We start from the raw sequence: 144179 nt of genomic DNA on the forward strand, positions 1-144179 counted from the left end.
GAGTCAATCTTTTCCTCTTGTATCTTCCAACGACAATTCTCCCCATTCTCCCTGATGAAACTTTAATAAACAGAAACCGGTCAGAGAGAACGATTTTTGATAGGTTTATAGTTACAAGTAGACTTCTCCCTATATAAGTTCAAACTCCGTTACTTAGAGGTTTCTGTTAGCCACAGATTATTTTGCCATAACAGTTATAGAATAGTGTATAAAGTGCCCAAAAATCAACCACCCAGTATCACTAGATAGTCAGAGCCAGACTCCTAAAGGAATTATAAAACAAGTGGATTAATTAATATATTTCATAAAACTGCAAACTGGCCTCAAATTCTGAAAACTAGGCAAAACAAACAAGACAACTTCTAAATGAACATTATAAAACGAACCAACAAAAATTGTATCATGAGGCTGAATTGATTGACCAATGTCAAGAAGCCATCATCAATGCGTTAAGTTGGATTTAGAAAAATCCTAAAGGCAAATTTAAAATAAAAACAATTGACAAAGTAAAAAGACAAATATTTTAACTGGTCTCACAGAGGTAAAAAGAACAAATGGTCAATTCATCAAGCAGGACTGCCTCATTTCACAAATCAGATGATTTCTAATGCGGCTACGCTTTGGACCTAAGCTTCATGCCCACATCCCAGGGATTTGAGCTAAGTGTGTCCTGGTTTTATGAAGGATACCAATCTGACAAACCCAATCCCAACAATACCAAGCTTCCCACCCCAGAACACCAACAAACCACTCCCCAGTCATTTTATAGCCTGAGATCATAGTGACACACCAGAACTTGCCACAGAGGCAAAGGATAAACCAAAGTAGGCCAACAAATGCAACCTCACCAACACCGTCCTTGGGCAGATCAACAAACCCTTCCCCAACAAATTTATACTCAGAGATCATAGTGATACTAACAGCTACCACAAAGGCAAAGGAGAAACCAGACCAGGCTGGGAAGTACAATATCGCATACTGAAAGGGAAAATGTACAAATGGTATCAGCGTATCACAGCACTAACCCAAAATAACATGACCTGCAAAATACAGCTTACCAGCACCTCTTTTAATCACAGGTAACTCTAACCTCGCCCAGATAAAGAGTTGCCCAAATCCAAACACACAGATTGTTAGCTGTCCAGGAGCCAAATTTACCCATGCCACTAGAACCCCAAACAAACTGCAACCTCGTCCAGAAATTTAAAAGTGGTTCTTCCAATTGGCACTAATCGCTGAACAATATCTAAGACTGCACCCACTGTTTAAAATGACCAAATATAAATTTCCAAATGTACAAATCTGGTTACCCAAAATCAATTTCAGTGAAGCACTCCCACAGTAGGGCACAATTCGTGAAATAAATCAATATAAACTACATACCAACAATAACTACCAGATCATTCAGATTGGACAGAAAATACAGCATGCGGTATAATTAATAACTGGTTAAAAACTTATGGTCACAATCATCCGGCCCTCCTTAGATATGGAGTGCTACCAGGCAACTAGCATTGCACAATTATTTACATTGGTGTCCCTCTGTACTCAGTTACACTTTTATCTTTCTCCCTCTCCTGGTGTCTCTTTTTTATCATTCACCATATTCACTCTGTCCATGTCTCTCTATACCACTCACTGCACTCAGTTCCACCTTTCTATCTCCCTCTGCAGGTGTACCTATGTAACACTTCTTAGCTACACCTGTTTTCCACTGGTGCTTTATTTGCATGGCACTTTCCAGCCAATTACACTTCTCTCTACAATAAATCATCTCTAAAGTACAGTTTATTTCCCGATAAGATAGTTATTACGACAGGCTTTACTCTGAAAATGGCTGACTCGGAGAAAAATGTTGACCTGTCGATGAAAGTGGCCGTCCTTCCCCCAAGTGTATTTTCAGACCACAATCAATTCCTGGTGCCATTCACGGAGGGAAATCTAGGAATAAATATTAGGTTAATGAAGCAGGAACCAGCTCTAGACTGAGCTCAGGTTTTTTTTATCATTATTCAACTAATTTAACAATTAACATACATTTCACCCTGCTTCTGAATGGCTTTCTGAACTTGGACTCAGTCGCCCCACAAATAAATAAATTTGCCGCAGGACCTAATTGCTGCAAATAACTCTGACATATGCAAAGGTATAAATAAAATTGTTGTAATCAGGGGGATTTGGCTCTGCAATGTTACAAGGGGAGAATTCTGGAACACTGTCAGCCACAGAATTATGAAGCAGGCAGAAACTGTGAAGAATAAAATTATAAGACTTCCTTTAGCTCTCCATCTCCGAGTCATTGCGATTTCCTTCCTTGCTCTGACCCCTCAGTGCTTACAGACCCAACTGACCAATAAAATGTGTCCGCCCATTGGCAGTTGAGCAACTAAATTAAAGCATAAGGGGGCAATAGTACCAGAATCATATCAAACCAGTCAAATCCCTTCGTCTGGCTCAGTAAAAGAACTTGGTTTCAAATCACAAAACCATTATCTCCCCAGGTCCAAATATAAAGTGATAAAGGTAGTAAGAAAACAAAATGCAGATTGTTACTGGAATCACAGTCGCAATCTTCTCGGGATAGCACTGAGTTTACATCCCCTGACAACGAGTGGTGATATATCAATGACAGGGAAAAGTGACTGTTAACTGAACTGATGTTGATGTGTGATTCAGTGCAGAAAGGACCTGAGGAAACAGGATATGGACTGGAATATGGGCAGCAGAGTTTTGGATAATCTTAAGTTTAAAAAGTGGAAGATGGGAGACTGGCCAGAAATGCATTGAAATAGTCAAGTCTAGAGGTAATAAAGACATAAGTGATGGTTTCAGCAGCGGATGCAATGAGGTAGGAATGGAGTCAGGTTACAGGGGTGCAAAAAGGTGATTTTATAGTGATGTTGTCAATATTACATCAATGATAATGACCTGTGAATGAAAATGAAAGTGGCCGCAGTCCCATAGGCTGCTCTCTCATCAGAGAGAGACGACTGGCGGTGAGGTTAACCTGAGGGTCACCACACCTCAGGTGTGGTTGCGAAGGTGGATGGCCTCCGTGATACAGCATCTTAAAGGAGGAAAGTGAGGTAGAGAGGCAGAAAGGTTTAGTGAGAGTATTCCAAACCTTAGGGCCTAGGCAGCTGAACATAAGGCTGTCAATCGTGACTAAAATCAACGATGCAGAAGAGATCAGATTGGGGAGTCACAGATATCTCAGAAGATTGTGAGTCTGGAGGAGGTTACAGGGATGGGATGGGGAAAGGCTATGGAGTGATTTAAAAAACAAGAATGAGGATTTCAAATTCGAGGCATTGCTTAACTGGGAGCTATGTAGGTCAGTGAGCACAGGGGTGATGATAAACAGGATTTGGTGTGAGTCACGATACGGGTAGCATAGCTTTGGATAATCTTAAATTTATAGAAAGTGGAAGTTGGGGGGCCGACAAGGAGTGTTTTGAAATAGTCTAGGGGTAACAAAGGGATGAATTCAGCAGAAGATGAGTTGACACAGTGGCAGAGTCCGGTAATGTCATGGCAGTGGAAATAGGCAGTCTTAGTGATGGACTAACGGGTTATAGAATCTTCAGACGAGACAGGGGAGGGGGTAAAAGAGGAGGAGACATTGCATTATTAGTTAAGGAGTCAGTTACTGCAGTAAGGAGAGATGATATCTTGGAGGGGGCATCGAATGAAGTTTTGTGGGTAGAGCTTAGGAATAAAAAAGGGGCAGCCACATTGTTAGGTGTTTATTATAGACCCCCAGATAGTCAGCGGGAAATTGAGGAGCAGATATGTGCACAATTTGCAGAGGTGTGTAAAAACATTAACAATAGGGTAATTATATTAGGTGATTTCAACTTTCCCAACATTAATTGGGATAGACATAGTGTTAAGGGCTTAAATGGAGTGGATTTCTTGAAATGTGTACAGGAGGATTTTTTAGGTCAATATGTACAGGGTCCAACAAGGGACGGCGCAGTGCTGGACCTAATTCTGGGGAATGAAGCCGGACAGGTGGCTGAGGTGGTGGTGGGGGAGCATTTTAGTGATAGCGACCACAACATGGTAAAATTTAAGCTTGTTATGGACAAAGAAATAGGTAAGTTGCATTAAAATGTTTTGAATTGGGGGAGAGTGGATTTTAATAAAATAAGGCAGGATCTGGCCAAGGTAGACTGGGAACAGCTACTTGTGGGGAAATCTACAGAGGAGCAGTGGGGGGTGTTCAAAAAGGAAATAGGAAGGGTACAGGCTCAACATGTTCCCTCTAGGGTGATAGGAAGGAGTAACAAGCCCAGAGAACCATGGATGACCAGAGATATTCAGGTTACGATGAGAAGGAAAAGAGAGGCTTTTAGCAGGTAGAAGGGAAGCAAATCAGCAGAGGCATTAGTGGAGTACAGAAAGTGCAGGGTGGAGCTTAAGAAAGCAATTAGGAGAGCAAAGAGGGGATATGAGAAAGCTCTGGCTGATAAAAGTAGGGAAAATCCCAAGATATTCTATAAGTATATCAATGGGAAGAGGATAACCAGGGAAAGAGTAGGGCCCATTATGGACCAAAGGGACAATCTATGGGTGGAGCCAGAGGACATCGCTAGAGTGTTGAATGAATACTTCACATCCATCTTCACCCAAGAGAATGAGGATGAAGGTATCGAACTTGGGAAGAGAGACTGTGAGGTTCTTGAGCAAATTGATGTAGGGAGTGACAAGGTGTTGGAGGTGTTGGCGGGCTTAAAAGTGGACAAATCTCCAGGTCCAAATGACTTGTGTCCCAGACTGCTGAGGGAGGCAAGGAAGGAGATAGCAGGGGCTCTGATCCAAATTGTTAATTCCTCTCTGGCCACAGGGGAGGTGCCAGAGGACTGGAGAACAGCTAATATGGTTCCGCTATTTAAGAAGGGTTGTAGAGATAAGCCAGAGAACTACAGGCCAGTGAGTCTCACGTCAGTGGCAGGGAAGCTATTGGAGAAAATTCTGAAGGAGAGAGTCTATCTCCACTTGGAGAGGCAAGGTTTGATCAGGGATAGTCAGCATGGCTTTGTCAGAGGGAGGTCATGTCCAACAAATTTGATTGAATTTTTTGAGGAGGTGATCAGGTGTGTAGATGAGGGTAGTGCAGTTGATGTAGTTTATATGGATTTCAGCAAGGCCTTTGACATGGTCCCACATGAGACTTATAAAGAAGGCAAATGCACATGGGATACAGGGTAATTTGATAAGGTGAATTCAAAATTGGCTTAGTTGTAGGAGACAGAGGGTGATGACAGAAGGATGCTTTAGTGACTGGAAGCCAGTGTCCAGTGGCATACCACAGGGATCTGTGCTGGGTCCCCTATTATTCGTCATTTAAATAAACAACATAGATGACTATGGGGGAAGTAGGATTAGTAAGTTTGCAGATGACACAAAGATTGGCCGGGTCATTAACAGTGAGGTTGAGTGTCTTGGGCTACAGGAAGATATAGACGGGATGGTCAAATGGGCAGATAAGTGGCAGATGGAATTTAACCCTGAAAGGTGTGAGGTGATACACTTTGGAAGGAGTAATTTGACAAGGAAGTATTCAATGAACGGCATGACACTAGGAAGTTCTGAGGAACAAAGGGACCTTGGCGTGTGTGTCCATAGATCTCTGAAGGCAGAGAGGCATGTTAGTGGGGTGGCGAAAAAGGCATATGGGACACTTGCCTTTATCAATCGAGGCATGGATTACAAAAGTAGGGAAGCCATGTTGGAGTTGTATAGAATCTTGGTGAGGCCACAGCTGGAGTACTGTGTGCAGTTCTGGTCGCCACATTATAGGAAGGATGTGATTGCACTGGAGGGGGTGCAGAGGAGATTCGCCAGGATGTTGCCTGGGACGAAACATTTAAGTTATGAAGAGAGGTTGGATAGACTTGTGTTGTTTTCGTTGGAGCAGAGAAGACTGAGGGGCGACCTGATCGAGGTGTACAAGATTATGAGGGGCATGGACAGGATGGATAGAGAGCAGCTGTTCCCCTTAGTTGAAGGGTCAGTCACGAGGGGACATAAGTTTAAGGTGAGAGGCAGGAGGTTTAGGGGGGATGTGAGGAAAAACTATTTTACCCAGAGGATGGTGATGGTCTGGAATGCGCTGCTTAGGAGGGTGGTGGAGGCGGGTTGCCTCACATCCTTTAAAAAGTACCTGGATGAGCACTTGGCATGTCATAACATTCAAGGCTATGGGCCAAGTGCTGGTAAATGGGATTAGGTAGGTAGGTCAGGGGTTTCTCACGTGTCGGTGCAGACTCGATGGGCTGAAGGGCCTCTTCTGCACTGTGTGATTCTGTGATTCTGTGACTTGTGGTTGGAAGCACATCTTGGGATCAACTACAACAAGGTTGCAAACCATTTGATTCAGCCTCAGACAGTGGTCAGGGAGAGGAATGGATTCTGCCAATACAGAAGAGTGCGGCAGGGATTGAAAACAATAGCCTGGATTTTCATCCACGAGTCGGGGACACGGGCTATATTGGAAGGCAAGATGGGCAACCCAGGAAGTAGTGAGGAGGTTGTTAGGCACAGAGGCAGGCTGCATGGAAGTCCTGCCTCAGGGCTCCAGCACTGTGTCCAAAATTCTAAAAAAAGAATAAAACATGAAACGTCTCTCCAGCCCTCACCTCTCTCATCCTCCCACACAATCCTCTTGCACCATCCATGCCAACCCATGCCCTTGTACCCACCCCCATGGGCCCTCATACCCTTCATGCCAATCTATCTCCCTGTACCCTTTATTGTTCCTATGCCACTTTAGTGCCAACTCAAAGCAATCCATGCTCCCCCATCCGCCAGCCATTGCCCTTACACCTACCATGCCAACTCACCCAATATTCACCATGGGCAGACCTCAGACCCTGTGCTGAGATGAGATAAAACAAAGATCTATAAAATAAAGTTCTAAGTGTCTATTGCAGAAAAAAAGTGTCTATATTGAAAAAAAAGTTCAATAATAAAGGAACATTTTCCACATTTACATTCCTTCAATTACACCACGCCTTATAATAGCAACCATTTCATTCGAGTACGCAATTCCTTATAACAGCAAATATTGAAATAGTTCCACTTCAAAGAGTCCATAACCACTTGTAGTTATCAATCAAACTGAAAATGTGAACATTGTGGGAATGAACACAGCATTGGAAAGTTTCTTTAGTAATGGGATTTGTGAAAGAAATCGTGCAGTAATTGAAGTGATGTTTCACAAAATCTTAACTGGCCAACCGAGCTGTAAACTGACATCTGCCCCAACACGGGCAGTCCATGCGAAGGATTCACTTCAAATGCTTAGGGGCTACAGGCCCAATCAATTAGTTCATGGAAGAAATCCAAAAATGCCTTGGATGATGTGGGATCATTTCCCCTGGCCTGGGAAGGAAGTACGATTAGTTCAATTTTTTCTGAGCACTTGAATGCCCTGCATGCAAGAAGAAAAGTGTTTATCAAGGCTGAGGTTTCAGAGAAAGTTCAGTGAGCCTGACAGCACTGAATAAGGCAATCAGAAGTACATTTTGATCCAGAGGACGTGGTAGTTTACAGAAGAGAAGGGCAGAAAGAACAAACAAGCCCGGCTAAGGCTTTAGGCAGTGACGGAAAAACAATAATTTTCCAGTATGGCAATCAAGCTGTTTGGGTACATTCCTCGAGGCTTATTGGCATTGATTATACTTTTTACAGAATTTGAACAAGCAGTGAAGAGGCACCATGCACTTCACATACTAAAGCACAGGATAAAGCTATTTATCCCAAAGGACAACTACCCAAAGTTGGCACTAGACTAACATATGTGCCAGTAGGGGCCAGTGTATGGAGAGATGCCACCATTATAGGGAAAGCAGGAAAAGTCACCAGCAAATACAAACATTGGCTGAATGCGCAAGATGAGGGACAGAAGGTAAGGCCCATGGATTGGCAAAATGAGGTAAAGGTGTGGAAGACCAGAAACGTCAGTGTGAGTACTGAAAGTGGACTGGGAGGTGATCATGGTCAGAGGGAAATATCACAGACTTGCAAAACAGACTCTGATCATAGGAGGGAGAGATCGTGTAGCAGTAGTTCAGAGAGAGGGAGGATTGTTTAATAGGTGGATATCCATTTACTAAATCAGGCCACAGAAGACATTCTGTGATCACAACTGTTTTATTGCTAAACTATAGTTCAGTACAAATACCAGTTTCCACTCTTCCTTTCTGGATCCTTTCCCTATCCAGAAGCAAAAAACTACCTTACTAGGGAAAAAACCAGCTCTTAAGTACGAGCTTCAATGAACATCACCTGCTCACAATTCACTCTGAAGCTTGTCCTAGGGTTTACCCTTAAAGGGACCTGCACTTCGAACATTGTCAGGAGGGCCAGTAAGGGTCGCAGTTTGACAAGAACAAGGACCACACAACACGTTAGGAATGCCACTAGAAGTAGAAGCCCTCATAATCGAGAAGTTTTAGTGGCTATGAACTAATTAGATGATAAGTGATAAAGGAAGCCAAACAAAAAGAGTTGGAAAGTTGGGAAGAATTTGGTGTATACTCTGAAGTACCAGACAGGGGACAACCAGCTTTATCACACAGAAATGGTGTTTCCTGATGGCACGTATAAGGCTAAAGCTTGACTAGTGGCTCAGGGTTTCCAAGAAAGGCTTGGTGATCAAAATTTCAGAGTGGACTCTCCTACTGTAGGAAAAGTGAGCTTGAAGATTTTCTTAGCTCTTTTGGCCATATATTCCTGGGAATGTAAATCGATTAATATAAAAGCTGCATTTTTGCAGGGTGAGAAATTTCAAAGGGAAGTATTTTTGAAACCGCTTAAAGAGGTTGGTGATAAAGAAGGGAAACTGTGGAAATTAAACAAGCATGTTTACGGGTCGAATGATGCATCAAGGGTACGGTATTTCTCAATTAGGTCTGTCCTGCCAAAAACTGGTTGTATTAAACTAAAAGCAGATGCAGCAATGTTCTAATGGTGTCACAAGGAGTAACAAGTAGGCATCTTTATGATACGCATTGATGACTTTCTATGGGGAGGTTCAGCAGAATTTGAGCAAGGAATGATAGACAAAATAAAGAAGGAATTTAAGACCGAAGTCCAGCTTTGAGGGCCTTTAAATACATAGGATTAGACATTAAGCAGAATAAATCGAGAGTAACCATGAATCAACAATCTTACTTAGAAAATGTCAATCGCAGTCCAATAAATTGGACGAAGTCCACACAAAAAGTTAATCTTGCATTGAAGGAAGAAACAGACCAATTAAGAAGTTTGATTAGACAGCTGAACTGGCTGTACACTCGGACTAGATCTGATGTGAATGATGACATATTGGAACCGAGTACTATGATGAAAGTATGATATACAGTTTAGGAAGTTCTGACAGCAAATAAAACATTAAAGAAATTAAATTCAAAGAAATGCACAGTCAAGTTTCCGGCCTTGGGTGATCTAAAAGATATGAGGTTAGTCATTTTTAGCGATGCTTCACATGCCAATATTCCAGATGGATATTCTAGCACAGCACGGCTTATCATATTCTTGGTGGGAAAGAATAATAGATGTTGTCCATTGGCCTGTGAAGCGAAGAAAATAAAAAGGGTAGCGATAAGCACCTTAGTTGCTGAAACACTGGCATTAATAGAAGCAATAGATATGGGGGTGCACTTATCGAATATACTGAAGGAAATTCTATACAGGGGGCAACCTAAGAAAAGTGTGCCCATAAAATGCTATGTAGATAACGATTCTCTTTGGGACAATGTTCATTCAACAAAGGGTGTCAGTGAAAAAAAGGTTGAGGAACTAGCATAAAGGAAACATTGGAAAGAAGAAAGATTTCCAAAATAAAATGGGTGGATGCAAGTCACCAATTGTCAAACTGTTTTATGGAGCAAGGTGCTTGCTCTAAGAAATTATTAGATGTACTGGAAGAAGGAAGCCTTGCGTTCTATGGAAAAATTATATTTTCTTTGATTGTTTTGTAATTATTTATACACGGTAAAAAAGAAAAAAAAAATTTGTTTAAAGAAGGGGGAATATGAGGTCTATTAATGGTTGGTTGTACAATAACATAAGAAAAAGATGAAAAAATATAATTTTGTTTCTTTTCAATTAGTTTGAAAGATTGTCCTTTTGTTTTCAAATGTCTTAATTCAAAGAAAAGAGGGGAATCTGTCAATATCTTATAAATTACATTGTTAAGGTTTGTTAATGTCAATTACATTTTTAAGGGAAACAGGTGATAGGTTTTTGAACATATATAAATAGGGGATAGCTGGAACACAGGGTGAGGGTGAGAAGTGTTGACACTGGACAAAGTCAATAAACTCTCTCAGCAAGGTAAGCCTCTGTGTCTTAGTTTTGACTTCAAAAACTAGCTTGAATCCTATTAAACAGGCCATTCAGCCCTTCGGGCCTGTTCTACCATTCAACTAGATCATGGCTGATCTTCTACCTCAATGATATTTTGCCACACTATCCCCATATCCCTTGATATCTTTAATATATAGAAATCTATTGATCTCTGTCTTGAACATACTCAATGACTGAGCCTCCACAGCCCTCTGAGGTACAGAATTCCAAAGATTCACCACCCTGTCTGTGAAGAAATTCCTCCTCAGCTAAGTCCTAGATGACCTACCTTTTATTCTGAGACTGTGTTACTTGGTTTGAGGTCCCCCAGCCAGGGGAAATATCCTTCCTGCATCTACCCTGTCAAGTCCTGTGAGAATTTTATATGCTTCAACGAGATCGACACCCATTCTTCTAAATTCTAGGGAATACAGGCCCAGGCTCCTCAATTTCTCCTCAAGAGACAATCCTGCCAACTCAGGGGTCAGTCTGGTGAACCTTCTTTGCACACCCTCCATGGCAACTATATCCTTCCTTAGTTAAGGAGACAAAAACTGTACACAATACTCCAAGTGAGGCCTCGCCATAGCTCTTGCAGCAAGACCACCTTCCTCCTGCACTCAAATCTTCTTGCAATAAAGGCCAACATATCATTTCCCTTCCTAATTGCTTGCTGAACCTGCATGTTAGCTTTTGGTGACTTATTAACAAGGACACCCAAGTCCCTTTGGATGTCAACACTTCCAAATCTTTCCCCATTAAGAAATACTCTGCATTTCTGTTTTTCCTACAGAAGTGGATAACAACATTTTTCCACAATGTATTCCATCCGCCATGTTCTTGCCCACTCACTTAGCCTGTCTAAATCCCCTTGAAGCGTTCTCCTCACAACTCATGTTCCCACCTGGTTTTGTGTCATCTTGGAGATATTACACTTGGTCCCCACATCCAAATCATTGACATAGATTGTGTTGTGAATAACTGTGGCCCAAGCACTGATCCTTCAGGTACCCCATAGTCACAGCCTGCCAAGCTGACAATGACCAGTTTATTCCTACTTTGTTTTCTGTCCATTAACCAATTCTCAATCCACATCAGCATGTTATCCCCAATCCCACGTGCATTAATTTTGCCTACTAATCTCCTATGTGAGACCTTATCAAAAGCCTTCTGAAAATCTGAATATGTCACATTCACTGTTCCACCCCCACACGCCAACCTCATCTACTCTGCTAGTTACATCCTCAAAAAACTCTAACAGGTTTGTAAAACATGATTTCCTCTTTCATAAATCCATGTTGACTCTGCCCACTCCTACCATTACTGTCTAAGTGTCCAGTTATCTCACCTTTTATAATAGATTCTAAGATTTTCCCGATTACCGATGTAAGGCCTGTAGGTCCCTGTTTTCTCTCTCCCTCCTTTCTTAAATAGTGGGGTGACATTTGTTACCTTCCAATCTGCAGAAACCATTCCAGAATTTATAGAATTTTGGAAGATGACCACCAATGCCTCCACTATCTCTACAGTCACCTCTTTCAACACTCTAAGATGAAGATCATCAGATCCAGAGGCTTTACCAACTTTCAGTAACATTAATTTCTCCAGTACTACTTTTTTTATTAACACTAATTTATTTCCGTTCCCATTCTCACTAGCCCCTTGGTCTCTAGTATTCCTGGAAGGTTTTTTATATCTTCCTCCATGAAGACAGATACAAAGTACTTGTTTAGTTTCTCTATCATTTCCTTGTTCCCCATTATAAATTCTCCTGTCTCTGTCTTATGGGCCCATATTTGTCTTTGCTAATCTTTTCTTTTTTACATGCCTCTGGAAGATTTTACAGCCTGTTTTAATTTTCTCACTAGTTTACTTTCAGATTCTATTTTTGCTTTCTTTGTCAGTTTCTTGGTCCTCCTTTGCTGAATTCTAAAATGTTCCCAGTCTGCAGGTTTACTACTTTTCTGGCAACTTTATAAGCCTCTTCCTTTGATCTACTACAATCTTTAACATCTCTTGTTAGCCATGGTTGGATCACCTTTCCTGCTGGGCTTTTGTGCCTCGAAGGAATGTAAATTTTTTGTAAACCATGCATAATTCTTTAAATGCTAGCCATTGTCTGTCTACCGTCATACCTTTTAATGTAGTTTTCCAATCTACTGTAGCTAATTTGCCCCTGATACCTTCGTTGTTTCATTTGTTAACTACATCACTTTCGAACTTAATGTAAAATTCTATCATATTATGATCACTCTTCCCTAGAGGCTCCTTTGCAATGAGATTATTAATTAACCCTCTCTTAGTGCACAATACCAGATCTAAATTACCAATTCTCTAGCTGGTTCCTCAACATTCTGTTCTCAAAAACCATCTTGTATACATTCCAGGAATTTGTCCTCCACAGCATTAGTGCTAATTAGATTTACCCAGCCTATATGTAAATGAAATTCCCCATGATTAATGTATTACCTTTGCTACATGCACCTCTAATTTCATAATTTATACCATGTTCTACATCACCACTACTACTTGATGCCTATAAACAACTCCTACCAAAGTTTGCTGCCCCTTACTGCTTCTTAGCTCAAACTGATTCTATAACTTGATCTTCCGATCTAAGATCCTCTCTCAGTAATTTACTAATCTCATCCTTTATGAACAGCGCTACCCACCTCCTTTCTCTTTTGCTATCCTTCCAAAAAGTTGAATACCCACGAACATTCAGTTCCCAACTTGATCACCCTGTAGCCACGTCTCAGTAATGACAATTAGATCATTCCTGTTTACTTCCATTTGCATCATCAATTCAACTACCTCGCTGTGAATGCTGTGCGCATTCAGATAGAGTGCATTTAATTGTGCATTTTTATTACTTTTGCAAACTCCAGCCTTATCTGCTTGCACACTCTTAAATTTGTCCACTCTGTCCCATCCTGCCTTACTCAGATTATAAATTCCCTTATTGCTAGCTTGCTCTCTTGCCTTGACAGGTCCTCTTGACAGTTGCTTTTGACAGTTTTGAGAGTTGATTTTGACAGGTCTGTTGACAGTTGCAATGAGCTTGACAGTTAATGAGTTTATGCAATTTTAAAATACATTTATGCCTATTTTTAACAATTCCAAAGGGCCCTGACCTCCTCCAAAGGTGTCCTGAGGCCATATCCAAAGGGGGACCTTACCTCTCCAAAGGGGTGCCCTGGCTATCCAAAGGGATCCACAAAGTTCAAACCTGCTTTTACAAGGTCTACTTTGGGCAGAATTTTCCCTTCGTCGGAGGGGGGATGTTTAGGAGCGGGTGCACGATGGCGCGCCTCCGATCGGCGCCCCCAATTTGGGGTGCGCCACCATTTTGCGTGGGCGAGCCAATTAAGGCCCGCCCAGCGTGATGTCCGCAAGGAAGTGCTATGCGCTCCCTGTGCAGGTGGGGTGGGGGGGTGGTTCCCTGGCCAGGATTCCCCGGTCGGCGAGCGGGGGACGGGGCCCGCTCACCGACGCGAAAAATGATGCGGGGTAACGTCGGGAAGAACTCCTGACATCACCGCGCTCCATTTAAATTTTCAGGTAGGTGGTGGCTCAGCAGAATCAGCTGTGCACCCACCGACCTGTCAATGGCCAATTGAGGCCATTGACAAAGTCATTAAAGTAATTAGTGGGCCTGCCCGTCCAACCTTAAGGTTGGCGGGCAGGCCAGAAGCCCTAGCGGGCATTATAAAAAGCATGAAACCTCATCCATGGGCGGGATGAGCTATCATGTAGGTTTTTAAAAAATTAACAAAAATGTATTTGAAAGTGATGGACATGTCCCAACTCATGTGACAGTCTCACATGAGGGGACATGTCAGGGAGTTTGTTTTTTCTATTTTTAAGATTTTTTGTTGTGGAGCCGATCTCCCTGAGGCAGCAGTTAGCCTCAGGGAGATGAATGTGCTCTTTCCTGCGCATGCGCGAAAGAGCGCACTTTCGGCTCGGGGGCAGAATTTTCCCCCCATTGGGGGGGATGTTTTGGAGCGGGCACGCGGAGGCGCACCTCCGATTGGCGCCCCCGATTGGATCTGCCCAACATGAAACTCGTCTCCTCAATGGTCGGGAAGGGCTGGGCGGGGCCAGGAGACTGTCGGGCGCCGGGTCCAATGGCGACCCAGCGGGCACTTCAAAACCGGCAGAGGCAGCTCCCTGAAGGCTGCCAGTGGAGAATCTCTGGGAGTCTGTCCAGGAAACCATTTCACTTGTTCAATGGCCTCACCAGTGACTGAAGACGTCAGGCGGGAGGGCAAGTCAGGTGGGCACTTGGCCACCCATTTCTCAGACGAGTGCCTCGCGGTCCTTGTGAAGGAGGTCGGTGTCAGGCGGGACACTCTAGTATCCAGGGATGGTAGGGAGCGGCCACTGCACCTGACCAATAAAGCCTGGGAGGAGGTGGCAGCCGAAGTCAGCAGCCACGACGTTGTGTGGCGCACATGGGTGCAGTGCCGCAAAAGGTTCAACGACCTGCTGCAAGGGTGGGTACCGAGTTGGCATGGATCAGCGTGAAGCGTTAAGGTCTGGCTGTCCCCCATGGAGCTCAGGGCTGGTAGAGTCTGAGTGCCAACTGTCACTGGCATCAGCACTGGCCAAGAGGGGTGAGCCCTGGCTGCTTGGCCTGATTGCCTTGCGGGTCAAGGGCCACGACTCAGATGTGCCCTGCAAGATGTCCTAGAGAGGAAGGTTTGCCAGGTTGCAATGGCGCTGCAGGTAGAGAGTGGACAAATTAATTCTCTTCTGCCATTTCAGAAGACGAGAACCCACAACACCAATAAAAGAACTAAGGCAGGTGGTGGCCCCCCCCCAAATCTCCTCATTCTGATGAGGTACGAGATGGATGCCATGGAGCGGGAGAGCCGCCATCCACCTCGGTCAGCTGGGCGTGGAGACGCAGGGGTTTCTGACAAAGCTAAGAGTGCAGTGCACAAAGGTGAGAATGTCAGATTGTGCAAACGTTCTTGTGTAGTCTCATCATTAATGGGAGCCTCAAACCTGGAGACCCCATTGATCATTGAAAGACGATGGCACCATGATGCAGATCTCCAGTGTCCCACCAGGGCACCTGACATGCACAGTAATAGTGTGATGACTTAAACTAATGTGATGTCATTGTTCTCCCCTTGAATCACCAGCTCACCCATGGACACAGGACCCTGAAGAGCCACCGTTGACACCAGAGGACCACTGGGCTTTAGATGCACCAGTGGCACCCCCACTGTCTGCATCAAGCAGCAGCACGGATACCGGCGCCTCAGTGGGCATTAGATCATCAGCTAGAATGCCAGTTCACACTCTCTTGAGGAGCAGGTAGAGACAGAGAGTGCCCAAGGCACTAGCAGTTGGAGGACAGGCAGATGATGAGCCTCTGGAGTCATCCATTAGGCAGCAGTTGCTGGATGTCCAGTGGAATGTGCGGGAGGATCTGGCGGAGATCCATGAGGGTCTCTATTGTGCAGGAGTCCATGCGGAGCATGAGCACTGCGCTGACCCTCATCACCGAGGCATACTGCCTCCTCCATTGAGAGAGTGGTGACTCTCATGGAGCTGCAACTCCAGGGACAGAATCAGGGGTGCCTGGGGTTGCGCTTGGACCTGCAGGCCCTCACATGGGCACTGACCTCAGTGTGGGAGATGGATGAGGCACCCAGTATCCCAGCCAGGTGCCCATCCATCAATGGTGAGCAGGGAGGTCCAGAGCAACCTCACATTGGTGCAGGGGCTGCTTGTCGTCTCTGTGGGCTCCTCTCAGGGCATTCTGGATGACAGCAACAGCTCCTCCACCCCTTCACCAATGACCATGCATCTGATGAGGCTGTGATGACTGGGGAGAGGCCTGCCGAGGCATTGGCCACTCCCTCCCAGGCGGGGCCAGCACAAGCTCCACTGGCCAGAGGACGACCACCAAGGTCATCAAGGCCAACAAGACAGCAGAGTCAGCGGCTGTCTCCACTGCTGATGCCGGCCAGGGTTGGGGTGGGGGCCACTAAGATGCAGCACTCGTAAATGTAAGTTTAAGGCACCATGAACACAAGAGGGACTGTTCACAGGTGATCTTCTGTTCTGCCATGTTTTGTTAATAAGTTCACTGGTGTAGCCATTAACACCAGATATGGTAATGTTCATTTGATGTGAGTGTCAACATGATATAAATTTTGCTTTTGTCTTAAATGGCCTGAGTGTGCTTCACTTGTTTTGTAGGTGCAGGACACACCAGTATCTCATGCTGGACATGAGTGGCTCTAAATTTTATTGCACAGGCACTGAGTGGACTTTGGGTTCAAAGGTAACGGTCATTTCAAACATCCGGGATGGAGGTGGCATGAGGTGGAAGCAGATCTTTGATAGCCTAGCTGAAAGAGCATTGGATCAAGGTGTCCCTGGTGTCTCTGCCTCCCTGGAGATTACCGAGGTCTGGATCCATGTCCTCAGCATGCTCCTCACCGTGCTCCTCTTCTGACTCACCACTGGATTCATCCTCTGTGGCCTGTGGAGCTGCGTCACGATCCTCTTCCTCCAGTGGGTCCCCCCTTGCCAGATTATGGAGAGCGCAGCCTGCAACCACTATCAGTGACACCCGCTCTGGGGGGTATTGTAGTGCTCCCCCTGAATGGTCCAGGCATCGGAAGCACATCTTCAGAAGGTCTATGGTCCTCTCTTTCACTGCCCTTGTGGAGGCATAACTCCTATTATAACGCTGCTCTGCCTCTGTTCTTGAGTGGCGGAGAGGCATCATGAGCCACCTTTTCATCGGACAGCCCTTGTCCCCCAGCAGCCATCCATCCAGTCAGCCTGGAGCACCGAATAGCCTTGGAACCTGTGAGTGTCAGAGGATGTAAGCGTCATGGGAGCTTTGCACAGACTTGTAGAATCTGCATTTTGTGATCACAAATTATCTGAACGCTCATTGAGTGGAATCCCTTCCTGTTGACAAAGGCACCCGGCTAACCCACTGGCGCCTTGATGGCTACTGTGCAGTCGAATGCACCCTGGGTGCAGGGGAACCCAGCAATCGCTGCAAAGCCTCTGGCTCGCTCAGCCTGGCTGGCCCCATCCATACGGAAATGAATAAATGTCATTACCCGCCTGAACAGAGCTTCTGTCACCAGCCTGATGGAACTGTGGACAGCTGATTGGGAGACTCCACATAGATCCCCCCCTGACCCCTGGAAGGAGCCAGAGGCCAGAAGTTGAGGGCCACTATGATCTTCAGAGCCACTGGCATGGGGTATCCGCCCACACAGTTGGAGGTGATCTCAGGCCGAATCATATGACAAATGGAGGTCACTGTCTCCATGGAGAGGCAGAGCCTCCTTCGGCATTGTACCTCGGACATATTGAGATAGCTGCATCGCTGCCTGTAAACCCTGGCAGCAGGATAGTGGCATCTTCTGTGGCCCCTTCCACCTTGGCCTACCTACTGAACCTGCACTCCTTGCGCCTGCAACTCTCCTCCCATAGGTCGCTCCCCTGATAGCTGCATTGGGACACCTGGCCTCCTCTCCCTTCTGCCCCTCTCTTCCTCCTCAGAGGAGGAGCCACCAGCAGAGACCACAACCCCCATTACCAGTGTAACAGAAGGCTGTCTGGGTGCCTGGAAGCGTCTGCATGCTCAAAAACCTCTTGGTGCCTTGGAGACACCTGTGAGTCCTGAAATGAAGCCTAGAAATGCTAAGACCAAAGCTCAGAACAGAGATGAAGCTGTCGAGTTCAAATAAGCAACCAGCAGCAAACTATCTCCTAAACTCCTCAATGGCTATGCTGCTGATCCTTTTATCCCACCCTTGGATGAGGTTTTGTTAAAAGTGGGTTGCCCGCCTGGCCATTTTGCCCGTGTGACGAGCATGAAATCACACGGGGCAACATAAAATCGGGATCAATTGCCTTTTTAATGGCCTTAAGTGGCCCTTTAATTGTTGGCGGGCACAGCTCCGACACCCGCACACGCCCACCGACCTGAAGATTTCTCACGTGCAGGGTGACGTCGGGACGCTCATCTGACGTCACCTTATGCTATTTAACGTCCGTTTGAGTTGGGTGCGCACCCACCCAAGAGATGTAAAATTCTGGCCCAGAATTTCACTGTGTCCACAATAGGAGCTGAGTTTTACAGCCCCTTTCACCGACGGGATTTTCCAGACCCACCGAAATCAATGGACTGTTGAATGGCTCGCCACATTTTATGGCCCGACTGTGGTGGGGGGGTGGGGGGGGTAAAATCCCACCCTGGGTGTCTGTTTCTCACAGTTTAATACATTAGTTAACTTCAATAATCCCAGTTTGATTCAGATCAATATTTATTACTAAACACAATATACAACAGATAAAATAAAATGCTTATAACAAACGTTAAATTACAGAACCTTCCTTTTTTGTTCTTTCTTCAAGCACCTTTCCAAATGAGTGTAACATAACTGAATACAAATTTATTTTTCAGAGTTAAACAAAACCATTGTAATATTCTTACACAAAAGGGAAGAAAAGATAGAGCCACCCTCAGCCACTCAGCCATACCAAAATATTTGTGCAGACATTTTAGAGACACGATTGAAATCTTGCAGACCTTAAGAGTAGAAAAGGGTAGATTCTCTCGCTTTCTCCTTAATTATATCACAGATTGATTTAGTACTTTCTCTTTAAGAAATGTTCAATTTTTGATGGCTGTTATTTAACCTTACTTGGATAACAGTGTATTATATCCTGAAAGTACTGCTTACCTTTCTGAGTCTTATAACAGAGGCCAATGTAATCAATCCAAAAATTTCTCCACACGCCACGGCCACTGGGACATGGCCAGAAGTCATTTTAACTCTTGGCCCAGGATCATACATGCACATGTGAGACAGTCACTCAAAGCAATAGCGTTTTTTTAATATTTATTCTTGGGATGTGAGCTTTGCTGGCAAGGTAAGCATCTATTGCCCATCACTAATTGCCCTTGAGGAGGTGGAGGTGAGCTGCCTTCTTGGACTGCTGCAGTCTATCTGGTGTAGGTACACTTACAGTGCTGTTAGGAGGGAGTTCCAGGATTTTGACCCAGTGACAGTGACAGTGAAGAAACAACGATATATTCCCAAGTGACGATGGTATGTGACTTGGAGGGGAACTTGCAGATGGTGGTATTCCCATGCCCCTGCTGCCCTTCTAGGTAGTAGAGGTCATGAATTTGGATGGTGCTATTGAAGGAGGCTCGGCAAGTTGCTGAAGTGCATATTAGAGATGGTACATGCTACTGCCTCTGTGTGCCAGTGGTGGAGGTATTGAATGTTCAAGCTGGTGGATGGGGTGTCTATCACACAGGCTGCTTTTTCATGGATGGTGTTGCGTTTCTTGAGCGTTGTTCAAGCTGCACTCATCCATACTACTGGGGAGTATTCCATCACACTTCTGACTCTAACATTTATAAGACTTTGGGGAGTCAGGAGGTGAATTATTCACCACAGGATTATCAGCCTGGTGGCGTACCTTAGTCACCACAGTCTTTATATGGCCAGTCCAGTTAAGTTTCCGGTCAATGGTAATCCCCAGGATGTTTATGGCGGGGGATTCATTGATGGTCATTTCATTGCATATCAAAGGGAGATGGTTAGATTCTCTGTTGTTGGAAATGGTCATTCGTGCCACACAAGTGCTAGGCAATGTTTCTTGCCACTTAGTAGCCCAAGCCTGAATGTTGTCCAAGTCTTGCTGCATGCAGGCACAGACTGCTTCATTATTTGAGGAGATACGACTGGTGCTGAACACTGTGCAATCATCAGCGAACATCGCCACTGTCAGTGGAATTCCCAAGCCTGGTTGTGAGGAAGAAACTGAGACTAGATTGCTTTGGTGACAATGTTTACTGCTTATTAAAGAGCTTACTTCTCCACTCTAACACCAGCCACCCAACGCTGGCTGACTCTTCTTTATATACACATTGCAGTATAATTAACCAGTCAATACCCAACACCTGTTCACTTTATTACCTTAAACTACTGGGTATTTAACATCCATCAACAGAAGCTATTAGATGCCAACACCCACTTCTGACCTCATGAACAAGGGAAGGTTATTGTTAAAGCAGCTGAATGTGGTTGGGCCTAAGACACCACCCTGAGGAGTTCCTGCAGCAATATCCTAGAGCTGAAATGATTGGCTGTCAAAAGCCACAATCATCTTCCTTTGTGCTAGGTGTGACTCCAATTGGTGGAGAGTTTTCTAGTGATTCCCATTGGCTTTAATTTTATCAAGGCTCCTTGATGCAACACTTGGTCAAACGCTGCCTTGATGTCGAGGGCAGTTACTCTCGCCTTTAGCTGTATTCCAATTAAATAAAAGTGCTTTGAAAAGTTCTGACTGGTCTAATGGACTGGCTTTCACAGTTGCACAAGCGAGCTTTAGTCAAAATAAATCCATACCAGCCTTTTTAACTTAAAACGTAATTCCAAGTTTTTGCATCCCATGCCTGGCTGCACAATCTTAAATTGAAACAAACGTAATTGATCAACCATATTCACACTTTCATGCAAGTTAGAACTATTGATCCCTGTAATGGGTTATGAATGCAAGATTCCAAAATTTATGTGATACTTTCTGATCATAAGCTCAAGAAATATTAGATGAATTAAATCAGTTCAAAACCAAAAACATGACTAAAGGATCTCAAAAGTAATACACATATACACGAATAAAGAAAAAAGTTGACAAATTTGAAACAGCACATGCCTGTAGGCTTCTAACATTGAAGGTTAGACAACAGAGGGTTAAATACATATTAGCTCTGTGCACAGAACAGTGGGCGGTGCTGACAATCAAAACAATTGCATGGACACTTACAAAGAGAGACTTTCAGAAAATATTATAACTCCTTTAATCAATCATAGTCAGGAAAACTGCCACACATGTGCACACATATTCACACAATCTGAAGTTCCAGCATCCTTTAAATGTTCTTTCAGTCAGTAACTCTTGTGTTTGAATTTTCTCATCACAGAACGTGGTAGAATTTACAACTTCAATGCCCATTTCAAATTTAAGGTCCGTTTTTCCACCTTTTGAACTGTTGTCCTCATAGTTTGTTTTGGTTCTCTAACTCCCTGTTCTTTTCTTTCATTTCCTGAGTTCCCAGAGCTTCTGCCTCTGTTACAGCAGCCCTTGCCTGGTGTTGGGGGTAGCAAACAGCTTAGATCACCAATCCTTGTTACAGTTTCTGGTGTTCTGTTTCCCTATTTCATCTCTCCGATAGTCATTAAACCTTATGTCACCGTGTTGTGTGCAAACGTGGACTGCATAGTGTAACAACTGCCTGCCTTTATGGTCTTTTGCCCACACCATCCACGAGTCTACTCCATTATTATCCTATTCGGTTTTATTAAGTACCATTTGCATTATTTTAATCCAATTTATTACAGCTGTACCACGTTTGGTCCAGTCGGCCCTTATTGGAGGTGAACTGTATCCATTATACTTTAGAACAATCGCCCTTTTCCATGAAGCTTACAAAGATTGAGGTCTGTATATGTATACAATGGCCCTCTCCACTGTAACATTAAAATACCATACAACTTCATATCTATTCTACTCCCCTAATAAATTGGGCACTACTCACACACACTGCGACCTGCAGCATTGTTGTCAGCATAAGTTGGTGACAGTCAAGTGATTTACCTCTTGTCCCAGAGCTCCTTTGTGTTTGAGTTTTTGATGCATAAGGTTTCTTCGATCAGATTCGACAACCCAACCCCCATATTTCAAAAATAACAAACTGCAAGTTCTCTCTGCATGAATACTATTAAGCTTCAGGGTGACCACATATAGAAATGTGCTTTCCACATAGCTCTCAGCCTTGCAGATGCACCGGAGTAATGCCAGCTGCAGCTTGAGCTCCGAAAGTAAGGGCTCAAGCTGCTGCAGTTGACAACACTTGCTGTGCATGTAGTTGTCCAGGACATGAGAAACATCCTGAAATTCCCACATGAAACAGAACGGGCACTCCATGTAACTAAAATGCCTTGCCACGCCTCTATTGTTTTGATCATTAACTGATTTAACAGAAATAAACTTAAGGCTTAAATTAATATGCTCAACAGCTACTCACCAATCAGCTTCTTCCTTTGTACTGATGCCACTTTAATTTATAAGAAGTGAACTTAAATATTTTACTTCACTCTTATTATCAGCATACCTCAGATTTTAATTTACTGAAAAATTCAGAACTATTTAATGTTCCTTTACCTTATTATTTAATTTTAAGTTTATCTCATAGATGTGATAAATTAATTGAATGCTGATTGTAATGATATGACAAATTATCAATTTGGTTTTAGTTTGTATACTAATTAATTGATCCAGTCTTATTTTATAGTTAATTTAAATCAAATTAAAAGCTTACCAGTGTACTCACTCCATGTGACTCCTTGTCCTGTAATGTCACTTTGCGATTTTCTTTTCCTCCCATTCGGTTCAGACTCATAGTCCAATCACAGTGCTACTCCACTCTGCTCCCAGCCTCTTCTTTTATGTTGCGCCACTCCCAGTTATGATTAATGATAGATAGAGAAGACATACTTAAAAGTTCAGCCTGATTGAAAATTCACAGAACCACAGAATCATAGAGTGTTACGGCGCAGATGGAAGCCATTCAGTCCATCACGTCTGCACTGGCTGTCCGAATGAGCATTATGACTTAGTGCCATTCTCCTGCCTTTTCCCCATACTCTTGCACATTGTTCCTATTCAAATAATCATCTAATACCCTCTTGAATGCTTCGATTGAACCTGCCTGCACCACGTTTCCAGGCAGTGCATTCCAGACTCGAACCACTCGAAAGCTTTTTCTCACATCGCATTTGCTTCTTTTGCAAATCACTTTAAATCTGTGCCCTCTCTTTCTCGATCCTTTTACGAGCTGGAACAGTTTCTCCCTATCTACTCTATTCAGCCCCCTCATGATTTTGAACACCTCTATCAAATCTCATCTTAGCCTTCTACTCTCCAAGGAGAGCAGTCCCCACCTCTCCAATCTATCTTCATAACTGAAGTTTCTCATCCCTGAAACCACTCTTGTAAACCTCTTCTGCACTCTCTCCAATGCGTTCACATCCTTCCTACAGTGTGGCACCCAGAACTGGACACAACACTCCAGCTGAGGTCTAACTAGTGTCTAATATAAGCTCAGCATAATCTCCCTGCTCTTGTACGCTATTCCCCGATTAATAAAGCCCGGGATACTGTATGCTTTATTAACTGCTCTCTCCATCTGTCCTGCCATCTTCAATGATCTATGCACATATACACCCAAGTCCCTCTGCTCCTGCACCCCCTTAAGAATTGTACCCCTTATTTTATATTGTCTCTCCATGTTCTTCTTACCAAAATGCATCACCTCACACTTCTCTGCATTGAATTTCATCTGCCACCTATCTGCCCACTCCACCAATTTGACTATGTCCTTTTGAAATCCTATACTGTCCTCCTCCCACAGTTTACAATGCTTCCAAGTTTCATATCATCTGCAAACTTTGAAACTGTCTCTTGCACAGCTAGATCTAGATCATTAGTACATATTAGGAAAAGCAAGGGTCCAGACACTGATCCCTGGGGAGCTCCACTACAAATGTTTCTCCAGCTCAAAAAATATCCATTGACCATTACCCTCTGTTTCCTATTATTCAGCCAATTTAGTATCTACATTGCTACTGTCCCTTTTATTCCAAGAGCTATAACGTTTCTCACAAATGTGTTGTGTGGCACTGTATCAAATTACTTTTGAAAGTCCATGTACACCACATCAACAGCATTACCTCGTCAACGCTCTCTGTTACCACTTCAAAAAATTCCAACAAGTCAGTTAAATACGATTTCCCCTTTAGAAATCCATGCTGGCTCTTCCTAATCAAACCATATTTTTCCATGTGACTATTAATTCTATTTCAAATAATTGTTTCAAGAAGCTTCCCCACCACTGAAGTTAAACTGACTGGTTTGTAATTGCTGGGCTTATCCTTACAACCTTTTTTTGAACAAAGGCGTAAGGTTTGCAATTTTCCAGTCCTCTGGCACTTCCGCTGAGTCTAGGGAAGACTGAAAGATTATAGTTAGTGCCCCTGCAATTTCATCTCTTACTTCCTTCAATATCCTTGGATGGATCTCACCTGGTCCCGGTGCCTTGTCAACTTTAAGTGCTGACAGTTTATCCAACACTTCCTCCTTATCAATTTTGAACCCTTCTAATGACAGAGTTTCCTCCTCTGTCACTGTGGTCTCGGTAGCATCTGCTTCCTTGGTAAAGACGGAGGCAAAGTATTTTAACACCTCAGCCATGCCCCCTGACTCCATGTGTAAATCCCCTTTTTTGGTCCCTAATCATCTCTACTCCTCCTTTTACCACCCTCTTATTATTTGTGTGCTGATAGAAGACTTTGGGATTCCCCTTTATGTTGGCTGCCAGTCTTTTCTTATAACCCCTCTTTGCTTCTCTTATTTGCTTTTTCACCTCCTCTCTGAACCTTCTGTAGTCAGCTTGGTTCTCAATTGTATTTTCTACCTGACACCTGTCATAAGCACACTTTTCCTCTTTATCTTAATTTCTATCTCCTTTTTCATCCAGGGAGCTCTGGATTTGTTTGCCCTACCTTTCCCCTTTCAGGGAATATACCTTGACTGTGCCCAAACCAATTCTTCTTTGAAGGTAGCCCATTGTTCAGTGACAGTTTTACCTGCCAACCTTTGCTTGCAGTCTATCTGGCCCAGCTCCATTCTTGCCCCATTGAAATCGGCTCTCCCCCAGTTAACTATTCTTATTCTGGATTGCACATTGTCCTTTTCTACCTTCATCCTAAACCTTACGATACAATGGTCACTGTTTCCTAAATGTTCCCTCACTGATATTTGATGTACTTGGCACACCTCATTTCCAAGAACCAGATCCAACAGTGCATCCTTTCTTGTTGACTGAACACATACTGCTGTAGAAAATTCTCCTGAACACAATCTAAGAGCACTTGCCCTTCTCCACCCTTTACACTACCACTGTCCAGGTCTACATTCAGGTAATTAAAGTCCCCCAGTATAACTACTTTATAATGTTTGCATATCTCTGTAATTTCCTTGCAGATTTGTTCCTCTAAATCCTTCCCACTAGCTGGCAGTCTATAGGCTACACTGAGCAATGTAATTGCACCCTTTCTGTTCCTTAGCTCTAGCCAAATTAATACTGTCCTTGAACCATCTGGGACATCCTCTTTCCCCAGCACTGCAATGCTTTCCATAACCAATACTGCCACCCCTCCTCTTTTTCTTCCTTTCCTATCTTTTCTGAACACCTCTTCCATATGGAATGTGTCCTTGGTTGCTGAAAAATGCAAAGGTGGAAATAGCAAAGGCATTGGTTGCAATCTTTCATCTTCATTGGCTCAACCGTTGATGGTCATGCCTTCAGTTGCCTAAGCCCCAAGCTCTGGAAAACCATCACCTCTCCACCTCTCACTTTCCTCCTTTAGACAGTGCTTAAAGCCGACCACTTTGACAAAGCTTTTGGTCAGCTGACCTAATATCGCTTCTTTGGCCAGTGACATTCTTTGTTTTATAATGCTCCTGTGAAGCCCCTTAGGACGTTAAAGGTGCCATATAAGTATAAGCTGTTCCTGTTGTAGTAGTAGTAGTAGTTGCAAGAGCAGTGCCTGAGGACTGGAGGGTTACTAATGTTATACCACAATTAAAGAGGAGAGGGATAAACCGGGAAATACAGGCCATTCAGCCTAAAATCAGGAGCACAAAAGTGATTGGAAACTATTATTAGGGAAAAAATAAATTTTAATTTGAAAATGTATGAATTAATCAAGGAGACCCTGCATGGATTTGTTGAAGGTAAATCATGTCTGACTAACTTGATTGATTTCTTTGTTGAGGGAATAGAAAAGGTTAATCAAGGTGGTGCAGTATATGTATATATGGACTTTCAAAAGGTATTTGACTAAGTCCTACATAGGAGTTTCATTAATAGGATGGAAACCCATGGAATTAAGAGGAGAGTGACTTTGGGTATAGAATTGGCTCAGTGACAGGAAGCAGACTGTGATGATGGATGAATGTTTTTCAGACTGGAGGGTGGTTTGCAGTGGAATTAAATTAACTGGGCTCTGTTTAAATAGATCTCGTTCTCTCCCTTTTAAATAGTGGAGATACATTGACTATCATCCAATTTGCATATCTTAATTGGTCTGAGGTCAGAGTCTCTGCTATATCTTCTCTGACTTCCTTCAACAGCCTAGAGTTTATGAAATCAGTGGCTGATCCAGCTTGAGTTCTATTAATTTTTCAGAACCAATTCCATTTTTAGAGTTATTTCTAACAATTCTTTCTCTGTAGTACAACTATCATTTAGTAAATCTCAAGTTGACTTGGAGAATTCTTTGCAGGTTACCACGCACGATCTGGATATTTAGTGATTGGTAGTCCTTTCTGTTGAATACATCCACAATTGCAAAGTAATGCAGGTGCTATCTAGTGCATCTTAGATCTTGGGAAAATTTGTAAAACAAGATAGTCCTGTCTAGCTGCTGCCTTGCCATGATGCCAAAATGGACAAATTCCCTAGCTCTGCCAAAAGGTGTTTCAGTTACCAGACAATTGCATGCTTGGTAACAACTAATATTATACCGATTTTTCATGGCTGGCTGAACTGACCTGGTGCCATAAAAGTTGTAGCAGTGATTTTGACCTTCTTTGCACATAGAGAGCTGTAGAAACAGGTGAGCATGGCTGCAGGTCTACATACACTAGTTGGCAGAGGTTCCCTATTTCACATCCTGGAAAAAGTCCAGAAATTTTGGGAATATTCTGTGTAAAGTTACATTAAAATATCTGAAGAATTTCAACAATGAAAGTATGGTTTGTATATGGATGTTAAGGTTAGGATCAGGGTAATAGAGTAAGACTGTTAGGGTATGGTGGTTAGGGTCATGAGGTTAGGGTGGTGATGTCAGGATCAAGATGTTAGAGTCAGAGGCTGTTAGGGTTAGGGCGTATGGATAGGGCCTTAGGATGTGAGGGTCAGGGTGTTAGGATGAGGCTGCCAGGGTTAAGGAGTTATAGCTAGGGGGTTAAGGTGTTAGGATTAGGGTGTTAGTGTCTGTGTGTTAGAGTCAAGGAGTTAGGGTCAAGAGGTTGTGCTGAGGCTGTTATGGTTAGGCTGTTAGGGTAAGAAGTTAAGGGAAAAGGTCAGGATCAGGATGTTACATTTATGATGTTAGGGTGGAGGTGTTAGGATAAGGAAGTTAGAGTTATAGTTTCGATGTTGAGGTTATTATGTTATGGTTAGGGTATTAAGGTTAGAGGGTGCATTAGAATTAGGGTTAAGGGTTATCTTTAGGAGGTTAGGGTTAGGGTTAGGGCTTTTTTATTCATTCAAGGGATGTGAGCATTGCCGACAAGACCAGCATTTGTTGCCCATCCCTAATTGCCCTTGAGAAGGCAATGGTGAGCTGACTTCTTAATCTGCTGCTGTTCGTATCATGTAGGTAACCTACAGTGTTGTTAGGAAGGGCTCCAGACCCTTCCAGGGTTTTGACCCAGCGACAGTGAAGAAATGGTGATATAATTCCAAATCAGGATAGAGTGTGGCTTGGAGGGAACATGTAAATGATGGTGTTCCCATGCATCTAAAGCCGTTGTCCTTCTCAGTGGTAGCAGTTGTGGGTTTGGAAGCTACAAGGAGGCTTGGCGAGTTGCTCAACCTGATTGGCCGGCAGCTCTCCAGGGCGGGACTTATTCCCGAGTGAAGGGCCGAAGTCCCGCCTGCAGTCACTTAATGCTGATTCAAGCGTGAAATGGCTGCAGGGCACTCGAAGTCAGCGGGGACTCTTCCAATGGCAGGAAGCGAGACCCCACAATCTGGAAAATTCAGGTCAAAAGTGAGGGGAGTGTGTCTGCCCTTGGCAGCAAGGCAGCAGTTGATGAGTGTGACATTAAGGAGTGCTAGCAAAATTGAAGTCAATGGGAGTTGGGTGAAAATTCTCCATTGGTTAAAGAGGAGGAGGTGCTTGCTGCCTTACAGCGAATAAAGGTAGATAAATCCCCCGGGCCTGACATGATATTCCCTCGGACCTTGAGGGAGACTAATGTAGAAATTGCAGGGGCCCTGGCAGAAATATTTAAAATGTCCTTAGCCACGGATGAGGTGCCGGAGGATTGGAGGGTAGCTCATGTTGTTCAGTTGTTTAAAAAAGGCTCCAAAAGTAAACCAGGTAATTACAGGCCAGTGAGCCTGACGTCAGTAGTGGGTAAATTATTGGAAGGTGTTCTGAGAGATCGAATATATAATTAATTGGACAGCCAAGGGCTGATTAAGGATAGTCAGCATGGCTTTGTGCGTGGTAGGTCGTGTTTAATGAACCTTGTAGAGTTTTTCGAGGAGGTTACCAAGAAAATAGATGAAGGAAAGGCTGTGGATGTTGTCTACATGGACTTTAGTAAGGCCTTTGACAAGGTCCCACATGGGAGGTTAGTTCAGAAGGTTCAGACACTTGGTATCCATGGAGAGTGTAAACTGGATTTGAAATTGGCTGTGTGGAGAAGACAGAGAGTGGTAGTGGATGATTGCTTCTCAGACTGGAGGTCTGTGACTAGTGGTGTGCCTCAGGGATCTGTACTGGGACCATTGTTGTTTGTTGTCTATATCAATGATTTGGATGATAATGTGGTGAATTGGATCAGCAAGTTTGCTGATAACACTAAGATTGGAGGCGTTGTGGACAGCGAGGAAGACTTTCAAAGCTTGCAGAGAGATCTGGACCAACTGGAAAAATGGGCCAGAAAATGGCAGATGGAATTTAATGCGGAAAAGTGTGAGGTGTTACATTTTGGAAGGTCAAACCAAGGTAGGACATACACAGCAAATGGTAGGGCACTGAGGAGTGTGGAGGAACAAAGGGATCTGGGAGTTCAGATACATAATTCCCTGAAAGTGGCGTCACAGGTAGACAAGGTTGTAAAGAAAGCTTTTGGCATACTGGCCTTCATAAATCAAAGTATTGAGTATAGGAGTTGGGATGTTATGGTAAGGTTGTATAAGACATTGGTGAGGCCAACTTTGGAGTATTGTGTGCAGTTTTGGTCACCTAACTACAGGAAGGATATCAGTAAGATTGAGAGAGTGCAGAGAAGATTTGCTAGGATGTTGCCAGGTCTTAAGGAGTTGAGTTACAGGGAAAGATTAAACAGGTTAGGACTTTATTCCTTGGAGCGTAGAAGAATGAGGGGAGATTTGATAGAAGTTTACAAAATTGTGAGGGGTATAGACAGAGTTAATGCAAGTAGGCTCTTTCCACTTAGATTAGGAGAAATAAACACGAGAGGACATGGCTTTAGGGTGAAAGGGGAAAGGTTTAGGGGGAACATTAGGGGGAACAATGGGACTAGCGGAATAATATTTCGGCACAGACTAGAAGGGCTGAATGGCCTGTTTTCTGTGCTGTAGTGTTCTATGGTTCTATGGTTGAAGTCATACCTTTGCACAAAAGAAGATGATTGTGGTTCTCAGAGACCAATCATCCTAGCCCCAGGACATCACTGCAGGAGTTCCTTAGGGTAATATTATTGGCACATCCATTTTCAGCTGCTTCGTCAATGACCTTCACTACATCATAAGGTCAGAATTGGGGATATTTGCTGATGATTGCACAATGTTCAGTACCACTCACGATTCCTCAGATACTAAAGTGGTCTGTACCCGCATGTAGCAATACCATGGACAGTATTTAAGCTTGGAATGATGAGTGACAAATAACATTCATGCCACACAAGTGCTAGGCAATGGCTATCTCCAACAAGAGAGAATCTAACCATCTGCCTTTGACACTCAATGACATTACCAATGCTGAATCCCTCACTATCGACATCCTGGGTGTTACCATTGACCAGAAACTCAGAACTGGGCCAGCCATATAAATACTGTGGCTACAAGAGCAAGTCAGAGGCTAAGAATTCTATGGTGAGTATCTCACCTCCTGACTCCCCAAAGCCTCTCCACTATCTACAAGGTACAGGTCAGGGGTGTGATGGAATACTCTCCATTTGCCTGGATGACCTCCAACAACACTCAAGAAGCTTGACACCAGCCCACTTTATCAGCATCCCATTCACCATCTTCAACACCCACCAATGAAGCATGTAGAGGCAGCAGTGTGTACCATCTACATCCTACAACATACACTTCAGCAACTCGCCAAGCCTTCTTCGACAGCAGCTTACAAACCCACAACCACTACCAACGAGAAGGACAGGGGCAGCAGACGCATGGGAACACCATCACTTACATGTTCCCCTCCAAGCCACACTCTATCCTGACTTGGAATTACATCGCCATTTCTTCACTGTCATTGGGTCAAAAACCTGGAACTCTTCCTAACAGCACTGTGGGTTACCTACACAATACAAACAGCAGCAGATTAAGAAGCAGCTCACCATCACCTTCTCAAGGGCAAATAGGGATGGGCAACAAATGCTGGTCTTGTCAGCGACGTTCACATCCCCTGAATGAATTAAAAAAACCTTAACCCTAATCTCCTAAAGATAGCCCTTAACCCTAATTCTAATGCACCCTCTAACCTTAATACCCTAACCATAACATAATAACCCCAACATCTAAACTAAACCCCAACAACTAATTTCCTGATCCTAACATCCCAAGCCTAACATCATAATTGTAATATCCTGACCCTAACCTCTTCCCTTATCTTCTTACCCTAAAAGCCTAGCCATAACAGCCTGAGTACAACCTCTTGATCCTAACTCATGGACTCCTGAGGCCACTTAAGGGCCTTAGTTGGGGCAAGGGCAGGCTTCCCATCTGAAAATGTGCCCGCCCCAGCGTAAAATCGCTGTGTGGTTGGGGCGGGCAGGAACCCAGAGGGAATCCCATTCCTTCAATTTCATGATCCCCACCTTGCCTAAAAACCCACTGGTGAGGGAGCGTAAAATCCTGGCCCTTGGGTTCAGCTTTTTTTTCCATGTTAAGGCTAAGGCTGTAATGAGGTTAGGAGCCAAATGGATCTGAGCGGTGGATCCAAAACTGAGCATTGGTGATTAGGTTATTGCTGTGTAAATGCTGCTTGTTAACACTATCGACGACACATTCCATTTCTTTGTTGCTAATTAAGTGTAGACTGATGGGTTGGGAATTGGCTAGATTGCATTTGTCCTGCTTTTTGTGGACAGGATATATCTGTACAGTTTTCACATTGTCAGGTAGATGCCAGTGTTGTAGTTGTACTGGAACAGCTTGGCTGGGGTGTGTGGCTAGTTATGGAGTACAAGTCTTCAGTCCCACTGCTGGAATGTTGTCAGGGCCCATTGCCTGTGCTGTATCCAGTGCCTTTAGCCCTTTTCATATCACACTGACTGAATTGAATTGCTTGAAGATTGGCATCCGAGGTGCCGGGGGCCTCAGGAGGTGTCTGAGATAGATCATCCACTTGGCACTTCTGGCTCAAGATGGTTACAAATGCTTCAGCCTTGTCTTCACTGATGTGCTGGGCTCCCCCATTATTGAGAATAGGGATATTTGTGGTGCCTCGCCTTCCAAATAGTTGTTTAGTTGTCTACCACCACTCACAAATGGATGTGAGAGGACTGCAGTGATTTGAACTTATCTGTTAGTTGTGGGATTGCTTGGCTCTGTCCGTTGCATGCAGTTAGTGCTGTGTTGTAGCTTCACCAGGTTAGCACCTCATTTTTAAGTATGCCTGGTTCTTCTGGCATACTGTCCCACACTCCTTATTGAACCTCCATTGGTTACAGGTTAAGTAGGGCTTCAATTTAAAAACCTTATCCCTGTTTTCAAATCTGTCCTTGGTGTGGTCCCTCTCTATTTCTGTATCTCCTCTAGCCCCGCAACCCTCTGATATATTGGTGCTCCTCTAATTCTGGTCCCTTACGCGTCCCTGATTTCAATCACGCTATCATTATTGGCCATATCTTCAGCTGCCAAGGTCTAAGGTCTAAGATTTCCTCTGTAAACCTACTCTTTATCTCTTTCTTCATTTCTGCTTCTGTTTTAATTGTGTCAGCATCACAAACTAATATCTGTACTGTACAAGAAGCACCAAGATGCACTTGGATTCACCAAGGCTCCTTAGACAGCACCTTCCTAACCCACGACCACTGCCATCTGGAGGGACAAGGGCAGCAGATGCATGGGAACACCACCACCTGGAAGTTCCCCTCCAAGTCACTCACCATCCTGACTTGGAAATATATCACCGTTCCTTAACTGTCGCTGGGTCAAATTCCTGGAATTCCCACAGGATCACAGAATGACAGAATTGTTACAGTGCAGAAGGAGGCCATTCAGCCTATCGTGTCTGCACCGGCTCTCTGAGCATTTTAATTTAGTGCTAATCTCCTGCCCTTTCCCCTTAACCCTACACATCATTTCTATTTAAACTGTGCCCACAAGAGCAGGTCAGAGGCTAGGAATCCTGCAATGAGTAACTCACCTCCTGACAACCAAAGCCTGTCCACCATCTACAAGGCAGAAGTCAGAAGTGTGATAGAATACTCCCCACTTGCCTGGATGAGTGCAGCTCCCACAACACTCAAGAAGCTTGACACCATCCAGGACAAAGCAGCCTGCTTGAATGGCACCACATCCACAAACATTCACTCCCTCCACCACTGACAAACAGTAGCAGCAGTGTGAGCCATCTACAAAATTCACTGCAGGAATTCACCAAATCTCCTTAGACAACACCTTCCAAACCCACAACCACTACCATCTAGAAGGACAAGGGCAGCAGATAGTTGGGAACACCACCACCTGGAAGTTCCCCTCCAAGTCACTCACCAGCCTGACTGGGAATATATTGCCGTTCCTTCACTGCCGCTGAGTCAAAATCCTGCAACTCCCTTCCTAACAGCGCTGTGGGTGTACCTGTACCATATGGAATGCAGTGGTTCAAGAAGGCAGCTCACCAGCATCTTCTCAAGGGCAACTAGGGATGGGCAATAAAAGCTGGCCCAGGCAGCGAAGCTCCTATCACATGAATGAATAAAAAAAAGATCTTGCGCCACATAAGGGCAACTTGCATGTTCCAGGATTGGCATGGCTCAAAGACTGGTGTGGAAGAAGTTTGTGGGGCACTAGCAACAGTATTGGGGAAAGTGTTGGGGGGTGGGTGGGTGGGGCTGTACCGTTGGGATCTGAACCGTGCTGGGGCGAGTGTCCTCACAAGTCGCATAACTAGGGAAGTAGAGGAGGCTTTAAACTAAACAAGAGGGGTGAAGGATCAAAATAGAGATAAAAGCAAAGAACTGCGAATGCTGGAAATCCAAAACAAAAGTAGAAACAGAAATACCTGGAAAAACTCAGCAGGTCTGGCAGCATCGGCGGAGAAGAGCACAGTTGACGTTTCGAGTCTGCATGACCCTTCAACAGAACTAAGTAAAAATAGGAAAGGGGTGAAATATAAGCTGGCTTAAGGTGGGGGGGGGGGGGGGCAGTTGTTGGGACAAGAAGCCACTAATAGGTGGAGATAACCAAAATATGTCACAGACAAAAGGTCAAAGAGGTGTTGAAGGTGGTGATATTATCTAAAGGAATATGCTAATTAAGAGTAGAGAGCAGGACAAACAAGGTACAGATAGCTCTAGTGGGGGTGGGGTGAAGGAATACTAAAAAGGCTAAAAGGTAGAGATAAACAATGGGTGGAAATACATTTAAAAATAATGGAAATGGGTGGGAAAAGAAAAATCTATATAATTATTGGAAAAAACGAAAAGGAGGGGGAAGAAACAGAAAGGAGATGGGGATGGAGGAGAGAGTTCATGATCTAAAATTGTTGAACTCAATATTCAGTCCGGAAGGCTGTAAAGTGCCTAGTTGGAAGATGAGGTGCTGTTCCTCCAGTTTGCGTTGAGCTTCACTGGAACAATGCAGCAAGCCAAGGACAGACATATGGGCGTGAGAGCAGGGTGGAGTGTTGAAATGGCAAGCGACAGGGATGTCTGGGTAATGCTTGCGGACAGACCGAAGGTGTTCTGCAAAGCGGTCACCCAGTCTGCGGAGGATGATCCTTTGAATGCGGAGGCTGGTGGGGTGATAAGTGAGGACAAGGGGGACCCTATCATGTTTCTGGGAGGGAGAAGGAGGCGTGAGGGCGGATGCGCAGGAGATGGGCCGGACACGATTGAGAGCCCTGTCAACCACAGTGGTTGGAAAACCTCGGTTAAGGAAGAAGGAGGACATGTCAGAGGAACTGTTTTTGAAAGTGGCATCATCAGAACAGATGCAAAGGGGGCGAAGGAACTGAGAGAATGGGATGGAGTCTTTACAGGAAGCGGGGTGTGAGGAGCTGTAGTCGAGGTAGCTGTGGGAGTCGGTAGGCTTGTAATGGATATTGGTGGACAGTCTATCATCAGAAATTGAGACAGAGAGGTCAAGGAAGTGAAGGGAAGTGTCAGAGATGGATCATGTGAAAATGATGGAGGGGTGGAGATTGGAAGCAAAATTAATAAATTTTTCCAGGTTGGAAGCTGTGGAAGGAAGATCTCCAGAGGAGATGAGGTCAGTGACAGTCCTGGAAACAATGACTTGATGTTCAGTGGTGGGGTCATGGTCCAGGGAGAGGTAGGAAGAAGTGTCTGTGAGTTGATGAGTTTCTCCTTTAACTCCTCTCACTTCCTCCAAATAAAAGGTGTGGCTATGGGTACCCACATGGGCCCCAGCTATGCCTGTTTCTTTATGGGGTATGTGGAACATTCCTTGTCCCAGTTCTACTCCGGCCCCCTCCCACAACTCTTTCTCCGGTATATCAATGATTACTTCGGTGCTGCTTCATGCTCTAGTCAGGACCTGGAAAAATTTATTAATTTTGCTTCCAATCTCCACCCCTCCATCATTTTCACATGGTCCATCTTTGACACTTCCCTTCCCTTCCCTGACCTATCTGTCTCAATTTCTGGTGATAGACTGTCCACCAATATCCATTACAAGCCTACCGACTCCCACAGCTACCTCGACTACAGCTCCTCACACCCCGCTTCCTGTAATGACTCCATCCCATTCTCTCAGTTCCTTCGCCTCCGTTGCATCTGTTCTGATGATGCCACTTTCAAAAACAGTTCCTCTGACATGACCTCCTTCTTCCTTAACCGAGGTTTTCCACCCATGGTGGTTGACAGGGCCCTCAACCGTGTCCGGCCCATCTCCCGCGCATCCACCCTCACGCCTTCTCCTCCCTCCCAGATACATGATAGAGCCCCCTTGTCCTCACTTATCACCCCACCAGCCTCTGCATTCAAAGGATCATCCTCCGCCATTTCCGCCAACTCCAGCATGATGCCACCACCAAACACATCTTCCCTTCATCCCCCGGCGGCATTCCGTATGGATCGTTCCCTCCGTGACACCCTGGTCCACTCCTCCATCACCCCCTACTCCTCAACCCCCTCCCACAGCACCTTCCAAGCAACCACAGAAGATGCAACACCTGCCCCTTCACTTTGTCTCTCCTCACCGACCAAGGGCCCAAACACTCCTTTCAGGTGAAGCAGCATTTCACATGCACTTCCCTCAACTTAGCCTACTGCATTCGTTGCTCCCAATGCTGTCTCCTCTACATTGGAGAGACCAAACGTAGACTGGGTGACCGCTTTGCAGAACACCTTCGGTCTGTCCGCAAGCATTACCCAGACATCCCTGTCGCTTGCCATTTCAACACTCCACCCTGCTTTCACGCCCATATGTCTGTCCTTGGCTTGCTGCATTGTTCCAGTGAAGCTCAACGCAAACTGGAGGAACAGCACCTCATCTTCCAACTAGGCACTTTACAGCCTTCCGGACTGAATATTGAGTTCAACAATTTTAGATCATGAACTCTCTCCTCCATCCCCATCTCCTTTCCGTTTCTTCCCCCTCCTTTTTGTTTTTTCCAATAATTATATAGATTTTTCTTTTCCCACCTATTTCCATTATTTTTAAATGTATTTCCACCCATTGTTTATCTCTACCTTTTAGCCTTTTTAGTATTCCTTCACCCCACCCCCACTAGAGCTATCTGTACCTTGTTTGTCCTGCTCTCTACTCTTAATTAGCATATTCCTTTAGATAATATCACCACCTTCAACACCTCTTTGACCTTTTGTCTGTGACATCTTTTGGTTATTTCCACCTATTAGTGGCTTCTTGTCCCAACAACTGCCCCCCACCCCCCCACCTTAAGCCAGCTTATATTTCACCCCTTTCCTATTTTTACTTAGTTCTGTTGAAGGGTCATGCGGACTCGAAACGTCAACTGTGCTCTTCTCCGCCGATGCTGCCAGACCTGCTGAGTTTTTCCAGGTATTTCTGTTTCTGTTTTTGTTGTGGGTGAAGGATCAAGCTTGGGTAGAGGTAGCAATTCAAGGTGTAGAGCCAAGACAGGAGAGCAAAATAGTAATATGAGAAATGAGGGTCAGAGAATGGCAGGAAGGGACAGAGAGAAAAAAAACCTAAGAATACATCAGCAGTCAAAACTAGATTTTACGAAGGCAACAAAGAGACAAAACTGAAGGCTTCCTGTCTGATTGCGCGCAGCATTCATAGCAATGTAAATGAATTGATGGCCCACATTGAAGTAAAAAAATGATCTGATAGCAATTATGGAGATGTGGCTGTAGGATGACAAAGACTGGGTCCTTAATACTGAAGGGTAAATGACATTCAAGAAGAATAGGAAGCTAGGTAAAGGTGGAGGGGTAGCACTGTTAATTAAAGAGGGCATTGGTACAATAGTTAGAGATGACCTTGTTTCAGGAGATCAGGATGTAGAATCGGTTTGGGTGGAGATGAGGAATAGTGGGGGAAATAAGTCATTAGTGGGAGTGGTCTAAAGGCCCCCTAACAGTAGCCACAGTGTAGGACAAAGTATTGAAGGGAAAATATTGTGTGCTTGTGATAAAGGGACGGCAATAATCATGGGTGATTTTTAATCCACACATAAACTGTAAAAATCAGATTGGCAGTAGTAGCCTGGGTAAAGAGTTCTTAGAATGCTTTCAAGATAGTTTTTTTCGAGCAGCATGTTCTGGAACCAACCAGAGAGCAGGTTATATTAGACTTGGTATTGTGTAATGTGACAGGATTAATTAATGACCTCAGAGTAAAAGCCCCCCTAGGTAGCAGCACCACAATATGATTGAATTTTACATCCAGTTTGAAAAGGAGAAGAGCGGGTCTAGGACTAGTTTCTTAAACTTAAATAAGGGCAACTATGTGAGGATGAAAGCTGAGCTAGCTGAAGTGAACTGGGAAACTAGGCTAGAGGATAGAACAATAGAGAAGCAGTGGCAGACATTTAAGGGGATATTTCAGAGTATTCGGAAGAAGTACATTCCTACGATAAAGAGAAATTCTAAGTGGAGGACCCACCATCCGTGGTTAACTAAAGATGTTAAGGAAAGCATCAAACTTAAGGAAAAAGCATACAACTCCGCAAAGATGAGTGGCAGGACAGATGACTGGACAGAATGTAAAGAATGCAGAGAATGACTAAAAGGTTAATCAGAAGAAAGAAATTAGAGTATGAGAGGAAGCTAGCTAGACATTTAAAAACAGATAGCAAGAGCTTCTACAAGTATTTAAAAAGGAAAATAGTAAGTAAAGTGAGTGTTGGTCCTCTAGATAGTGACAGTGTGGGGTTAATAGTAAATTATAAGGAAATGGCGGAAGAAATGAACAAATATTTTTATTTCTGCATTCACTATAGAGGATACAAAAAAAATTCCAGTAGTAGCTGCAAATCAGGAGGCGAACAGCAGAAAGAAACTTGGTGAAATTGTTATCACTAGAGAAATGGTACTGAGCAAATTAATGGAGCTGCAGGCTGGCAAGTCTCTGGGTCTCGACGGACTACATCCTAGGGTCATAAAAGAGGTGGCTAATGAGGTAGTCAATGCGCTGGTGTTAATTTTCCAAGATTCGCTAGATTATGGAAATGTTCCATCAGATTGGAAAATAGCAAATATAAACCCCTCTATTCAAGAAGGGAGGGAGTGGGGGGCGGTCGGGGTGGGGGCGGGGGGAGGCAGAAAACAGGAAACTATAGGCCAGTTAGCTTGAGGTCTGTCATGGGGAAGCTATTAGAATTGATCATTAAGGAGGCTATAGTTGGGCACTTAGAAGAGCTCAAGGCAACAGGGAACAGGCAGCATGGTTTTGTGAAAGGAAAATCATGTTTAACCAATTTACTGGAGATCTTTGAAGGAGTAACATGTGCTGTGGATAAAAGGGAGACTGTAGACATACTGTACTTGGATTTCCAGAAGGCATTTGAAAAGGTGCCACATGAAAGATTATTAAAGGAAAATAAAAGCATGTGATGTAGGGGGTAACATATTAGCATGGATAGAAGATTGGTTGGCTGGCAGAAAGCAGAGAGTATGCATAAATAGGTCTTTTCTGATTGGCAGGATGTGACGAGTGGAGTGCCACAGGGACCTGTGCTGGAATGAAGACATGGTAGCTAAATTTGCAGATAACACAAAGATAGATAGGAAAGTATGCTGTGAAAAGGACATGAGGAGGTTGCAGCTGGGTATAGATAGGTTGAGTGAGTGGGCAAAGATCTGACAAATGGAGTTTAATGTGGGAAAATGTGAATTTGTTCACTTTGGCAGGAAGAACAAAAAAGCAGAGTATTACTTAAATGGAGAATGGCTGCATAATTCTGAGGTGCAGAGGGATTTCGGTATTCTAGTACATGAGTCACAAGAAGTTAGTATGCAGGTACAGCAAGTAATTAAGAAGGCTAATGGGATGTTATCCTTTATTATGAGAGGGATTGAACATAACAGTAGGGATGTTATGCTTCAGTTACACATGGCATTGGTGAGACCACATCTCAAATAGTGTGTGCAGTTTTGGTCTCCTTATTTAAGGAAGGATGTAAATGCATTGGAGGCAGTTCAAAGGAGGTTTACTCGATTGATAACTGGAATGAGTGGCTTGTCTTATGAGGAAAGGTTGGACAGACTGGGCTTGTTTTCACCGGAGTTTAGAAGAGTGAGGGGTGATTTGATTGAAGTATACAAGATCCTGAACGGCCTTGACAAGGTGGACGTCGAAAGGATGTTTCCTCTTATGGGTGAGTCCAGAACTAGAGGGCACTGTTTTAAAATTAGGGGATGCCCTTTTAGGACAGAGGGTTGTGTGACTTTGAAATTCTCTGCCTCAGAAGGTGGTGGAGGCGGGGTCATTGAATATTTTCAAGGCAGAGGTAGATAGATTCTTGTTAGGCAGGGGAATCAAAATTGTGGTTAGATGGAAACGTAGAAATCGAAACACAAGAAGATCAGCCATGATCCTATTGAATGGCAGAGAAGGGTGGAGGGGCCGAATGGTCTACTCCTGTTCCTATTTCTTATGTTCTTATGCTTGGACAAACAAGGGTGAGCTATAACTTCAATATTTCCTTCGATCCTCCTCTTGACCAAGCTTTTGGTCATCTGTCCTAATATCACCTTTCTTGATGTCAATTTTTTGCTTTATAATGCTCCTGTGAAGCACCTTGGAATCGTTTACTGTATTACAGGCAGGAGATAAATGAAAGTTGTTGTTACGAAAGAGTTGTAGATGTGGTGTATGTAGATGTTAAGAAGATGTTTAGTTAGAAATCGTCTCATGGAGAGGACTGTTATCCAAAAAATATGCACAGCAACGAAATTTTGCAGAGGTGTTCCGCTCCAACTAACATATAAGCCGCCAATTCTGCCATTGTTCAATGGGGGAGCTGATGGGGCCGCACCAGGCAAAGGACTACAGCTCCCAGAATGCTTGGGGGCCTGCATGTGCGCACAAATCTTGCTTTTACTGTCGTCGAACAGTGACCTTGTTCCTCGTTCTTACGCCAATGGAAAAGCGCAATGCTACTAGGTCTGCAGTGACGGCGGACAGTGACCAATGAGAAGAGGCGACGTTGCTCTCTTTCGTCGGCAGTGGGAGGATTGCGGCCATCTCGCGTTGTCAGGGCTTGTGAAGGAGAAGCGGTGGCGACGCTGTTTGTGGTGGTTGGATATACTGCGATTATATAGCTGATTTTTCCCCTCCCTTTCTCCCCTTTCCCCCCCCCCCTTCCCTCTTTCCCTTTCTCCCCGCTCTCAGAGGCTGGGCCGGGGTGACATCGCGCGATGCCGGTCCGCACCGAGTCGGCCTCGCTCATCCCGCCGCCCCCCATCAACACTCAACAGCCTGGGGTCGCCACCACGCTCCTGTACAGCGGCTCCAAGTTCAGGGGGCACCAGAAGAGTAAAGGCAACTCTTATGACGTGGAAGTGGTGCTTCAGGTAAAGTTATAATTGCACTTCACTCTCTAACCCTCTGTTCACTCAGGGTGATGATCAGTGTCACTCCGAAACTCAGTGTTGACATTGGGTTTACAATCTGGTTTCACTCCTCTTTCCTATAAATACTACCTCTGCCATGTTCGTGTTGATAATTCTCCGTTTGTCAGAAAGATCAAAGCAGGGAAGGACCATTTCGATCATCAAATCGACTCCTATTCCGAACCCATCAATTAGAGTCCCTGTCTGCTAATGATAACTTTCGGCTCTGTTAATGTCACTCGTCATTTTAAAAGTTACCATGTGAATGCATTTCTTACTAGAATGTCGTTAGGAAGAAAACAGCAAATGTTGGAAACATTCACAAGGTCTGACAGCATCTGTGGAGCAGACATATCAATGTTTCCAGTGCTAACCTCTCAACTCTATAATATCGGGAGATTTGTAGTTTGGTTCTCTCATTCTTTTTGATTTTCTTGCTGCAGATTGATCCTAATACACAGCTTGTAGGTATGTGTCTTTGTAAGTTTGTATCTTCCTTTGCCTGTCAGACCTAATTGGCACACACTGAATGACAGTTTAATAGTTTATTACTTTTTAGAAATTGATTTTTAATTAAATTTAAACTGAATTTATTTTCTGTTACTGCCTGTTGTTACCTCTTATGCCTAACGTGTTTCTTCAGTGGCTGCTCTAAATTTGCCTCTTGGTCCATAGCAATTTTAGTAGGGCATTCAGCCCCTAGAACCTGTTCCATCATTTAATCTGATCATGATTGATCTGTACCTCAACCCCAATTGCTTGCTGATGATCCATATTCTTTGATACTTTTACCCAATAAATATCTATATTCTATTAACCTAATATCTACATCAGTTTTTGTGGAAAAAATGCTTTCTGATTTCACTCATGAATGGCCTAGTTCTAATTTTAAAATTGTGCCCTCTTGTTTTGGATTCTACCAGGAGAGCAATGCTCTTTCTACCCTATTGAATCATTTTAATTATCTCAGTTAGATCCCCTGCAACCAACTAAAATTGTTTATGCAAACCATCCTCTTAATTTAACTCTTTGAGCCCTGGTATCTGTCTGGCGAATCTGTGCTGTACCTCCACGAAGACTAATATAACCTTCCTGCAATGTGGTGCCCAGAATTGGGAGCACTGTCCTAGATGGTGATTTGACCAAGCCTCTGTACAAACCACTGTTTGTATTTCAGCCCCCTTGAGGTAAAGGTCAGTATTCCATTACCTTTTTTTGACAACTTTCTGCTCCTGTTCCTTAGCTTTTAGTACGTGGATACCTAAATCTCTTTGTTCTTCCACAGACCCTAGTCTGTCACTACTAAGAAAATATTTTGAATTGTCTTACTTAGATCCAAACTCTCACTTCTCCGCATTAAACTCCCATTTGCCACAGTTTGGTCCATGTACTTAATCTGTCCAACTCTTAGTAACTTTCTGCTCTCATTTAGTTTACTGTGCCTCCTTCTTTAGTGTCAAACATGGCTATATGACTCTCCCTTTCCTTAGCTCATTGATATAGATAATAAGCTGAGGTCCCAGTACAGATTATAATCATAGAGGTCTACAGCACAGAAAAGGCCCTTCGGCCCATCGAGTCTGCACCGGTCAAACAAGTACCTAACTATTCTAATCCCATTTTTCAGCACTAGGCGCATAGCCTTGTATGCCATGGCATCGCAAGTGCTCATCCAAATACTTCTTAAATGTTATGAGGGTTTCTGCCTCTACCACCCTTTCAGGCAGTGAGTTCCAGATTCCCACCACCCTCTGGGTGAAAAAATTCTTCCTCACATCCCTCTAAACCTCCTGCCCCTTACCTTAAATCTATGCCACCTGGTTATTGATCCCTCCACCAAGGGGAAAAGTTCCTCCCTGTCTACCCTATCTATGCCCCTCATAATTTTATACACCTCAATCATGACCCCTCTCAATCTCCTCTGCTCCAAGGAAAATAACCTCAGTCTATCCAAACTCTCCTCATAACTAAAACTCTCCAGCCCAGGCAACATCCTGGTAAATCTCCTCTGCACTCTCTCTGGTGCAATCACATCCTTCCTATAATGCGGATTCCAGAACTGCATGCAATACTCTAGCTGTGGCCTAACCAGCGTTTTATACAGTTCCAGCATAACCTTCCTGTTCTTATATTCTGTACCTTGGCTAATAAAGGCAAGTATCCCATATGCCTTCTTAACCATCTTATCTACCTGTCCCACTACCTTAAGGGACCGGTGGACATGCACACCAAAATCCCTCTGATCCTCGGTACTTCCCAGGGTACTACCATTCATCGTGTATTCCCATGTCTTGTTTTGTCCTGCCCAAGTGCATCACCTCACACTTATCCGGATTAAATCCCATTTGTCACTGATCAGCCCATCTGACCAGCCTGTCTATATCCTCCTGTAAACTAAGGCTATCCTCCTCACTATTTACCACCCCACCAATTTTCGTGTCATCCGCGAACTTACTGATCAACCCTTCTACATTTAAGTCTAAATCGTTTATATATACCACAAACAGCAAGAGACCCAACACCGATCCCTGTGGAACCCCATTGGACACAGGTATCCAGTCACAAAAACACCCCTCGACCGTCACCCTCTGCCTCCTGCAACTCAGCCAATTCTGGAATCAATTTGTCAAATTGCCTTGGATCCCATGGGCTCTTACCTTCGTTATCAGTCTCCCATGCGGGACCTTATCAAAAGCCTTGCTGAAGTCCAAGTAGACTACGGCAAATGCATTGTCCTCATCTACACACCTGGTCACCTCTTTGAAAAATTCAATCAAATTGGTCAGACATGACCTCCCCTTAACAAAACCATGCTGACTATCCTTGATTAATCCCTGCCTCTCCAAGTGTGCTTACAGTAGAGCAAGATTTTTTTTTAAATCAGTGGAACAAGGGAAACTAGAAATAAGTCAAGGCAAGAACTTATTGGATGCAATACAAATGAAGATACCTGGGAAACACCACTTGTCACATCCCTGCAATCAGAATAGTCTTTGTGTTTCCTACCTTCCAATCCATGTCTTAAGACTGCCTACAATTCTGCACACTTTCATTTTTGCTGATAATTCCTTGTGCTGAGCTTCATCCAATGCCACCTGAAAGTCCCTACAGATAACATTTGTAGACACTCCCTTATCCACCAAGTTATTGACCCCTCAAATTGTAACTAGATTAGTCAGACATGACTTACCTGTTATAAATCCATACTGTCTGACTCTGACCTACCCTTGCTTGTCTGAGTGCTCAGTCTGTCCTGATGGCAGATTTGGACTGTAGTTTCCTGATTTCTTTTTCTCTCCTTTCTTCATTAATGGAGTGACATTTGCCGTTTTTCAATTCCGTGGCACAATTCACACATCAGGAGAGCTTTGGAAAATTATGACCCAATTCACCTCCAATTTCAGCACTTCTTTCTTTTGTTTCCTGTGGTGGAAACCATCAAGGCCTAGAGATGTGTCTGTCATACGTTCTGTTATTTTCTCCATTAGCTTTTTTTATTTGTATTGCATCCAATAAGTTCTTCCCTTTACTTATTTCTAGTTTCCCTTGTTCCGCTGATTTTTAAAAAAAAATAATATCTTGCCCTACTGTAAGCATGAATGCACAGGACTTGTTTAACAAATCTGTCATTTCCTTATCAATTAGTGTGCCTTGCCATAAGGAGCTCACATACCTATTTACCAGTCTTAATATATTTATAAAAACTTTTACTGTTAACTTTGATATTACATGCAAGTTTTTTCCATACTTCCTTGTATCTCTCAATACTTTCTTTGTGTCAGTTGCTTTTATAGCTCTCCCAACCACTGGATTTCCACTTACTTGTATTCCTACAAGGCTTGCCATTGGTTCTGTCAGAAACTTGCACATCAACCTTGACCAGACATTACTGTTTACCTCAATCTATCTTACTGATCCTTAAACTAACAACTGCAGAAAGATGCAACTCAGATTTCCTCTGGTATTGCTGTCCCAATGCTTTTGTGTCTGTCTCCACTATCCCACATATGGAGTATGCATCCTGCCATGGCTTTCAAATATCTACTGACCATTGCCAGTTTGTAAGGGTGGATGTATCAATATCACTTTAATATTTGCATGTCTGTATTAAAAAGCCTTTCGCTGTCAAACCCCTGTTGCAAATATTACATCCCTGTTGAAAAAGGAATAAGCATGGCAATATGCACTAGCTGATATACACCAAATGCTAAATATGCACTAGCTGATTCAGTTCCTGCACCACCTTTTAAAATTGAGAGACCTAGGTTGTATGTATACAAGTCATTGAAGGTGGCAGAATAAGTGGAGAAGACTAGTTTTTTTTAAAAGTGTATGGGATCCTTGGTTTTATTAATAGTGAAAAACAAGGAAGTCATGCTGAACCTTTATAAAAACCCTGCTTAGGACTCAGCTGAAAGCCTTGCATTCAATTCTGAGCACTACATTTTAGGAAGGATGTCAAGGTCTTGGATAGGATACAGAAGAAATTTACTGGCATGGTACCAGGGATGGGGCCTACAGTTATGTAGACAAGCTGGTTTTCTCCTTAGAAGAAGGTTTGATAGATGTGTTAAATCATGAACGGTTTTGACAGAGTAAATAGGACAAAACTGTTTCCACCAGCAAGAGGGTAGGTAACCAGAGGACACCGATTTGCCAAAAGAACTAGAGGCTACTGAGGAAACTTTTTTTTTCTCTGCAGTGAGTTGTAGTGTGCTGCCTGAAAGGGTGATGGCAGTTGATTCAGTAGTAACATTCAAGGAAACTTGGATAAATACTTGGAGAAAAATATTGCAGGGCTTTGGGGAAAGAGCAGGGGAGTAGCTAGATAGCGCTACCAAAGAATAGGCCAGATGGGTTCAATGACCTCCTGTGCTTTATCCTTTTATGGTTCTAAGACCCGTGTGGTTCTGTCCATAGGAATTTTGGCAGAAAACCATCTTGACATTCCCATTATCTATCTTGTCCTATCTTTTAATCCATGTGTAAAATTTATAAACATTCCCCACCCTTCCACGGATTCTCTTCTATTGTTCTACCAACCATGTCCCTTTGCTTTTCCCTTTTTTTTGGCATTGGCAAAAATATATATAGTTGCAGATTTTGGGATCTTTCATCAGGATGGCCAGTGCTGATCAGAGCAGCTGTGCTCTTATCATAAAACAAAATACTGGAAACATCAGGGCAGGCAGTATCTATGGTGAGAGGATGTTAGGGTTAATGTTCGAGGTCTGTGACTCTTTGTCAGAACCCATAGAAATGATCTGGGGGCCAGGGCAGCAGTTAAATAAAGTAAGTCTGTCCTGATGAAGAGGAAGTTTGAGAACATGAATGTATTGGCATCTAGTGGAGAGGGTGGATTTTATGAAACGGTAAGAGTCGTTAGAGTTACACTGAATGTCACAAAGGTGTTGACGAGCATGAGTAAATATAAAACAAAGTATGGCATTTAAGCTAGAACCCCTGTTGAGTAAGTTGGAACAAGAAACAGTCTCTGAGAACAGAGAAGTGGCAGTGAACGTATTTTTTAAGGCACACAAGATGGGATATGGATAGCAACAAAGGTGACCAGGGTGGAAGAGAGAAAGAAAAATCACATCAAAGAGCAGAACTTCAAAATAGCGATTCCTGGAAGATTAAGTGATAGTGAATTAAACAATAAAACAAAAGGCGAAATACTGTTGAAAATCTGGGAAAAAAAGAAAGTGCTGGAAATATGCAGCTAGTCAGGTAGCATCTGTGGAGAGAGGAACGGGGAGGTTTATATTGAAGGACTATGACATTTTGTCAGGACTCATGTTGTTATCTGTACAGCCTTACTGCTGGTGATTACGGTGCATTTGAGTATTTTTCAGTTAGGCTTATCCTGCTGCTTGAGGTGTACATTGAACCTCAGGTGTTGCCAGTATATCTTGCCAAGCTACTGAATATAATGTGGAAACTCATTAAAGTCAAACATGCATATAAGATGTTTGTTTTGCTGATTTTTAGATTGCTTCACGTGACTTCACTAAATAGAACCTGGTGAGTCAAACCTAAATCAGCAAAAAGATGTTTGAATTTAATTTTTAACTTGGCCAGTGGAAAGGTGTTTTACTTATAGTCTGTATGTATTAGGGAGTCAAATCAGAAAGTGGTTTTCTAAACTTCACATGGTATAACCCACTTATGGTTAGTGTTTGTGAATTTTATGGTTGGAATCTTACTAGACCTGCATTTGTGACTGAAGTTATTTCAGTGTCCTTCAAATTTTCTGTCCTTTTAACTCCAATACAAGGTGCATTTCCTTTACAATGCAGGGATTTGTAAACAGGACAAGGCAACTTTGACAGCATTTCAGTCAGTTAAACGAGGCAGCGTTGCTGCCTACACAATGTCCATTACAGACCAACTAAAATTGTTTTTGGATACCGCTGGTGGAGGCATCACCTCCAAAAGCAGTAGAAGGCGCTCATGCCTTTCATGACTGTTGCCAGGCTAACCTGGTCAGTGCCTGGTGAAGCAGTTTTGGGCATAGAGTTCACCTTCAACCATTGAGGGCATTGGTAGGCTGATACTGTGGGACCTGCCCTATAAACTAACTGAGTGGTTTTCTTTTAGCAGCTAAGACCTGGTGACAACGATCAGAAATAACAACATGTACATTTATAAATAGTAGGACATCCTAAAATAGTAAGACATCCCAAGGTACTTCACACAAATGAAAAGGAATGTGGAGGAATACTAAGAAGAAAAATTGGGAGATGAGCAAATGCCAAGAGGGAGGTTTTAAAGAAGCATTTGAATGAGGGAGAATGCCAACAAGCTGGAGGACTTTCAGGGTCGGCCTCCAGATGGCTGAAGGCTGTGTCACTAAGGTTGGAGTGGAGAAAGGGGGAATGCAAAGAAAAAACTGGAGTTGGAAGAACATATATTAGCCTGGGGGGTCAGTTAGCTCAGTTGTCTAGATGGCTGGTTTGTGGTGCAGAGTGACACCAACAGCACAGGTTCAATTCCTATACCAGCTGAGGTCATCCATGAAGGTCCCGCCTCCTCAACCTCACCCATCACCTGAGGTGTGGTGACCCTCAGGTTAAACTCACCACCAGTCATCTCTCTCTGATGAGAGAGCAGCCTGTGGTCCTCTGGGCCTGCGGCCGCTTTCGCTTTTGCTTTCATTAGCCTGGAATGTGGGACTGGTGGAGATTGTGGATGTAGACAATTATCATTGGTGGACGAGTAAAGTTTTGCAAGGACAAACATAATAGAGAAATTACTGGTGGTGTGATAGGATGCAAGTGGGAGTTTTTGATGAGTTTATTTAGAGTGGATCTTGGGAGTTTGGCCCAAGAGCAGCACCCTCTATATAATTGGGGTGAATACACATCAAAATACTCCAATATGAGTAATGCATTGTATAATTTCTTCACTGTGAATGTAGAGTTCTTCAGCAAACACCTGCAGGCTGCTATGATTGAAGCAAAAAAAAAGTACTTGAAGGTTAGCCAGGAAGGTACATGAGTGAATAATCTGCATCATGTAAATCACTTTATTGTTGGTCTGGTGCCAGTAGAGATTTAAAACTAGCCATCTGCTGCACTTTGGCAAAATACCCTTAATTGAAAACTAGGATCTCCAATTTAAATCCTTGTTCAGTATTTTTTTTTGAGTATCTGAAGTTGCTGATATTAACAGATCTCAGTGTTGTGATTTAGAGTTTATCTACCAATGAGGCAACAGCACTACAAATAACTCTTGCCAAGGCTCTCAAAATTCAAATAAGATAAGTCAGCAAGTAAGAAATATAAATCCAAATAGAACTAAATGATTTGTTTTGGCTGCTGCATGTGATCAAGTTGGACATCCTGTGCAGAGTTTTGACATGACTGTATTTAGAACTTCAATCTGCAATGAATGCAATGTATTTTTGCCTCAAATTCACCTTGTGATGAGTTAACAATCTGGATTCTGCTATTGTAGAGAGGTTCCAAGTGGAGCCTGAATGAGGCCCACAGGGAAAGAAAATCTGTTCAGTCACTGTTAGACTGCACTGGCACACCTCATGACCGTCAGTAACAGAATGTTATTCAAGAAAGCTATGTGTCCTCCTTTGTCTGAAATCTGCTTCACTGTTTCTCCAAGGAGAAATGCTCTTCATGAAAACTTGATCAATTCTTGTTTTCCTTCTATCTATTTTATCAATCCTACTATTGTCACTGTCACCTTTACTTCACCCTTGTTCCAAGTTATTGTATATTCTCATCCTTCTCTCTGCAGCCTCACAATTAATGCTTAATCATTGCCTAACCACCTCCTCTAACTCATTCTTTCTCACAGTCTGAAAACTCTGGAAGTCCTGATCTCCCTTTGGTTTCCCTTTATCTTATAGTGCAAACATTTTTTTAATATCGCAAGTGATCAAGTTTTATTTAATCATGTAATTCCATTCACAGTTGTCCACAATTAATGATGCTAACAGTATCTTCCATGTCACTTTTTTTTATTCATTCACGGGATGTGGGCTTCGCTGGTTGGGCCAGCATTTATTGCCCATCCCTAGTTGCCCTTGAGAAGGTGGTGGTGAGCTGCCTTCTTTAATTGCTGCAGTCCATGTGGTGTAGGTACACCCACAGTGCTGTTAGGAAGGGAGCTCCAGGATTTTGACCCAGCAACAGTGAAGGAACGGTGGTATATTTCCAAGTCAGGATGGTGAGTGACTTGGAGGGGAACTTCCAGGTGGTGGTGTTCCCATCTATCTGCTGCCCTTATCCTTCTAGGTGGTATATATTGCTGTTCCTTCATTGTCACTAGGCCAAAATCATGGAACTCCCTTCCTTACAGCACTGTGGGTGTACCTACACCACATGGACTGCAGCAGTTAAAGAAAGCAGCTTTCCATAACTTCCTCAAGGGCATTAAATGCTGGCCCAGCCAGCGAAGCCCATATCCCGTGAATGAATTTTTAAAAAGGTGACATGGAACGTACTGTTAGCATCTTTAGTTGTGGACAACTGTGAACGTAATATACCTATTATTACCTGATGGTGCTGATTCCTGTCTGATAAAGTATGATTTTGCAGCTACAGCAATTAAGTAGCCATTTTTAACATGTGACTGTTGACAGTGATTGTTGATAGGCTGTTGAATCATGAAGGGCATCACACCTGATCATATTTGATATTTACACACACGTGCTTCTGGAACTGGTCATTGGAAGATGAAATGGAAACCATGGAAGAGATTTTTTTTCTTCCCCTCTTTCCCTTGGCCAAACTGCAGAACTCAATTGAAGGGCCTGTGATACTGCTCTGGCTGAGCTTTGTTGACTCAACTTGGATGAAAGTTTTAAACTAACTGCAGTAATTATTGTCAACAATGTGATGCAATGAAACCCTGCCTTGGACGACAAGTATTTTTTCAGCCCACCACCCTGTACACACACTTGTTTCTATGCAAGTTGACGCTGGTATTTTGGCATGTTGTCCCGTGTCAACCATTTTTGGAACAACAGTAAAAAGCTGGGAATTTGAGCAGTGTCTCCATTCTGACCTGTTTGTGAACTACATTTGGCAAAGAACAAATCTTCATGATGTGTGGAGGATGTGACAGCAATTTTCATTTCTAAATCAATATAGAAATATATTTTCTTAACTTGACAGTGTCGCTCAACAAGGCTGAAGGCTGGCTTGTATGGGAATTGGAGTTGTTACATGCATGAAGGGGAGCACTCGTATGAGCTTTAGGACAGCAGGAGGCGACTTGCAATAGATCTAACTGTTGCTCTAACTTTTGGGTGCCAAAAGTGGAAAACTGTCCATTCTTCTTACATTTTTTTAAAATAATTTAATTTTACATAAATTTCTCTTGCATTGGACTGAAACCCAAAAAGAACAACACTAATTTCAAAACTTTGTTTTTCCTTTTTCCTACAGACTACAACCTTTTAAAACCCAAAATTAGTGTCACTTAACCGCTATTTTATTTGTCTCCTATTTTCAGTTTTGGTTTTGAAACTTTGGCTTTTCTCCAAGTTTTCTCAATTTAAAAGAAAGTTGCCTCATAGACATTTACTGACGTTGTTCTTCCTTTTATATCTACTGCCATTTGAGCCAACTTTTATCCAATTTCCTCTGCAAGGAAATTACTTTAACCAACAAAAACTGAGTGCAATTATAACGATTAACCCTGGCTGGCTAGCACAGATTAAACAGTATTGACAACATTACAAATTACAGAAGATTTGCTGTAGTAGTTTGCAGACTACCTTGACTCATTGACTATATTGTTACTCCTTGCCAGAAACTCTGTTTTTGGAGATTTTTATTTAGCTACAGTACATAGTTTATTGAAATTACTTAAAAGAGCTTGTAAATCCATAGCACCACCACTGCTGCTGTTATGTACCTTCAGATCCTGAGTCCTCTTTTGGCTCTTGTTACACTGTACCACTGGCATCATTTTATTCTCTGGATGTGGGGGATGCAGGGCTACATTTATTTTCCATCCCTAATTACCCTGAATAAATACACCTATTTGAAGCAATTATTTGTACAACTGAGTGATTTGGGTGACCACTTCTAATGGCGTTAAGAGTCAACCACATTGCCTGCATGTTGGTCAGACCATGTAAGAATGGTAGGTTCGCTTGCCTGTTGGACATTGGATGGATTTTTGCAACAACCTGGTTTGCTTCCATACCCATAAATTCAGTTTCAGAAGTTAAAGTGGAGTATTTGACTTAGTAATCTCTGGTCGTTGATCTTGTGCCATAACGATTTTATACCATACCCAATTGTGTCCATTGGTAAGCATCAGATCAAATTTTTCTTCTTCAAAAAAAAACAATTTCAAAGCCATTGTTAATAAATATACCCATTTAATTCTAGTGAGATCTTAGGATGAACAGCTATACCAACATGTATTATCTACAAGTATGTTTTGATGGATTCTACATGTCTAAAATGCTAATGAACTTAACCACTTCATGTAAAGTTTTGAAATGCACTGGATTAAATAAATGAACAAATAGATCCTGCTAATGTTTGTAAACCATTCTACCCTTTGCTTTGCATTTTTCCAGTTTTGAATATCATACAAATTGCTCAGCTTTATATTTTACTGCTAGCCAACTGCTTTTGGAACTTCTCACATTTTCCACCCGTCAATGTTCAGTGACATATTGCACGTAACAACACTTGTATCCCAATGGAGATGATTCTGTAATTTAACTCACTGTGTCACTAATGCTGTGTGCTGGTTTGAGGAAAAATTGGGCTTGAGAAAAATTAGTTACGGCAAAGGTATATATTCATGATATTCTGACAAAGCAGCTTCTCTGATCATGGTGGTGAGTTTGGGGTCTGGCACACTGGTTCTTGTAGGCTAGTAATCTGTGTTACTACCTTGCAATTCATTCCAGTTTATGTTGTTGTATAGGTAGTGCTATATTCTGTTTCTGCCAATGACATTATAGACTGTGACTCTCTGTAAGCTTTTGAAATTATATCAAATTACCTAACCAGCAGGATGGCATATATGTTTATACTGCATTTACTTAAGATGGGAAGAAACACCTAAAAGTAAAATTGGCAGCTTTGTCCATTTGAAATGTGGAGGTTGTGTATTTAACTTTATAGCAAGGGTAAGGAATGGTTTCAAACTCAATAGTTGCAAAATGAACTTTTAAGCTTCGACCAGAAGACTTAAATACTCTGGAGGTTTCCCTTGTGGATGTCTTCTAACCAAAACCAAGGATAATGAGGCTTCAGAGAGGTTGCAATGCAGATTTGTCATGATGTTGCCTGGTATGAAGCAATAAAAATATACAAAATATCAAAATTGAGTCTTTTTGAGTTGAACACACATTACTGGACAGTATCATAGTATTTAAAATAGTGAAGGGATGGGACAGGTTAGACATTACATGATTAAATGTAGAGGAGATGGCAGGAGAAACTTCTACACAAACAGTTGTGAGACTTTGAAATTTACTTTCAGGGCTAGTGTTTGAGGCAGAAACTATCGGTATTCAAGATTAAATTGAATAGATGGGATAAGGAAGAAGGGATGCAAATATAGTGGGACCAGGGTGTGTAAATCTAATCATAACTATTTGCTTACAAGGAACATGAACACTGACATGGACTGGTTGAGCTGAATGGCCTGTTTTCATCTTGTAACTTTATTTATTTCTTTGTGCTCATGGTGCAAATAATCGAAGGTGATAAATGTGGAATTCTCCTTGGTATAGTTCAGCATCTGCAAGAGAGGGGAGAAAATATTGCACTACTTCTTTCCTTGATCAGCATTGAGGATCACTAACATGTAGGAGGTTATTCTGTCCATCATGTCTGTGCAGACTCTTTGCTAGATTAATCCAAGACTAAACCCAATGCATGTTCCCCATAGCTCTGCATTTTTCTCAATTTCATATATTTATCCTATCGTATTTTCTCTTGAAGGATGCAATGGTCTCTGCAACCACATCCCATGGCAAAATGTTCAAGCTCTTAATAACTCTGCATAAAAAATTCCCCTAATCCCCATACCATCTAAATAACTTTCAATGGCTCTGATTGTTTGCACTTACCAAAACAAAGCAAATTCTGAATAACCGTTTGTTTATTTCTGTAGCACGTTGACATGGAAAACTCCTTTCTCTGTGGATACCTAAAGATCAAGGGGCTCACTGAGGTAAGTCATTCAGAGCAGAGATTCTGAGTTAAATATATTAATCTGCCAAAAATATATTTTTAAAAATCAATGAACAAAATTATTTTAATGTGCAATTAGCTTCACTTTTCAGTTAAATTTCGGCATATTTACTTCTGACTTACATTATGTAGTATGTTAGTTGGGAAAGATAAGCGCTTTCCAGTGTGTTCTACCAGTATTGCAGAACAAAGCTCCCTGTAGAATTCTATGTACCCTCAATCACTGGAAGTTTTTGTCCCAGTTTTTCTCTCCCTCTTAATGGGGCTGAATTGCTGGTTTACAGTTCCAGAGTGCCAGTTTCTCTCAGTTGCAATTCTTCATGTATTAGTCTAGATAGTGAGTAATTGGTAAACAGTTTAATAATGGAAAGCACATAGTGAAGCCCACCCTGTGCTTCCCCATATGTGTTGTTTACAGCAGAAATTTATGGATAGTAATCAGGATTGGTACTTCAATTTTTTTTTCTCCGACTTAGCCAAGAGAGATGGAGGGAATTGTAGTGCCCCAACGAATAGCTTTGCCAATTTGGCACAGATCAGAAATCAAACTGGTCCTTCTGATTTGGATGGATCAGCATTGGGCATAGTGGTATGTTCAGCCACTGGACCTTTGAAAAACTTGGGCTAATAAAACTGATTCAACATTGTTGTTAAGTTCTCATAAGATGATTGAAGACATGAGCAAAAGAACTCCTGGGCAGTGTAGTTGGCACTGCCCTTGCAGAGCTTGGTAGTCTTAGTGTACAATACCTAGAACTAAAAAACTTAAAAGAATGGGAAAGACTATAATATGCAATGATATCGACTTTTCCCAGAACTCCTCTCAACAGAAAGGCATCTAGTCACCTTTTACACCAGTTTTTTTACATCTTACTTCTGTGGTCTTCTATAGTAAAGTGCTATACAAATTTAATGCCTTTTTGTTTTCTATAAAGAGCCAACCTGATTTTTCTCTACCCTAATTTACTGATTTTTAAATGCATCTCCTCTAATTCTGGGGCTATTCACATTGGGAATAAATTGCTGAATGAGTTTGGTTAAGCCCTTCAAAATTTCAGAAATTCCAATTCTATTACTTTGTTTTGGAAAAAGAGAAGCTTCAAATTTGAAATTTTAACCTTGTGAAACATTTGGAATTATCTTCCACAGAGGACTTGGATGTTCCTTTGTTGAATATATTTAAGGCTGAGATGGACTGATTCTTGGTCTCTTGGGGAATCAAGGGAAATGAGACTGGAGCAGAAAATGGGATCAGGGCAGGAAAGTGGAGTTGAACCAGAAGATCGGCCAAGATCATATTGAATGGAGGAGCAGGCTTGAGGGGCATATGATCTACTTCTCCAATTCTTATGTTCTTTATTATCATTTAATCAGCGTGCTGTAGCTTATGCTTCAGTCTAATTTAGAAAATAGTCAAATACATGAAGGTGTCATTAAATGAGTTAACCAAATTCAGTTATCCTTGCCTTAATTTATTAATAAACTTAATTTGTTGATAAATGAAATATTAGATGTCTTGAATTTAGCACTGTACTTGCTTATCTATTTCATTCCAGGCTGCCGCCTCTAATGAGTGCTACAGCTATCTGTTAAGATTGATGAACGGATGATAACAATGTTTTGTTGGGTCACTAACTTGGAGAGAGGCCAAAAAGTGCATATAGCACTTCAGTACATGTCCTAAACATCCCCAACCACTTCACGTACAATGAATTACTTTGAAGTGCAGTGACTCTTATGTAGGGAAATGCAGTAGCATTTTTAACACTGCCAGGTTATCTAAAGAGCAGTGAGGTGAAAGACCAGTTAATCTGTTTTGGTGGTGCTGGCAAGGAAACTAGGGAATTGTCTTGCCCTTCTTTGAGTAGTGACACAGAATCTTTAGCATCTACCTCAGCCATCAAAGCAGGCAGCTGGGACTTTGGTTTAATGTTTTTTGCAAGGGTGACAGCTAAAGTAGTGTAGCACTCCACTGATTTTATCAGCTGAACTTGTCTATTAAGAAATTACAGGCTTACAATAAGCCAGGCTCATGGAAATATGAGCAGGCATTTGGAGCAGGATACACTTGTATTATTGTAAAACACTGTACGTATTAAACAAGTAAAATTTGATAGCACTAATTTTTGAAGTACATGAACAAATATTCAAAGCCACACAGGTACATTTTCATAAGCATTCTTTCATTTTGATATAAGATTTAAGATATTGGAAGAAAAACATTAATGTCAGCTCTGACTTGTAGAACTTTCCAGGAAATTGTATCTTGTACCTCGGGTTCCAGATGTTGAACAGTGATCATTCTCCTCGGCTCTTGTAGTTGAATGGACAAGGTTATGAATGGTTCTGAACAAACTAAATATAAAACCATGGAAATGGCATTTTGATAAAATTGATCCAGACTGAAGTATGTTTTATTAGAGAAAGCAAGTTGAAGGGTCAAAGTTGACAGTGTAGGAGAACACTAATTTTGATAACAGTATGAATATAAACACACACAAGTTAGAAAAGTGTGCCAATCACAACAGAGCTACCTTTGGAGTGATCCATATTAATACTGTTATTGGAACCATAGGTCTCAACAATTTCTATTGTATTAAAATTATGCTAGAAATGGATTTCTGCCAAAGAGAGGAAAATCCTAAAACATGGGTGCCTATGTTTTCATGTGTTGGGGTGGTTGGGTTGGGTTGCGTTGCAGGTGTTAAATTCAGTCTTAAATATGGAAGGACATAGCATTGTCTGGAATTTTGGATGCCAACCTAGATTTTTTTTAAAGAAGGTCATAAGTTCATCTTGGAACTGTCAACAATCAGGCCTCTTCCTAGAAATCACCTGACCTGCATGGTACTTGAGGAAGATCTGTTTGTTTATTTTGAATTGCAATCACTTCAATGGACGGGAAAAAAACTGAAGAAGGGCAAAGGCTGGTAACTTGCTGGAAATCACATGGCAGAGAGGAAAAAAAACCATTAGTTTGAACCTGCTGGTTTTGAAGTCAGCCTTGTTGGGGAATTAACTGAGAAAGGAAGGCTACCCTAACTGGCACGCACTCGCTCGCTCGCTCTCTGCCTGGCCTGAAATTGTGTGTGGCTATCAACCTGTAGCCAGTGAATCCTCATCTGAGTGTAGCTTGTTTGCACTTTGGAACTGCAAAGCTGAGACAGGAAGAATTGATCCAGCCATTTTTATAGAGATATATATGCCAAAGTTCCATTGGTGAGAACTTCCAGACATCCACCGGGACCAGCAGCCCATCTTACACGAGGGAACTGCAGATCGACAGCGTTGAGACCCTGCGAACTTTATCCTTTATTTTATAATACCGAACCTCTAAAGCCTATCTCTGCAGACAGACTCTCTGTTTGTGCCCGTGTGTGGTGGGGGATTTTTTTTTTTAAAGAAGCGTTATGATGCGGCAGATGATATGTGCCAGGCGGATCAAATCCACAAGGGAGACCTGATCGCACTATCACAATAGTTTTGCAATTTGTATTTATTTCAAGATGCGTGCACTAAATTCAAAAGTTTATAAGTCCACCAAGATTTCCAGAGATCTTTTAAAAACTAAATTAAGATATTTATTAACAAAAGACAAGATTTCGAGTGCATACATAGGACTACAAATTACTACTATAATAACTCATAAAATTCCTAATTAACCTGACTCCCAGTTATACCCCCTTTAAGGCAACGGTCCAAAAATAGATTTTAGATTTTAAACAGATCCAGTAAATTAACACAATACCCTGGACAGTGGAATTCAAAATGGCTTTCTCCAGCTTCGTTTCTGTAGACAGCAGGCTTATGCACAAATGCTGGAGGCTTCATTAAGGCTACTTCACATACACCTGTTAGACCCCACAATGCCTTCTCCTGACACACTGAATTCAGGAATAAGACCACTGAGCCTCGATTTTTTTATATATAAAACTAAATGATCTCTTTTATAAACATTTCTCTCTTCTTAATATGTCTCTCTGCCCTTCACTCTTAACTTCACAACAGGGCTTTTCTAGGTTCCTGTCCTTCCTTTGACTGGAAGGTTGTCTTTGGACTTTCCACTCTCCTGGATTTTTGGAGTTTCTTTAGCTTGAGATTGGCTATCTGTCCCCTTCTCCAGTCTCTCCTGGCAGCAACTTTCAAAAAAACAACTGAACTCCCCAGCTTCCAAGTCAAAACTGTTGTTTCTCTTCTCCTCCTGTCTGTGGGAGGGACCTGCCTCTCTGGCCCCCTATTGCTAGGCAACAGTCCAATTCTTCTACCCTTGTTTTTTTACCTTCTCTTTAGGAGTCTTAAACCTCCTCATTAAAAATACAAGCACCTTTTTAAAGTGAAACTAAAACTCCATTTGACCTTCCTTAACACCCACAAATACCAATACAACTTAATTAAACTATCTCTATGCCCTAACACCTTTCCCTTTGGAGAAGGAAAGCTTCACAACAATGAAAGTCTCTTTACAATGGCCTTACATCTGTCTCACACAAACTTAACGTCATAAAGCTCTAACAATAGCTTATTACATACCATACAAATAAATTTTTCATTTAGTTTCACCATTAGACATTACAAATTTTTAAGCAAAACAGAGTCAATCAACATGACAAGATTAGCAGAATTTGCACAGCATAGTATCATCATAACTCAACCTTTGTTTCTTTTTCCTCCTATTCCCAGTCTTTAACTCCGCAGACAATGTTTCATTTAAGTCTACAGCTGAATTGTCCTTTTCGTTCGCTATAAGCGTAATTCCGTCCTCGAGCTCGTTTTCCGAACTCAAGTGTGTTAAATTCTCATTTTGATTTAGCAAAGTCAAAATGGCATCTTTGTTGCATTAACATCTAATTTCTTCTCTGATCAAAATCTTTTTTTGCCATTTCAAGGATGTTATTGAGATGCTTCTTATGTTCATACACAAGCATTTCGTATTCATCCTTGGTTTGATCTTTAAACTTTTATGATATCGTTGTTTCTCCAGATCCCATTTTGAACAGGCCTTTTCCACTTCTTGTTGAGCAGTGTCAATTATATTCTCCCTGTGGAGTTTCATAGTTCGTCCAGCCCTTCAATTCTTTTGCATAATCCACAAACTATATCATTCCACTTCTTTCCAGGTTTTGAATGGGCGTTTGCAACCTGTCCACTTGCCTGGATTCCAACAACTGTATTTTGTATTGTCATGACACAGCAGTTGGTAAAGGCTGAGTTTTTTAAACCCCAGAGAGAAACTTGAAATAACTGTCATAGCCTTTATTTTCAATTGGTATGTTTGAGATGCAGCGCTGAATTCTGGAATAAGACCACCGAGCCTCAAGGTTCTTTTATATAAAACTAAGTTAAAAATGTATTAATTTAACAACAAATTAAACACGTACACATGTCTACAAATTGCTACCATAATAACTTTTAATCAAATACCCAAATTAATCACTCCCAGGTAAATCTTCTCAAAGGCAACAATAACCCATAGACTTTGAACAGACACCAGGCAAAGCACATTTGACCTTACGAATTCAAAATAAGGTTCCTTGCAATTTGGTTCCTTTGCAGATGCAGTTGTAGGCTTACAGGCTGGTTAGATCTTAAATGCCTCTGACTTACACATAAACTCTTTTCTGTTTATACCTTGCTTTTCCTTTGAATGTAAATTTTCCACGATATCCTAGGCTTTTAACGTCATGTCTTCTAACAATAACATTTTCATCCCACTAATTTTATTAGTAATATAAACACATGGCTCAGCGTCTCCCAGCTAGGTGCAAGATTTTACTTCCACTCTTGAATGCTTATGCAACAAATTACAAATTTATACCTTATCTTCTATCCTCCTTACTGTTTATCAAATTAACATCTCAAAACTACTATACGTCAAAGCACCCAGACTAGCTGGCTTTAATCCAATTAAGCCACACACACACACACACACACACACACACACACTCAACTACAATTTCAATTTAAAAATAATTTCCAATAACATTACAGACATTAATATCTCTTCATGACAGTATATTAGCACTGGCAATCACTTGTAAATCTGTCTCTTTGATCATTGACTTTTCGAGGCCATTTTGCGCTTTCAGTCCTTTTTGTTGGCAATTCTTGATTTCCGATTCTGCAGGCACTTTTTGTTTTTTTCATATTGTCCATTACTGAGGTTGATACATCAGTAATTTTACTTGGATCAGTTCTTTGCTCAACTGGACCACAATTCAGTAAAGAGTTTTTATTCACAGGAACAACTTTGGAACTGTGACACTCCATACCACACATCTTCCTTCTTCATTTTCTCCAGTTTGCATTGAAGTTCATGAATCTCATTATATTTTCCCAATGAAGTTCTAACAGTTCGTTAGTTTTGGTTTTTAATTCTGCATGCAACCAGTTATTCTGATTTACCAATAATTCCTTTTCCTGATCAAGGTATTTTCCATGATATTTCATAGCAATTACTGATGTTTGAAGTTCATCAAGTTTTAACCGAAGGTTGACCTTTGAAATTTGCTTCCACAAACTTATCATTTAGACATTTCAGGTCCTCAGTCAAGTATTCTACTTTCTGGAATTGATTCCAAATTGTTCTCATCAATGCTCTTCTTTCATACATGAAAGTTGTTTTTCTACGTTAATCAGATTTTCCTTCAATTTCTTGTTATCTGTAATAAGCATCTCATTTTTGGCCACAGTAGTTTTCTGAAGTTGGTCAAGATCAGCATGATCAACTGTCTGCTGCAATCCAGTCATTCCACATTGCTGTCTCCACTAGCCAAATCATTACCCAGAATAAAATCCACCCTTTCAATAGGTGATTTTAGGAATAACTGCCACCGTAAGAATTCCATTTACAAGGAGACTTTGTAAGTTAACAGGTTCATAAATTCCATTAATACCTCTTAATCAAAACTTTTTCTTTCATAAAACTACCTGGAACACAAATTGAATCATCAGCCACCATCAATGATTGATCTGCCCCAGTATCTCTCAAAATTTTAATCTGTTTACTTATTTTGTTGGAGGAGTAAGGGAACACTTCTCCCTTCGACACAAAAAACATCCAGAACCTCTGTTAGCCTGACTTGCTTCACCGCTAATCAAAGAAGAATTCTCTGGATTATCCTGAACCATATTCCCCTTTCCTGTATGTTCTGTAGGAACATGTTTCACCTGTACCACTGCTACTGTTTTAACAGCCATTTCCTTTTCTGATGCTACCTTTCCTGAGGATTCCCTCGGAGTTCCTACTTCTGCAATAGGTCTACCATTTAATCTCTACTAATCTGCCCTACCTTGTTACAATGAAAGCACTTAGGCTTTCGAATCTCACTTCCACCCTCCGCTTTCAAATCTCACATCCACCCTCAGTACCTTCCCTTCTGGTCTGAGGAGAAATTTCCTGAGAATCCCCAACAGTCGCTTCTCTCCCCTGGCTACTTGCCTTCCTTTCACCTCCCCATCTTCTATCCTTCTCGGATTTGTGGGGATGACGGAAAAAGGGTTTAAATTTATGGACCAGTTCATAATCATTAGCCATCTCTGCTGCTTGTCTAGCTGTTTTAACTTTCTGGTCTTCAACATGGGTTCTAACCACAGGAGGAAGTGAATCTTTAAATTATTCCAAGAGAATTATTTCCCTAAGAGCTTCATATGTCATCTCTATCTTTAATGCCCTTATCCAACAGTCAAAATTACTTTGCTTTACCCTTTCAAACTCAATACAGGTCTGCCCAGGCTGTTTCCGTATATTCCAAAATTTCTGCCTGTATGCCTCTGAGACTAAGCATTATGCATTAAGAATAGCTTTTTTTTTACTGCATCATACTCCACCAATACCTCTTCTGAAAGTGAAGCATGAGCCTCATGAGCTCTACCTACCAACCTATTCTGTAAAAGTAATGTCCATTGCTCAGCCACCTTCTCAAACAAGATAAAGAATGCCTCTACATCCCTTTCCTCAAACTTTGGGAGAGCTTGCACAGAACTTGGATGGGAGTGAGAGTTTGGTGATTGTTATGGTAACAAGTGGCAATTGGGAGGGAGGGAGAGATTGGGGCTAGGTGGGTAGGGTAGAAAGGGAAGGTACAAAAGATAAGGGATTAATGAGTGGGGGAACATGGAGAACAGCAATCAGGAAGAAGCAAGTGATTGGGGCTTGTGCTGGGATTATGAATCAGGAGAGGCTGCAATCGGCAGAGGTGAGGCAAAAGGCTCTTTGAGTGGCTGAGAAAGAGCACTCCTGGAGCCAGCAGTTCCCACCTCCATTTCACTGCAGAGTTCACTAAGCCCTGGGATACTCAGCTGGCAACTGTTAAATTTAAATCGGGCTCCAACATCTCACTGTGGGAGCCTGATTTAAAAATTAAATGTTATGTCCCACTCAAAGGAAAGGGAATTGGATTTCACACAGTTGGTTGGGATAAGTTCTATGTTGTAAAATTTTAATGCTGTCCACTAACCCTCTCCTGCCTATTGTACGGGGAGTCAATGTTGAGGCCATTATGTCAATGCTGATTAAAAATGCTGCCAATTATAGAATTGGTGACTGTCGTGGATTGGGGCTGGTTTCGTTAAATGTTCATCCTCACATTGGCAAATACACTGCGCGTTTGTTCTAACCACCGATAATAGTGTACTTGTAAGGTGCCTTTAGAGTTTATTTCTATGTTAAGGGTGCTTAATCACAGAATGGTTACAGCACACAAGGAGGGCGTTTGGCTTTCTGTAACAGCTACTCAGCTAGTCCCAATTTCCTGTTGGTTTTCCCTGTAGCCCTTCAATTTTTTTCTTTAGATAATTAGCCAAATCCTGTTAGAAAGCAGTGATTGAATCTGCCTCCGTAACATTCTCAGGCAGTGCATTTGAGACCTAAGCTTCATTTAAAAATGAAGTTTCTCCTCGTCACCCTTAGTTCTTTTGCCAGTCACCTTAAATCAATGCCCTCTGGTTCTTGGTCCTTCTGCCAGTAGGAACAGTTTCTCCCTATCTACACAGTCCAAACCCCTCATGATTTTGAACATCTCTAGCAAATCTCCCCTCAACCTTCTCGAAAAAAGAACAGGTCTAGCTTCACCAACCTATCCTCGTAACTGCAGTTTCTCATGCCAGATATCATTCTCATAAATTCTCCATGCTCCCTAAAGGTTTCACATCCTTCCTAAAAGTGTGGTGCCTAGAAGTGCACACAATATTCCAGTTAAGGCTGATTCAGTGTTTTATAAAGGTTCACCATAACTTCCTTGCTTTTGTATCCTATGCCTCTATTTAGAAAGCCCAGAATCCCATTTGCCTTATTAACCACTTTCTAACTTGCCCTCACACCTTCAGCCATTTGTGTACATATACTCCTAGGTCCCTCAGCTCCTGCACCCCCTCTAGAATTGTAACCTTTATTTTATATTGCTGCTCCTCATTCTTTCTATTAAAATGAATCACTTCACACTTCTTCACATTAAATTTCATATACCATGCCCCCCCCCCACTCAACTGTTACACCAGCCTGTCCGTTTTCTTGAAGTCTATCACTATCCTCCTCACAGTTTATCATACTTCCAAGTTTTGTGTCATCTGCAAATTTTGAAATTGTGCCCTGCACATCCAAATCTAAGTCACTAATATAGATTAAGAAAAGCAATGGTCCTGACACTGACCCCCTGGGGAACATCACTTTCTGCCTTCCTCCAGTCTGGAAACAGCCATTCACCACTATTCTGTTCCCTGTCACTTAGCCAATTTTGCGTCCATGCTGCCATTGTCCCTTTTATTATTTCATGGGCTTCAACTTTGCTGACAAGTCTGCTATGTAGCACTTTATTAAATGCCTTTTGGAAGTCCATGTACACCACATTGCCTTCATCAAAAAAAGCTCAACCAAATTAGTTAATCAGAATTTGGCCTTGACAAATCAGTGCTGACTTTCCATAAATAATTCACTGTTAATTTTGTCCTGGATTATTGTTCTCTGAAAGCTTTCTCACCACCAAGATTAAAATAACAGGCCTGTGGTTGCTGGGTTTATCCTTACAGCCTTCTTTGAACAAGGGTGTAACGTTTGCAATTCTCCAGTCCTGACACCTTCCCGGTATCTAAGGAAGATGGAAGATGGCCAGTGTCTCCGCAGTATATGTAATTTAATGATAGACCAAAAGGAAACCTGTGTGCAAGATCAAACCAATACTGAAAAGGAGCTGATAGGGAATGTGGCTGGATATTAGGAGAGTGGTTGTTGAAATGTTTGTTGGATATACTTGGATAGATCTTGTGAGTTTTATGTTGCAATGTGAGAAATAATGCATTCGCACCTGAAAACTTCATTTGTTCCTCCCTTTCCTGAAACTGTTGACCTCTTGTAGAGGTATGATTCCACAGGCATCAACAATTCTCTGGTATCTCGACTCTTTTTGGTAATTTGTGAGAGAGTCTGGACTGTGACTGTTAACAGGCACTTCAACTGTGGCTTGGTTTTGGGGGCATATTCGCAGCAGAGTCCAATGTTGGCATTACTTGATGTTCAATTATGAGCACTTTCCAACAGGGATTAATTGATAGCAGTTAGATATAGAAATTGCGGCTGTTTTTCTCTTCACTGTTACAGGCTACTGAGTCTAACTGCAGCAGACTACTTGTAGGGAGGTTGAGATCAATTGACTATAGACTGAGAGTCCACCCAAGGATATACTGAACTGTGTGGCTTATTTGCGAGCCAACAGTCTTTAACATTGCTATATATAAGTGTATCTACCTAAAGTAGAAGTCGAATTTAATCAATTTATCTGCAGATGTGAACAAACTGCTGATGTTATATTGTGTAGGTTAGTTTTTAATTCATTCATGGGATGTGGGCATCACTGGCAAGGCCAGCATTTTTCCCCTTGAGAAAGTGATGGTGAACTGCCTTCTTAACCTGTTGCTGACAGTGTGGTGTAAGTACTCACACGGTGCAGTTGGGAGGGGAGTTCGAGGGTTTTGACGCAGCACACTGAAGGAACGGTGATTTATTTCCAAAGTCAAGATGTTGGTGAGACTTGGAGGAAAACTTTCAGGTGTCAGTGGCATTCCCATTCACCTGCTTCCCTTGTCCTTCTGGATGGTAGAAGTTGTAGATTTGGGAGGTGCTGTTAAACTCTTGGCACATTGCTGCAGTGCATCATGTAGATGGTACACACTGCAGTAGTCACAGTGAATCAGTGGTGGAGGGAGTGAATGTTTAAGGTTGTGGTGGAGGAGATACCAATTAAATGACTGCTTTGTCCTAGATGGTCCTCAAGAAGCTCAACACCATCCAGGACAAAGCAGCCCGCTTGAATGGCACCCTATCCACCACCTTCAGCATTCACTCTCTCTACCACGACGCATTTTTAAAAAATGGTGTTGAATATTGTTGGAGTGACACTCATCTGCAAGTGGAGAGTATTCCATCACACTTCTGAATTGTGCTTTGTAGATGGTGGAAAGGCTTTGGGAAGTCAGGAGGTGAGTCACCCAGCTTCTAAACTGATCAGACTCTGCTTACCCATATCATGCCAGTGTTGCTGGATGATGGTTGAGATTGGAAATATGATAGCCACACCAAAGAGCTGAATTATTCCCTTTTGAGAAGAACTGAGCAAAGGCTCGAACTCTGTTTGAGACTGCTTTTAAAAAAAACTTGCATTTATATAGCGCTTTTCACAACCTCAGGATGTCCCAAAGTGTTTTACAACCAATGAAATACTTTTGAAGTGTAGCCATTGTTGCAACATAGAAAATGTGGCAGCCATCTTGGCATAGCAAGCCCCACAAACACCAAGGTGATAATGACCAGATAACCTGTTGTAGTGATTTCTTTTATTCTTTCATGGGACATGGGTGTCACTGGCTAGGCCAGTATTTTTATTGCCCATCCCTAATTGCCCTTGAGAATGTGGTGTTGATTTGAGGGATAAATATTGACCAGGACACCAGGGATAACTTGCCTGTTCTTCGAAGTATTGCTATGGAATGTTTTACATCCACCTTAGGTAGTAATCGAGACTTCAGTTTAACGTCTCATCCAAGATACACCACATCCGGCAGTTCGGCATTATATCAGTACTGCAATGGATTGTTAGCCTGGATTTTTCTAGTTAAGTCTCTGGAGTGGAACTTGAACCCACAGCCTTTTGACTCCTGCGGCAATAGTGCTACCCCCTGAACCACCCCTGCCAAGTCAAACTGCAACTAACATAAAGTTAGCACAAGCGACAACTGACATTGAAGTGGTCTAATATGCACAAAGTGTAATCCTGGGGGATATGGTCAATGAGATCTCCTGGCACTCATTCTATTAATAAGTATAAGGGTTCTTATTAATAATTTACTTATCAATAAGGTTCACAAACATTGAATATTTTGGGTGTCACGGGTTTACTAAGTGCCCAGTATATGTTGTAGTACTTGAACATAAAATTAAAAGACTACTAAAAACTGAAACTTGCTGGTTTAGTTGAAGGACTTAGTAGTTACAGTTCTGAGTTCAGTATGTTGGGCCTTTACAAGTCAAATACTCATAATGAACAAACTCTTTTTTCTAGATTTCTTGTGCCTCTATGTGACAAGCCACTCCCTTCGATTACATAATTATTTAACTTGCTTCCCATCGATAACTTTAGTTTTCCTTAGCTAACAAGCTCATTTTTCTGTAACTTAAACTGATTAAACTCCCTTACTTTGTATTCTTACTGAGTTTTATTCTTGTCACATATAATTGCTATTCCACCAGTGAAGAACATTTAATTACAAACACTTACTTTGATTCAGTACAATCTCTTTTCTGTTAATCTCCTGCTTCTACAGAACCCCCATTTTAAAAGAATGATTGATTTATACCCAGATGTTTTCCTTTTGCAGAGCTGTTTTTCCTGCACTTGTTATCAGCTTATTAAATACATACATCAGTATTCAATGGCTTTTTTTAAATTTAGGTTTGTTAAGTGGTTGAATTGACCATTGCTGCAAGGTCTGCACTGGACCAATAACCTAGTAAAACTTTAAATTAACTTAAAAACAGTGCTGGGAATACTCAGCAGATCTGGCAGCATCTATGAGAGAGAAACGGAGTTCACGCTTTGTGTCAAATATGACTCTTCTTCAGAACTGAAGGAAGGTAGAGATGTTATGCTGTTGAGGGGAGTGGGAGGGTGGAGGAAGCACTGAAGGGAAGGTCAAGGATAGGGTGGAGGGCAGGTGAGATTAAATGACAAAGGGAGTGGTAACGGTAGTAAAGAAATAGTCCCACAGCTACCTCGACTACACCTCCTCACACCCTACATCCTGTAAGGGCTCCATTCCATTCTCCCAGTTTCTCCATCTCTGTTGCAACTGTTCTGATAGACAACCTTCCACAACAGCAGTTTTGATGTGTCTTTTTCCTCAACCAAGGATTCCCCTGGCCCCACTGTGGTTAACAGGGTCCTCAACCATGTCCAACTGGTTTCCTGCATTTCCCTCACCGCTTCCCACTTCCCTCTCTCCCAGAACCGTGATAGGGTTCCCTTCTTCTCGCTTTCCACCCAATAGTTTCCACATTTAAAGGATCATCCTCCACCATTTCCATCACCACCACCATTAAATGTCCTTGCCTAATAAAGGTTACCTTTACTACAATGTAACATTAATAAATTTCAGGTCAGTCTGATTACCCCTATTATTACAGGAGGATGTTTTGATGTTGTGATACTGAGTAGCTACTGGCCTGTTGAGCACCCTTAGGACCAAAGTAGCAGGCTATCTTCTCCATTAAGGAACCTATGGTGTAGAATTTAAGGATCATATGATATTCTACTGCGTTTGGAGCAGGACCAAGTTGACAATTGTTGAAGAGTCTGGTGATCAACATTTACAGAACTAGACAGTCAAATTGCCCATATAGCCTGTTGTAAAAACAGTACTTAACACACAGATTTCTCACTAAGGGAGAAAACATATGAGGATCAGAAATCTAAGTGATTCATTGATGGGAGCTATTCACAGTTCCTTGAAAGCTGATTCTTAAGTAAGCCTAGCAAGACAATATTGGCTGCTAATCCCAGGTGACAATACAGCTAGTACCTGTGGGAGTAGTGATGATAATCAGTGCTGAGGCTGATTTTTACAGAGTTTCAATGCAATTTGACAATGGTGGCAGGTATTCTTTGTTCGGCTATTGAGGCATGACAAGGGAACTAAGTTACTTCAGGATAGCAATTAACGTGTGCTATTAACATTGGTACAAATGGGGGGGTCTTGATTTCATATTGTGGAGATGTACATTCAATTCATTATCCACCCTAAGCAATGAAGACTGATAGACCAACACTACCTCCCTTGGTGGTCCATTCCATACACTCTCCAATCACTAGATAAAAAGTAATTAAGTCTAAACTTCTAAGTTGAATCTCATATCTATTAACAGAATCCAAGCTGGTTGGTGAAGCCAAAACCAAAACACAGAGCTTTTCTTTACCAAGAGTGTTTATTGACTTTGTTCAGTCTTATACCTCTCCTAGTGTCCCAGCTGTCCCCTTTTTGTACGTGATCAAAGTACTTAATTAAAAATGCCCTTCATCCTGTATATCTTAATATAATTAACATACTATTAACAATATCCTCTTGCTGTAGAATATATTAACATCTATCTTGAATTAGAGGAGCATAATGTTTTAGAGGGCTTTTATTCCGTTTTTTTTCCTGACATGTGCCAACAGTTTATAATGTCTATGCTATTGATTTAACAGTTATGAAATAGTCTTTGCTAGCTAAAATAATGAGGGCTGGATTTTGTATGAAAGTTCCTAATAAAATGGTTCCACTTTACATTCTTTGTTCAATTTTAAACCTTACAGGAATACCCAACTCTTACTACCTTCTTTGAAGGAGAAATCATCAGTAAAAAGCATCCATTTTTAACAAGGAAATGGGATGCAGATGAAGATGTGGATAGAAAACATTGGGTACGTGAGAAATGGTTTACGCTTTAACTTTTTTTTTAACGCTTTAACCCTGTTTCAGACATTGGCCTGGATATTAGCAAGCATGTGTTACATAGGGGTGGGAAGTTTTGGTCAAGAAACCTTGAAGTCCAGGTATCCCCTTGTGCTGTGGAGTTTTAACTCCAGCATGCCTGTTCTGTATTTTAAAGCTTCCTTGTCTGGATGTCGGCCTGACAGGCTTTGCTTTCAATCAGGCAGAGAGGACTCCAGAATAGGTCACAGGAGCAGGTACATCCAATTCCTAACCCCAGAGCAGGGGTAAGGTCTGATCCTGGGAATCTCTGTATGGGGGCTGGAGAGTGGTCAAGGATGGAGCGCTTCTCCTGGCCCAGAAGCAGTGCTGTAGAGGCACTTGCCTTCTCCATGCTGCCTTCAGCTGCCAGATTTCCTAAGGTCAGAGAAACCTGGTCAAGTACTGTAAACTCTTCAAAGCTTGTTAAAATACTTAAATTACCAACCTGCCTCCTGGGAGCAGGTGTGCATTAAATGCAAAGTTGGATAGGTTAGGGTAGATTTTTCAAATGTTAACACCTGACCTGTTAAAATTTAGCCCATTGTGTTTTGGGTTGTTTTGCATGAACATTGTCTTCATCAAAGTGAAAGATACTGATACTGGGAAGTGGAATATTGATCACTCCTAGGTGAGTTATAGGACTGGATGTACAAGAAATTCAAGAAAGTTCCCATTTTTCCTGCAACAATTGTGTATGTGTCAGCCTCAACCATAGAAGAGTTTCTGTCATTTTCCATTTTGTTTACCAGGCATTCCTTGCAAATATAACTGTCAATTTGTACTAAATTTTTGGTACATACTTGTTAACAATGACATTAGACATGTTATATGTGCCATGAGGTGTAGAAGGTGGGGCTTTCCCTGCAATTTTACTATGTGGTGAATTTCCAGTCTCAATGTAGTACTGACATGGGGTGCTCAGAATTTCTGAGGTGGGTCAGTCATTTCTCAGGAAAAAGCAATGCTTGAGAGAGAGTCATTCCAGTTCACCTGTGCACCTTCTTTATTATTAATTCATGGGATGTGGGTATCGCTGGCTAGGCCAGCACTTATTGCTCATCACAAATTGCCCTTGAGAAGGTGGTGGTGAGCTGCTGCCTTGAACCGCTGCAATCCATGTGGCGTAGGTACACTCACAGTAATGTTAGGGAAGGAGTTCCAGGATTTTGACCCAGCAGCATGAAGTAATGGCGATATAGTTCCAAGTCAGGATGGTGAGTGCCTGGAGGGGAACTTGCAGTTGGTGGTGTTCCCATGTGTCTGCTGCCCTTGTCCTTCTACATGGTAGCAGTCGTGGGTTTGGAAGATGCTGTCTAAGGAGCCTTGGTGAATTCCTGCAGTGCATCTTGTAGATGGTACAAACTGCTGCCACTGCATCGGTGATGGAGGGAGTGAATGTTTGTGGATGGGGTACCAATCAAGTGGGCTGCTTTCTCCTAGATGGTGTCAAGCTTCTTGAGTGTTGTTGGAGCTGCACCCACACAGGCAAGTGGAGAGTGTTCCATTGCATTCCTGACCTATGCCTTGTAGATGGTGGACAGGCTTTGGGGAGTCAGGAGTTGAGTTAACTTGCCACAGGATTCCAAGCCTCTGGCCTGCTGCTGTAGCCATAGCATTTATATCGCTAGCCCAGTTCAGTTCCAATCAATGGTAACCCCCCGCCCCCCCATGCCAGGATGTTGATAGTGGGGGGATTCTTGCAAAGGTAATACCATTGAATGTCAATGGGCAATGGTTAGATTCTCTCTTGTTTGAGATGGTCATTGCCTGGCACTTGTGTGGTGTGAATGTTACTTGCCACTTGTCAGCCTGAGCCTGGATATTGTCCATGTCTTGCTGCATCTGGGCATGGACTGCTTCAGTATCTGAGGAGTTATGAATGGTGCTGAACATTATGCAATCATCAGCGAACACTTCCACTTCTGATCTTTTGACGGAAGGAAGGTCATGATGAAGTAGCTGAAGATGGTTTGGTCTAGGACACTACCATGAGGAATTCCTGCAGTGATGTCCTGGAACTGAGATGATTGGCCTCCCAACAACCACAACCATCTTCCTTTGTGCTAGGTATGACGGTTTTCCCCCTGATTCCCGTTGATTTCAGTTTTGCGTAGATTGAATCTTATTAGCTGAAGTCTGGCATCTGTGATGCTGGGGACCTTGGGAGGAGGCCAGGATGGATCATCCACTCAGCACTTCTGGCTGAAGATTATTGCAAATGCTTCAGCCTATTCTTTTGTACTGATGAACTGGGCTCCGCCATCACTGAGGATGGGGATATTTGTGGAGTCTTCCCCACCTTTGAGTTGTTTAATGGTCCACCGCCATTCACGACTGGATGTGGCAGGAGTGCAGCACTTAGATCTGATCCGTTGGTTGTGGAATCTCTTGGCTCTGTCTGTTGTTTGCTGCTTATGTTGTTTGGCATGCAAGTAGTCCTCTGTTGTAGCTTTACCCACGTTGACACCTCATTTTTAGATATGCCTGGTGCTGCTCCTGGCAAGCCCTCCTGCACTCTTCATTGGATCAGGGTTGACCCCCTAGCTTGGTGGTAATGGTGGAGTGGGGGACATGTCGTGCCATGTGATTGAGTACAATTCTGCTGCTGATGTCCCACAGTGCCTCGTGGTTGTCCAATCTGGAGTTGCTAGATCTGTTGGAAATCTATCCTATTTAACATGTTGGTAGCGCCATACAACGCGATAGAGAGTATCCTCTATGTGAAGACGGGGCTTCGTCCCCCCAAAGACAATGCAGTGTCACTCCTACCGATAACATCATGGACAAATGAATATGCGGCAGGCAGGTTGGTGAGGATGAGATTAAGTATGTTTTTCCCTCTTGGTTCCCTCACCCCCTTCCACAGACCCAGTCTAGCATCTATGTCCTTTAGGACTCAGCCAGCTCGGTCTGTAGTGGTGCTACTGAGCCACTTTTGGTGATGGACATTGAAGTCCCACCCCAGAGTACATTCTGTGCCCTTGCCACACTCTGCTTCCTCCAAGTGGTGTTCAACATAGAGGAGTACTGATTCATCAGCTGAGGGGAGGATAGTACATGATAATCATCAGGAGATTTCCTTGTCCATATTTGACCTGATGCCATGAGACTTCATGTGGTCTGGGGTCGATGTTGAGGACTCTCAGGGCAACTCCTTCCTGACTGTATATCACTGTGCCGCCACTGCTGGATCTGTAGTGGGGCTACTGGCCAGTGGGACAGGACATAGCCAGGAATGGTGATGGTGTTGTCTGGGACATAGTCATACTCATGGAAACATACCTTACAGACAATGTCAGGCTGCTGCATGACTAGTCTGTGAGACGGCTCTCTCAATTTTGGCACAAACCCCCCCCAGATGTTAATAAGCAGGACATTGCAGGGTCGGCAGGCCTGAGTTTGCCGTCGTCATTTCCGGTTCCTAGGTCAATGCCGGTTGTTCTGTCCGGTTTCATTCCTTATTGACTTGTTTTTAGTGGTTGGTACAACTGAGTGGCTTACTAGGCCATTTCAGAGGGCATTTAAGAGTCAACCACATTGCTGTGGATCTGGAGTCATATTTAGGCCAGACCAGGTAAGGATGGCAGATTTCCTTCCTTTAGTGAATTCCATAAGGACATTAATGAACCAGATGGGTTTTTATGACAGTCGACATGGTTTCATGGTCATCATTAGACTTTTAATTCCAGATTTTTTTCTATCGAATTCAAATTCCACCATCTGCCGGGATAAGATTTGAACCCAGGTCCCCAGACCATTACCCTGGGTCAGAAAATGCTGGAAAAACTCAGCAGGTCTAGCAGCATCTGTGGGGAGAGAAACCGAGCTAGTGTTTTGAGTCCATATGACCCTTCTTCAGAAATTACCCTGGGTCTCTGGATTACTACCTAACTAAAGAATTACATTTGGCAAACCTGGAGAAAATTGCTGGTCTTTCATAATACTTTGTCTAGCAACTAAGCTTATTTTTGAAAAGCACAAGATGTTTATCCCAATAAGTGCTCAAAATTACAAGCTAGTGCTCTCTAACCCATGGATATTGAGCTGTGATGTAACCACTGCCTCCACCCCTCAATTGCTGCCTTGTCTGAGATCACCTAACTGGACAAACCTGGAAGCAAACCTGGAACCTTCCAGAGTGGGTGACTCAATGTTGCTCCAGGCTGTATCTTTACCTACTTGCTTTCAGAGGTGCTTTTAAAAAAAAAAAGCAGTGTCCCATGAGGTTTCTGTGATCTTCATGAAAAAGCCTATCTTTGCTATATAACTGATTTTGGTATATGGGAGCGTGATGTTTGTTGGAAAGTTGCTGGTTCTTGAAGTTCTGAGGAAAAGCATTGCATTTCCACGATCAAAACCTTACAATAGTAACAGAAACGTATCAGGAGGTGCGTTAAGCTTAAATTTTGGAGCTATATTGGGACGTTTTTAAAAAGATTGTAAGCGAGCCCATTAAAGATTTTTATTGTGAAATTTATTTTAAAACCAGCACCTCTGGAAAGTGAAATTTATCAAATAAATCAGCCACGCTATAGGATTACTTGAGAACCACCTTGCATTATGGTTGGACTGCCAGGACCACAAATAGGATAACTTGTTCTATCATAGCACTTCCTGTTTTCAAAGCACACCAAAAGTTGAAGTGGTCATGTCTGTGATGTGACTGTCAATCTTTACCGTTTAGGACATTATTTGGTTGAGAAACTAGGAATCTTGGAAGCAAGTTTTCAATTAGAGGTTGAATTCTTTTTCATAAATAGGCAAAACTGATACTTAAGAAAATCACACACACCTTATCACTTAACCATGTTATTTTCTTATTGGATCCTTATTCAACCATTTTAGTCCCTCTCTTCTGATTTTTAACCTTCCTGCACAGTAACTAGGATTATGCATCCTCAAATTCTTGTTTCTCCTACACTGTAGGATTTTCGTGTTGTGTATGCAATGTTTTGGCTTTTTGATGTGCTTATCTTCTTTATTTTTTTTTCAGGGGAAATTCTTGGCATTTTACCAGTATGCAAAAACATTCAACTCAGATGAGTTTGATTATGAAGAGTTAAAGAACAGCGATTTTGTCTTCATGAGGTGGAAGGTAACAAAGATTATTGAGTATGTGTGTTGAAACCTATGTGTCATCCTAACAGGCAAATAAAGAGGATCTGTGACCCAATTCTAACACTAATTTTATTTTGGTGTATAACTGAGTGAAGCCAGGATAAAGATTTCGGAATACTTTTTCAAATCACTATGACTGCTACGGTGAGCAAGGAAAATGGCCTGGTAAATTTGTGCTGATTTTCTAAGGGACAAATTCAAAGCCTTTCATTGGTCTATTGCACAATCCAACAACCTGGCTTAATTGTTTTTTTTTCTTTGTGATTACTTTTTCCCTCTCTTGCATCCTGTCCTGAAGTTGCTGACATGTTATGATGCCTTGGGCACAGTGTGTGTCAGGCTCTTTGACAATTCAAATGCATCAAGGTCTTTTCCACAAAGATGCACATTCTCACTGCAATCACCGGATAGTGATCAGGAGCAGGAACTTTGATTAATTTTCCCAATTGTAATGCCCTTACCAGCTGACTCAGCATAGTGAGGGATTGAAGCTGGGACCTTCATGCTTCATGTGTCTTAGTACGTTTGGTAATGCAATTGTCAAAAGAATGATTGCTAGTATAATTGCTGTCTTCATGGGGCATCTTTTCATAATGATACTGGTATGAAAGAGTTCCACAAGGAGGAAAAGTGCTGTTTAAACTTCATTGCAGATGTGTGCAGATTGTTTGGGTTGATTTATGTTCAAGCTGGAGATCCTGTGGTAGAAGAAGCAATTGTTCTATCATATCTGCAATGTGCAGAGATTGAGCACTAGCCTCATGTATGGCTGTGTCACTGCGGACTATTACTATCTTTGTTTTAAAGAACAACAGATTTTTTTTCTTTATTCTGCTGAACTGGATTACTGTAATTTGCACTAAATATATGTCTTAAAAATACTAAATGTAGAATAGTGTTGGGTTGACTTTCCACAGCACTTCTGCTCCACCATTGTGACCTTGGTGAAAATCCTACATTCATGCATAAGTGGGACATTCGCTGAAGTTATGGCAGTGATGCCCAAGAAGCTCTGAGAAATTTCACCCCCTCGAATGAATTTCACATAGAAATGTTCTCCCAAAGAAGGGAGATAATGGCCCAGGAAGGATATCTTACCCTGAAGAGCACTTGCATAGATGTGTATAGTGAGGATAAATGTTTTCAGGAGAATTGTTATGTTTAATTCAATTCTCTGATGTACAAAGCATGGAGATTATCTGTTATATAAATTTGTATATGAAATAGAAAGTAACTTCAATTGAGAGAAAAGCAGGAAGTGACATTCATTTCCTTGATCCTTTTACAGCACAAGACCCCCCCCCTCCTTGATTTCAAAGGGGGCTACGTGACCTATGATCTGCTTTTGCTGCTCTGAAATGAATCCTAGTAGTGGTCGATTTTCCCTGAACCTCAACTTTAATTTACCCTCTCATCCTTTCAGTTTCATCTTTTTTTTCCCCCTTGCTTTCCAATCTACCCAAAAAATAAGCCCAGCTGAGATGGGGACCACTTTGTGAGACAAAAGCCAGGTTATGTCAGTGTCTGTATGTATTAATGCTAAAATAGGTAAACATTGATTTTTGTCTTTGAAAAAGCAAAAACTACATGTTGGTAACAAAAGCAAATTAGCAATCCACAATACATCTTATCTATACATCTCTTCCATTCCCCTTCTACACTTCCTGATATTACACCAAAAAAAAAATCATGTCAGCTGTCATTTACCACAAGCAAATGTCCCTGTCCCTATATAATGTTGGCCTTTTTCTTGTTAATTCAGGATTCTTCTAGAGGTGAAAGTTGTAATTTCCAGAGTATAATTGATTATCAAACTATTAGCTAGGAAATCCTGTTTGCTCTGGGTTTTTGATGCCTTTATTTTGTGTTCCCTTGCACAGAGGGAGAATAATTCTTCAGTCAAAACAAGCAACTAAGGGTACCCTTCTCCCCTCTTACCTTTCTAGTCAGCCAGTGATTCTTATTAGGTCAATATACGACAATTTGGGCCCCTTGGATAATTGTGTCCTGGATGCCATTTGAGCTACCGAGTTGGCCTTTATATTGCCAGGTGGTCACAGTACCATGCACCTGTTGGATGTAAGTTATCAAGGTAAAACTTGTCTTGCATGTTAGTAGACTTGCATTCATACTTCTTTCAGAGGTCATTGAAAAAAATTATCCAATTCCTGAATCCCATGCTGTTGTGCCTTGTCATTTTTAGCTAAAAGCCTTATAACTTAATTCCAATAGTTCTATATTATGGGGCATTCCCAATGCAAATAGAAACAAGTTCCCATTTCAACTGACATCTCCCAGCATTAGAGGTGTGTATACCCATAGTAACCAGTGTGACTGGTTGTGAATATGATCTAATAATTTTTCGCACAGAAGATGGAGACAGTCCTTGGAGAAGCTTGTGTGTATAAACGCACTATTTAAGTTTTTTCCCATAGACCAATGTTACTCCAGTATAGACTGAACAGCATTCTTCGTCTTCACCTATCAAAGTACTTGTGCTTCTGGCCTTCATTCATAGGATGACTGATCAACGTATGATTGATTCTCTTTCACTTGGTCTCCAGCAAAGGCAAAGGAATACAAGTGAAAGTAACCTAGAAAGATTATGCTATTTATTACAACAACCGATCCTGTGGTTTATTTCTCTTCCTATAGGGAAGTCTTTGGCCTCTACTTGGCATCTACCTGCAGTGCTATGACTGAATTAAGGACGAAAACAAAAATACCTGGAAAAACTCAGCAGGTCTGGCAGCATCTGTGGAGAGGAGCACAGTTAACATTTCGGGTCTGAATGACCCTTCAACAGAACTAAGTAAAAATAGAAAAGAGGTGAAATATAAGCAACTTATATTTCACCTCTTTTCTATTTTTACTTAGTTCTGTTGAAGGGTCATTCGGACTTGAAACGTTAACTGTGCTCCTCTCCACAGATGCTGCTAGACCTGCTGAGTTTTTTCAGGTATTTTTGTTTTTGACTGAATTAAGGTGCTCACTTTGCAATGGACCACAGGCACAGGCCGACATCCTGTCATACTGTAGTCCAGGCTCAAGAGTGCCTCTTGAGCAAGACACTGATTGTGATTATGGCAACTTCAGCAAAAAGTAATACTGCCACAGATTGACTGACTGGAGTATCTTAAATAATCGTTTTGAATGAAAGTAAATATTTTACACAAATAATGGTTTTATTGAGAATTCATAAACCACAATCTCAAATGTGATTCACTTTTGAAGATAAACATACTGTGGCAGGGAGAAGAAACTTTCAGTTTAAAAGATTCTTGCCGGCCCCTCATTTTAAGAAAAAATCTTTAATTTAAAAACTCCTTGCCATATGGGAATATTGGAGGTCTTTATCTTTAGAATTTGGAGGTCCTTATCTTTTAGCAAAGAGATTCTATCCAATATCTGTTAGATGATTAATCAGTGATTGCATTTGAACTAAAGGGTTGCATCCTTTCTGGTGCTGGAGCCACTGAGCATATGGCAGTGTTTGGTTCATACTGGAGCTTTGTCACTCAGAAGAGAATGGTGATTCATGTTCTTTATGGATTGCTTATTAACATGTCTGGTTTCTTGCTGAATTTGGAAACCAAAAATAGATTATTTCTGCAGAGAAGCATAAGTTATATAGAATTTGCCTACCAAGAATGGATTTACCAAGTTAAGACATCAGTAATTGAAAATACACTCCACCTTTTATCTTTAATTATAGATTTGATTGGGACGCTGAGAAACTAAGAATGGATAATTTCCATAACAAATTCCTTTCAAAACCTGTAATCTTTAAATTGTGTTACATTTTCTGCTTCCCATATTCTTAAAAATAATTGTTTTACTCTCTAATCTTTACATTTCTGTTGCTCCCTGATAACCTGTCAAGTAAATGCTTCTTTCCCTCAACCCAGTATTTTTTAAGTGGCCTTTGTATTAAATTTGAAGTACATTTGTCATCTCCGCCGTCAAACCTTTCTAGGTACTCGATAAATCTCCAGTTCCAGCAGGGAAAATTTTCAAGATCCACATTATGATCTGTAATTTTCCAATACTGAAGTTTCTGAGTTTCATCAGCCTGAAGATCTCATTACTGTCATTTATTTAGTAGATATATGCTATGTTCACTCTTATTGGCACAATTTTTCTAGTAAGGTTGAGCATTTTGAGGATATGGATTTCAATTCTTCTGTGTAGGAATGGCTGTTCCCAGCCTTTCACCCAAGGCTGTAGTGGCTTTTATTGATCTGTGTTTGTCTATTAGGTGTCAGATTGCAAACTGCCTAGGCACCATCTTTATTTTTAGTTACTAATTATTTTAGATTTATTTGGTTAGTTTTGCATGAAGTTAGACATCCGCAGCTGCTTACAGGGATCAGTAAGAGAACAGTCAATTCTGGAACTCTTGTCAGCCTCGGAAAATGTTTAAACATTTTTTTAAAATGTAACATGGATTGTTTAAGGAATCAGTGAAAAGTTATTTCCCTGTGTATGTTTATGGCATTAGGTGGAAAATGAAAACTTGTTCTTAACATGTGTCATTGGAAAGTTTTGGCAGTTTTCGGTGTATCAAAACAGACATTTTCAAACTGGAGCCTATCACTGGATCCCAGGGGATCCTCCAGGCAATCAGATTTCTGGCTGTCTGATCAGATTTCTGTATCTGTTGACTTAGTAGTATATTATTTATTTTGCTTTATATATTAATGTGTTCTGCACTATGCTTTGGAAGTTAGGGCACATTTCAAGTTAGTGTCATTTCTGATTTCTGTCAAAGGACAAAAGAGTTGTATATAAACACACAAGAATTAGGAGTAAGAGTTAAGTAAGACCTTTTACATCTGCAGGGCACCCCAAAGCACTTCACGCAAGCTAATTATTACATTTTAAGTGTAGTGACCTGTTGTTTTATAGTTGAACACAGGAGCCAATTTGTGCACAGCAGCGAAATGGATGACATAAGAACTAGGAGCAGGAGTAGGCAATTCAGCCCCTCGAGCCTGCCCTGCCATTCAATACGATCATGGCTGATCTCATTTCGGCCTCGACTCCAATTTCCCGCCCTCTCTCCATAACCTTTCAACCTGTTACTAATTAAAACTCTGTCTATCTCTCTCTTTAAATTTATTCGGTGTCCCGGCATCCACTGCACTCTGAGGTAGTGAATTCCACAGATTCACGACCCTTTGAGAAAAGTAATTCCTCCTCATCTCTGATTTAAATCTACCACCCTTTAGCCTAAAACTATGGCCTCTCGTTCTAGAATGCTCCACAAGGGGAAACATCCGCTCCATGTCTACTTTGTCTATCCCCTTTAGCATCTTATATACCTCAATTAGATCTCCTCTCATCCTTCTAAACTCTAGAGAGTATAGCCTTATAAGACAAGCCCCACATCTCTGGAATCAATCTAGTGAACCTCCTCTGAACCGCCTCCAATGCAACTACATCCTTCCTCAAGTAAGGGGACCAAAACTATTCACAGTACTCCAGGTGCGGTCTCACCAATGCCTTGTACAGTTGCAACAACACTTCCCTATTTTTATACTTTATTCCTTTAGCAATAAATGCCAAAATTCCATTTGCCTTCCTTATTACCTGCTGTACCTGCATACTAGCTTTCAGCGATTCATGCACAAGATCCCTCTGCACTGAAGCGTTCTGAAGTTTCTCTCCATTTAAATAATAAGTCGCCTTTTTGTTCTTCCGACCAAAATGGATAACCTCACACTTATCCACATTAAACTCCATCTGCCAGATTTTGGCCCATTCACCTAACCTGTCCACATCCATTTGTAAATTTCTTATTTCTTCATTGCAGCTTACTTTCCCAAATATTTTAGTGTCATCTGCAAATTTAGCTATAGTACCTTCTATCCCTGAATCCAAGCCATTAATATAGATTGTAAATAGTTGGGGCCCAAGGACTAAACCGTGTGGCACCCCACTAGTTACAGGTTGCCATCCAGAAAAAGACCCATTTATTCCGACTCTCTGCTTTCTGTTGGTTAGCTAATCCTCTATCCAAGCTAATATATTACCCCTAACTTCATGTGATCTTATCTTGTGTATTAATCTTTTGTGCGGCACCTTATCAAAGGCCTTCTGGAAGTCCTGTTATACAACATCTACAGAATCCCCATTATCCACTTTGCTTGTCACATCTTCAAAGAACTCTTGCAAATTAGTCAAACATGATATACTCTTTATAAAACCATGCTGACTGATGGGTTGCATTTTGACTTTCCAGATGCCCCATTACTACTTTTTTAATAATGGATTCCAATAATTTCCCAACGACAGACATTAAACTAACTGGTCTATAGTTTCCTCCCTTCTGCACCAACCCCCCACCCCCACACACACTTTTTGAATAAGGGCGTTATACTAGCAATTTTCCAATCCACTGGAACCTTTCCAGAATCCAGGGAATTTTGGAATATTATAGCAAATGCATCCACTATCTCTTTAAGACCCTGGATGTAGGCCGTAAGGTCCTGGGGACTTGTCACCCTTTAATCCCAATAGTTTGCTCAGTACTTTTTCTCTAGTGATGGTGATTGTTCTAAGCTCCTCCTTCCCTATACCCTCTGCACTGCCTGTTACTATTGGGGTGGTACTAGTGTCCTCCACCATGAAAACTGTGACAAAATATTGATTAAGCGTCTTTGCCCTTTCTGCATTCCCCACTATTAACTCCCCAGTCTCATCCTCCAAGAGACCAACTTTCATTTTAGCTACTCTCTTTCCTTTTATATAATCGTAGAAGCTTTTGCTATCAGTTTTTACATTTTGCACTAGTTTCCTTTCATAATTTACCTTTGTTCTTACCTATGTTGATTGAGAAGGATATATTGGCTTGAACATCAGAAGAGTTCTCTGCTAATCTTTAAAAGAAATATCATTCAGTCTTTTACATCCACCTAAGCAGGCAGTCAGCGTCTCAGTGTAAATTTTTCATCCAAAAGATAGCACCCCAAAATACCTAGCACTCCTTCAGTATTGCACTGCAGTGTCATCCTAGATTCTGTGCTCAAATCTTTGAACCCACATGGAGGAAAGATTATAGGCTGGTTAGCCTGGCATCAATATTAGGGAAAATTTATTAGGAACATGATAACACGGCATTTAGAAAATAATAATTGGGCACAGTTAATGCATATTTACGAAAGGGACATTGTGTTTGACAAATCTTTTAGTTTTTGAGGATATAAGTAGTAGGGTGGCTAAGGGGAACTAGTAAATGTAATGTTATTGGATTTTTAAAAATCATTTGATACGGTGCTGCATATGAAGTTATTACACAAATTTAGGGCTCATTGAATTGGAGGTGATATGTTAGTATGGACTGAGGATTTGATAACAGACAAAAAACAAGAGTGGAAATTAACAAGTAACTTTCGAATTGGCAGCTTGTAACTAATGGTGCAAAATGCCCATTGCTTGGGCCTCAGCTATTTACGAGCTTTATCAATGACTGAAATGAGGAGGTCCTACGTAATGTATCCAAGTTTACTGACAATACAAAACTCAGCAAGAAAGATCCATCCATAACTTGCTTAAGGATAGTATTAGATTAAAAGAAGAGGCTTATAAGGTTGCAAAGCGTAGTAGCAAGTCTGAGGATTGGGAGTGTTTTAGAAACCAGCGAAGGGCCACCAAAAAGTTGATAAATAGGGAAAAAATAGAATGTAGGAGCAAACTCGCCAGGAATATAAAAACAGAGTTTAAGAGCTTTTACAAGTATATGAAAAGGAAGAGAGTAGCTAACATAAACACTGGTCCCTTAGAAGTGGAGACAGGGGACATTATTATGGGGAATGAAGAAATGGTAGAGATATTGAACAAATATATTTTGTCCTTTTTCACTGCAGAAGATGCAAGTTGTACCAATAATAGAGGATAACCTAGCTGCTAAGAAGAATGAGGGAATTAATGTCAGCAGAGAAAGAGTACTGGAGAAACTTAAGGGACTAAAATGCAACAAATCCCCAGGACCTGATGGCCTACATCCTAGAGTTCTAAAATAGAGAGCCAGCACATGCATTATATCTGCAGCAACGATTTTCCAGAATCCCTAGATTCTGGAATGGCCCCAGCAGATTGAAAATTTAACACCGTTATTCAAGAAAGTGAGAGAGAAAACTGGGAAGGCCAGTTAGCCTGACAACAAACGTTGGGAAAGTGGTGGGATCAATTATTAAGCCTTAACATTGTACTTAGAAAATTATTGATCAGTTATGATCAGCTAAAATCAACCTGGTTTTATGAAAGGAAAATCGTGTTTGACAAATTTACTAGAGTGTTTTGAGAATGTAACTAGTACAATAATTAAAGGGGAACCAGTAGATGTAGCATTTGACAGGGTGCCACACAAAAGGTTAATGGACAAGAGAAGGGCTTATGGAGTTGGAGGTAATATATTAGCTAGGATAGAGGATTAGTTAATGGACAGTTGGCAAACAGTAGCACAAATGGGCCATATTTCACGTTAGCAGACTGTGTCTAGTGAAGTGCTGCAAGGATCAGTGCTAGGGTCTCAGCTATTTAGAGCCTATATTAATGATTTAGACAGAGAGTCAAAGAATAATTTTCTAATGATACAAAACTAGGTGGAAATGTAAGATGTCAGGAGGATACAGAGGCTGCAAAGAGATAGAGACAGGTTACGTGAGTGGGTAACAAGATAGAAGATGGACTATAATGTGGGTAAGTGTGAGGTTATTTACTTTGTAAGAATAGAAAAACAATATTTTTTAAAAGGCATGAAACTTGTAAATGTTGACGTTCAGAGAGACTTCGGTGTGTTCGTACAAGGAACCCAGAGTTAGCTTACAGGGACAGCAAGCAACTAGGAAGGCAAATGGCATGTTGGCCTTTATTCCAAGAGGATTGGAGTTCATGAATAAAGAAATAAATAACTTTATTTATTCAATTAAGTCTTACTGCACTTGGAGACCAAAACTGTACAGTATTCCATGTTTAAGGAAGGATTTGCTTGCATTGGAGGCGGTACAGCAAAGGTTCACTAGATTGGTCCCTGGGATGAGAAGGTTGTCCTGTAGTGAGGCTGATTGGGCCTATATCCTCTGGAGTTTAGAAGAATGATCTTGAAACATACAATTTCAGAAGGGGCTTGCCAGGCTAGACACTGATTTATTCCGCTGGCTGGGGAATCTAGGTCAAGGGGTCATGGGCTTAGGATAAGGGGTCGAAGATTTAGGACTGAGATGCGAAATTTCTTCACTCAAAGGGTTGTGAATATTAGAAACTCTCTATCCCAGTAGGTTGTGGATGTTCCATCATTGACTATACAGGTCGAGTATCCTTTATCCGAAACCCTTGGGGCCGATTGCATTTTGGATTTCGGATAATTTCGGTTTTCAGATAGCGCATATAGGTCTAGGCCTACTTACATTACGATGGCTGAAACCTAGGCTAGTTATAGTCTAAAGTAAATAAAATGGCTAGAAAAGTAAGATGTACCACCGAATAATAAACACAGTGTGGTCGGCAAGGTTCATGTTGGCTCAGGTTGTGTCGGCTCCGGTCACAAACTTCCGTGCTAAAGGTCCATGAGGTTTTTAAAAAGAAGTGCGGTTTTCGGATATGTTCAGGTCTCAGGTTTATGGATAAAGGATACTCAACCTGCATTTAAGGTTGGGGATAAACAGATATTTTGTCCGTCAGAGAGTCGAGGATATGGGGGGGGGGGAGTGGACAGGATGTGGAGTTGAAGCCCAAGATCAGTCATGATTGCATTGAATGGAGGAGTAAGCTTGATAGGCTGTATCGTCTAGTCCTGCTCCTATCTCTTATGTCCTTGTATGAAAAGCAGCTATCAGGAGTATGCAAAGGGGCTGCATTAGGATTTAAGTGAGTTAAGTGAATTGGAAGGAATATGGTAGATGGACTATACTGTAGAGAAATGTGAAATTATCCATTTTGGGAGGAAAAATAGAAAAGCAGATTATTTTTCAATTGGCAAGAGACTAGAAAATGTTGGTATTCAGAGGGCCCTAAGTGTCCTTGTACATGAATCGCAGAGAGTTGATATGCAGGTATAACAAGCAGTAGAAAAGCAATTGATATGCTAGCCATTACTACGAAGGGATTGAAGTATAAGAGTAAAGGATTCTTAGTGCAATTCTGTAGGGCCTTGATAAGACCACAGCTAGGTACTTTGTACAGTTTTGATCTCCTTTCCTGGGAAAGGATATCCTAGCCATGGAGGGAGTGCAATTAAGTTTCATAGGACTGATTCCTGGAATAAGGGGATTGTCATGTGAGGAGAGGTTGAGTAGACTTGGTCTATATTCCCTAGAGTTTAGAAGAATGAGAGGTGATCTTACTGAAATATACAACATTTTTAAGGGGCTTGATAGGGTAGATGCTGGAAAGATGTTTCCACTGGCTGGGGAGTCTCGAACTAGGAGTCTCAGGATAAGGGATTGACCATTTAGGAATGAGATGAGAAATTTCTCCATTAAAAAGGGTTGTAAATCTTTGGAATTCTCTACACCAGAGAGATATGTGTACTCCGTTGTTGAATGTATTCAAGTCTGAGACTGACTCATTTTTGGATACTAAGGGAATCAAGGCATATAAGGATAGTGTGGGAAAGTGTAACTGAGGCAGCAGATCAGCCATGATCTTACAGAATGATAGAGCAGGCTCAAGGGGCCAAATGGCTTACTTCTGCTCCTTTTATATTCTGTTATAAATGAGAAGGGTATGTTTGACTTTGAGAGCATTTATTTTAACAGCACAGCAACTTCTTCTATTGGTCAGAAAGTTTAACATTTTAACAAGTATTTAAATTTTTGTCAGAACTTCCAATGTTTGCTGTCAGTCATTACTGATTTGCTTTCAAGATGTGATGCTGCATTATGATGAGGCAAACTGATTATGTTTGAATCATCAATAAATTGCATCCGTTCTCATTTTCTATGAAACTCAATTTCCATTTGACCCACAATTAATATTTGCTTTGCGGGGAGGGGAAAGAGGAGGAGGGAAGTGGAAAGAAAGCAAGAAACAGGCTGGCATCCAGAGGCAAGGCACTTCTCCATTAGGAGGGAGGGAGAGTCATCCAGAGTCACTCTTTTGGGGCACTATTATCCCATGACTACCACGTGTGCACTATAAACAAAAAGGAATACTGGTGCAGAGGAACCGTGGTTTTTTTTTTTTAATCACAACATAAACTAAATTTTCTACAAAATCTGCCTCCAATTGCAAAGGATTTCCAGGATGTTGAACTCATTAATGTTTTGACTTCATCCTTCTGCAACTGCTCCGTAAAAATCCTCCAACTCAAATAAATCTCAACACCTCTTTTTAGTCCCGTCTACAACCGCTCCACGACGTGGATGCCATGCCTGCCTCTACCAGCCGATGCACAGCAGCTTCCCTCCATGATTGCGACCCCGAAACACAGGACCTCAAAGTATCCTTCGTGCGCAAAGGCTGCCAGCACAGTAAGTGTATAAATTAAAAGTCTGTACTTATTGCCTTAAAAACACAAGCCACACAGAGGGAAAGGAGTCTAGGCGAGTATGTTTTATTCTTGTACTTTTCCCCAGTTGTCCAAAAAATAAGTTGTAAAAATGCCATACCAAGGGACTGGACATGTGGAACAGACTGCCAGAGAAGGGAATTGTTTCAGGATAAGTTAACAACCTTTTAAAAGTAGCTAGATTAGTACGTGAGAAGGGGATTGAGGCTATAGATTGTAACAGGACTACTTTATTTCTTTTTAGGGAAAGTAAGGGAAGGAATTTAGCACCCCTTTTAAAATAGGTGATAGTAGGAGCAAGTCCATTACAAAATGGGCTTATTAAGCTGAATGACATTTTCTTCGTCCAGATTTTGTCCTTATTTACCACATTCTTTTTGACTGCTTCATGGAGATCATCCATTTCAGGTCCCTTTCCCTGCAGAGCTGTTCAGGTAATGCTGACTAGGAGGGCTGCTCTACTGCTTAGAGCTGCTATGTAATGATTGTCCAGTTCAGATAGTTCCAGATCCGTTCTGAAATGAACTGAACTATTTTGTGATATAGGTGACTCTTGTCCAAAACTTCAATTAACTGATAATCAATGTGATCACGTTGTTCCTTGTAAATTAGGCAGGCAAAATAATTAATACAATAATGTGTATTACAAATCTATCAGTAGACTTTCATTGGTAAAATTTTTCACAAATTGCAATGGTTCCTATCTCTAAACTCAAAAAAAGGAGATATGAGGTGTAATATTTTACAGAAGAGCACCAGAGCTACAGATTCAAGACAAATTTTTGTAGTGTAAAATACTAATGCCTAGATATCTCATCAACACTTGTCACCATTATCAGAGAGGTTCCAAGGAAAAAGAGGCCTGAAATGCCAGATTTCCTAATAGGACTTTTAAAAAGTAGTATATTTTATAGATTGCAATAACTGTTTTCTGTACTCCATTTCTATATTCCTGATAATTTGATGTTGTTTTTGTTCTTTAAGAAAAGAAATTCTCCAATAATTTTAATTAAGCAAGGTAAATAACACAGGAAAGTGGGAATTTGATGCTAAAATGATTTGTACTTATCCAATTTAAATTAATCAATTTTGAATTAAGAGGGTTAGACTGTAGAGAAAAACATCAAGTGCTTCACAGTTGGGGCCAGACCTGAGCAGAAACACAAAGGAAATTAGTTGAAAGAATGGTCAAAAAAGTAGCCTTACCAGGATTTTGAAGATAATGTCACAAGGTGAGGGGTAAGGGCAGAAGAGTACAAGATTAGGAGAAGGGGGCTCCACTATCAATATTACAGCAGAGCGGGAGTTCAGTCAAGCAGAGGTAAACACAAATCAAATACTTAAAAGAAAAACAATCTGCTAAAAATCTGAAAAAAAACAGACTGCTGCAAGCATGTAACTGGTATAACAGCAGCCAAAAGGAGAGAATAGGAACAGACGGAATTGCATTTGTACAGTGTCGTTCCTAACTTTAGGACATCCCAAAGTGCTTCACAGCCAGGAAAGTACTTTTGAAATGTAGTTACTGTTGTAATGTTGTAAATAAGCCAATTTATGCACACTAAGGTCTCACAAACAGGAATGATGTTGGATGGGGATAAATGTTGGCCATACGCCTCTGAACAGTGGAGCATTGCTTCAGTTTGAAAGTAATGTGGCTGCGTAAATGTTTAGGTCTCTGGATTGGGAGTTGAGCCAAGAACATTCCAACTAAGCAGCAAGAGTGCTATGACTTGAGCCCAGCCTGACACCTAATATGTTCATGTTTCACTATAGACCTTTCATTTAAACTGGAAATCTGATGAAGAATCTACACATGAAATGTTAACCTATGCATACAAAACTGAGACTGGATTTAAAATGTATTCCATTGGTTGTAAAGTGTTCTGGGATATCCTGAGGACATGTTGAGGTGCTACGTAAATACGAGTTATTCCTCCTTTTGTTGTTTTTGTATATACAGAGCATTTGGCTCGTCCTTTCCACTCAAATTTTATAAATGGTAGCCAAGCTTTACAACGCTTTTTCAGTGAGTTATTGGAAGAAGCCTTCAAGCAAAATATACTCTCTCGCATTTCAATTTTAAAATGCTGTAATTTAGATGGGAATTAAATCATCATGCAGAGTGGATTGATATATAATAGTGCTGCTATGCCTATGCTTCTATTTATTGGACAGGTTTATTTCCCTGTTATGTAGAATGTGACCTGTGTGCTTTTGCAACCATAAGCAAGCATTTTGTCCCCTTGTAGTTATTTGTGTCTAAACAGTTTATCATCGTTTTATCAAAAAATGTATTTTTCTTAGGGACTTCATCTCTCATTTTCTTTTTTTTGTAATTTAGCTTCTTATAAGGGAAAGTCAATGTAATGTTTCCCCATCATTAAAACTTGTTGATTTGCATGTGGGTACTCTACGCTGGTTGCTTTCCCTCACAGCATACCTATGTAAGAAGCAGATTGCTTTTCAGGGTATTTTAATTACACTAATCTATGCAAGTGTCTCCTCATTTGTTTGGCACTAAATGTGCAAAGTGTACCATGTCTCCTTTATAGACATCAGCCTTTTGGCCAATGCAATTGTCTTTGATTCGTTCATTCTTGGTATCAGTGCAATATTTCAGAAACTCGCAACAGGTATGATATATTGGGAAATAAATTTAGAGTCTAGTTGATAATGTGGTTTGTTATATTCTGTAAATTGATTTAATTGTACCGAGTTTTTCTTTCTTCTCCACCAACAGGAACAATTTCTGGTCCCTGATCACACAATCAAAGACATCAGCGGTGCTTCCTTTGCAGGCTTTTATTATATTTGCTTCCAAAAGTCCACAGCTTCAATAGAAGGCTATTACTACCACAGGAGTTCAGAATGGTGAGAGGAACTAGTAAACATTTTGATTTAAATGAAACTTGGTACTTTCATCCAGGATTGCAGAAATCATTGATATATTACAATTAGTCTATCCTGACACATTCCATTGATTGTATAAACATAGGAACAGGAGGAGGCCATTCAGTACTTGAGCCTGTTCCACTACTGAATTTTTTCATGGCTGATTTGTACCTCGGCTGCATTTTGCCCAGCTTTTCTCTATATACTCAAATATCCCTACCTAACAAAAGTCTATTGGTCTCAGTGTAGAAAATTCCAATTAACCCCCAGAATCCACAGCTTTTTGGGAAGCAAATTCCAGAGTTCCTTTATCCCTTGTATGCAAAAAGTGCTTCATGGTTTCACTCCTACTGGTCCTCGCTATAATTTTCACAACAGAGTGGATGCAGGGAAATTATTTCCTCTATCAAAACCCTTTGTCATTTTAAACAGCACAATTAGATCACTCCTTAACTTTCTGCTCAAGGGAACATAACCCAAGTTTATGCATTTTTGTCTCACCCTTCCTGAGAATGATAGTCAATATACCACTAACCTTTTTTTGATTTCTTTCCATGCCTACCTGCTAGCTTTTATATAATTGTATACATGGACCCCTAAACCTATTTGCTCCTCCGCAACACCTAGTATCACCTTTAAGAAAGTACTCTGATTTGACTTTTAGATCCAAAATGGATGACCTCCCTCTTCCCCACATTGAACTCCATCCAGTATAGAATGATACAGTACAGAAGGAGATCATTCAGCCTATCATGTCTGTGCCAGCTTTGGAAGAGTTTTACCCAGTGTACTTATTGCAACTATCTGTGTCTCCTGTATCTTCCTGCTCCCGTACTATGATACCTTCTTAGCTGAGTGTAATCTGCAAACTCTGATATAGAGCCCTCTATTCTTTCATCCATTAATTAATATATGTGGTAAAAAGCTAAGGCCACAGACCTGATCCCTACATAATACCACTTGTCACATTCCTCCAATCAGAGAATACTTTCTACAGTATATCCTAACTGTTTGCCAACCCATGTCTTAAGGTTACCTCCAGTTCCATGCGCTTTTAGTTAAAATTAAAGTCCTGCTGTTCTTTTCTGGTGATCTCATTTTTAGTAGGATTTTTCAATTAATATGACAATCCGTGATAGTAGCAGTGATCCCAGCATCACTGGTATATTTCCTCCTGGTATTAGGGTCAAGGATGTCACTGAGCAACTGCAGAACATTGTGAGAAGAGTGGGTGAACAGCCAGATATTGTGGTCCATGTCAGTACTAATTACATGGATGGGTTGAGGTCCTGCAGGCAAGGAGGTAGGAAAGAAATTCATAAGCCGTTTGTAACCTCTGGCTACTCAGGGTTCCAGGTGCTAGAGAGTACAGAAATGGGAGGATTGTGCAAATGGATGTGTGGCTGGAGAGATGGTGCAGAAGGAAGGGCTCTAGATTCTTGGGCTGTTGGTTTGGTCCTGTTAAGGTGGGACCTGTGCAAGCCAGATAGACTAGGAAATCAGCATATAGAGCTTAGATTATTTTGGGGAGCTTGCTAATGCTATTGGGGAAGGTTTATACTAGCTTGGCATGGGGATAGGAACCTGATTGTAGATTAAGAAAGGAGAGAAGCAAAGCTAGAAATGGAAGGCAAAAAATTAGTGAGTGTGAAAGGCAGAGGAAACAAGGACTAGAAAATGGATGACAAAAGGAGTTAAATAAACAGTGCTTAATGGCATATACTTAAATGCAAGAAGTCTAGTGAATAAGGTAGATGAACTGAGGGCACAGATAGTCTTGGATAATATCATGGTTATAACTGAAATGTCACGTAAAAAAGGCAGGAACGGTAACTAAGCATTCCTGATTCTAGGGTTTTCAGATTGGGTGGAAAGGGGCATTAAAAAGCAGAGGGCTGCAGTGTTGGGTAACAAACCCATTACCGCTGTGAGGAGGGATGATATACAAGAAGGATCGTCAAATGAGGCCATATAGATTGAACTGAAGAACAAGAAAAGAGACTATCGCACTACTGGGAGTGTACTATAGACCCCCCAAACAGTCAGAGGGAGATAGAAGACCAAATACGGAGGCAAATTTCTAAGAAGTACAAAAACAATACGACTGTGATGGGGGATTTCAACTACCCTAATATTAACTGGATAGAATCAGTGTAAAATGTATAGAGAGTTCAGAATTCTTAAAATGAATTCAAGAGGATTTTTTGCAATCAGTCGTAGCAAGTCCAGCAAGAGACGTTCTGGATTTAGCTTAAGGGAATGAAGCTGGCAAATGGAAGGGGTATCATTGGGAGAGCATTTTGTTGATAGTGAAAAGAACAAAGGTCGATCAGGAGTAATTGGGGAAAGGCAAATTTTACTACGCTGAGATGTGATTTGGCAAAAGTGGACTGGAAACAAGTACTTGAAGATAAATCAGTGTCAGAATAATGGGAGGGTTCAAGGAAGAAATAAGTGAAGATTCAGAACAAATATGTTCCCACAAAGGAAAAGGGTGGAACTCCCCAAATCTACGGCCCCCTGGAAGTCAAGGAGCATTCAGGATAGGATAGGGCGAAAAAGGGAAGCATATGTCTGATGTTGAGAGCTTAAAACTGCAGAAAGCTTAGAGTACATAAAGTGCAAGGGTGACATTAGAAAGGAAATTAGGAAAGTAAAAAGGACAAGAAAAAAATATTGGCAAGTAACAAAGGTGTTTTTTAAATACATAAAAAGCAAGAGGATACCCAAGGAAAGAGTAGCATATAATAGATATCATAAAGGAAACCATTGTGTGGAGGCAGAGGACATGTTTCTCAATGAATACGTGGTCTTCAGAAAAGGTGCAGATGTAGTTGAGGAGGAGTGTGAAATATTGGATAGAATAAACATTCCAAGAGAGGAAATATTAAAAAAATGTTAGTACCTTTAAGTAGATAAATCACCAGGCCCCAGGCCTGGATGAAATGTATCCCAGGTGCTAAAAGAAGAAATACCAGTGGCCCTGACCATCATTCCACCATCCTCTGTGTAGTACTGGAGGACTGCTAACTTTGCACTATTGATTAAAAAGGGAGAAACGAATAGACTGAATAATTACAGGCCAGTCAGTCTGTCCTTGATCATAGGCAAATTGTAAGAAAAAATTCTGAAGGATAGTATTAATCATCATTTAGAAAGGCAGGGATTAATCATAGACTGTCCAGTGTGGATTTGTTGCGGGAAGGTCATGTCTGACTCACTTCATTTGAATTTTTGAGGAGGTAACAAGAAGGATCACTGAGGTTGGCATGTTTGATGTTGTCTACATCGGTTTTAGCAAGACCTTTGACAAGGTCCCACATGGCAGACAGGTCAGAAAAGGAAAAACCTGTGAAAAGTGGCAAGTTGAATCCAACTTGGAAGCAAAGGGTAATGGTTGTTGGGTGTTTTTGTGACTGGAAAGCTGTTTCCAGTGGGGTTCTGTCTTGCTTTTTGTCCAAAACAAAAGTGGAGCTTATGATCTGAAATTGTTGAACTCAGTGTTGAGTCTAGAAAGTTGTAAGGTTCTGAGTTGAAAGATGTGGTGCTGTCCCTCAAGCTTGGGTTAAGTATCATTAGGAAGCCAAGGGCAGAAAAGTCAGAGTGGGAGCGGTGCAGAGAATTAAAACAACAGGCAACTGGAAGCTCAGGGGTCTCACAGGTTGAACGGAGGTGCTCTGCTTAGCAACTTGTTTTCTCTCCACATGTGCTGACAAACTTACTGAGTATTTCCAGTATTTTCTCTTTGTATTTCAGATTTCTGGCATCCACAATACTTTGCTTTCAAGTTTTAGATACAACTTCCTTTTTACAGATCTGTGTTGACTCCTTAATTAGCTCATATTTATCCAAATGCTCATTCACAATAGTAACTTCTCCACAACTGAGGTTAGTCTGATAGTTTATCCCTTCCTGCCTCTTAATGAAGTGACATTAGCTTTCTTGTGAACAAAACCTGAATTATGATCTGTCTGAACTGGAACTGATGCATTCAATTCCAGAATGCAGAACAGTTATATTATGTAATCTTAAAGGATAGGTCCTTTCACTTTAGCAGCAGATTAATGTGTTGTTTTACATTATTTATTGTTACCGTATTCTGAAAATACTGAGTTCTCTGACTTACCACTAGCAGTGACACTGTAGATTTACTAGTAAAAGTAAAATGTTAAACATGAGAGATAACACATAATGCTAATTGAAGCATTTGACCAATAGTGCTGAAAAGTTTGGGAAACTGAACTTTAAACTGGATAATAAAACAGTTACAGGAGTCACTAATTTTTCAAACTATTCTTCCTGCCAGCTTTTTCTCTTTTCACTTGTGAAGTTTGCATTTCAAATGGACATTGACAATTCTTGGAAACTTCACTCAGTTGCAAGCACCTAGATCGTATATTTAGGCTACTTAACTGTGTGTGGGGCACACCACAAATGAGCTTAATCTTATCCTAGCCCAATCTCTCTCATGCCAATTTTTAATCAGGTCACAGAATAATAAACAAGAACCATGGCTGATATCTTCTGATCTCTTTAATGACACACACCAAGTTCAATTGTTTATTTAATTCTAAAAGTATGGGTTTGAATCTTTTAAGTTTTGATTGAAGTACTTTGTTCTGTTTAACAGGTACCAATCTTTAAATCTGACACACGTCCCTGAACACAGCACTCCCATCTATGAGTTTCGGTGACATTCATCAATACAACCCTCCTCGGACAGTTGGGGAGAGGGAGTAGGCAGATGGTGGAACTGTTCAGGAGGAAGAGAGTGATGGACACAAAAGTGTTCTGTAACAATGAGAACAATTACTGTTTTCTCTGCTGCTGACAGACCAACCACAACACGATGAGGAGCTCGAGCATCAATAATCCAATCCAAGTGCATGACTGTTGGAGCTTGTTTTCACCGAGCAAAAGAGAACTCATTTTAATCTCATTTTTAATGCTAATTTAAACTGCACTTACTGATTTTTAATTTTGGTCTCTGATTTGTTAAGTTCTTTTTGTAGTTCTAACTTTGTTGTACAAGAACTAATGAGCCAGTAGCACAATGCAGTGTGCTATTGTCTTTTGTTTTCCCCTTTTTTGCTGTTGCTGTTTTTATACATTGCTAATCAAGCTTGGATTCTTCAGATGGTCTTTTTAATCTACTCTACAGGTGCTGTTGCACATGTTCTGTGCTAGGTTTTTATGGGAGAACAGAAGTGGCCTTATCCTAAGAGAGCAGCAGATGTCTTAGATATCACAAAGCAGTATTGGGGGAGAGGAGAAATTAAAATAAAATACTCTAACTAAATAACTGACTTCTGTAAGACTCAAGTTGTATAGAGAATTTCTAAAATCATATATATATTGGATACCTGGCAGTGTTTTAGTAAGGCCTATGACCTAATTGAAAAGTTGAGGATTAAACCAAACCCTTTGGAAGCAGTTGCCAGGCTGCAGCTTTGTAATTTCCTGCTAATACATACTACGTGTGGGGTTTGAGTTGTATTTTTTTTTGTGTATGTGGCAGGAGAGGATGTTCCATTGTTGGTGCTAACCCAGATGTTCACAGATGATACTGTGTGCCTTTTGTAATGTAATTCCTTCGGACTTACAGAAACATTCAACTTAACCTTGCAACAGTGGGAAATTCCATGCACAGTATATTTCTCATTTGAAGGTTGAAGCCCATCTTGCCCCTTCCCAGAAAAGCTTTTGTGCAGAGCATGTGCAAAGCATTGGGTTTTCATCTTAAGTATACACAAAATATTAATAGAAAAAAATCATCTTAGATCTAGCCATGGTTCTGACTATTCAGTTGATGGTGGATGTTGCACTTAAATATTGGGTGGGGGAGAGGAAAAGAGGTTTCCAAATTGGACAACCTATTTAATATAATTTTAAAATATAGATGTTTAAATGAAATTGGTGCAAAAACAATTTTTCTTCAGTTATGGCTAGATATGCAGGATGTTAAAACGCCCAGAGTGACTAATGAAAATGTCATGTACCTACCATTACACTTCAGTGAAATTCTAGTTGTGACACTGCAAGTATTCTAATTAAATCTAACATGCTTTGGGATTTAATGTTGCATGAAATGGCAAAGCTTGCAATATTACAGCTAGGATTTCAATAAAACAGTGAAATTATCATGCAACTCAAAATATGGACATTTTAACATCCAATGGAGGGGTTATCTCTTCCTCTTTTTGTGTAAAGTCAAAGAAGAATTCTTTTATTACAACCGTTGTAAACCAATGACGTACAAAGGAATGTAATATCACCACTTGTACTAAACGTATTGCACCAGGTTTTTTGTCCATTGTGACTTCTATAAAGATAGTTAAATCCTGATAAATGCTTTATTGATTTGCCAAGAAAGATGTTATGCCTGAATCAGGATGTATGTCTGCTTTTGTGTGTCTGATTGTCTGGGGGTGTGTGTATGTGTGTGTCCTGTGTGAAATGGGAGTGAATGGGATGGAATTTCACCCTTGGATCAAGATTATGCATAGATTGATGTGTTCTTTTAATTGAAGCCCCTCCTAAAAACATCTGAATGGACTCTAACTTTGGAATCCTACATCTAAAAGTGAGGGCAGTGTTTTGCTTTATCCTATTGCAGTCTTTTTGAAAAATAGGAACTTCTAATCTCACACAGGTCAAGAATTCCTTTTCTTCTGATTTTACATATTTTTGGAATTCCAATAAATAAGCTGAAAGTCCATTTTTATTTAAAACGTATGAAGAGTTGTGTAAGTGAGAGGAAGGACTGCTAACTAGGGTGAAACAGCCCATGTACATTGAGTTTGACCTATTGACACTTCAAAGAGAGCAACTAACTGGTTTGAAAGTGAGTCGGTTTTATTGTATAAATCAGAGCATGGAAATGAATGTTTTATTACATTGCATTGTTCATGAGACATCAGGAGCTTTAAGTTTCCGATCTGTGGTGAAATAAATGAGGGTACCACATCCAATAAAGTTCCTTGTGAAAGACTTTATGGAGTTTGGATGATTCTTCTCTCTGATAAATGGAATTGGATGTTACTTCATTCCTTATCTGTATCCGAGTGAATGGAATGGGAATATCTACAGTATTAACATAGTAACTTTAGTTGAATATTATGGTGAGCCCATCAACATTTCACAAACTGACAGTTATCCAACAGGACAATTATAGTTTTACCTTCAGAAACATTTGGAGTTTTATAAAAGTCATGTGAAATACTAATGGGTATAGATCAGTCAGTGGTGAAAAGGAGAGTTCAGTGAATCGAGATGACAAAATTGTATAGCGCCATTAAAACTCATTTTGGGTAAAGCATAATAGTACCAATTTGCTAAATAAGCCCAATAATATTACTGATTCAGTAGTAAACATCTGTAGATGGGTTTTACAGTATATGCTTTGCACTGAAAGGGGTATAGTGCTAGAATGGATCATCCCTACCAACAACACTCAGTGCTTGATAAACAGCAAGGACATCTCCGTGCATAAGCAACACTATTTTGATTAACTTCAATATAGATAAGTGTGAAGTAGTACATTTTGGTATGAAGAATAAGCATATTTTGCTTGAATAATCAGTTTATAGCAGGATTTGGGGGTTCAGATACACAAATTACTAAAAGTGGGAACACAGGTTAATTAGGCCATAAAAATGCAATCAAAGCACTCATTTCTTCACAACTGAAGGTTACATAAAACTTACTGTTTATCTTATATTTGGAGTATTGTGCAAAGTTCTGGTCTCTATTATAAAACTAGGCACTGGAGAAGGTACAAAAAAAAGTTAAGTTGATCAGTTTTAACTGTCTTTATGGGAGTATATTTGTCAAACCTTTGTAAGCAGTTTGAAGCAACAAAAAAGACAGCACTGCTAGACCTGGTTCTTCGGGATGGGGTGGGCCAAGTGACATTGGGGGAACATTTAGGGGACTAATCATTGTATCATAAGGTTTAGGATGACATTGGTCAATCTAGAGTAAGAATAATCAACTGGCAGAGAGCGGACTTCAATGGGGCAAGAACAGAGCTGGGCCGGATAGACTGGAATCAAAGGTTGGCGGCAAAAACAGGAGCTGAACAATGGGCTACCTTCAAAGAGGAAATGGTTTGGGCACAATCAAGATATGTTCCCTCAAAAGGAAAGGGTAGGACAAATAAATCCAGAGCTCCCTGGATGACAAAGGAGAAAGAAATTAAGTTGAAGAAAAAGTGTGCTTATAACAGGTGTCGGGTAACAAATACAATTGAGAACCAAGCTGAATACAGATTGGGATGTGAAAAAGCAAATACGAGAAGCAAAGAGGGATTATGAAAAAAAGACTGGCAGCTAACTTAAAAGGAAATCTCAAAGTATTCTATAAGCATATCAATAGTAAAAAGGCGGTAAAAGGACCAGTAGGGGCAATTAGGGATCAAAAAGGGGATTTACACATAGAGGCAGGGCTGAGGTGTTAAATGAATAGTTTGCATCTGTCGTTAACTACGAGGCAGGTGCTGCCCAAGCCATGGTGACAGAGGAGGAAACTCAGTCACTAGAAGGGTTTAAAATTGATGAGGGGGTATTGGAAAAGTTGTTGGTACTTAAAATTGATTAAGCACAGGGATCGGATGAGATGCATCCAAGAATATTAAAGGAAGTGAGAGTGGAAATTGCAGAGGCATTGGCAATGATCTTTCATTGTTCTCTGGATTCGGGGTAGGTGCTGGAGGACTGGAGAATTGCAAACATTACGTCCTAGTTCAAAAAAGATTGTAAAGATCTGCCCTGCAATTACAGGCCAGTCAGTTTAACTTCGATAGTGGGGAAACTTCTAGAAATTATTTGGGATAGAATTAATAATCACTTGAAAAAATGTGGATTAATTCAGAAGAATCAGCATTGATTTGTAAAAGGAAAATCATGTCAAATCTGGAGTTTTTTGAAGAGGTAACGGAGATGGTTGATGAGGGCAAGGCCTTTGATGTGCATATGGACTTCCAAAAGGTGTTCGTTACAGTGCCACACAGACTTGTGAGGAAAGTTATAGGTCATGGAATAAAAGGGACAGTAGCAACGTGGATACAAAATTGCCTGATGGATAGGAAACAGAGATAAAGGTTAATGGATATTTTTCAGGCTGGAAGAAGGTTTGTATGGATCTCTCCAGGGGTCGGTATTGGAACCCTTGCTTTTCCTGATATACATAAATGATCAAGATCTTGGTGTGCGGGGGACAATTTCAAAGCTTATGGATGACACAAAACTTGGGAGAATTGTAAACTGTGAGGAGGACAGTTTAGAACTTCAATAGGACATTGACACATTAGTGGAGTTGGCAGATAGGTGGCAGATAAAGTTCAATGCAAAGAGGTGTGAGGTGATGCACTTCAGTACAGAGAACATGGAGAGACAGTATAAAATAAAGGGTGTGCAGGAGCAAAGAGACTTGGTGTGTATATGTACGTAAGTCATTAAAGGAAGCAGGACAGGTAGAGAGAGCTGTTTCTAAAGCAGGGAGGTTATGATGAACGTATATAAGACACTGGTTAGGCCTCAGTTGGAGTAATGTTTACAATTCTGGGTGCCACACTATGGGAAGGATGTGAATGCATTGGATAGAGTGCAGAAGAGGTTTATGAGAATGGTTCCAGGGATGAGACTAGTTATAAGGAAAGATTGGAGAAGTTGGGACTGCTTTCCTTGGAGAGGAGAAGGCTAAAAGGAGACTTGATAGAAGTTTTCAAAATCATGAGGTGTCTGGACAGAGTAGATAGAGAGAAATTGTTCCCACTCATAAAAGGATCGAGAACCAGAGGGCACAGTTTTAAAGTGTTTTGCAAAAGAAGCAAATGTGAGGTGAGAAAAAACTTTTTCATGCAGCAAGTAGGGTTTGGAATGCACTGCCTGGAAGTGTGGTGGAGGCAGGTTCAATTGAGGCATTCAAGAGGGCATTGGATGATTATTTAAATAGAATCAATGTGCAGGATTATGGGGAAAAGGCAGGAGATTGGCACTAAGTTAAAATGCTGAGTCAGTGCAGACACGATGGGCCAAATGGCCTCCTTCTACACCATAACAATTCTGTGAAGCACATGATCACTTATGAATGAATGCAACAAATGTTCAAACAAAATGTTTGCTAAATACTTTGAATGCAAACTAGCCCTCCTGAGGCTAAGAAAATCTAGTTAGTACTTAAATTCTTACATTATGGACTCAATTGAACAGAGATTGACGGAAGACAATATTGTAGTTTTCAAAATCATTAAGGATTTTAACGAGGAGTGAAAGATTGCTCATATGTCAGGAAATTGACAAGCAAAGTTTCAGGATTGTCACTTGAATGAAAGGTGAAGATATAACACATTGTCATAGTAATTATGACAGGATCTTCCAAAAGTGAGAACTGAGATTAAAAATTTATCGAATTTAAAGGAAAACAGACTAGTATATCAAAAAAAAATGTCAATGGAGGATAAAACTAGATTAAAATAAAAACAAAATGCTGTGGTTGCTGGAGATCTGCAATAAAGTGCTAGAAAAACTCGGTAGGTCTGGCATCATCTGTGGCGAGAGAAATAAAGTTAACGTTTCAAGTCCAACATGACTCTTCAGGCGGAACAAAAGATGTTTAAAGAGAAGATCGGGATAGGTTCGAGAGCGGAGAAGGTTAAATAATAAAGATACGTCATGGTGCAAAGGGAGTGGTTGAAGATCAGATGTTTGAGCCGGAGATCTCGGAACCAAAGTCTCTGCGTCAATGACCAGAGAGACATTTTCCAGGTTACACCGAGGTCAGATTCCGGTTCCGGTTCCGATTCCTGGGTCCTCCACGCGGGAAGTTTCCAGAATCTGGGAGAACATTCGGCTAGTTTCTCAGAAAAAATACATTCAGCTAAAATCCCGCAGGCATGGGGATTTTAGAGAAAATCTCGGAAATCGAGAAAGAGATCTCCCGGACCCAGAAAAACAAAGGTAAAGGTCCCGATAAAAATAAAGAACCTTCCCCCCCAACCCCTCCGCCCGCCCCCTCCCCCACTGGACACTGTACAACCCCACACCTCCCCTACTGGACACTGTACACCCCCCCCTCCCCCACTGGACACTACAACCCCCCTCCCCCACTGGACACTGTACAACCCCCCCCCCCCCCCCCCCCACTGGACACTGTACAACCCCACACCTCCCCTACTGGACACTGTACACCCCTCCCCCACTGTACACCCCCCTCCCCCACTGGACACTGTACAACCCCATACCTCCCCTACTGGACACTGTACACCCCTCCCCCACTGTACACCCCCCTCCCCCACTGGACACTGTACAACCCCCCCCTCCCCCACTGGACACTGTACAACCCCACACCTCCCCTACTGGACACTGTACACCCCTCCCCCACTGTACACCCCCACTGGACACTATACAACCCCCCCTCCCCAACTGGACACTGTACAACCCCCCCCCCTCCCCCACTGGACACTGTACAACCCCCCCCCCCCCTCCCCCACTGGACACTGTACAACCCCCCCCTCCCCCACTGGACACTGTACAACCCCCTCCCCCACTGGACACTGTACACCCCCCCTCCCCCACTGGACACTGTACACACCCCTTCCCCCACTGGACACTGTACACACACCCCCTCCCCCACTGGACACTGTACACACACCCCCTCCCCCACTGGACACTGTACATACCCCCCTCCCCCACTGGACACTCTACACACACACCCTCGCCCACTGACACTGTACCCCCCCCACTGGACACAGTACCCCCTGTCACCGTACCCCCCACCTGTCACCGTACCCCCCCCCCCAACCTGTCACCGTACCCCCCCCCCTGTCACCGTACTCTTCCCCCCCCCACCCCGTCACCGTACTCCCCCCCCGTCACCGTGTGTACGCCCCCCAGAAACTGTATAGACCCCCACCCCCCGATGTACAACACCCCCGACTCCCGCCATGTGAAATGCATTGTCTCCCCTCGCCCTCGTACACCAGGGCTGCAAGTGAGGTTGATTACATACAGGCACAGGTTGCCACATGACAATATTTATGGTCCTGTCGCAGAGACTTGGTTTAAACATGGACAGAAATGGCTACTAAACATTCCTGGCTTCAAAGTATTCAGAAAGGAAATGGAAGGGAATAAGACATATGTGAGGGAAAGTAGGCGTATTGTTCCAGGATAAGATAACAGTTCTGCTGAGGGTGATATGCTAAAGTGTTCAAAGACTGAATCTACTTGGTTAGAGTTTAGTATAAAATAATGAGAAGGAGATATGGGAGCAAATTTCTGAGAATTTTACGTGAAATAGACCGATAATGGTAGGAGACTTCAATTCCTTAATTTAGAATGCTAAAAGTTAAGAGCAAGGAGGGTGAAGAATTCCTCAGATGTATACAGGAGAACTCTGATCAGTGCATTTCTAGTCCAACAAATAAGAAAGAGCTGCTGAATATGGCCCTGGGATAAAGTGGGCAGGTCGTCTGTGTTGCATTGTGAGAACATCTGGACAATAATAATAATGAAATTAGGTTTAAAGTAGGTATGGAAAGAGACAAATCAATGGTGAAAATGCCTTACTGCAAAAAGTCAGTGTCAGTGTTTTGAGAAGGGATCTAATGCAGGCAGTCTAAATTCAAAGATTGGTTAGGGTTGCATTTATATAGCAACAGTGGAGCTTCAGTGTGGTGATAATTCAGGTACACACCAATCGGGGGAAATATGGGCGGTGGGGGGTCCAAATCTAGAGCTCCTTGGATGACGAAGGAAATGGAGGTTAAAATAAAATATATAAAGATTTATGACATGTTGTGTAAAGAATACAGTCAATGCAGGTAGAGAGTACAGGGGAAATTTTTTCAAATATATAAGACGGGAAAAAAGTCTGAAAAAGATTAGCTGGTAAAATAAAAGGGAATCCATAAAGCTTTCAACAAACATTAAATTTAAAGGAATGGTGGGCCGATTTGGGCCAAAGAAATCACCTTGTAGAAGCACAGGACATGACCGAAGCACTGAATCAATACTTTGCATCTGTCTTCACAAAAGAAGACCAAGATCCTGAAGTAGAGAGGCTAGTAGTGATATTGGATAGAATAAAAATACATCAAAAAGAGGTTTTAAGAGGTCGGCATTACTCAGCCTGATCCGTCCTCTGTTTCTGAGGGAAGCTCTGACCACAACCTTTCAATATCCTGTCGTTATGGGAGATATTTTTTATATCCATTCTTGGGATATGGGTGTTGTTGGCAAAGCCAACATTTTCCCTTGCCTAATTGCCCTGGTGGTGAGCCATCGCCTTAAACTACGGCAAGCAGTTTGGTGCATCCGAGTGGCTTGTTAGGCCATTTCACAGGGCAGTGAAGAGTCAACCACTTTGCTGTGTGGAGTCACACATAGGCCAGGCTGGGTGAGGACAGATATCCTGCCTGAATGGACAGTACCAGATAGATTTTTACGACAGTCAGGTTGATTTATGGTCATTGTTGCTAACTTTTTATTTCTAGATTTTTAAAAATTCAATTAACTGAATTTAAATTCTCTAGCTTCCGTGATGGGATTATTCCAGGCCTCTGGCTTACTAGTCCATTCATAGAGCCACTCTGTTACTGTATGTGAGAGTGATGCCAGAGGACTGGAGGATTGCAAATATTACATACCTTTTCGAAAAAGGGGAAAGGAATAAACCTGAAAATACAGACCCATCAGTCTCACATTGTTGGTGGGGGTGGGAAAATTGAGAGACCATTGTCAAGGACAAAATTAATCTCATTCGTAGAAACTAGGAATAGTCAGGCATGAAAGGCCAAATCACCACCTCTGTGACATAAGGGACACATCATCTGTGTCCACAGGGGCCTAGGTGCCCTTGTTCATGAGTCACTAAAGGTTAGCATACAATTGCAGCAAGCAATTAGGAAGGCATATAGTATGTTTGTCTTCATCACAAGGGGATTTAAGTACAGGAGTAAAGATGTCTTGCTGCAGTTGCATGGAGCCTTGGCGAGACCTCACCTGGAGTATTGTGCACAGTTCTGGTCCCCCTATATACTTGCCATAGGGGGTGCAACAGAGGTTCACCAGATTAATCTCTGGGATGGAGAGATTGGAGAGACTGGGTCTGTATTCCCTAGAGTTTTGAAGAATGAGGGGTAACCTCATTGAAACTTACAAAATTTTTACAGGGCGTGACAGGGTGGATGATAAGATGTTACTCCTGGCTGATGAGTCTAAAACCAGGGGACATAATCTCAGGATAAGGTGGAGGCCATTTAAGACTGAGATATGGAGGAATTTCTTCACACAGGATGGTGAATCTTGGGAATTCTCTACCCCAGTGGGCTGTGGAAGCTCAATCATTGAGCATGTTCAAAACAGAAATTGATAGATTTCTGGAGAGTAATGACATCAATGGATATGGAGATAGTGTGGGAAAGTGGTGTTGAGGTAGATGATCAGCCACGATCTAATTGAATGGTGGAGCAGGCTCGACAGGCTGAATATCTTACTCCTATAAGGTTGCATGATTCTATGTGAATTTGTTAAAAGTGAAATGGTGTCTGACTAACCTGACTGTCCTTGATAAAGTAACAAAGAATTGATGATGGTGGTATTGTAGATGTAGATGTAGACTTTGGAAAGGCATTGGTAAAGAACCATATAACATACACACTTAGAAAATGGAAGCGTGGTATTAAAGGGATGTTGGTAAATTAAGTACATAATTGACTAAGTAATAGGAGGAGTGCAGCATTGTCAAGATTATTCTATTCCGGAAAGCCAGTTGTGAATGATGATGCTGAAGCTAATATTTACTGTCTTGTATGTATTTACATAATTAAACATTACAAGCATACACTTCTTAACTCAACCCCATGACAGTTTCAGTAAATGCCTCTCAAGTGAAACCTCAATTAATGTCCTCCACCTACCTATAATTAAACAAATGATATACAATTAAACAGGAGTCTGTGAGGCTGAAGGACGTTAGACATCATATACACTATACAGTCCATCTGACATACTGTATACACTGTATACATGGTTATACACAGTATATAATAGACCCTGCATACTATATAGACAATATGTAAAATATCCTACGTATTAATGTAAGTTGTACGTAATATACTCCATATACTAGATGTGCCCTTTAGCATAACATTCTATACACTGTGTCAGTTTATATTGTACCATGAATATTGTGTGTATCTAACAGCATTATATGTCCAAGTCATGATGGCATACGACTTAAAGGTGATGGTATAGTCTGTGGTTTCTTCATTCTAAGTTTGGCTTGCATTTGGAGTTAACATTTTGAGCATAGAATGTTAGTGAATTATGGTTTTTTACAGATCTGTCTCTGATAGTGGAACGATTTGAGGGGAAGAGTTGAGAGTATTATGCACAATACATATTATCTTGGAGTTGTCCATTTTTTCTCTATATATTGGGATCAGTCTGCTAAATAAGTCTGTTGATAACACAACTGTAAATATCACTATGATATGATTGGTGTTTTACAGCCACTGAATACCATCTAGGCTTGTTGAAGGCCAAGCTTGCTAAGTACAGAGCCCAGCTGTTGGAACCCTCGAAATCTACAGGATCAAAAGGAGAGGGCTTTGATGTGATGAAATCGGGAGATGCCAGGGTAGCATTGATTGGGTTCCCTTCTGTGGGTAAGGTAAGAACAAGTTAAGTTGACATATTAATAGTTCTCATTCTCTTCACAGTAATCATACTAGCTGCTTGACAAGCATGAGCTGTAAAGGATTAGTGGGACAAGCTAGAGTAAATGGTGGAAATACACAGCTGTTCAATCAGCACCTGAAATATACAATGAATAGGTTGTATTTTTTCAGGATCACACCCAAAACTTCACCTGCTATATTTCAAGTTGCTATTCCTATTTTGCTTTCAATTTTTTTCCTAGTGTGTGCAAGTTTAAACATTACTTCTTGTCCTTAATTATCATGTGACATGACCTTGGCTACAAAATGCATTACTTATGGCTCCTGCTGCAATAGAAAATCCCATACAACTTCCTCTGTATAATGAAGGAGCTTTAGGGATTGTTCAAGGATTTTTTTCCCCCTCCTAATACCAAGTTTTAACAGCTGCAGTTACATTTTAACTGGACTTTAAAGTGCTCTCCCAGCTTAGATCCATGTCTCTTTTTCCTGGGTCCAATTCCATGGGCTTCTAGATTGTCAGAGCACAAAAGCTGGGCTGCAAGATATAGATGGGGAAACACTCCCTGCACCCCAGAATTCTTTTTAAATCATTCTACCTTGGCACAAATCTCCCTTACTTTGGTCACGGCTTCAGTCAACTTCAATAACCTCTCCTCTGTTTCCTGCTCATTTGCCATCACCCCCTTTGTAAAGGAGCTTATATATCATCATTGAAAACATTGGTCATCAAAACAACGTTGATTACTGTAATAATCTGACATTTCACTTTGAAAAAGGGTGTGTTTTATAATAAAAGGCCACATGAACCTAAATGTACATAGACCTGTCTGTACTTTCTGGAGTTTCTTAGTATCTTGTTCATGTCTTTGTGCCTTAACGGCACTTGCTAGAGTCAGTGAGGAAGTGGTTATTTTGTGTAGAGTTTCACAGTGGTATCATCTCAGTGAAGAGAGGACTACACAATGCTTGCTGCCAGTGACTATGAAATTGAAAAGCATGATAATAAAGGAAGGCTGCGAGTCACCAATAAATGCCCAGATATATTTAGGGTTCTATGAAAATTTGGCAGCAAATGCATTAGCCTTTGACAATGTAAACTTTGAATACCATTGAGCTTGCTTATTCTTGGTCACAATAAAATGTTGTACACATGTATTTGTATACCTGTCAACTTGGTATATGTGGTAACTATTGACTCGTCATCAGAATTTTGTGCTTCACATTATCATCAGAGCTTCTGTCATTCAGATAAAGCGCTACACATAGAGTACCTCAAATCCAGCAACCTTGGGACTGAGCCTGTGCTGGATTTGGAAACTTGCCAGTTGGAGAAAAAAAATCAAAACGCCTTTACTCAAATTAATTCTTAATTCAGTGAATTAACTCTTAATTCAGTGAATAGGGGATGCAGGAAAGCCAAATGATATGATTGCAAAGCATTTTATGTTAATGACCATGTCACTGCTAATATTAATTCACTTCATTGGATTTAATAGCTCTTTCATGACTCCCCCGCTTCCCTACATCAGTTTACCCTGTTTAAAATAAGAAAAGATCAATCAGACAAATGTTTAAAAATACTTTGTAGTTGTAACTGAAAACTATTTGTTTTTTTATTCATGCAAGGTTGTACAGCACTCTTTAATAACTTCCTTTGAACTGACTTGGGCCAGCTGCAAGAAGGCTACCAGAGCCCCTGGAGCTTAAAGGCTATTGGGAATCAAGTGCAGTTTGAATTTAAGCTTGTGGGCTTCTATTGGCTGGCCTTAATGGCATCAAAACTCAATATTTTAGCAAGAATAGGCATTTGTCCTGATCCCAAGTACAATACATGGCTAAATATTGTACCTCATTGGATTCTGCAAGAGTCTTCTGTTCTTGCTGGGTGAGTTCAACCATCTCTGCCACACCTGCACTGGGTCGGGTGGGGTCAAGGTTCACTAGAGCATGGGAAACGTCGGGCATATGAAGCCAATCAGTACTCGGCAACTCACCAAACTTTTCCAAGCTGGGCTGGGTGGGGTCAAAGTTCATTGGAGCGCAGGAAAAAAATGTCCGGTTTTTGGACACCACCGGTTTTTGGGTATCTGGATTTGAGGTATTCTACCTGTACATTGAACTCCTACCATTTCCAATGGTTGAAATGTGCATTAAAGACCCCTTGATGTCATTAAATAATTTACAAAATAATTCCTTGCACATTAAGTGCTTTGAATTATTTGAGAGATTAATAAAGTGCTATATAAATATAGGTTGCCTGATATATGGGAATATCCCAGGTCCCCTCTGCTTACAAGCAGCGCCAACTCTAACCCCTGGGGAAACTGGACTGCAAAGAGAAAAATCAAACATACATATATTTTTTAAAAACTGCGTAGTAACCTAGAAAAATAAGCTAAATATTGCTAGTTAAGCCATCTTAAATTGAAGCATTGTTGCTCTCTGTTGTGATGAGCTTGCACTTGAGTTGTGGCAAATATTTGTCTTTCAGTCCACATTCTTGAGTTTGATGACTTCCACTGCAAGTGAAGCAGCTTCGTATGAATTCACAACCCTTACCTGTATCCCAGGTGTCATAGAGGTGAGAAATTCTCTTACCTGTTTATTTATGCTGACCTTAATAAGATTAAACTGTACTGGATATTTGTGTGTGCGTGAGACTGGACTGTAGTTGCTGTTGTGCTTTGCTGCTGGCCTTGACAGGAGACTGTATATTATTCTTTGAGTTCAAATTATAACTAGATGAGGTTTTTCTAAGCTTCAAACCTCAATTATTTGTGGAGTTCAACTGCTTGCTTTAGAAATGAATATAGATTTAATCACAACTAGACAGTCATAAATGCTATTTACAGTACTTTGGAGCACTTGGTGTGCTCCCTCGGATCATTTCCTTTGAGCTGTCATGCAGTTATGCCCTGTTTCTATGCTGTTTTTGTTACACCCTTTTTTGTTTCCTCTGTTACAAAGCACCAAGTAATTTGCTCCAAGTTATGTTTGTGCAGGATAGCAAGAGGTTTCTTCCATTGATCTTCTCCCTTTGATCTTTTCTGAATGATGCAGACACTTGTTCATGATTGTGGCTCCCATCGCTAACTTTGTTTTTGAGGCTAGAAGTTCAATGTCAGCAGGCTAATTGGCTATGTTCGGGGAGGGTTTAGTACTCAGACCATGCCACACTCTTGTCTACTCATTGTTCATACATACCTTTTCAAGATGGAGTCAGTGGTCTGATTTCCCTTCCCCACCCCCCCAGCCCCACCCGGGCAAAACAATCCCCTTTAGCCCAGATCTACTGTTACCCTTGCTGAGATCAGCTAACTTGGCACAGACTAGGGCTCGAATTGGGGATCTTTCTAGCCAATAAAGAACAAGCTTGGATTCCTGAAACAAGAATGAGGTAAATGACTAGTTGATCCATATGGCTTGGTTCTGAGTTGATGTTTGCCAACTAAGCCATTAGGAGAATATCGTGCTTATAGGGTTGCAGCTCTGGTTGGACCTATTTCTGGTGCTTCGATCATTTAACATTTTGCAGTTTTCCTAAAGTTAGAAGAGATGAGTTATGTATTAGATTTTATAGCAGTATTTATTTAGCAAAAATAAATCATAATTTGTCTAGATTTATCTTCTATGTGTTGATTCATTTTTGTACATGTATTTGAATAACTGCACAAATATAAACAAAAATGTTGTGTTGACTGAATTTTTTTTCAATTGAAACCTGTTTAAGCTAAGCAAATACTTGAAGATTCCTAGTTTCTTCAAGTGCTTTAAATAGGAAATAAAACCCAGCTGTACAGTCGAGTAGTTAAGGATTTCTTTTGTATTTTATTTGCATAACATGTCTGTTCGTAAACATTGTTTGAAGTTAATCCTGTTTTTAAAAGATTTCTTAAACAAGACCTTTTATTTGTGGCTTAATGTATTTTGTGAATCCAGCTCAACTCTTGCCCGGTTTAGCATTTGATCCAAAATGTTCAGAATGGTCCCTGGACTCCAGGGGTTAAATTGAGGAGAGATTACACAAACTAGGGTTGTATTCTGTGGAATTTAGAAGGTTAAGTGACTTGATCAAGGTTTTCAAGGTATTAAGGGGTGCATATTGGGTAGGTAGAAAGAAACTCTTCCTGCTGGTTGGGGAGTCCAAGACTAAGGGCATACTTTTAAAAATTAGAGCCAGCTCTTTCAGAAGTGAAATTAGGAATCACCATGCATAGCATGGAAGAAGTTTGGAACTTGATAATTGATGCTTGATCATTTGTTAATTTTAAATCTGAGATTGGTTAACAAAAATCCATCAAAGTTATTAAGAGATATGGGACAAGTGCAGGTATTATCTGGTGTTAGGTCCTATATCAACTATAGTCTCATTGAATGGCAGCATAGGCTCAAGGAGCTAAATGGCCTACTCCTGTTCCAATGATCCAAACTTGGTGATGCCACAAGCCTCCATCCTTTGCTCCCATGATGCTCATTTGAATCTTCACATGACATAAACAGCCAAGAGAATTTCAGAAAATGTCATCATAGTACTTGTTGGGCTGGAGGAACTAGGAGGATTTGTGTAGATGTATACTGTTGAGCTCCAATGTGTTGTACCATAGAGAATAGGTGGAACTTGGGAACTTCCTTATCAGTGGGATTGGAGATTGGAAAGCGAGTCATCGTGGATTTGTGTATTTCTGCACAGGCCGACATGAAACAGAGTGGCTAGGGAGTCTGGAACTGGACCTCCTGTGTTGCAGATTGTCTGCCACCTCTGTTAGCTTCTGAGTCAAGAAATCAGAATAGAGACATTAAATACTTTAATTTAAATAAAGGTGAGAAAAATCTTTGCATCCACAAAATAAAACTCAAAATATTGTGAGCAGATTTTTATTTGCTGAAAAATAGGAATAAAATTATTTATTTTTTTATAATGCAGCACAAAGGAGCTAACATTCAGCTTTTGGATCTGCCTGGTATCATTGAAGGAGCAGCACAAGGTCTGTATTTCTTTGTTGGGTTGGAGCGCTTGTAATTGCTCAGAAAGGTTTGAGTGTAGGCTTGGGTCTGAAAAAAATCTTGTGTTCCAAATTCCAATCCTAGTTTTGCACTCGGTCTTCCTCTGGCTTGGAGGAGAGAGAAAGGCCCTGAGAATGATGGAAGAGCAGAGCACCTTTCCACAGGATGGTTATGGCTCTTGTAGGAATTTAATTAAATGAGGCGTCCATGCAAATGTCTGGTTGAACCTTCTTGTTGTCCTGACTTCTGGAAATATAGATAATATGAGTGTATGTGGCTATACATTCCCTAAATTAGGACCATGACTACACTTTAAAGAACTTTATCTGTGAATTACTTTGGAGTGCTATATAAATGCAAATTAATTTGTGTTCTCCTCTTATGAAATCCTCTCTCCTCTCTGCTGCCTCTTGAAAATAAACTTGTAAAACAGCAACTCATTCAAATTTCAGGAAATGCAATAACTAGTAATCACAAGTTTGTTTTTGAGGTTTAACTGGAGTGACAGATTGCTAAAATATTTTTCTAATTCATTACAGGTAAGGGTCGTGGCCGCCAGGTGATTGCAGTTGCTCGGACAGCAGATGTTGTAATAATGATGCTGGATGCAACAAAGGGTGATGTGCAGAGGTATGTGCGCGCATGTGGAGGTAGCAAAGATGTCCATAAGAACATAAGAAATAGGAGCAGAAGTAGGCCATTCAGCCCCTCAAGCCTGCCCCGCCATTCAGCAAGATCCTGGCTGATCTGCCTCAGGCCTCAACTCCTCTTTTGTGCCAGTTCCTCATAGCCCTCAACTCCCCAATATTTCAAAAGTCCATCTGTCTCCTCTTTAAATACTTTCAGTGATCTAGCCTCCACAACTCTCTGGAGTAGAGAATTCCAGACATACACTACTCTCTGAGAGAAGAAATTCCTTCTCAGTTTTAAACGAGTGTCCCCTTATTCTGTAACTATGTCCCCTAGTTCGAGATTCCCCCACTAGTGGAAATATCTTCTCAACATTTACCCTGTCAAGCCACCTCAGAATCTTGTACTTTTCAATAAGATCACCCGTCATTCTTCTAAACTCTAATGAATAAAGGCCTAACCAATTTAGCTGTTTTTGATAAGTCAACCCCTTCATCCCAGGAATTAGCCTAGTGAATCTCTTTTAAACTGCCTCCAATGCCAGTATATCCTTTCTTAAATACGGGGACCAAAACCGTGCACAGTACTCCAGGTGCGGCCTCATCAACACCCTGTACAGTTGTAACAAGACTTTCCTATTTTTAAACTCCAACCCCCTCACAATACAGGCCAAAATTCCATTTGCCTTCTTAATTACTTGCTGCACCTGCATGCTAACTTTTTGTGTTTCATGCATAAGAACACCCAGATCCCCCTGTGCTGCACTTTTTTGGACTCTCTCTATTTAAATAATTTGCCTTTTGCTGCTTCCTACCAAAGTGTATGACCTCACATTTTCCTACATTAAACTCTTATCTGCCAAGTTTTTGCACACTCTATCTTTCGATATCCCCTTGCAGATTCCTTATGTCCTCATCACAACATGCCCTCTCACCTATTTTTGTCTCATCAGCAAATTTGGATACATTACACTCTGCCCCCTCCTCCAAGTCATTAATATAGATAGTAAATAATTGAGGCCCTAGGACTGATCTTTGTGGCACTCCAATACCCCCAATACCGTGAGCTCCTATCTAGTGCAATAACCTTTTATGTGGCACCTTATCGAATGCCTTCTAGAAATCAAAATACACTACATCTACTGGTTCCCCTTTGTCAACTCTACTTTTTATATCCTCAAAGAACTCCAGCAGATTTGCCAAACATTATTTCCCTTTCACAAAACCATGTTGACTCTGTTTGATTGTGTTAAGCTTTTCTAAATGTCCTTCTATTTCTTCCTTAATAATGGACTCTAACATCTGTCGTTGGGAAAATGTTAGGCTGACTGGCCTAAAGTTTCCTACTTTTTGTCTCCCCCTTCTTGAACAGGGACATCACATTAGCAGTTTTCCAATCTGCTGGAACCCTCCCGGAATCCAGTGAGCTCTGGAATATTTCGACCAATGCCTCCACTATCTCTGCAGCCACTTCCTTTAAAACTCTTGGATGCAGGCCATCAGATCCTGGCGACTTGTCTGCCTTTAGTCCCATTAGTTTGTCAAATAATTTGTCCCTTGTGATAGAGATTGTTACAAGATCTTTCCTCCCTTTAGCTCCTTGCTGATCAAATATTGGTTTAAATTATCTGCCATTTCTCTGTTCCCCAATTCTCTAGTCACATCCTCCAAGGGTCCTACATTCATTTTAGCCACTTTCTTTTTATATACTCATGCTATTTGTTTTTATATTTCTTGCTGATTTACTTTCATAATCAATTTTCTCTCTATTAGCTTTTTAGTCATCTGCTGTCAGTTCCTAAAAAATTCCCAATCCTCTGGCCTACCACTAGTTTTTGCCGCTTTGTAATCCTTAGTTTTTGATTGGATACTCTCCTTGACCACCTTTGTTAACCACAGGTGGTTCATCCTTCTCTTCGAGTCCTTTTTGACCGGGATAAATTTTTGTTGAGCGTTATGAAATATCTGCTTAAATGTCTGCCACTGACCTTCCCCTTAGTCTATTTTCCCAGCCCATTTTAGACAGCTCATTTTTCATATCTCTGTAATTGCCCTCATTTAAGTTGAGGACACTGGGTTGAGACCCAAGTTGCTCTCCCTCAAACTGAATTTGAAATTCTACCATGTTCTACCCCCTAGAGGATCCTTAACTACGATATCTCTGATTAATCCCACCTCATTACACATTACTAAATCTAAAATAGCCTGTTCCCAGATAGGTTCTGCAAGTATTGCTCCAAGAAACAATCCCTGATGCACTCTACAAATTCGTCTCCCGTGTTACTCCTGCCAATCTGATTTGTCCAGTCAATGTACAGATTAAAATCACCCATGACAATTGTAGCATCCTTCTTACACGCCTCCATTATTTCCCGATTTATACTTTGTCCTACAGTGAGACAGCTCTTCGGGGGCCTATAGATGACTCCCACTCATGACTTCTTCCCCTTGCTATTCCTTATTTCCACCCAAACTGATTCCACATCACAATCTGTTGCACCTATATCACTGCTCACCACCGCACTGATACCTTCCTTTATTAACAAAGCTACCCCACCTCCTTTTCCTTTTTGCCTATTTTTCTGGAATGTCAAAGACCCTTGAGTATTGAGTTCCCGGTCCTGGTCACCCTGCAACCACATCTCTGTAATAGCTATCAAGTCAAATTCATTTATTTCTATTTGTGCCATCAACACATCTATCTTGTTACAAACGCTGCGTGCATTCAGATAAAGAGCCTTAAGCTTTAACTTTTTACCATTATTGCTCACTCTGGTTCTGATTTCTGTTGCACTCTTCTGCTTATATTTTCTGCCCCTTCCTGTCACACTGAGTATCGTTCGCCTCTTCACTATTCTGCACCTCTGCTCTCTTGTTTCTTTTTGATTTTTTAAACTTCCCTTCAGTTGAACCCTCCGCTCCACTAATTAGTTTAAAGTCCTATCTACAACCCTAGTTTTACGATTTGCCAGAACACTGGTTCCAGCATGGCTTAAATGAAGCCCATCCCAACAGAACAGCCCTCCCCCTCCTCAGTACTGGTGCCTGTGCCCCATGAATCGGAACCTATTTCTCCCACGCCAATCTTTGAGCCACACATTTACCTTTCTAATCTTATTTATCTTACACCAATTTACACATGGCTGAGGTAGTTAACCGGAGATTATTACTTTTGTGGTTCTGCTTTTTAATTTAGCCCCGAGCTGCTCGTAGTCCCTCAGTTCCTAGTCCTACTTATGTTATTGGTACCTACATGGACCATGACAACTGGATCTTTCTCCTCCCACTCAAAGTTCCTCTCCAGCCCAGAAGAGAGATCCTTAACCTTGGCACCAGGTAGGCAACACAGCCTCTGGGACTCTGTCTTTGCTGCAGAGAACAGTATCTATTCCCCTAACTATGCTATCCCCTATTATTACTACATTTCTCTTTTCTTCCCCCCACTTGAATGGCACTCTGCAAGGTGCTGTGGTCAGTTCGCTCATCCTCCCTGCAGTCTGCCCTCGTACCTATTGGACAAGGGCACTGGCTGAGGCTCCTCCAAAGCTAAATTCTGGATCCTCATACCTGCCTCACTCACAGTCACACCCTCCTGTCCCTGACCATGGCCCAAATTTGATGTAATTAATCTAAGGAGTGTGAGTGTCTCCTACAACAGTGTACGGTATCTCTCCGCCTCCCTGATGTGTCACAGTGTCCGCAGCTTGCACTCCAGCTCATCAACTCTGAGCCAAAGTTCCTCGAGCAACCAACACTTGCTGCAGATGTGGTCACCATGGATCGCGCCGGCGTCCACCAGCTCCCACATACTAGCTGCAACACATCGCTTGCCCAGCCATCTCTAATTAATTAATTAAAAGTATTTTAAAAGTGTATTTCTTAACTGTACTCCTCAGCTGTAATAATGTCTTCTGATTTAAACCGCTTGGCCAATCAAAAGAGACACAGAAGAGATACCCACCAACCTGTTTTCCTTTGACGTCACACTTCGGCTCTGACACTTCAGCTCTGACAAGTAGAAACAGGTTGAAGGGGCTCTCTACTTAAGGTTTTTATCTCCCTCCGCCAGTGCCCTTCTCAAGCAGCTCAAAAAAAGACAAAAATATACTTGAAATTTAACATATTGGTAGAATGTGAAAGAGAAAAGATAGATTAAAAGTTCAGTTATGGAGTCCAGTTGAAGCACCCTGATCACCATTTTGGTTGATTTCAGATAATTCAGCACAAATTAGAGATTGAATTTCGGGACCTTTTGTCAGTATGGCTGAGCACAACATCAAATTGTTCCTTTAATTGTTCCACTAGCTATTGTATATATCTTGGATTAGATCAGCTCTATTCATACACTTACCGTTTGCATAACACTCTGTGGTTGTATTTTAACATTATCTTACTCCCAATTCAGTGGCCAATAACAACTTTGTAATTAGCAAAATTCGAGTTAAAGTTGATCTACTGTTAAATAAAAGAATTCTGCAGCTGGAAGCTGTTTCCCTACTGCCTGCCTGCATTACAACACTAACTATACTTCAAAAAGTACTTTGCGGCATCCTTGGTTTGTAGAAGATATATAAAGGCATTTTTGCTTTCTCTCTCCCTCTCCCCCTCTCTCTCTCTCTCTCTCTCTCTCTTCTACCCCTCCCCTTCCCCCACCCCCGCCCCCCAGGTGGTGAGGGAGAGAAAGCTTCCCATGCTTACTATTACTGTTGAACGTTTAGAATGGATTGGTTATTTTCTATATTGATACAAAGAGTTAAACTTTTTTAATACTTTGAAATATTTTATGGGAATAAACTGAAACAGTGCTTCCTGTTTTCACTCTAGAAATTTACTGGAAAAGGAGTTGGAGTCTGTAGGAATCCGATTGAACAAGCCTAAGCCCAATATTTACTTCAAGGTGAGGGCCGTAGTTTTTGTTCTTTATTTTTCTGAAGTTGAACTTGGGCTAATCGGTTTGAATGTTTAACTTTAATTCCTGTAAATGATTTCTGTTCTCCACATGTGTTTTTGAGGGTTGCTAATGTTTTTCTCACTTATGGAATTTTATAAACTAGGTTGTTCTCTCCTCACTGTCTGTTTTCTGCCTTTCGTGAAGTGTTTTTTGGTAGTTTTATTATGTTAAATGTGCAATATAAATACAAGTTGTTTTGTTCTTTTTGACATCCAAAAAGGACAGGAAAACTTGTAGTTACAATATTATCATGCCTCTCAGGGTCAGGAATATCTAAAAAGGTATAGATAAAAATAGAGCAAGCGAGCGATGGGCCTGAAGAGGAGGTGAGAGTGAGGGAGCCAAAGACCTGAAGGGGAGATGAGAGTATTCCTGTAGAGGGAAATCATGTGGGGCTTATCCTCTTTCCTCCAAAGAAGTACTCTCACCTCCCCTTCAGGCCTATCGCTCGCTTGTTTTCACCTCCCCTTCAGGCTTGTCACTTGCTCGCTCTCAGCTCCCCATTAAGACCCTTGTATCCCTCGTCTCTCCTTCAGGCCCGTTGCTCGCACCCATCCTTCAGGCCCTTGTCCGTTATGATGGTTCCAACAGTAAATGTTCAGTACAGTCAGCATGGCCCCACAATTATTGCTTATGTTATTTTGAGTTATGCATATTATGCATTGTGTTTGCTCCTGAGCCAATAATCCTATTAACTCTCCACTCCCCAAAACCCTCACCTCACTTAACCTGCAGTGCTGCTGATGAAGGACAACCCACCCAACATAAAACATTACCGAGAGACAACAGATAGTCGATGCTTAGAAGTGTTATTAGGGATAGATGGAAACCAGGTTACGTAACCAAGGAGTTGAGAAGCTTGACATTATCTGTGCGTTCTCTACAACAGTTTGAATTTGTATAGTGTCACTGTTCCTGGGCATTTAACACAGTTGGAAAGGGACCATAGGCTTCTTTACCTCCCAACACTGCTGAAATCCTTATCTATGCTGTTGTCACTTCTGGACATGATTTCTCCAACAGCCTTCTTGTTGTCCCTTTCACCCGATAAACTCCAAAGCTTCATTGCTGGCTTCATGTCCTATGATTGAATCAAGCTTTGTGTGCACACTGCCCATTCTCCATTCTAATATTAGCCATTTCACACCTGTTTTCTGGAACGTTGACTCTAAATCACTTCACCTCTCTACTCCTTTCTCTGTGCTTAAAAGACTTAATCAAATCCCATCACTTTGGGCATCTCTCCTAATCTTTCCCCAAGGTTTATAGACTCAGATGTCTACAGCACAGAAGGAGGCCATTCGGCCCATCGTGTCCACGCCAGTCAACAAAGATCTGACTACACTAAACCCATTTTCCAGCGCTTGGCCCATAGCCCTGGAGGGGCTATGGCAATGCAAGTGAATATCTAAATACTTCTTAAATGTTACGAGAGTTTCAGACTCCCACCACCCTCTGGGTGAAAACATTTCTCCTTAATTCCCCTCTTAGCCTCCTATCTCGTACCTTAAATCTATGACCCCTGGTTATTGACCCCTCTACTAATAGAAAAAGCGCCGCCTTATCCACACCATCTATGCCGCTCATAATCTTATACACCTCTATCATGTCCCCTCTCAACCTTCGCTGCTCCAAGGAAAACAACCCCATCCTATCCAGTCTTTCCTCACAGCTCAGATCCTCCAGCCCAGGCAGCATCCTGGTAAATCTCCTCTGCACTCTGTCCAGTGCAATCACATCCTTCCTATGATGTGGTGACCAGAACTGCACGCAATACTCCAGTTGTGGCCTAACCAGCATTTTATACAGTTCCAGCATAGCCTCCCTGCTTTTGTATTCTATGCCTTGGCTGATAAAGACAAGTATCCCATATGCCGCCTTAACCACCTTATTTACCTGCCCTGCTACCTTCAGGGATCTGTGGATATGCACACCAAGTACTGGAAAGATCTTCAGTACTTTCCAGCATTCTACCATTCATAGTGTAATCCCTTGCCTTATTAGCCCTCCCCAAGTGCATTACCTCACACTTTTCCAGGTTGAATTCCATTTGCCACAGCTCTGACCAGTCCATTGACATCCTCCTGTAGTTTACGGCTATCCTCCTCACTGTTTACAACCCTACCAATTTTCATGTCATCCGCAAACTTCTTGATCATTCCCCCTGGTTGCAAGTATTAATTCCAGTTTATTCTTGCATCACAAGCAGCATGTTCTAAGTGCATGACAGTGCTCTCACAAGTGAGTCAGTGACCAGGAACATTAGAATGCCAATCTGCAGTTGGTTGCAGGAATTCTGATTCCACTGTCTTCTGTTGTAGGGATTTGGGTGTTTTTGAAGCCGAAGGTCGAATACTTCTGTTAAATCAGTCCCCAAACATACAGACTTCTCCCACAAGCACACTAAACAAGACTTCCATATACACACAATTCAAGTCTTTCTCCATTCCACTGTTTCTTCCCCCGCCCCCCCATCCTTCCCCTCCCCTCATCCCAAATAGTGTACAGTGAAGCTTCAACATGAGTTCAAGTTTGCAGGCTGGAAAATTAGTCAGAACAACTGTTCCCTGATTGGTCTCTATCCACCAATTGGGGAGCAACCTTGTTGCATTATCAGGCCCAGGAGATTTAGAACTCTTGATCTGACCCCATCGGCTTCTCCTATTAGTATACAAAACTAATAATTCTGGTTAGTCCCATTTGGAGATGAAAGGAACCTGCTGGCTGGATTGCAACTGGAATGTTGTGTTGGACACTCTCATTCTAACATAACGCATTCTTAACCTTAACTAAAATTCATTTTGTATTAGAACAGTATCACTAATAGTTTTTTTAATTGGTAGATATTTTCAGGTTATGTTTCTGAACTTTATTTGACTTTATTTCTTTTCAGCCAAAGAAAGGTGGTGGGATCTCTTTCAACTCGACAGTTACATTGACGCAATGTTCTGAAAAACTAGTACAGCTCATCTTGCACGAGTACAGTATCCTTTGCCATACAGAAAGAAATGCAGATTCAAAATCTAGCCCTTCGTAGTAAAGTTCCTCCTTGATGTTTTTGGGCCCATGGTTGTGAAAGAATACTGTTTCTCTGTAAGCAATAACACCATTCACGCCTTTTAATTTGAAAAATATACCAAGGCACTTTACAGACACAATGGAAAACATGGGCACCAAGTCAAAGAAAATATTAGAAATATGGCCTAAAACTCAGTCAAAAAAGCTTGTTTTTAGGAGGATTGTAAAAGAGATGGAGAGGTTCCTGGAGGGGATTTCAGTGTTTGGATTAGTCAGTTGAAGGCACAGCTGCATGTGGTGGAGCGGCGAGAGAAGGGGATACTCAAGATAGAAGGTGAGGAAGGATTAGTTTGTACCATTGAGAAAGATGACGGAATAGGTGGGGTGAGGACATGTGTAGCTTTAAACATCATGATGAGGAATTTTAAATTGTTGCCACCAACATTCTTAGAAAGGCATGCATTTAGATAGCGATGTTCATAACCTCTGGACACCCCAAAGCCCTTTACAGCCAATGAAGTACTGTGTGAGGCACAGTCATTGTTGTAATGTAGAAAATATGGCATCAATTTGCAAACAGCAAGATCCTGCAAGCCACATTCAAATAAATGACCAGATAATCTGTTGCAGTGATGTTGGTTGAAGGATAAATATTAGCCCATGGACTCTGAAGGACTGCCCTGCTCTACTTTCCATAGTGCTTTTGGCTCTTCCGTGTCCACCTGAGAGGACAGATGGGACCTCTGTTTAATGTTTCATCCAGAATGGCCCCTCTGTCAATTCAGCACCATCAACATCCTGCAGAATTACCATTGGCCAGAAACTGAACTGAACCAGCCACATAACCGTTGTGGCTATAAGGTCAGAGGCTGGGTATTCCGCAGTGAGTGACACAGCTGACTTCCCCATAGCCTTTCCATCGCCTAGGCACAAGCCAAGATGGGATTATTCTTCACTTGCCTGTGTGGGTCCAGCTCCAACAACACTCCAAGTTTGACACTATCCAGGACAATGAAGCCCTCTCCACCACATCCACCGCCTTAAACATTCACTCCCTCCACACTGGCTGCAGTGTGTACCATCTGCAGGGTGCTCTGCAGCAACTTGCCGAGGTTTCTTCAGCAGCAGCACCCAAACCTGTGACCTCTATTGTCAACAAGGACAAGGGCAGCAGGTTTATGGGAACACTGCACCTACAAGTTACACACCACCCTGACTTGGAAATAAATCGCTGTTCCTTTACTGTTGCTGGGTTGAAATCCTAAGAGCACTGGGAGCAACTTCAGCACATAGACTGCAGTGTCTCAAATTGGCAGTTTACCACCAGTTCTTCAAGGGCAATTAGGGATGGGACATTAATGCCAGCCTTGCCAGTGACACCAGGACCTGTGAGTGATTTTTTAAAAAATTGAATGAAATACATCTTGCAATCAAGTCTCGTAAATAAAATTTTCTTTACATTAATCCTTAATTTCGACAATCATCCCAATTGTGGATGTGTGAAATTTGGGCTTTGCATCAATTTTAGATGTTGAATCCTGATACCATTTCCCTCCCTGAACAAGCTAGCCATTTGTGAAATGACTTTGTGCACAGAATCTGCTTTTCGTAATAATGTTGACTCATGGGTGCTTTTCAACATTTTCCTATATCAGATGGTCAACGCAATCACATTTCTCGACTAATCCCTGTCGCATAATATCTGAATTATGAGTTGAAGCCTTGTTTGTATTGGGTTAACAAGCTGCCGCTTGCACAGAACATTGAGTGGCAGCTCAACAGTCCGAGAGGCGGGAAATCTAGCAGCTCCTTAACGGTGCCAAGCCGGAAGGAATAACTTCAGAACATAAGAATTAGGAGCATTCAGCCCTTCAAACCTGCTTCACCATTCAATGCAATCATAGCAGATCATCTATCTCAACTGCACCTTCCCACACTCTCCCCATACCCTTTATTTTTCTTAGTATCCAAAAACCTGTCAATCTTAATCTTCAATATATTTGACGACTTTCATCCGCACCCCTGAGGTAGAGAATTTGGAAGATCCACAACCCTATGAACGAAGAAATTTCTTCTCCTCTCAGACCTAAATGGCCAACTTCTAGCTCTAGACTCCGGAGCCTAGGAACCAGCCTCCCAGCATCCACCCTATCAAATCCCTTAAGAATTTTATACACTTCAATGAGATCACCTCTCATTCTTATAATTGATCTCTCCTCATAGAACAAACCCCTCATCCCAGGAATCAGTCTAGTGAATCTTTGTTGCACTCTCTCCAAGGCCAATATAATACTTCCTTTGGTAAGGAGACTAGAATTGTACACGGTAAGACCACAGCTGGGAGTACTAAGGCCCTATGCAATTGCAATACTATCGCTCCATTTTTATACACCTATTCCTTTGTAATAAAGGTTAATTTGCTTTGCCAATTGTTTGCTGTAGCCGCATGTTAAACTTCTGTGATTCATGTACAAGGACAGCCAGGTGCCTCTAAATACCAACATTTCCCAGTCTCTTGACATTTCAGAAAAAAATTCTGCTTTTCTACTTTTCCTTCCAAAGTGGATAACTTCACACTTCCCTACATTATATTTCATCTGCAATGTTCTCGCCAGTCACTTAACCTATCTATATCACTCTACAGTCTCTTTGCTTTTTCTGTTTCTACCTAAATTTGTGCTGTCAGCAAACTTGGATACATTGGTCCCTCCATCTAGGTCATTGATTTAGATTATAAACAGCTGAGACCCAGCCCACCGCCCCCCACCCTCCCGGAGAGTTACAGTTGCCAACCTGAAAATGACATGTTTGTTCTTGTTTTCTTTCCATTAACCAATCCTCAATTCCCTGCTAATATGTTACCTCTAATCCCATGAGTCCTAATTTTTTTGTAATAATCTCCTGTGTGGCACCTTATTGAATGCTTTTTGAAAGTCCAAGTACATTATATTCACTGGTTTTCCCTGTGTCTACTGAGCTTGTTTCAATCTATGAGGAAGGAACTCCAGGGGGAGATCCACAGAATGGTTGACAGCAGGTTATACCATTCCTGCAGGCCCCACATGCATATGGAAGAATTGGCAGTGGCACCTTAGTGAGCGTAGGATCCCAATTTGCAGATTTATGTAGGCTCCTGCCTGCTTCATGCAGGACCAGTGGCTTCCCATTTGCAGGCTTGCCTGAAGATTGCCTTGTAACCAAGGAATGGGAATTTTTTTTTAAATTATTGATTTTCAACTGCCTATCCTGTGTTCCAGCATTTATCGGGTGAGCAGCAATTGGAAATTGACTCAATTGTAGTACTAATTAGAAGAATTGAGGTTATTTTTTTATTCTTAATATTTCCATCCCAGAAATCTTTAATGCAGAAGTTCTCTTCAGGGAAGATGCAACTCCTGATCAATTTATAGATGTGGTAGTTGGAAACCGTGTGCACATGCCTTGTCTTTATGTAAGTTAGACTCAATCTCTCGATGGACAGCTTTTGGTGTACTTGATATTTTTTAAAACTGTTTATAACCAATGTGGACTAGAATGGTAAAATGAAAATAATGATTTTTTAAGAAAAAAAAAGTGCCCCAGTGCCTCTGCAGAAGATGAATCTGACTGTTAAGAAGTAGGGAGCAGAGGCCAAGTACTTTTCTGTACATGTAATGAAGCCAAGCCCTTCACACACTGCAGTTGCAGGACCTCAGGGGGCCAGTTACAGGGCATGTCCCCAAAGCAACTGTGAACATGTACGTAAATGGGAAAACAACATAAGGGGCCTCTGGTCTCTGGAGAGTAAATATCTTAATTCATGTGAAGGCTGCCTTAGACCATATACCTTTGCCCTTTTCTTCATGAAAGCAATCTTTCTGATTTATTTGAATGTTAGAATCCATGTTGCTCTTTGAGCCTTCTACACCACCAAGATCCTTTTCAAAGCAAGATACTAAAATTGACCAGAAAAAATCATTTTAAAAAGTAAAATGCATCAGTAAATTATGAGCCAAATGTGAAACCACCAGATTGTCACTTGAGCACATATTTGTAAAATATCATCAGCTGTAAATTTCATCTTTGCCTTAAAGATAATGTCTAACATGCTTTTGTAATGTTTTACTGTTCTTACTATTATTGACCCATTGAGTTTGTACGGTAGGTGTTGCCAATTATATGTTCATCGTGGCAGTGGAGCTCTAATATGACCTCAGGCTGCTGCTCATTATCCAGGTTTTCTGCTAAAAGATGTATATGTACAAATATTGAGCGAGGATAAGATTGGGCTACCTGTGATGCCATCTGTGGTGACTACCTTACTAACACACTGACATGGAGAGGTACAGGACAGCTTTTTGTACCTGGTTTCTGTATCCCAACAGGTGCTGCTACCTCCAGGAAAGGAGCAGCAAAATTACTCTGGAAAAATGAGAGTGTTATTTGAATGCAAGATGAATTAAGATGCTTTGTTTATCCATGTCTACTTTAGTGGTCAAAATATTGTTTATGCAGATTTTATTCAAATTTCATAAATACTTAATCCCTACCCTGCAGAATTACAGAATTTCTGTGCCGTTATAGAGATAATTCCTGCTGAATAAACACAATTTCTGTACAGTTGCACAATGCCTGCTGAAAAAAGACTTCACACTTTTTGTATGACTAGGCTGTGATTTGTCTATGAATGCTTAATGTTTTTACAAGTTTTCAGTCATAGTGTTTGTGTATTTTTTTTTTGCCCTTAAAAAAGGTCTATAATAAAATTGATCAGATACCCTTGGAGGAGGTGGACAGATTGGCCAGGCAGTCGCACAGTGTAGTCATTAGGTAAGCTTTTTACACAAAGTTACATGTGCTATAAAATGTTGCCGTTCCTTATTCCAAATGTATACAGCATGCTGTATAGAAATTAAAATCCTGTTTTTACTAGGCTGCTGAATGTAATGAAAGCACAAAGTATGGGTAGGCCTCACTAGACTGGTGAAGAAATTATGAAATGTTTCTCCCTCCTCCTTTTCTCTGCTCAGAAATCATTAACTCTGTTACTTCTATGGGTGCTGGTCATCCATTGGTGCCTTAGCCAATTGGTCATTGTTTTGTTGTGAGCTTAGATGGTGATGTCAGCAGGTTATTTGATTGTGGTGGATCATCATAGCTAACCCCAATCCTGTCCTCACGATGTATTATGGATATGCTCCAACAGAAATCACAGGATAGCAATTAGCAGCTGGAGGTCTGACTGATATTTCACTTCCTTTAAACAAAGAGCAAAATGCTGTGGATGCTAGAAACTGAAATAAAAGAGGAATGCTGTAAACACGCAGTGATCTATCATCAGAATCCTGAGAGTGAGATGGAGAAGTGGCAGGTGACTGGAAGCTCAGTCACTTGTGTGGGTGAAATAGGAATGTTCAGCAAAGTGAGCACCCAGTCTGTTTGGTCGCCCCAACGAACAAGAAACTGCATTGTGAGCAATGAATACGAGTTATGAGTTTGGAAGAAGTACAGGTAAACCACTGTCTGACCTGGAATGAGTGTTGCAGACCCTGGGAAGTGGTGAAAGGGAGTTGGTGCATCTCCTGTGTTTGCATGGGCAAGTGCTGGCGGAAGAAAAGCAGCATTTGGGGGGATGGAAGAGTGGACCAGACAGTAATGCAGGGAATGATCCCTGCGGAGTGCAAGACTAGGACGATCTGCTTTATGGTAGGGAAATGTTAGAGATGGCAGTGGAAGATCCATTTAATACTCAGTTATTGAATGCTACACAATTTAACATCTAGTTGTCTTTTTAAATTACTTAACCATATTTGTCATTGAAAACAAGCAGCATATGATTAATCCTAGGTCCCTTTCTGTCTTCCCTGCTACTTAAATTGCATTCATTGTACAGTTGGACTGTAGCGAGGTTTGGGGGTCCAGGTACAGAAATTGCTAAAAGCTGGTTGATAGGTACAAAATTAATTAAAATGGGTAATGGAATATTAGCTTTTTAATCACAGGGGGACTGAAATGCAAAAGGATGGAGGTCACCCTACAAATGCAGCCCTCTGGTTTGGCCCCATCTGGAGTATTGCGCTCAGTTCTGGACACTGCACCTTTCTAAGGATATGTTAGCCGAGGAGGGAGCACAATGCAAATTCATCAGAAGGACCAGTGTTAAAAGGGTAAAGTTTTGAGGACAGGTTGCATGGGCTAGATTTGTATTCCTGTGAATATAAAAGATTAAAGACTGTTGTGATTGGGAATGACTAACTTGATTAAAGGAGTTCATAAGATGGAAAGAGTCTTTCCTCTGGTGGGGGAGTCTAGAACATGGGGCATAACCTTGAAATTAGAGCTAGGCTGTTCAGGGGTGATGTTAGGAAGCGCTTCTTCATTCAAAGGTTAGTGGAAATCTGGAGATCTCTCCTCAAAATAGTTGACAAGGCTGTGGTCAATTGAAAATTTCAAAACTGGGATTGGTTTGGCAACAGTGTTAAGGGCTAGGGGACCAAAGCAATAAGATGGAGTTAAGATACTAATCAGCTATGATCTGATTGATCAGATTTGAGGGGCTGAAAGGCACAGAAATAGGCCAATGTTCCTTAACCATCAATATTTTTGGCATTTGTGAAATCTTATTCATCAGTGTGAAATTTCACTTGCCGTGTGGCTTTCTCAGTGGTATAAAGTTTAAAATGTCTTTTACTAGATTCTCTTGTTCCACCACTTCCAATTCTGTGTGATAAGTTTTGCCAGTTTATCGTTGCTTTCAGTAATTTGGTTAGTTTATAGATGTGAAGCAAGATCCCTATGAAGCCTTACCTGATTTTCAATTCTTGAGCTTGTCGGGATGTTTGTTATTTATATCTAATGCATCCATCTCTTTAGCTGTGAAATGAAGCTAAACTTGGACTATCTGCTTGAAATGCTGTGGGAATACCTCGCATTAATCTGCATCTACACAAAAAAGAGAGGAGGTAGGAGAAGAGTCAATACTGAATTACCTCATGTTTTAAATTTGAATGCACGTGAATAATGTAGTGCAAATTTTGTTTTGAACAGAGAGACCAGATTTTTCGGGTGCTATAATTATGAGAAGATCAGCCTCGGTTGAACATGTGGTAAGATAAAGCATCTTTCTGGCAAATTTTCTCCTCCTTAATTTGGGTTGTAGCAGTTTGCTGTCAATCTACTTAAGCTAACTCAGCACAGAGCACATATTGCGTTTGTTATCTTTGTGGTCTCCATGAATGGGCTCTCACCTTTACCCAGTTGGCACCTCACGTTTATAACCACTTTCTCAACCTGCTCTGCCAACTTTGACAATTTGTGCACATATAGACCCAGGTCTCTGTTTTATGTCGACTCCTCATTCTTCCTACTGAAATGTATCACTTTACATTCAATTTCATCTGCCACATGCCCACCCAATCCACCAGCCTGTCTATCCCCTCTTGAAGTCTATCATTGTCCTCATCATTTTGCAATGCTTCCAAGTTTTTCAAATTCTAAAATTGTGCCCTGCACATCCAAGTCTAGATCATTAGTATATTTCAAGAAAAGCAGTGGCCCTAGTACCAACCCTGTATAAATTCACCCAGTCCAAAAAACAACCATTCACCACTAGTTTCTGTTTCTTGTCACTCGGCCAACTTCATATCCAGGCTGCCACTTTCTCTTTTATTTCATGGGCTTGAATTTAGCTGGCAAGCTTATCATGTGGCATTTTAATCAAAGCCTTTTGGGAGTCCATTTACATCACATTAGCCTCATTAACCCCCTCTGTTACCTCATCAGGAAACTCAATCAAATTAGCTAAACACAATTTGCCCTTAAAAAAGATTATGCTAGCTTTTCCTAATTAATCCAAACATATCCAAGTGACTGCTCAATTTGTCCCAGATTATTATTTCGAAAAGTTTTCCCATCACTGAGTTTAACTGACTGGCCTGTAGCACCCTGTAGCTGGATTTATCCTTGCACACTGTTTTGAACAAGGGTGTAACATTTGCAATTCTCCAGTCCTCTGAACTTTCTATATTCAGTGTGGTTCTCACTTGTATTATCAACCTGACATCTGTTATATGTATCCTTTTTCTGTTGCATCTTCCCCCCCTCTCTCTCTCTCTCTCTCTTTCTCTTTTTATCATCCAAATATCTCTGGCGTTGGTTGCCCTACCTTTCCCCCGTCATGGGAATGTTCTTTGACTGCACCTAAACCATCTCTTTAAAGGCAGCTCATTGGTCATTGTGCACAAAGGTTTGCCTGCTCACCTTTGATTCCAATTTTCCTGGGCCAGATCTATTCTCACTCCACTAAAATTGGCTCTCCTCAAATTAAGTATTTTTACACTAGATTGCACTTTGTCCTTTTCCATAGCTAACCTCAGCATTATAGTACTATGATCACTGTTCCCCAACTGAAACATGATCCACTTGACCCGTTTCATTCCCTGGAACCGGATCCAGCAATGCCACCTCCCTCGTGGGCCAGAAATATACTGATCAAGAAAGTTCCCTTGAACACACTTCAGAGAACTCTTCCCCCTCTTCCTGCCCTTTTTCACTATTAATATCCCAGTCTATTTTAGGATAACTAAAGCCCCTCATCGCTATTCTATAGTTTTTGCACCTTTCTATGTCAGCAGTGGCTCCTTTAGAAGCACTCTCTTTTCTGAGTTAAAAGATTCTGGCTTCTGGGACTTGAGCACAAACTCAAAGCTGACACTCTGTTTCAGTGCTGAAGAAGTGTTGCACTGTCAAATGTGCCATCTTTCGAATGAGACATTAAAGAAACCCTGTCTACCTTCAGCTGGACATAAAAGATCCCATGGCATTATCGAAGAAGAGCAGGGGAGTTTTCCCCGGTGTCCTGGCTTATTTATTGGCCTCAATCAACTTCACAAAAAACAGATTATGTGGTCATTATCAAATTGCTGTTTGTGGGAGCTTGCTGTGTGCAAATTTCCTATTTTACAACAGTGACTCACTTCAAGAGTGTTTCATTGGCTGTAAAGACATCCATGAAAAACCTTATATAAATGCAAGTCTTGCTTTCTTTCTCTGTAATTTCCTGCAAATTTGCTCCTCTATACCTTTCCCACTAGTTAGTGACCTATAGATTTAGTTAGCTCCTGGAAATCTAATGCATGACTTCCAAAAAAAAAAAATTTCCTGCATAATTTGTTCCTTTCTTCCTTATCAGAGATTTATTGAATCTCTGCATGATATTCCTCAGCTTGGTGCAAGAAAGGCAAACCACCATGTGGGGTTTGTGGTGGGAGCTGCAAAATATGCCATCATTGTCTCTGATTATGCAATCCTTTTACTACACTACACTGCTTTTGTCTTTTCCTGTGCAGCTTTTTTCTCCATGCCTTGTGTATCTTGTTTCACCATTGTGCCATTATGTTTAGAACCCTCAGAGTCACTGTCGTAGTTCTCCTCTCAGCTATCCAAAATCATATAGCTATTGGACAGCCCCAGGAACACTGAAAATTTTCTGCGCCTCTTTTCTCTTCCTGCTATTCCTGAGCTAGTCTCTCTAAACTGCTCTCTTTTGCTCGGCAGTCTGCCTGACTGATGTGAATGGCCACTTGACCACTGATCCATATTGCAGAGTTTGAAAAGTTGGTCATCAGTCTTAGGCTCAAGAGAGACAATTAACTATCTAGAACCTCATGCAGATATAAGTCCCTGAAAGGCCTTTTTTTAAAAATTCATTCATGAGATGTGGGCTTTGCTGGCTGGGTCAGCATTTATTACCCATCCCTAGTTGCCCTTGAGAAGGTGGTGGCGAGTTGCCTCACCACCCAGTCTCACCAAGATTGTATACAATTGGAACAAGATTTCTTTACTCCTGTATTCAAACCCTCTTGCAAAAAAGGTCAACATATCATTTGTGTTCCTAATTTCTTGCTGCACCTGCGTGCTAGCTTTCAGTTACTTATGAAGAAGGACACCCAGGTCCCTATGGACATCAACACTTCCCAGTCTCTCTCCATTTAAGAAATATCCTGCATTTCAGTTTTTCCTACCAAAGTGGATAATTCCACTTTTTGCATATTACATTCCATCTGCCATGTTCTTGCCCCACTCACTTAGCCTCTCTAAACCCCCTTGAAACCTCTTTGCATCCACCTCACAATTCACATTCCCACCTAGTTTTGGGTCATCAGCAGACTTGGAAATATTACATTTGGTCCCCACATCCAAATCATTGATGTAGATTATGAATAGCTGGGGCCCAAGCACTGGTCCTTGCAGTGCCCCACTAGTCACAGCCTGCCAACCCGAGGCTGACCAATTTATTCCTATTCTCTGTTTTCTGTCTGTTAACCAATTCCCAATCTATGCCACTGTATTACCCAACCCCACATGCTCTAATTTTGTTTACTGAAACCCTGTGTGCGACCTTATCAAAAACCTTCTGAAAATCCAAATGCACCACCACCACTGGTTCCCCCTTATCTTTTCTGCTAATTACATACTCAAAGAAAACTCCCAACAGGTTTGTCAAACATGATTTCCTTTTCATAAATCCATGCTGACTCTGTCCAATCCCACCATTATTATTCTGTGTCCAGTTATCGCATCCTTTATAATAGATTCTAGCATTTTTCCTACTACTGATATCAGGTTAATGGGTCTGTAGTTTCCCATTTTTTCTCTTTCCGTTCTTTCTTAAATAGTTGGGTTACATTTGCTACCTTCCAATCAGCATGAACCATTCCAGTATCTATAGAATTTTGGAAGATAACCACCAACACATCTAATATTTCTACAGCCACCTCTTTTAACAGTCTGGGATATAGATCATCAGGTCAAGGGTATTTATCAACTTTCAGTCCCATTAATTCCTCCAGTAATGCTTTTCTACTAATACTAATTTCTTTTCAGTTCCCCATTCTCGCTATTCCTGGGGTATCTCATATTCCTGGGAGGTTTTTTTATGTCTTCCTCCATGAAGACATAGACACACAGCATTTATTTAGTTTCTCTGCCATTTCCTTATTCGCAATTATAAATTCTCCTGACTCTGTCTGTTGTGGGCCCACATTTGTCTTTGTTAATCTTTACCTTTTTACATACCCATAGTAAGTAGCTTTTACAGTCTGCTTTTATGTTTCTTGCTAGTTTACTTTCATATTCTATTTTCTCTTTATCAGTTTATTGATCCTGCTTTGCTGAATTCTAAAATGTTTCCAATCCTCAGGCTTACTACTTTTTTGGCAACTTTACAAGTCTCTTTGATCTAATACAGCCTTTAACTTTACTTGTTAGCCATGGTTGGATCACATTTCCTGCTGGTTTTTGTGCCTCAAAGGAATGTATATTTAATGTAAACCATGTATTAATTCTTTAAATACTAGCCATTGCCTGTCAACTGTCATTCTTTTTGATGCAGTCTACCACAGCCAGTTTGCCCCTCATACCTTTGTTTAGATTTAAGACCCCAGTTTTAGATTGAACTACATCATTTTCAAACTTAATGTAAAATTTACAACATATTATAGTCACTCTTCCCTAGCAGCTCCTTTACAACAAGGTTATTAATTAGCCCTTTCTCATTGCACAATAGTAGATCTAAAATAGCCAGTTCTCTAGTTGGTTCTTCAACATACTATTCTAGAAAACCATCTCACATGCATTCCAGGAATTCGTCCTCCACAGCATTGGTGCTAATTAGGTTTACAGTATTACCCGTGTTACATGCAGCCCTAATTTCCTGCTTTATACTGTGTCCAACATTATCACTACTGTTTGGCTTATAAATAACTCCTGCTAACATTTGCTGCCTGTTGTTGCTCAGCTCCATCCAAACTGATTCTACATCATGATCTTCTGATCTAAACGCCTTTCTCATTAACGTACTGATCTCATCCTTTATTAACAGCACTACTCCACCTCCGTTTCCTTTTGCCTATCCTTCCTAAATGTGGAATATCTGTGATCATACCTGTTTATTTCCATTTGCGTCACCAGTTCATTTATCTTGTTGTGAATGCTGTGTCTGTTCAGATAGTGCCTTTAATTTTGTCTTTTTGTTATTTTTGCAGCCTCTAACTTTATCTGCTGGCGCACTCTTAAGTTTGTATGTTCTGTCCTTTCCTGCCATGCTCAGATTATTAATTCCCTTATTGCTACCTTACTCTCTTGCCTTGTCCCCTCTCTCTAATTTAACACATCTTGCTTCACTTGATCCCTTGCCTCCGCTATTTACTTTAAAGACCATCTCCAACAAGAGAGAATCTAACCATCCCCCCATGACATTCATTACCATCACTAACACCCATGGGGTTACTCATGGACCAAAAACTGAACTGGACCAGCCATAAAGCTACTGTGGCTAGAGGAGCAGGTCAGAGGTTGGGAATTCGGTAGTGAGTAACTCGCCTCCTGACTCCCCAAAGCCTGTCCACTATCTACAAGGCACAAGTGGTAAAAAGGAGTAGGGATGATGGACCAAAAAGGAAATTTACATGTGGTAGCAGAGGACATAGCTGATATATTAAATGAATACTTTGCATCTATCTTTACCAAGAAAGATGATGTTACCCTGGCCATGATAAAAGGAGGTAATTCAGACACTAGAAGGGTTTAAAATTGAAAAGGAGGTGGCATTGGATAGGTTATCTGTACTTAAAGTTGATGAGGCATCAGGACCAGATGAGATGCACCCAAGAATACTGAGGGAAGTAAGAGTGGAAATTGCAGAGGAACTGGCCATAATTTTCCAGTCTTCCTTAGACTCACAGGTGGTGCCAGAGGACTGGAGAATTGCAAATATTATACCCTTGTTCAAAAAAGGGTGTAAGGATAAGTTCAGCAACTACAAGCCAGTCAGTTCAACTTCGGTGGTGGGGAATCTTCTAGAAACAATAATTTGGGGCAAAATTAATAGTCACATGGACAAACATAGGTTAATTAAAGGAAAGCCATCATGGATTTCTTAAGGGAAAATCATGTTTAACTAACTTGCTGGAGTTTTTTGAAGAGATAATAGAGGGGGTTAATGAGGGCATTGCAATTGATGTGGTGTACACAGACTTCCAAATGATGTTTGATACATTGTCATACACCAGACTTGTGAACAAAGTTAGAACTCATAGAATATAAGGATAGTAGCAACATGGATGTGGAATTGGCTGTGTGGCAGGAAACAGAGTGGTGGTTAATGGATGTTTTAAGGGCTGGAGGTAGGTTTTGGTGGAGTTTATATATTAATTGTAGTGAAGTTCCCCAGTGGTCATTATTGGGAACCTTGCTTGTCCTGGTATATGTTAATGACCTAGATCTTGCAGATGGCACAAAACTGAAGCATTGTGAATTGTGAGGAGGATAGTGTAGAACTTCAAAAGGGCATAGACAAGTTGGTGGAGTGGGCAGACGGGTAGCAGATGAAGTTCAATGCAGAGAAATGTCAAGTGATTAATTTTGGTAGAAAGAACATGGAGAGACAATATAAAATAGGGGGCAAATTCTAAAAGGGGTGCAGGAGCATAGGGACCTAGATCTATATGTGCATAAGTGATTGAAGGTAGCAGGACAGGTTGAGAGAATGGTTAATAAAGATACAGTAGCCTGGGCTTTATTAATAAGGGCATAGAGTGCCCAAGCAAGGTGGTTATGTTGAACTGGTTATGTCACCAGTTTGGCCTCAGCTGGAGCATTGCGTCCAGTTCTGGGCACTGCACTTTAGGAAGGATGTGAAGGTATTGGAGAATGTGTGGAAAGATTCACAAGAATGGTTCCTGGAATGAGGAACTTCAGTTATGAAGATAGATTGAAAAAGTTAGTACTGTTTTCCTTAGAGAAAAGAAGGCTGAGAGGAGATTTGATAGCGGTATTCAAAATCATGAGGGATCTGGATGAAATAGGTCGGGAGAAACTGTTCCCACTCTGGATCGAGAACAAGAGGGCACAGATTTAAAGTAATTAGTAAAAGAAGCAATAATGATATGAGGAAAAACTTTTTCACGCAATGAGTGGTTAGGGTCTGGAATGCTCTGTCTGAGTATGTGGTGGAAGCAGGTTCAACTGAAGCATTCAAAAGGGAATTGGACTGTTATTTGAAAAGGGAGAATGTGCAGTGTTATGGGGAGAAGGTGGGAGAATGGAACTAGGCAAGTTTCTCATTTGGATGTAGACACGATGGGCCAAATGTCTGTCTCCCGCACTATAACAATTCTTTGCTTCTGTGAAGTCAGGAGTGTGATGGAAGACTCTCCACTTGCCTGGATGAGTGCAGCACCTACAACACTCAAGAAGCTCGAAACCATCCAGGACAAAGCAACCCGCTTGATTGGTACCCCATCCACCACCTTAAGGACTCGTTCCCTTCACCACTGACACACATTGGCAGCAGTGGATACTATCTACAAGACGCACTGCAGCAACACACCAAAGCTCCTTCAACAGCACCTTCCAAATCTGCAACCAATACCACCTTAAAGGACAAGGCCAGCAAATACACCCCCACCTGCAAGCTCCCCACCACCTGCAAGCTCCCCTCCAAGCCACATACCATCCTGATTTGGAACTATATCGCCGTTCCTTCACTGTCATTGGATCAAAATCCTAGAATTGTGCACTGTGGGTATGCCTGCACCACATGGACTGCAGGTTTAAGAAGGTGACTCACCACCGCCTTCGAGGGCAGTTAGGGATGAGCAATGAATACTAGCCTAGCCAGCGACGCCTACATCCCGTGAACGAATAAATAAAAAAAGATTCCCAAGCACGTTATGACCTCCACGATTTGAAATCAGGATAGGTCTCACATTCCAAACTTCAGGCTGTGCTGCAGACGCAAAACAATATTTTCAGATTTTTTCAATCTTTTCACGAGCATAGCAAGAAGGTGGGTTAATAAGAATTAGTGATACCAATAGTTGTGATCTTCTGCAGCTTGCTGTATACATCTTTAAAATGGGATTTGTTGGTGAAGCACCCTTTGTTTATATTTTTTTAAAGTACTAGAAAATGTTATAGCACCTTTCATGTCCTCAGGATGTCCAAAGTGCTCCATAGCAAGAATTAACTTTGAAGTGTAGTCACAATTGTTATGCTATTTACGAACATACAAATTAGGAGCAGGAGTAGGCCACTCGGCCCCTTGGGCCTGCTCTGCCATTTAATAAGATAATGGCTGATCTGATTGTAACCTCAACTCAACATTCCCACCTCCCCCCATCACCTTTCACCCTCTTGTTTATCAAGAATCTATCTGCCTCTGCCTTAAAAATATTCAAAGACCCTGCTTTCATCGCCTTTTGAGGAAGAGAGTTCCAAAGACTCAGCACCCTCAGAAAAAAAAACTTTCCTTCTCTCTGTCTTAAATGGATGATCCCTTATTTTTAAACAGTAACCCCTAGTTCTAGATGCTCCCACAAGAGAAAACATCCTCTCCACATTCACCCTTTCAAGACCCCTCAGGATCTCGTATGTTTCAAGAAGTCACCTTCTAAACTGCAGCGGATACTAGCCTAGCCTGACCAGCTTTTCATCATAAGACAACGTCCCCATTCCAGGTATTAGCCTAGTAAGCCCTCTCTGAACTGCTTCCAATACATTTACATCGTTGCCTAAATAAGGAGACCACTACTGTACACAGTAGTCCAGATATTGTCTCACCAATGCCCTGTATAACTAAAACATAACGTCCCTACTTTTGTATTCAATTCTTCTCTCAATAAATGATAACATTCTATTATCTTTCCTGACTATTTGCTGTCCCTGCATACTAACCTTTTGTGATTGATGCACTAGAACACCCAGATTGCTCTACATCTCAGGGCTCTGCAATCTCTCACTATTTAGATAATGTGGCTCTCTTTTACTCGTCCTATCAAAATGGAAAATTTCACACTTTCCCACATTATACTCCATTTGCCAGATCTTTGCCCACTCACTTAACCTATCTATATCCTTTTGTAGCCTCCTTATATCCTCTTCACATCTTACTTTACTACCTGTCTTTGTGCCATCAGCAACTATACCTACGTTCCCTCCATCCAAGTCATTCATATATAGTAAAAAGTTGAAGCCCCAGCACTGACCCCTGTGACAAACTATTTGTTACATCTTGCCAAGACACATTTATGCCTGCCCTCTGTTTCCTGTTAGCTAGCCAATCTTCTATCCATGCCAATATGTTACCCCTGCAGCATGAGCTTTTATTTTTTGCAATAACCTTTGATGTGGCACCTTATCAAATGCTTTCTGGAAATCTAAGTACAGTACATCCACCAGTTCCCCTTTATCCACAGCATATGTTACTTCTTCAAAGAACTCCAATAAATTGGTTAAACATGATTTCCCTTTCACAAAACCATGTTGACTCTGCCTGATTACCTTAAATTTTTCCAAGTGCCCTGCTAATTTATCATTTCTTTAATAATAGCTTCTAGCATTTTCCCCATGACAGATGTTAAGCTAACTGGTCTGTCTCCCTTTTTTAAATAAAGGAATTATGTTTGCTATTTTCCAATCTAATGGAACCTACCCTGAATCCAGGGAATTTTGGAAAATTAAAACCAATGCATCAACTATCTCCCCAGCCGCTTCTTTTAAGACCCTGGGATGAAGCCCATCAGGACCTGAGGACTTGTCAGCCCACAGCTCCAGCAATTTGCTCAGTTTCATTCCCCTGGTGATTGTAATTTTCTTGAATTCCTCCCTCCCTCCCATGTCCTGATTTGCAGCTATTTCTGAGATGTTGCTTGTGTCCTCTGTTGTGAAAACTGAGCAGGCAGTTTGCACATGACAATGTCCCACAAATGACAGCGCAATAAATAGGCAATGTTGTCTGTCTTTGATGTTAATAAAGGCTGACCAGGACACTGAGTGACTATCCTTCCTGTTCTTTTGGTGGTGCCATAGAATCCTTTACATCTACTTGAACAGGCAGAAATCAGTTTACCACCTCATTGGAAAGATGGTACTGCTGACAAAGTAGCACTTCCTTAGTACTCAGAAGTGTCAGTCTAGATTATATCTTGCGTTCTGAAGTGGGGCTTAAAATCACAGCCTTCAGAGGTGAGATTGCGAGCACTAAGCTTGACAGTTTAGACGCCTCATCGTCATTTAGTGGAAGAAGGGAGAATTTAATGCATTATTATGCCACACAATTGCTGCTGTATTCCTGTGAATTAGTGACATTTTGGTGAGAGTTAAACCATCCTGTTGCACGCTTAGAAAAGAAGAAAAGAGGCTTTGGCAGCTAAGCTTTGTTGGTAACAGTCTTACTTTAGTTTTTTTTTAGGATGAAGTGATTGTGTTTGATAAAGCAGAGTCTGGCTTGCCATATTGACCATTATATTTTTGACTGTTCTGCTTGATTTTGAATTAGCAAGATTCGAGGTGAATCAACAATGAATTTAACCTATGTTACATACTTAGCAGAATGCAAGATTTTAAATGTACTGCTCTTGCCTTCCTGTTGTAGTGTCATCGAATTCATAGAACCTTAGCGAGCCAGTTCAAATATGCTCTTGTCTGGGTGAGTATGTTGACATTCTACATTGAGTTGCAAATTTAAAATGTTTGATACTTGCTCACGTCTGAAATAAATTTTCTGCTAATGAGGAATATCATTTTGTTTAATTCTAGGGAACAAGTACAAAATATAGTCCTCAACGAGTGGGGCTGACTCACATAATGGAACATGAGGACGTCATCCAAATCGTCAAGAAATAAACAATGACCCTTGTTGCACAGTACCTGCAGTGTATCACCAGCCTTCTCTTTCCCTCGCACGACAGGCAATGTGAAAATTGACTTTTTGGAAATTGTAATGCAAGAATTGTGTTAAATTGCCGATGGAAATGGTTTGCTGTGGCAGCCCTTTAATATCAAATACACCATGACTGGTATTCTGTAGTAAGGTGACTGTTAAAATGGAAGCATGTGCCCACTATATAGGCTAATACTATACTTTGTGGCTCCTGCTCAAACAGTAACACCTGTTTATTTGTAACATTTCTTATTTTATCACCAAAATGTTTCATTACTGCAAAGGACTCTGACAGTATTTCCCTTATTAGCCTTTTGCCAACTTTCAAAACATGGACTTGTTCCTTATAGAACTGAAAAATATCCAGTTAGTGTGTGATTTACAGTAATTCAAATATGTATATGTTTGAATGGAGATGAGATCCAGTTCATTGTGCAAGGCATTAACCAAGTGCTTTAATTAGCTTAATGTTCTCCTTGCTTCCCATATGTATTGCAGAGCAGAGCTTGCATCTTCCTATAATAGTACACAAAAAAACATTTGTCCATTGGGTCCCTTTTTGTTTCTTTGTGTTTTTTTATCCCCATAGTAATTTACGAAAAAAAGTCATTCCCAATTTTCTTCTTTCCTGTCAAAGTTGATGACACTGGCACTTTGGTACTTTAGACATTTATTGTGAGACGAAGCAGTGAATATCAGCAGGATGTTCAACCATGGAGGATTTTGTTGCCAAGTCTAAACTTACCCTTGCAAGAGACTTGCACTGCACTTTCCAGGAAGTCACTAGATAACCATCAGGAACATGGTTTGAGTGTTACTCATTTGGTGCCCCAAGATCAATTTAAAAGCTCCATAAGTTTGACGGCCGGTCAAAGGAGAAAAATAGAGAGCTGTGCTCAGAGGTTGTGGGCCTTTCTTTATCATGGCTTGTCTGCTGCATGGCATCAATATAAATGAGCAGCAATGTTTGATGCTAACTCAGTCAACTAAACTATGGTTCTCAAAGACATTTGATAAGTTTGAAAACACATGGAGCAATATATTGGACTTGCTGTGAAATCTTGGGAATTCTATCGTCAAAAGGTTATTGTTGTATCGATGAGCATTCAGAAAATTGATGACCTGGGAGATTGAACTGTATGAAGAAAAGCTGACAGAAACATGTATTCACTGAAGAAAAGAAGATTTATGCAAATCAGAAGCATAGATAATGTTATGTAAGTTGGATATTTAGCTTTGAACGTACAACCAGAAGACTTCTGTACAAAATCAACGTACCCCAAGTAAGATTTGAGCAGTTCATGAGTCAATCAACTTGCAAAAAGATGATGGATAAATAATGTTAGGAATGAAATTGATTTTACCAGGACGGATATAAGTAAACCTGAATGTCACCAAGTTTGAATTGCTTGTTTCTGTTGATTAAAAAGTAGATGGTCTTTTTTTGACCAGATCAAAGTGGTTTCTTTTATTGTTTGAAGTGTGAATTGTGTTTGTATCTCTGTAGATTGGTTTGTCTAATAGTCTGTGGTATGTAGTGAGGCAGTCATTGTAATATTTATCAATCATCTTTAAAAAGAGAAGTTACATATTTATAGTGCCTTTTACGATACATGCCAGAATGCTTCATAGTCAATGGAGTGAACCATAGAACCATAGAACACTACAGCACAGAAAACAGGCGATTCGGCCCTTCTAGTCTGTGCCGAAATATTATTGCGCTAGTCCCATTGACCTGCACCTAGTCCATAACCCTCCAGACCTCTCCCATCCATGTATATAGAACCAAGTGTTTTTGATGTTAGTCACTGTTGAGTGAGGGAAATGTGGCAAACAATTTGCACATCAGGAGGACAAATGAGCAGTTAATCTATTTTTTTAATATTGTCGGTTTAGCTATGAATACAGCTTGCGATATAGCTATAAATATCACCATCCATCAGTCTTTCTCTTCTTACCAAAATTAAAGTGTTTATATATAGGTTTATTTATAGACAGGACTATGTTCCAAGGATGGGTGAGAGGGCAGTTTATTGTGTTGAACCACAAAGGATAACATTTGTGTAGTTGTCAGAAGAGATCAGAGCCAGAGCTGTCAATCAAACAATGTTTTCCCTGGGGCTCAGGTGTTTAGGTACTCTAATAGATTTCTGGGCTCTCAGCCAAGGATGAATTGTGAGGCTTGGCTGATAGCCCAGGAGACTGTTGAAACAGCCCAGTCCCAGGGAAAGCATTGCTTGATTGACAGCGCTGGTACTCTACTGTCAATTTCACAATGTTCATTTACACATGGAGGTTTCAGTGCTTGCAGTTTCTGCTAACACTTTTATTGGACTGTAGGAAAATAATTTTTTTTGAGAAAGTGGAAAATTATCAATGAATGGCTCTTATTTTTACACATCCTATTGTTACTATAGGGTTCATATAGTGGATGATGAGCATGGTGGGACCATAAGGGGTAGGTGAAGGTGTACTTTGGCATGAAGGGCAATGGGGGGTAGGTGAGGGCATGAGATAGCAAAGATAGGGCATGGGGAGTTAAGGGCTAAAGGGCCTTTTTTTTCATGATAACTGGGATGAATTTCCACAGTGCCAAGGGGGACCTTTTAAACAGCCTGCCTCAACACCCTCTAAAATTTTTCCTGGGCCTACTGGCCCAACTGCAGCCAGCAGCCAACACCCACCACCCCAAACCCGGAATGAAAATCCTGTCTTTCCTGGCACTTTGAGGCAATAAGTGGAGGCATTGGGATAGTGGTATTGTCACTGGACTAGTGTTCCAGAGACCCAGGTTAATACTCTGGGGACCCGGATTCGAATCCCACCATGGTGGAATTTGAATTCAATAAATATCTGGAATTAAAAGCCTAAAGACCATTGTTGATTGTCATAAAAACCTATCTGGTTCACAAATGTCCTTTAGGGAAGGAAATCTGCCACCCTCACCTGGTCTGGCCTACATGTGACTCCAGACCCACAGAAATGTGGTTGACCCTTAAAAATGCCCTCTGAACAAGGGCAATTAGGGATGGGCAATAAATGTTGGCCTAGCCAGTGATGCCCACATCCCACGAATGAATTTTTTAAAAAACGGGCCAAGCCTACCTGCCTCAGGTGAAAAACCCAGCCCATGATGTGTAGGTGGAGGCTAAAGGGTGTTTTTTTTTATCTCAGTTAAATATTGGGAAGACTGAAGCTATCTTCTTTGCTCCTGCCACAAACTCAATAATCTTGCCAACAATCCCACTCATTTTTGGTTACTGTTTGCCTGAACCAGACTGATCACAACTTGTGCATCCTAATTTGACCCCAAGATAACCTTTCAACTCCATTTCCTCTATTACAAAGGCTGCTTGCTTCCCACCTGTGACATTGCCTACCTCACCTCTACCTCAGCCTATTTACTGCTAAAATCTGCATCCTTGTATTTTTCATCTCTATCTTTGATTATTCCAGTGCACCTCTTGTTGGCCTGTATTCAACCCCAGTTACTCATCCCTGACCTTCATTCACTCCAAGCCCCTCAATGCCTCAGATTTAAAGTTTTCATTGTCATTTTTAAATCCCTCATGACCTTGTTTCCCCATTATCTGTATGCCTTCCAATCCCTTCCCCCAACACACATTTTCTGATCCTTTGGCCTACTTCTGCTCCTAATTCGTATGTACGAATGGTTCTGGTCTCTTGTAAATAAAGAATGGGAATATATGCCAAGTAAAGAAGTGCTTAAAAGTGTGCTTGAACTGAGATCCTTAAGGGTTCACTGACATACTGTCATTGACCTAAAACGTTAACTGTTTCGCAACAGATGCTGCCAGACCTGCTGAGTATCTCCAACATTTTCTGTTTTTATTTCTAGATTTCCAGGATTCATCGTATTTTTGCTCATGTCAAATATGTAATTTCCTGAAATTGAGTGCAGGTGAAATCAAAAAAAAAGGCTAGTATATTTTGGGTTATATAAACAGAGTATGAAAGCAAGATGGTTATGATGAACTTGCAGAAAGCAATGGTTAGGTCTCATTTTGTGTACACAATTTTGAGCATACTACTACAAAGGAAATTAAAGCCATAGAAAACACACCAGGCTGATATCAGGGATGAGAAGCTGTTGTGATGGAAAGGAACTCCAGATACTGGGACTATTTCTACAGGAATGGAAAAGGCTTAGAGAAAACTTAAGTTTTTATCAAGGTTTTGGTATGGTTTATAGTTCCTCTTGTTGGAGGGTCTGTGATAAAGGCTTCCTCAATTTAAAATAGCAAGGGGGGTCAGCAGAAATTTCTTTTTGGAGCATAAAATGTTTTGAAGCAGTGACAGGCAGGAGGTTACAATCAGATCAGCCATGATCTTATTGACTGGTGGATCAGGCTTGAAGGGCTGAGTGGCCTACTGCTCCTAGTTTGTATGTAGTTGCATCTTTTGAGGAAAATAGACAAATATCTGAAGAGGAAAGATAGACGGCTTTGAGGAGAGAGTGGCTCCCTTTTATTTCTCATCTATGTGAGACCCCTCACCAACATCATCCAGAAACATGATATCCAATTCCACAGTTATCCTGATGACACCCAGTTCTATCTCACCACTATGATTTGTCATGCTGCTTGTCTGACATCCAGTATCGAATAAGCAAAAGTTCTTTCAATTAGCTATTGAGAAGATTGAAACCATTGGCTTTGGCCTTTTATTCCTTCTCCTAATCAGCCTCCTATCTTCATTATCTTGAGCTCTCCCATCCAGAAGTCTACTACCCAAATCTTTAACTCACGTTTAAGTAGTTCTTTGGTAGTACAGAACCTGAGTATTGCTAAAAAAAAAATACATTTTGTTGAACATTTTTGTCTTGCACTCATCTGGACAAATCGCAAGAATACCAATGTCAGGGGAAGCAAGAACTTTATACTGTATGAGAAGAGAGTGCTAATTGGTTGGCAAGTGAACTCGGGTTGGTAGAGGCAATGTCATGGAAAATGCACCAGTTAATGGTGACTGAAAGTTAACTGCCAAGCATTGTTTGAAATTTAAAACAGGCAGCTTGGCTCTGGTCAAGGCATTGCCCTGAGGAATGAACTAGCGAATGGCTATCACTTGTTTTGTTTAGCTGAAACAGGTGTAATGTTCTTTCTGTCTGCAAAGAACAGGGTCTGTGTATTAATATATGTAGCTTCCAGTACACACAAACAATTTAATATTTGTCAGTTGGGCTCACAGTGTGGCCTATTTGCACCTATCATGATCCCAGATAACCACATCTGTGGCAAGTGTTGCCCTTCAATCCAGATGATAGTCATATCCCTTAGGTTTGGAAGTGGTGCAAGCCTGGTTAATAGTCAAGGACAGGAGGATTCTGGAAGAGGTAAATTCAAAAGCAGTAAGAGAAATATCAATGCTACAGAACAGAGTAGCAATTTGAGTAAAATCAAGCAAAATGGATTGGGAAGGGACAGAGAGCTTAAAGGTAATAAGGCAATAGTGACATTAAGGAAAAATAAATAAAAGTTAAAGATAAAACTACTGTATATGAATGTGCAAAGCATTCACAACAAAATAGCTGAATTAGAAGTAGTTAACACTTTGACCTAATAGCCATTATGGCTACAGAGTGACTAAGATTGGGAACTACACATTCCAGGATACTTGACTTTTAGAAGAGATAGGAAAATTGGAAAAGGGGGTAGGAGGAGGGGAAATAGCCCTGATAATAAAACATGGGACAAAGACAGTAGAAATAAAAGATCTTAGCTAGGAAAATCAAGATTAAAATCAGATTGTGTGGAGCTAAAGAAAAAGATGAGGCAGAAAGCACTAGTGGGATTATTTTAAAGGCCCCCAAACAGTAGTTAGTGCTCAGCAGAGTTTAAGTCAGGAAATTAGAGGTGCATGAAACAAGGGTAATAGAGTAATTGTGGGATATTTTAATCCTCAAGACTGGGAAAAGCAAATTTACAATAATAATGTGGAGGATAAGTTCTTGTAATTACAAGAGTTTAAGATCCATATAGTCCCATAGAGGGACTAACTAGAGGGAAGGTTATTTTGGATCTAGTGCAATGAGAAAGGGTTAATTAATAACCTTGTAAAGGAGACTTTAGGGAAGAATGATAATATGAAAATTTGTTATTGAGTTTAAAAGTTAAGTCAAAAACTAGGCTCTTAAATCTGAACAAAACATACTACATAGGAATGAGGGGCAAGTTGGCTAAGGTAGATTAAGAAACATGACAGTAGTTGAGCAATGGCAAACATTTAAAGAATTAATTTATAATTTGCCACAAATATACATTCCCCAAAAGAATAAAAATGGTTTTACCACGGTTAACAAGAGAAGTTATAAAAGGAGTTAAAAAGAGGCTTATAACATTGCCCAAAAGAATAATAAGCTGGAGGGTTAGAATTATTTTAAAATTCAAGAAATTGATAGAGATTGAGAGTACACTGATGAGATTGAAAAACAGCCTGTAAAAAGGTACAGGTATGTAAAAAGGGAGAGATTAGCAAAGGTAATTCTGGGTCCATTAGAGACAAGGACAGGAGAAATTATAATGGGGAATAAGGAAATGGCAGAGTCATTCAACAAATAATTTACACCTGTCTTCATTGTAGAAGATTCAAAAACACTCTGGAAATGGTTGGGAACCAAAGGTCTAATGAAAATGAAGAAATTGGTATCAATAAAGATATAGTACTGGAGAAATTAATGGCACTGAAAATTGACAAATCCACTAGACCTGACGGCCTGCAACCTAGAATGTTGGAAGAGTTAGCTGCAGAAATAGTAGATGCATTGTTGTTAATCTTCCAGAATTCCCTAATCTCAAGAATAGTTCTTCGATTGGAAGATAGTAAATATGATCCTACATAACATAATAAATAGGAGCAGGAGTAGTCCATTCAGCCCTTTTGAGCCCGCTCGCCATTCAGCGAGATCGTTGCTGATCTATTTCAACACCATTTTCCTGCATTATCCTTGTATCCCTTGATGTTTTTAATATGTAGAAATTTATCGATCTCGGTCTTGGATATACTCAATGACTGAGCCTCCACAGCCCTCTGGGACAGAGAATTCCAAAAATTCACCACCCTCTGAGTGAAGAAATTCCTCCCCATCTCAGTCCTAAATGGGCTGCCTCATATTCTGAGTCTGTGTCCCCTGGTTCTCAATCCCCCCGCCTCCCCCAGCCAAGGGAAACATCCTTCCTGTATTTACCCTGTTTATTATTCAAGAAAGATGATAAAGAGAAAATGAGGGACCATAGGCCAGTTAACCTGACTTCAGTAGGAGGGAAAATGCTAGGATCTATTATTAGGGATGTGGTAACAGAGCACTTAGAGAATTGTAACATGATTAGGCAGAGCCAACATGGATTTATAAGAAGGAAATAATGTTTGAAAATTAAGAGTAGGAATAAACTAGTCATTTTTTGGGTTGTCAGGCTATACATAGTAGGGTACTGCAAGGAGCCTCAGCTACTTACAATCTACATCAATGACTTAGAAGAAGAGACCGAGTGTAACGTATCCAAATTTGTTGACGATTCTTATTTCTGGGGATTAGAAATTTGTATGAGAGGTGATCTAATTGAAACATAAAATTTTAAGGGACTTGATAGTGTAGATGCTAGAAGGATGTTTTCCCTGACTTCGGAGTATAGAACTTGAGGTCACAGTCTCAGAATAAGAGCTTAGACATTTAGGACTGCGATGAGGAGAAATTTCTTCACTCAAAGGGTTGTGATCTTTGGAAATCCCAAACCAGAAAGCTGTGGATGCTTAGTTCTGTATATTTAAGAAAGAGAGGTTAATAAATTTTTGGGTTAGAGGGAATTGAGATAGAGATGTGATAGTGCAGGAGTCAAGGCAGATTATCAGCCATGATTTTATTAAATGATGCCACAGGCTCAAAGGGCCGAATGGCCTACTCCTGCTCCTATTCTTATGAAATGAGCTGAATAGAGGAAGAATTTAACCTTGGAACTTCTGTAAGTTTGTGTGTTGGTTTTACCTACTTAGCCATTGAAGAGAACAGGATCTGATGCTTTTTGGCTTGATATGGTGCCAAGTCTTCAGCTCATTGCATGTAAAAGCACTGACACATTGATAACCAGGTTTGCTTTTTATTCATTTGCCTCTACTATTTCAAACAGATAGCATTGCATTGTTTAGGTTAATATTTAAACATCCTCATCTCCTCACATATGTGGTACTTCGCTACACAAACACCCAGACACATCTGTTTGTGATCATTAAGCGACAACTGTGTTCTTCCAATACAGGTAGGACATGGAAGCTTTTTTTTTAAAAAGTAATTAAAATATCTGTTATTTCTTTTTTGCAGGACGATATCAAACTTAAGTATTTTCCTCCAGTTTTTCTTCTCTCCTGAAGATACTGCCACTTACTGGGATAGAGTTTCATAGATGCAGACATTTGCTGGGGTACAGGTCCGCAGGTGTTGTCAGAGCTCTGGCATTTTATTCAAGTATCCACTATCCATTTAGACATCAACCGCTGAGCACTATCATAGTTGATGCTGATCCTGCCCTACATCGTATTTACATACACACACTGGATCAGAGTTGCTGCATAGTGATCAGGAGTGGGAACAGTGGTTTGTATTTCTCTTGGCAGCCTGACTGCTGGCTCAGCTAAGTTTGGATAAACCTTCAGATTCTAGCAAAATAAATAGAAAGATAGACATAACTGGCAGGAGGCTTAAGTCCTTCAATATTGTTCAGAATGAAATCTGATTGTGCCTGGTTACTGTGATTGTTAATTCATAATCCTCAGGGAAGGAGGGTACAAACAAACATCAGCAAGAAATGTTGAATCTATTGAAGGAAACGGATCTATTGGCACTTCAACTCTGCGGAACACAAGCTCTCGATCAGTTATTGGGAATATCGATTACCACACCTATAGTTTGTTGATATTGGAGATTATTTGAACACTTAATTAAATATCAGTTAAAATGATAAAATTCAGTATGGATTGAATATTTGGCATATATTGAAGGTTATTTTGATTTTATATCCAAGCACTGGGCTAATCTAGAATACCATTGAGTTCAGAGCTGGTTAGTTGAGACTAGCTACTGAGTTCAGAGGTATGGATTTAGATATCTTGTGAATTTCAGTTACTGGATTAAACTGAATGTGAGAGATTTAGGAAGGAGTAAATTTGAATAGCCGGACGACTTGATCAATGTTTGGATGAACTATAGAATACTTCTGAAACCATAAACCAATTGATACAGCAGTTATTATT

General features: G+C 41.2%; 2 protein-coding genes across 4 annotated transcripts; both read left to right on the plus strand.

The window, feature by feature from the left end:
- Window positions 1–40293: 40293 nt before the first annotated feature.
- gid4 (GID complex subunit 4 homolog) lies at window positions 40294–94918 on the plus strand. 3 transcript variants are annotated; one of them, XR_013578930.1, is made up of 7 exons: window positions 40294–40674; window positions 53326–53385; window positions 68243–68350; window positions 73396–73497; window positions 84859–84994; window positions 87776–87906; window positions 92558–94918. XR_013578930.1 is itself a non-coding variant. In XM_078558399.1 (7 exons), the coding sequence occupies exons 3-7, from the start codon at window positions 64767–64769 to the stop codon at window positions 92619–92621; spliced, it is 513 nt and encodes a 170-aa protein (XP_078414525.1). In that variant the 5' UTR covers window positions 40618–40674; window positions 53326–53385; window positions 64658–64766; the 3' UTR covers window positions 92622–94918. The 3 variants fall into 3 exon arrangements, 2 of the variants coding, with proteins under 2 accessions (XP_078414524.1, XP_078414525.1); XM_078558399.1 differs by lacking the exon at window positions 84859–84994 and adding an exon at window positions 64658–64874 and having other exon boundaries at window positions 40618–40674; XM_078558398.1 differs by lacking the exon at window positions 84859–84994 and having other exon boundaries at window positions 40302–40674.
- A 3769-nt stretch (window positions 94919–98687) lies between these two features.
- drg2 (developmentally regulated GTP binding protein 2) lies at window positions 98688–136373 on the plus strand. Its single transcript, XM_078558400.1, has 13 exons — window positions 98688–98885; window positions 103442–103602; window positions 106104–106193; window positions 108537–108597; window positions 109156–109246; window positions 114070–114142; window positions 117090–117180; window positions 120568–120665; window positions 121947–122023; window positions 124067–124155; window positions 124241–124299; window positions 134628–134681; window positions 134792–136373. Exons 1-13 carry the CDS (start codon window positions 98822–98824, stop codon window positions 134876–134878), a joined length of 1095 nt encoding a protein of 364 aa, XP_078414526.1. The 5' UTR covers window positions 98688–98821; the 3' UTR covers window positions 134879–136373.
- Window positions 136374–144179: the final 7806 nt, after the last annotated feature.

This window comes from Cetorhinus maximus, chromosome 15, assembly GCF_964194155.1.
Source record: "Cetorhinus maximus chromosome 15, sCetMax3.hap1.1, whole genome shotgun sequence".
Taxonomy (NCBI): Eukaryota; Metazoa; Chordata; class Chondrichthyes; order Lamniformes; family Cetorhinidae; genus Cetorhinus; species Cetorhinus maximus.

What these genes read in the sequence shown, in the direction of transcription:
- drg2 (XM_078558400.1), top strand. Translation starts at nt 98,822, where the DNA reads ATGGGGATTTTAGAGAAAATCTCGGAAATCGAGAAAGAGATCTCCCGG. An exon ending in ACAAAGGGTGATGTGCAGAG is followed by an intron (nt 109,247 to 114,069) that starts GTATGTGCGCGC and finishes TTTTCACTCTAG; the next exon opens with AAATTTACTGGAAAAGGAGT. An exon ending in CAGCCTCGGTTGAACATGTG is followed by an intron (nt 124,300 to 134,627) that starts GTAAGATAAAGC and finishes TTCCTGTTGTAG; the next exon opens with TGTCATCGAATTCATAGAAC.
- gid4 (XM_078558398.1), top strand. Translation starts at nt 40,519, where the DNA reads ATGCCGGTCCGCACCGAGTCGGCCTCGCTCATCCCGCCGCCCCCCATC. An exon ending in AGATCAAGGGGCTCACTGAG is followed by an intron (nt 53,386 to 68,242) that starts GTAAGTCATTCA and finishes TAAACCTTACAG; the next exon opens with GAATACCCAACTCTTACTAC. An exon ending in TACCACAGGAGTTCAGAATG is followed by an intron (nt 87,907 to 92,557) that starts GTGAGAGGAACT and finishes TCTGTTTAACAG; the next exon opens with GTACCAATCTTTAAATCTGA.